We start from the raw sequence: 119,108 nt of genomic DNA, 5'->3' as shown, positions 1-119,108 counted from the left end.
AAAAGGTCCCTTTTTCATGTCTTCTGCAACATGTTATACAAAGTAAATGTAAAAGAGCTTAATTGAAAGGAGAAGTTCATAATTGAATTTATGAGGATGACGCTAGGATGGGTGCCATGAAACAAAATGAACTGCAAAATTCAAAATGTCCATAGCTGAGGAGATGTAATATGACAGTAACGCTCCCCTTGTGCATCGATCGACTTCTGCAGGTCATACTACAGGTGAAGGGCTGGAACAGCACAAACATATGAAGCATCTTTATTTAGGCTCTGCACCCTCTGGAAATGAGTGTTCAATGCATGAACAAGTGGATGCTGGTGTGCCAGGAGCCTGGTTTCCAAAATTAGATGAACATTTGATTGCTGAGAGTCCTTTTAATGGAGGGAACTGACAATTAAAGAGTGCTTATTGGAGATACACCTCTACTGGCTATGTTTAACTGCCTTAGAAGCCAGATAGTCCCCTGTATCAGAGAGTTTCAAGGTTGGCAGTGTTACCAGCAGGACTGAGATATTGGGTACTGAAAAGGTGGCAGGAGCTCCGGTGGTGAACCAAGCAGAAGCACAGTGCAGCGCAGGTGAGAGGAGAGGGGCATCATCACCCTCACAGCAGCAGCGCTGGAGAGGCAGGGAGAGAGCATGATCCATCCACAGCAAGTGACAGGTGTGCCACAAGGTCTGGACACTGGAGCTGTAATCTCTTTCTCAAGAGCCTCACAACTCTACATCCTTGGACAGGCAGAGAAATAATTATGGAACTCTGGTAGTGTGATCGCTCAGTATAATGGTATCTGGTTTGGTATCTGTACAGAGGATTGATTTTTTTTTTCCTGGAAAAAACTACACATCTTACTGTGGTAACTTTTTTCCACTAAATACTACAGATACATTCTGTAAATAAATCCTGTTGCCTTTTATTTAAATAATACAGTAGTTACTCTCACTTCCTCTTCTCAAGACAGGCACTGTGGCAACTCTTTCATGTCAGAACAGATATCTGATGACGTTCCTGCGCTGTGTGTTCATTTGTTCATTGCTTGCATCATCACTAGATCTTGTGACCTAAAAAATAACTGTCAATTTTCCACATGAAATGGCACTTAAATTGTATTTTACAATTGTACCATAATTATTTTATACATTTACTAAGTTGTATTCCTAACCTATTAATAGACAACTATCACAGAATCTGAGACTTTTGTAAGTATATACTGTGCATGAAACAAAAACTTACTGAGTTATCAGGAAATGCTTTTGCAGCAGGAGAACTGACAGTTTATTGAACACACATGACATGACATTTATCATCCTGCTTCTGAATACAGAAGATTTACTACTCATCAACAGTGATTTTACCGTGAAAGTGTTGGGATAGTGTGTGTGTCCACAATTGAAATCAATGCAGTCTGTTCATTTGCAATGTATGCGTTGCACTAGTTCGCAGGTCCCATTTCTCTCCTAGAGCCCAGACAAGCATGTGCCTGTTCACTGGTCTCTGAGCCCTAGATTCCATGTCATCCAAGTTTAAACCAACAAATGTCCAACAGAGCTCAACTCTTGTTTGTGGGGCATCCATGACATGTCTGTCGCATTCTCAGCTCTCAGGGAAGCTGTTATTACACAAGCAGCATAAGAACAAGTGCTGTGCCACTAATCACATCAAGATGAGTCTACAGGAAGGGCAGGAAGTGAGGTCAAGCCATGCTGTTCAACTGTCATCAGTCACTTGGCATGACCTGGTATTTCTGAAGGTGGTCATGATCAAGCACAATGCTGTGTCAATCAAAGGTTAAGTTTCATGATTCAGAATCTCCCCATTGGTGGACTGTGGTTGGCTGTAACATCTTCTAGATGTTAGAATATAAGAAAGGCTAATACAATGGAATCCTGAGACCAAGGATGTTTCGTGCTGCTTTTCCTTAAACTCTTAATGCTATAATCCCTTTTTGTTGTATGCTGGTCAAAACCAATCACAATATTCCAATTAAGCTCTTACTATCACATTAAAAAGATTTAACATAACGTTCCTTGATTTTAGTTCAAAATATTGTACTATAAACCCAGCATTCGATTTGCTTTTTATCACTTTCCCGTATAGCCTTGATGAGGACATAGAAAATCCAAACCCAGATTCCACCAGAGTGTGACGTCTTGTATCACAAAATCATCCATGCGAAAGAACTTGAGTTCGTACTTCCTGTGCGAAAGCATTGCACGCACGAATTTCATTTGCCAACTATCCGCCCAATCCATGATTTTGTCATCTTGGAATTCCCTTCCAGCTCTTTCTGGATTTGCCACTCCCCATACATTTTTATCACACGCAGACCTGATTACAGAACTTAACTGATTATACCAAAATCTAAATCTGGTAGATCAGATCTACCCAAATAATGGTTATGCCCTTTAACATAATGTACTTTCTACCTGTTCATTAGCAGGTTTTTGATCCATGTACTCCTATGGTTATTAATTTTCATGAGGGACCTTATCAAAGCTTTCTGGATATCTGCAATGTAGTCCATATTGCTTGTTCAAACAGTTCTAGTAAGTTATTTAAACACTACTTCCCATTTAAAAGTTGCTTATTTCTTAAAATTTTGTTTTGTAAGTATTCTTCTAATTTCACTGTACTGAACTTACTGCTAGTATCGGATTATTTCCTTCCCCTGTTTTACGAACTGATTATATTTGCAATCCTTCAGTCTGTGGGTACAGCTCCCATCATAAATGATAGTTGAAATATCGTAGCTAAGGGTCAATGAATAACATCCCTCATTTCCCCAACATGATCTCATTATGCAATAAGCTTGTATTCAAGTGTGCATCAGGGAGCCAATTGCATGCGCACACTCACACACACAACCACACTCGCACTCGCCCTCGCCCATGCCCACGCACACCCACCCAGGCCAGTTTTCCCAGAAGCCAATTGACCTTCCAGCTTCTTTGGACTGTGAGAGGAGGCCCATGCAAACATGGGGGGAACATACAAACTCCACACAGATAGCAGCCCAGGTCCAGAACTGAACTCAGGACTCCAGCGCAGTGAGTCAGCAATGCTAACCTCTGTGCCACTGTCCCATCCTTACAGTTATTCTAAATTCTAAATCTAAATCTAAATTCTATACCAAGGTATTTCTCTCCCACAACAGTTCTGACATTCCCTTTCTTGTCAAACCAATCATTCAGGTAGCAGGAAATGCAATCATGACTGTGCATGTTGTAACTTTTATCTGTGAAATCATGGCATGTGTTACTGGGAAAGAATCTGGTCAGCCATGAACATTTATACCCGTCACCCATGAAGTATATAAAAGCAGAGAACAGTCTCAAAGACAAATCATTCTGGTGTTCTGGTGTTAATGCCACATTCTTGAATGTGTTACATTTTTACAGGATTTCAGTATAAGAAATTCTATTAGTTTGAAAATATAGACTTCTGCTGCAAAACATTCAAGAGAAAGTCGGTATTCTCTGTTTATCTGTGTATCGAAAATTAAAGCCTCCAGACTCTATCCCAAGCATATCAATCTTTTTTTAAAAGATTGTATACAACAAAACTGGTGAAACTACATTATGTTCTTTAAGATGCTCTGGATCCGTTATGGCAGCTCTGAGCAGTCCAATGAAATCGAGCTGTTTAACAGATCTTGGTCATTGCTATAGTCATTGCTGTGCAGAAGTAAGGCCTTAGGTAATCATTATACCTAGCTCCTAAATCATTATATCAACTCTAAATTTAAAAAAGCACATGTTTAATTGATCACAAAGGAATTGTTCCATAACTTGGTGATCTAAACAAAGTACAGGACTGCGGCTCGCCAGGACCTTGAAATAGGGAGTTTACAAGGAGGATGGATTTTACATAACAGAGAAGGAAATCAAAGACCGTAAAAACACACTATTGGTACAACAGCCACTTAACGTAAGACGCAGGTACAGCTAGTGCACTCCAGTATTATAGTGTCTTACAGATGTATCTACATCTCCAACAAAATAGCAGAATGAGCATGATTTCATAGAACAGAATGCTATCTGTCATAATTAATTGGAATTCCACCTCCAAGGTTTCCTTTAAATCGATTAACAAAAACAGATCTACAAAAACATTCTGCTCACTGGAAGTGTAGTGGAAGCCTGTAGAACAATATACTAGATATACAAGTATTTATATACAATATACTTATATACAGGAAATATAAAGTTCCCTGTTTTAAAGGGGTTTAAAAGGAGGTAACATACAAAAAAACATTAAGGAATAGCAGGTGAAGGTCAGACAGGTCATTGAAGGCTTCAGACAGAAGGTCATTGACTTCCTCAAGTTGGGGGATGGCTATGAAAATAATTAAAACAGACAAATGTACTACAGTACCTCCTACTGTGGTGTCCATTATTAAGACAGAGGACACAAGTGTATGTTGGCACCACGGGCTGTGGAACAACTGGTTTGGAAGCAACTGTAAAGCCAAAGACAGCTGTTGGAGGTCTCTAGTACATACTGGAATCATCAGGATACAAAATGTTGAAAACTACCATTCAAACCTCATTGCAGGTGGGTTGTGTGGAAGAAGGCTCTCAATGAGGGCAAACTACAAAGAGTGAATGTCAGATGAACATACTAGAAAAAAAAGCCTCATGTCCACTGTGAAATATTACACAATCTATTATATTTTGTTTTTTCTTTTTCATGTTTTGGGATTATTGTGCATAAATGTCACTCATGTTTTTTTTGCATTTAATTATCCACAGCAAACATGACTTTGCTCTGTATAATGCTATTAAGATTTCCTGCATAACATTTTCGCAATTTTGTAATCAAGAAACATTATTGAAAATGTAAATCTTTAAGTAATTTGATGTTTATTCTCATTTCATCAAGGGTGTGAATAAACTTTGAGGGTGTTGAAGGCATGTTTTCAATATAATACTAATATGAAAAGCAATTTTTTGATTGATGTTTAACAAGGAATCAATAGGGTAGGTCCATCCATCCATTTTCTAACTGCTTCATCCACTTCAGGGTAGGGGGGAGCTGGAGCCTATTCAGGCAGGTTCAACAGGGCATATCCCCATAGTTATCAGTATGCAGCATTCAGGGACATACAGTAGGTGGAAGTGGGTTAAAAACTAATTTTACCCATTTTAGCAAATACCCAGTATTAGCAAATACTCTTTCACACAGATAACAATCTGGCATTAAGATTGCATTACCATGTCACACTGAAAACCTACAAGTCTCAGCTTGATAGGTGCTGTGAGACATTTACTTACTGTACAGAATAAAATGACTAAGAGGCTAAATGCCCTGTTCATATCTTATCTTTTCTTCTGAACAAAATCACTTTCCCATAGCCTGGGGTAGTTGTAGTAATAGCTTATCCCTGGAACCTCATGAAATAAAGTAAGAATTTGTCAATACGTTTCACTCAGGAATGACAACTGAAACTTGGATAAAGCCACATTTATAAAGGCGTTTTAAATACCCGCCTGGAATGAGAAATTAAAAAATAACTTAAAAGGTTATATTTATTCAGCTCAAGTAAAATGTTTAAGCCTTTAAGGCTCTTACAGCATAATGAACAGTTTCCTGGTCTAACAGCCTGCGCAACAGTTTAATTTTAATAAAAAATGGTCTGATAATCGAATTACAGTTAAAGGTTGGGCCATGGGTGGAGAATTGGAAGTGGCATATTTTGGCCATTGATGTGTGAAATTTCTAAGAACTCCTTAATTGATTTATAGTTTTCAGGTAAATCCAGGTATCTTCTTCCAGTACAGCTTGGTTCACACACTTTCATAGCGCTCCAAGCTCCTCATTCTTTAAGACAAATGAGAGTACACTGCTTAAATTAGAAATATACCTGCTGATACAATGAAAACTGTCAAATAAAACAAAAAAGTTTGCTGAAATAGCCAATCATGAATCAAGCAACTAAAACAAAATTAAAAAGCTGGTCTCTGACAGAGAATGTTATCTGAAAGAGAGAACCAATTTGGGTTGATTGCAATCCCATGAATTTGTTCGGCTATATCTTTCCAGAGGCTTAATTTATTTGTACAGCAGGATCAAGCAATGGGATGTTATTTTTTGTTTAAATATATATTTAACCTCACACCTGAAGAAGGTTCCATGACCGAAACATTGTGTTTTCTTTCTTCTCTTTTCAGCATGGAATAAACCTATTACATGTTCCTATTTAACCTTATGTTAAAAATAGTATTTAATAACCATCAGATTAAAACAACACACCCCATGTAGACTACATACTGTGTATTTGCCTGGCAGTAAAAGGGCTTCTGTTATCATACCTTGTTAAAGAACAAAGCCCTACTGTATAAACACTCCCTCAGCTTTCTCTATGAATAAACTAAAGATTTCTAAGGAAGATTGCTTATCACTAACAGCAAACATATTTGCCATAAGCCCTCAACAATTCCGATTGTTATTAATAAAAATAATATCCATGATTTTAAAAATCCTGTGGTTCTAAAAGAAGAGCAAAAGCTTACACCTTTATCTTTATTGGTTTACCAGCTACAAGTTGCAAGTTCTTTCATGAAAGATATTGCATTCTGAAGAACATTGGAAAGGTTTTGTATGAAAGTATGTGATTTGACCCATTTACCTCATTTGGTTGCTACTGTAAAAGCTAATACAGTACATACATGTACTGTACTCAACATCAAGCCCTTTCTTGAAAAAAGCCAGTTTCTACAAAAGTTTGTGGTGTTTGACCCCCAACAACACTTTATGTAAGGAAGTAATAATAATTTCTTATGCTTACATACTGTAGCTCTTTTCTGGATACTCATAGTGCTTTACAGGTAATGGGGATGCACCAATGTGCAGATTCCACCTGGATGATGCAACAGCAGCAATAGTGCTCCAGTAGGCTCACTACACATCAGCTATCAGTGAGGAGGAGAACACAGTGTTAAAGCCAATTCATTATTAGGAGGCCATGATTGGTGAAGGCCAGGGAGAGATTTGGGCAGGATGCCGGGGTAATACCCATACTCGATTTGATTTTTAATCACCACAAAGGGTAAGGACCTCACATTTATGTCTCATTCAAAAAACAGCATCTTTTTTACAGTATGGTGTCTCTGTCACTATACTGGGGCATTAGGACCCACACAGAACATAGGGTGAGCACCCCTACTAATACCTCTTCCAGTAGGAACCTTAGTTTTTCCCAGGAGGTCTCCCAACCAGGTACTGACCAGGCTCACACCTGGTGAGTTTCAGCAGGTTGCCAGTTGCAGGGTAATATGGCTGCTGGCTTTTCATTAAAGTATCTCATTCCCTCAGCTTTAATTTACTTCTCCTTGTGTAACCTCATTCATGTTTCACAGTTGATTCTGAAGTGGATTCTATTGACTTTCACCCACTTTGTGGATTTGAAATACCAGACCCAGCCTCATGTAGAGCTCAAGGTACTGTATGAGGTGATAGTACCAGAGTAGAATAAAATACTTCCTAAATACTTTTAGGAAGAATAAAACATTTTGGGTAATATTTATTTTTCATCATTCATTTAAAAGCATAGGATAATAACATTTTCCCAGACAACATATTTTGAGGGATTCAGCTATGACTAAAGAAAGCTGTCTGACTAAAAAAAATATTCCTTTTTCATGATGCTGTTAGCATATTGTTACACCAATGTTGACTTTGTTTACAGAATGTTGTTTTCTGTTTCAAAGACCTACTGTATACTTCTGCTACTGAAAACAAAGATCTCATTTGTTTGAATGTCAGGTTTCATCAAGTCTATTAAATTACAGCGCTTTAGCAGATATTTAAGATTTATGTAAAAATCTTTAAGAACATTTCAACACTTTAGGCAAAATACTTTACTTTCCATATGGTCTTGTGTCTATTTCAGGAAAGGGAAACAAAATAAAAACTGTACCAAGTTCTCTTTTCCCTTTCAAGTGGAAGTGAATTTAATCTCATTGCGAAACAATACTGGATGAAATGGAAAGTCAGAAAAGGGATGTTGAAAGTGTTTTCTAAAATTAAAAACTGGAGCATCTTGTCCAAAGTTATGGTCTGCCTGCAAATGTCAAAGCACATAAAGGATAAAAAAAAACAATTAGGATTGTTTAATTGTTAATACCATTTCTCAGTCCTATTTTAGCAGATAGGTCTCAGGCAGGTAATACTTAGGTTTTATTACCTAAAGAAACATCATGTGCCAGATATTTGCAGATGATGTCTTCAATTTGATCTAAATCTTTTTGAATTATATTTGCTACTTCTGCAGTGTTTATTAACCCCCCTGTCTGGTGTTGTGTGCAATTTACTTTTTATTCCAGAATCTAGATCTCTAATATACTGTACAGTAAATTAGAATGAGCAGTGGTGCTAGTACAGATCTATGTGGACTCCACTAATTACCACAAGCATTTATTCCCTCATCTGTACTTTCTATCACAATTCACAATTAATCAATTCACAATCCAGACTCTCACATTTCTCCAAAAGGCTAATCTTTTTCAGGAACTTCATCAAAAGCCTTCAGAATATCATTGTATGCTCTGTGTGTGGTTGTTTGTTTAAAGAACAGGTTCGTGTTATAGTACATACACAACACACTGTTTACTGGTTTCATTCCAACAGAGCCAATAATCACCAGTGCTAAATTATACCTTAAATAGACTTACTTGATGAGACTTTTGAGTACCTGTTTCTATACTCAGTGCTTGGATTAAAAAAATATTGAAGTATATCTTTCCAGCAACTTCAGCATTCAGGGTTCTCCTCAATGTGGTTATTGAGAGTTTGCTCTCTTGTTGCTTACTAAACATTTCTTACTAGGTGATCAATATTTGATGAAGAGTCACAGGTGGAATTGACAATATCTCAAACATTTTTTAGCATGACATTCTTAAGTGTAAAATGTGAAGACTGAGCTAAACAATTTTGATTTTGTTCCTTGTCTTAAAAAGCAATAAGAATAGACAAATGCAGATTCTGGCTTTCTTATTTCTCTCTAGAAAATATGTCATTATATGTAGTCATATTATTCAGTATGTGTCATCATAAAGTAATTCAATTCAATTCCATTGGCGAAGTTAAATCAGAATCTCACAGTAATCTTCAGAAATTCCTTTATAAGGAGGTATAGAACTTTACAGTGAGATTCTTAGAGGCTCCAGGGAATTTAAATTGTGGCCATAGACCAAAGCACTGGGTAGTGAGCAAGCACTATATACTTCTTACACGCTTCTAAATCAACATTTCAAAACTTCTAGCAGCTCCCCACCTCAACCATGTCACATGTGGACTGAGGACGATATGCCTAAACCTCATGTTCTTCTGGTACCACATAAAACATACTGTAGTGTCTCCTCTGCATCTGTGTGGGTATAAGGCAGGGTACACCCTGGACAGGACACCAGTCCACCACAGGGCACATACCAATGCCAACACAGACACAGCAATGGCCGATGTTTCCAGAAGCCAGTTAACCTTCCAGGATCTCATTGGACTGTGGGAGGAAACCAGAACACCCAGTAGAAACCCATGCTAACACAGGGAGAACATACACACTCCATACAGATAGCACCCCAGGTCAGGAATTGAACCCAGGGCCACAGTGCTGTGAGGCAGCAATGCTAACTGCTGTGTCACTGTGCTGCCACTCTTTCTCTTATATTCATCTTGTATTCTGCTCACCAGGTGTGTAGTCTCATCTGTGAGTGTAATCCTCAGATTTGATTGCTGCAGTGAATAAAGCAGAGTCTCTTTTCCTCCTGTGTCACGTTTGCTTCATTCTGAGCCTCTGAAACATCCTATTATTTACAGTACTTCAGGTGTTGTAATGCACCCTTTACAAACAGACTATAGCTAAGAGTCATCTCACTGGTTGAAACTGGCTTCAGACCACCCCCAAGGAAAATGATTCATTAAATCTTTTTTCTTTTTAAAAACAATTTTGGAGTGGGTTCAGAGAACGGCTCTTTTCTCTGTCGTGACATTTTAGAAATGTCACGACAGATGAGCTAACATGGAACTTCTACATCATCATAGGTGATAGTCAGGCAGTGTCTGTTGCGAGGGCCAGTGACCTCAGTCAAAGACATCCATTCCTCTAATGCGGAGCGTGGGTGTGTCACATTAGCGTCTCCGCTGCACAAGGTCAACACAAACTGATTGTCCCGGTTCCAATAGATTTACTGTTGTTCAATTACAGAACAGGAAGCAGACAGCCACGTTTAAAAATAACATCATATGCTGAAGTGCTCGTACTAGGCAAGTCTTGTTTTTCTAATTGCAATACCACACACACTGTTTTTACCTTAAATAATCTTCTTCGCATTTTCCCACTTATGTGGGGTCTGCTTGTTTGCACCAATTTTTCCACTCTGTATGGACTGCGGCGTCTCGGCAGGTGACTTTACGAGGCGCATGTCGTCTTTCAGCAGATCCAGCCAGCGCGTAAATGGTCGTCCAGGGGGCCGGCGGCCTTCCACATTCAATTCGAGGGCGGTCTTTGCCATCGATGTGTCATTGCTGCGGAGCACGTGTCCATACCATCGCAGGCGCGATGCCCTCATTTTCTCAGTGATTGGGGTGACTTTGAGTGTTTTTCGCACCTCTTCATTCATGACAGCATCTTCATTTCCATCGTATGGAGTGCCTGTTCATGTTTCTCTGTCGTTGGCCAGCATTCAGTTCCGTATAGGGCCACTGATCTGACCACTGAGCGGTAGACTTTGGATTTTAGGCGCAAAGGGATCTTCTTGTCGCATAGTACTCCAGTGACCTGCCGCCATTTCATCCAAGCGGCGCTGACTCGCGTCTTGGCATCTTGGAGGGTAGTGCAGTCGGAGTTGACACAAGAGCCTAGGTACTTGAACTGGGTCACTTTGTTTTTACCCTAAATAATATGTGCATAAAATGAGAAAAAAAATTCTCATTGATATTATTGTCAATCACAAAACATACAGTTATTAGATTTTCCATTTGTGATGCACTTACTGTATATACATTTTAGAAGACATAAAACAGTTATATATGTCACATTGCTTATTCTCAGATGATCATATATAAGATATTTTATTTTTATTTAAAAAAGGAAAAACATCTGTATTTATTAACACCAATTTCTGTGTGAAATGGGAAGAGCAGATTTGTTCATTATTCATGATAATTTTTTTTTATTTTTTTTTGCAATGAAAGGTGGGACCCTTTGACATGAAAGGAGTCCTCCTAGGCCTGAGGAATGCTGAACCTCTCCCTTCCCTTCCATTTCAAGTCCAAGACTGGAGAGCCTTTCTGAAAATTAAGATTTTACTGGAATAAATAAAAGTAAGTAAAAATAGCACCTGAGACTTACAATAGGACATATTACTAGAACGGGATGACCTCAAAGAAAGTGCAAAGGATACAAACCTTACCTTTGCCTTAGTCTTATGTAAACAGAAGGGCATTTTCCTGTCTGTTTTCAATTTCCAGTAATAGATGCTTAGTTCTCTGTTGTTTTCTTCTGCACTGATATTCTTATGAGTCAGCTAGAATTGTATTATAGCTGCCTTTTAAACTTCACACCCTATTTTCATTGTATTCATGCCATAATCTTCCAGAAATATCACTGTTGATCAAACATAATTTACAGTAGGTTCCTCAGCACCACTTTGTTTATATTACTTTTTTATATTAAGTTGTGACGGAGCTTAAAGTAACAAAGTCTTTGATCTTAAACAAATTAAAATTAACAAACTGAGATGTGACAAATGAATGTTTTATTTTGTATTCTGCATTCTAAGACATGCAGAAGATAATGTCTATAAGACACAAGAAATGCAGGAGGAAGGTGAACATAAAATAGTGGTCTCAAAACTCACATTCTGGAGGGTTGAGTGTCTTCTGGGTTTTCTTTCAACCATGTTATATAATTGGTCTAATTATCTAATTAGCTGCATAACTGTAACTGTAACATCTAACCAGGCTCTGCAGTCCTTTGTACCATTTAATGAAGTGAAACTCTACTGTAACAGAATAAAAAAGAAAATTCTAAATTTCCAGTTCAGAAAATAAAAACTGAGTTTTTTTTTTGTTAATTGACTACTCAAGTTGGAATAGAAACCAGAAGACATCAGGCCTGCCAGGACCTGAGTCTGAGAGCCCTGTTAATGAAGATCATGAGTTAAGCCGTTAACAAGCTCCTGATAGACTGAAGTGGTGATAATAAATACATATACTGTACCATTAAAATGTACCACCTTCATCCTTTTCTTCCATTTTATCATATGTAAAGTAAGCATTTGAAGAAAAATATGTTTATTTATTAGGTATACATCAATGCAAGTTTTATACAAATCTCGTTCAAAGGATAATGAATTAACTTTCAAACTACTTTTTTAAAAGCACAGATTTTATTCTGTACTTGTTTAAACTCTTGCTTAGACAAAGGAGAAATACGAATGTATTGGATCAGGGGTCCCCAGTCCTGATCCTGAAGGACTGGGATGTCTATGGGTTTTTTTTAACATCCTGAATCAACTCGGTATTGACTTAATTGGATCAGTTTAACAGCTGCTTCCTTCAGGTGCTGGAGACTAAGATAACTGAAGGCCCTCCAGGACCAGGATTGAAGACCCCTGAGCAGATAGCAAGCATCATGTACCTGTAGTTTATGAAAATAGTAAGGTGTCAAGGTGTCAGCAGAAGTATCAAGAATATATCTGAAGCAATACGTACATGTAGAGCTTTAAAACATGATATATGAAAGGCAATGCACAGTAAGTGGTGATTCTTCCATTTACAAATGACTGCTTGATCTTGAGATCTTAGCTTTCTCATCTTAGCTTTCAAAGCTTTTAAAACTTTCAATTACGTGCAAAAGCTAAAATAGTACCAGAGCAGATCACCCTGAAGACACAGTGTATAAATAACATCATGATTATATTTATCATATTATTTATTATATTTGATTATATTTAGTATATACTGTACTGTGTTTACCATCACCCCTTTTGTTAGCAGTCATATCACCCTGCAACTAACAGCTGACTACCCATAGAATCAAAGCAGGTGTGAGCCTGGTCACTACCTAGATGGGAGACCTCCTGGAAAAAAACTAAGGTTGCTTCTGGAAGAGGTGTTAGTGGGCCAGTATGGGGCGCTCACCCCACAGTCTGTGTGGGTCCTAATGCCCCAGTATAGTGACAGGGACACTTTACTGTAATAAGGTGCCATCCTTTGGATGAGATGTAAAACTGAGGTCCTGACTCCCTGTGTTCATAAACATAAAAGATCCCAGGGTGTTTCTCGAAAAGACTAGGGGTGTTACCGTGGCATCCTGGCCAAATTATATGGATAATTCTGAGTCAATTTCAGAAATTTGGAAAAAGGGCAACATGGATTACAAAAGTCTTGGCTCAAATTCTTCAAAATTATTTTGCGTGGCACAGACATTGGGCTCCTGTTATGTTCTTATTGACAGTTAGCTGAAGTTGGATTTAAAGAGAAAAAAGCATAGTATTCCTTTAAAAGAAGAGTACTTATCAAGGATCTGTTCTAGATTCATAATTTAGGTAGTGTTTGGCATTTAAATGAAAATTAAATTAAAGATAGCTTGCACTGTTGCAGCTAACTTCCTGTGAAATTATATTTTCGGGACAATATACAGTATTCACCATCCTCCATAAAGCAAATGTTGAAATAATGGACATACAGTAATTTGTGAATAAAATTTTGTTGTTTTGAATTCTATTTCCAGTTAATACTTTTCATACATTCATGCCAGATTACTGTGCGGTGAAGGGAATGATTAATCACATACTGAATCAGAGGTTCATATGTGAATCAGAGGCATTAAAAACACAATAGCTGAGTATTGAGAAAAAAAAAGCCTTTGTTGAGCTTTTAATGCATCTCGGGGTACGCTGACTGTGTAGCAAGGAAGTGCCATTACAAGACAATGAAATTAAGGAAGTCTGTGCAATGACCAAATGACCTAGGTTTTTCAAGCAGTGGTTGTAAGCAAGATTAGAGGCAGAAACCAATTTAAAAGAATGGGCTTGTTTTCTTGATTCAACTATTTTAAAATAATATTATTTAGCTTAGGTAGTTCTCCTGTTCCTTTTGGCCTATACTAAAGAATAGGTACTACTTAAATAATGTGTTTTCAATGTGCATTTTCAACGTGCTTAGAAAGTGCAGAGAATGCAGTTGAGAAAAGAATAGTCAATAACCAATATAGGGATTAATATGGTCATTTGCCAAAATCCATTGAGTGCTGAGTGAACATTTCCAGTGTCCAGTTTTGTCCTTATTCACATTCTGTTGAACATTGTATGACCCTAATTCAATAATGCTAATTTTACTCCAACGATGATTACTCTGGTTGATAGTACATAGTTTTCTTTATTGTTGAGCCATGCACTCATGTGTATTATAATTGTCGAGGATAATCATCTAGAGGAATTCTTTTAAAGACTGAATGGCAATTAATTAAAGTTCTTCTGTAATTTGTTGTTTTTTTTTGTCATTGTATTCTAAAATTTGTTTAACTAGCAGCATCTACTGTAGGCTTATTACAACAATGCAAATCACGTTGCTACGAGCGATGCATGCAAATGTCAAGAGGGTTTGGTGCTTAATGATATTTGCTAAGTTGCAAGTCGCCTATAGCTGTATCACAGCAATGTGTAGTTTGTTGCTTCAAGTGATGCATTCAAACTTCAAGAGGGTTTGGCTCTTGATGATATTTGCCAAGTTGCAAATTACCCGTTTCTAAGAAAAAGATTTGGATTTCTTCTTGTAAAGGTACAGTATGTTAAACCTTGACACATTTGCCTTGATGTGTCTTTAACTGACCCTGAGCAATACAGTTTGGAGGTGATCAATGTAAGGCAAAAGGACCACCATTAATCTATGGTATTTTCTAGCATATCAGTCTGTACTAAGCTGTAATACACCATACATGTAATACACATTATTATTATTATTATTATCTGTGTTCCCATTACTGTACTGTGGTATAAGGACCTACACAAACCCATTCAGCCTACCTTACCTGTACACGGGAAAGAGAGAAGAGTGCTGTTATTTTTTAATTATTTTGGCTGCACCCCTGAATTACAATGACCCCGCTTTCTCTTTACAAAACTTCACAGTTTCATCTGCATGAAAGTGATAGGTCTGCATATGGTTCTATCGTCCTGAATTCATAAACGTGAAAATGAGAGAGTGGATCAGAAATCCGGTTTGAGTAACCAGGGATGTGAGCTGTGCAATAATAAATCAGTTGTGTAATGTTATGGAGGTGAAGGGTCATGCTGTGTTCATTGTAAAGGGAATCTGTGAGCACCTTTTGTTTATAATGTAGACCACAGATATGTAGTCTGAATGAATGGATGTTTCTTAAGCTCCAAGTGCAACCTCAAAAAATAAATAGATAGGAGACAGCTCACAAAATGTGACACTTCCCTCATATTTCACCAAATTAAATGAAAGGAATGATTGATGGTGCCGTAGTGCAGGGAGAAATCAGAAGGGGGAATTAAACTGTTGATGTTAGGAGTAGGGGAATCATTCAGACCTGAGATATCAACGATGAGGCGCTTTTTCCAGATACATTTGGGTGACTACACCAAGAGGTCTAATTCGGTAGTGGTAAAGGTGGAACTCTGATTATCTTTAGATAAGATAGAGTCCAATGCGGTGAAGTCAAAGAAAACTGATTGCCAGTGTCAGAACAGCCTGGAGAATTTGGTCATGAAAGGACTGTACTCTCACAAAGGTTATCATACAGTAAATGGGATGAGGGGAGGGTAATGAGCCTCATAGAGAATCTGAAACAGAGGACTTCTAGAAGAACATGAACAAAGGAGAGGCTGAGAGTTTGAAAGCCAGGGTAGGTGGTAAACGGAGGGTGGTCGATTGGAGGACATGGAACAAGCCTGAGCTCCAGTGCAATGACTGCAGACAAGAAGAAAGTGACTTGGCAATTTCTGCTTTGGAAACATTGGAGAGAAGAGGTTATTCTAGAGCTCTGGGGTGGGGTGGGGTGGGCAACATCAGAAAGAGCAGATCCCCTGCGGGGGCCACAGGGAGCTCCCCTAAATGAAAACAACAAACATTCTTTCCAACAGTCTTTTAAAAACAGTCTTCTCATTTTTGGCATCAAAACTAAAAATCTGAAAAATGTTATCTCACATTTCATGATATGACATTTTAGTAAGAATTTTTCTAATGTGGAATAAACTAAATAGGTCAGTTTTACTGCTTTTCTATTTTAAATTGAGCAATAATAGAACCCATAAAAAAAGAAAGATTCACAAGAACAGTAATAACAGAAAAGTCTGCTTTTTTATTTCCTTTTTTGGAATAAAAACTTTCTGAATGAGTCTTCATGGAAGCCTTCTGAGGATTAAAAGAGACATGTCATGCCCCCACAGGTTGCTATATTCTGAGACAACAGAAAACAGTTGGTGGTAAGTCATACCATTACTTAACAGGTTAAGTTACAATTATTTGCATGAAGAAGGGGTTCTGTTTCTCAGGGATTCTTGTTCACCACACTCATCATGATTGTATTTTATTTTAATTGGCTAAAGATTGGGCAGTAAAATACTATCAAGATAATTGAACAAGTATGCTCTCAGATTTTGTTTGTGCCAAGCTAATACCTGTAAATGCTTCAGTTCTTTTAGTTTGTCTGTTTCATATTGTTACGCATAGGGGGTTATAAAAACCAAAATACTAAAATTTAAGTTACTCTATTAACAAACAAGGCCTCCCAGAGTTCTAAGTCCGGACCAACAAGAAAAACCCTAGACTGCTAGTAAGTTTTAAATTATAAATAGAATCCCTACACAGGCCAACCAGAGAGATGTACTGTATCTGCCTTCGAAACAAAACAGAATACAACCTACAGTTACATCTCACTCTATATAGATCTGGATGCTAACAGGGAGAGGACATTTTTAACCTAGAGATTCATAATACAGGGAGTTAGAGCTACTTAAAAGCAACAAAATGGCAAGGTCTGTTAACAAGGTTCAAATACGTAACTAGAATCTGGTCTTGGATGACCCGGACAAGTACCTCTCGCCTGGCACATGGTTTCTTCTCTCTCTGAGTCCTCTCTGTCTCCGTGTTCTACCCGCTTTAAAGAGCAAGTAATCAGGACTTTGGTTGTTCATCCACACACTGTTAGCACACTGTTCTTGCTGGGGTACTGGTTTGGGATTTCTGGGAAGAGTGACCCTTAGGGGTCCTCCACCCTCCACTTACTGTACTGTAGCCACCTCGATTTCCTTAGAGATCTCCTGTCCCTGTACTGATCAGGTTGAGCCTTGTTCAGCTTCTGAAAATCTAACTAGATCTGGTTATGAGATGTAAGCTAGTCTTTATAGCTTAATAGTCTTTATTGGTGTATAGTTACCACAATTATGTACAGTAGCTGTATGCTGTAAGAATGGTACAGTATATCAGAATACATATGATAAATATTAAAATAACCATTTTTAGCCTTTAATGTACTATTTTGTGCTTGTTGCACAGATCATAGGCAAGTTAGAACACAGTCTGAATGCAACTCAAGAGGAGAGCATTTTTTATGTCCAACAGGACGGTGAATCAATGTGTTGAAACAAGCTATTTCTGGAAAAAACAAAGAATTGATTTCAAGATAGCAGTTTTCTTATTGCGCCGTGATCATTTTGCATGGCAATTGAGACCTGACTAAATGCCTAATATACAGTATAGCATATTTTTCATGCTTACTATAAAACATTTTTAATGGGAAATTAAAATAATATAGACTATGCTGCCAATATAAATATGATCTGTGTTTTTCCATTCAAAGTAATGTAAATACAACAGTATAATTACAGTTAAAACTACTGTCAGACCTTTTAACTCTACCTGATTTTAGAGAAATTAATATCTTAATTGTGTGAAATAAACAATGAAGGGAGACTAAACACTTGTGCTACATTTCATATAATGATCTCTCTACACGGTCTAGGCAAATCTTCAAGGAATACATAGCCAAGATGTATGTGAACATCAAAGAGAAATACACCTATTTAAACTGTGTGTGTCGGTGAAGCAACATTGATAAAGAACAAAAAGTGCACACTATTCATGTTTTTAATGCTGCAAACCAACATTTTAATTTTCATCACACAACAATTAACATCTACCTATCTGAGTATAAGAAGACATTTAATTTTACTTGTCAACATAGGGTTTTTATTGTTATAAAATACAATTGTTTTATGGCTAAAACAATAACAATATACTTTCCTCCCCAGTACTTTTTGAAAAAGCTGAATTTCAAATACTACGCCTTTATTGCTGAAGTGAAAGCTGTTATTTTAATTATTTAGTTTTATCACCAACTTACAAATGTAGGCTTACTGGCATCATATCTAGAGTGTATACCAACTTGCCCATTGTTTGCTGGGATAGGCTCCGGTTCTAACGTGACACACATTGGATGAAGCAGTTAGAAAAAGGATTGAAGGATGGATGTAGGCCTATTTTTATTTTTATATATTTCTTACTACCAGCTAATTAAGGTCTACAGAAATTTTGTTTTCTAAATATAAATGCAATAATAAAAAAAACTGATTTGTAGGTGCCCCTTATTTTTGTTGCCTCCTATTACACTGGTACCTTGCATTTTTTGTGATAGGTTTGTGCAACTTATCAAAAAAGGAAGACACCCCTGCAAGGTTACCACACGGGACCTGAGAAATACTGTGTGTAATAAGACCCAGAGATAACAGACATTGCTTCTTTTTTGTTATATTTAAGTGGGGAAAATTTGATGAAAGCAGTTGGGGTAATGTTTTCATGGTAGGATACTCTGAACAGGATCATAATGTACCTCTTTTATACTAGTCTTTTACTGATGGGGTCACAGCCAATTTACAGTTGTGTTTGCTCACTGTCTTATTCCATTTGAATCTATAACGAAAATATACCTGAGATAAACTCACCTGTGATAACTTCAGGGAGTCACATAGGTTATAAGGTTTTGTAGTACTGAGATTTTTCATTTAAAAAAGTAAAAAGCTAAACTTTTCCTGTTTAACAAATAGCCACTACTTAGAGAACCATATGTTAGAGAAGATTTGGGTGTTAGGAAAAGATCAGACCCAAGTTAAAAAACAGACTGACTTCCTTGCTTGTTTTGTAATTTCCTGTTAATATTCAAAATGTTATGTAACATCTTTTTATAACCATGATTTGATCATGGTGGAAAGTGTGTTGGAATTTCCCATGCCATGGAAAACTAAAGGAAGGGAGAATATGATTTTCATGCTGCCTTCTTCTGTAACGAGGAAGGAACGAGGAAGGAAACAAAACTGAAAATATTTATTTTTGATGCACCCTCTGTCTGTGTTCCATATGTGGTGGATTTGTATTTTTTAGCATGCGATTATTTTTGTTTTACTTCAATCATATTCTTAAAGCATTGACATTTAGAGACATGGACAGAAGTATGCATTTTCTTTTAGTCATACAGAGTGGTGTTATGCAAAAATGAGGTTTACTATGTGGAAGATCTCCTTGCATTTACCTGACGTTCAACCACTCCAGTTTTCTTAATGTTATGGTAGAGGTCTATGTATTGACCTGAGCAGTATCATACTGAAAAAGCTGTAATCATTCAATTTATTCATTCCTGAGAACTGATGATGTAATGTCTTCAGGTCCTACTGTAGGTCATGATCAGAAATGATAATGGTTCAAATGGTTTCCTCTTAATGACAAATTGATCTTGTAATTACTTCAATGACTTCAACTTGATTTATTAATTGTTGGTTGGATTTAATGTTTTTAACAGAAATATATATTTTTTATTTTTTGCTCTTCTTAAATGCATTTTGAAGAGAAGAAAAGTGACTGTTAAGTTTAAAAAATAAGTGTAAAATGTGTTTTACAATTAAATAAACGAGAGAAGCCATTTTTGTTGTAAAGCTGATAAAATATTTGTTCTGGCACTATGAATGTTAACTCAGGTGTGTTACTTTTCCATCATTTACTTATTAGAGGAACAATCTTTTATCTGTTCCATAGTAAATGACAGTCCCTGACTGCAGTGAAAATGGGGATTCCCAGACAAGAGTCACCAATGTAGGTGGTTTCTCAAAACTGATAAAAAGATTTAGATTTGGTGTCAGTGAGAATTTTTCAGATGATATGAGAAATACTATGAATGAAGTCTCACCCACCTCTGGTGTGAGAGATTTTTACAGTGACGAAGGCTTTAAATATCTTAGGTTTAACACAACCGTTTTAGTGTGAATTCCCTTCGTGTTTTTCTTTTTCCATCGGAAACAGAAAGCTGTTTATGCAATTCTCTGTTACAATAGATGGAAGTTTGTTCTTGAAGAAAGCCTCTGTCAATGCTGTTGTGTAGACAGAGGGACTCTCACTTTGTCCATGGGTCCATATTAAGTCCTGGGGGCTAGACCCTAGTAAGCCCCTCTGAGTCTAAACAAATCAGTTTGACAATCTAAGCAGTAACTGAGGCAGGAACCTTTTTACAAGACATTGAACTTTCATTACATCAGCTGCAGAGCAGTTATGACTCATACATTAAATAACAAACAATGAATCAGAAACCTTTCCTGTGTGTTTGACCTCTTCCTCTTTAGCCCTTCCCTGCGTCCTGACTTGGCCTGCTGACCTCCTGCTTAACTTCTCTTTCTGGTCAGGAAAGTTTAGCACTGGTACAATGTACTGTTTTGTCAAACATCAATTGCAAGAGTCACCCTGACTGAAGTAAATAAAAAATATATTTTCAACCTGCCTTTTTTTAATCACAAGAGCCTTACAACAAATCACATCTTTCAACAGAAGGGAACCTCCATGTTGCTGGGATAGATTTAGAGAAGACATTTACTTTTTTTAGACGTTTCTCCATCAGGAACGAATGTGGTCATGGCAATGCCTAAACCATGGAACTGGAACGCAGCTCATGGACTGCGCATCACGTTAACATTTTTGCATTTTTAGTAACCATCACGCAGGCATGCAGACAGAATCCCTCCAGCCTTCAAGATGTCCTGCTGTTCCCCTTTCGGAAAGGCTTGCTAAGTCTGCATAGTCTTCTCATAGTTGTGGTAAGAAAATCATTAGAATTCCCAAGATTAACTGATGATGGAAGAGGAAATCTGGAATGGGGGAATGCCTCTCAATTACTCCATTCTTCTTGCATACAAGAATCACAAACTTGTCTCTTTTATAGGGTGACACCCTGCTGCTTTTAATTTGTCTTTCCCCTTTACACCCAGTTTTCCCAACTTCACTTTAATAGGTACTAATCACTTTCCCAAACTGGGGCCTTTTCCAACTAATAGCAGGATATTCTACTTGAGTGACTGAGCTTCCTTTCACATATTATCTTTTCCTAATCTTAATCCTTCTACCACATAGTCTGCACACCTGTCAGCCGATGTTAGACCCGAGTCTTACTTACTGTATCTGTGCTATCTGCATTCACTTCTGAGTGCTCATTCTCTACCTTTCCTGCCGGAGCTTAGACACAGACTTTTCCCTTTTCCTCCTGTCTGCCAAAATACTTCAGTTTACTAATCCAGGGCAGTGGTCTGTTATACACAGAGGCTATCCCTGTTCTCTTTCCCTCATGTGGAATCTAACTGCCACTGGATGTCATTTATCTAATTAGGCCAGATGTGTCTCATTTTCGCTCAGATGGGTAGTGTTCAAAGCACCACTTTTATCCTTACAATGATGCTCTCTAAATTCTTTCATTCTAGTTTAATTTCATGGCATTCTTACATGAGTGAGCATGAGTGAGCAGATCATTTACTGCTGTACTGTATACAGCAGGAAATTATTATGGGAACAAAAAAGGAAAAACAAATATAAAGCAATGTACACTCAAATTGATAGATTGTGAAAAAATGAAATGAATGCATTTATTTATGAATTCTTTGAACAGCTAACTTTGTTATTGGTTGTCATGCAGCTCATCAGAAAGTGTCATGTTTCCTCAAGCCCTATAAACAGTTTTAAACTTATAGTGAACACTGTAATTGCTTGTACAGTGTTCATTGTGAAAAGTTTGTTAGTGAAGCTGTTCTTGAGAGAAATCACTATCAGGCATGACAAACTTTATATTCAAATTTGTACAAGTGTGAAGGAAATTTCATACTACAAATGCCATGCTTGTACCCACTGGAGAGCTGTGGACTAAGCTAGGGTTATTGTAGCAGCAGATCACACCTTTGCTCTCCTGTGTGTCAGTGCTGGTTACAGTGGCTACACAATCAGACCTTTTCACATCAGGCCTGTTGCACCTGTGGTTAATTGTGACCTTCCCTGTCTCAGGTGGAGCAGGCTATTTAATGTCTGATCTGGCAGTGGTCTGTGCTCTTATAGAGTTTTCCATGGTTCCCCTATTTCCTACTTTGCGTTGGCTTTAGATTTCCAACCTCGACTTTCTTTCCCGATTGCCCCCTTGCTGGCTGTGTTCTTTGTGTACCTGGATGTGAACCCAGCTGTGTTCCCGGATTACTTTCCTGGAGTGCGTTTCCCTTGCTGGTCTGCTTCCATGTTTCCCGCTGCCTGCTCGTTTTGCCTTGCACTTGGGTTCTTCCCTCGAACCTCTGACCTCTGCATACTTCCACGAGCAGTGACTGTTACAACAAATCCACGGAAATCAAAGTTTTGGCCATAGATAGATTACAACCCAACGTGATGCTTTGCCCACTGCTGTCTGTACATCTCAGGGGTTTCGTGAAACCTGTCCTGCTAATAGTTGAAGTGATCAATAAACAAAACTGAAGTATAAAAAAAAGTGATGTAAATCTTAATCAGGTGTGGCACTTTCTAACAAACATTACATCATAAGTCAATCAAAATGGTTTATTAGTCAACACAGCATTTTAACCCAAAGATTTTAAACTATCGTGTATAATTTGACATTATTTCTCCTTTGTTAAGAAAAGAATTTTGAGTAATGGAATCCAATGAATAAAAACCTATATTTGTAAATTAATATCCAATAAAATATTAACCCAGCAAAATGTAACTACATTTCCCAGCCATTTGATTTTTTATCTGAAAGTGCAAGCTGAACTATAAGGTCAAAATATTGTCAGATATGACTGAAAAGATAACAGGGGGAATTCTATTCATTGTAATTGGACAGGATATTTTGAGAGCTACAGCACTTTCTGATGTTCAGAATTTTTCATCTTTTCCCCAAACGGACACATTGGACCACTGAAAAAAAAATCCTTGGCACTAAATAGAAACCCAGCACAGTATATTACATCCTGTCATTTTATTGTGGGATATTCAGATAAGGGTTTAATTATACTGTTGTTCATGGAATTTACACTCATTATCACTAGACATACAATGGAAGTTTGTCTTCATTCTGTCTAACTTATTGTCTACTCTGAGTGACTAATACACAACACATTTGTGTACTTCCCTTTCTTGTGACATTTACATGGTGAAAAATGACACGACCTTCAGAAGAAACCCAAAGAACTCCTCTTTCACACAACTATCAGATTAGATTGTGCCATGTCATTTCTGCTTCACAATTGGAACAGGGACTCTCCATCACCAGATACATCATTTTTCATTAAAACTCACATTCATTGTAAAAAAGGGGGATGAATGCATTTTTTCCCTACATTGTCACATACCCCTTAATGTGTTTGCTTTAGATATGTGATGAAAACAAGCACAGGCTACGGACAACCACCCTGTGTTCTTTGTACAGTACCTCTTTAAGCGCAATTACCCAGTTCTAATCATAAGTATCTAAGGGTTTGTTAATTTTAAATCAAACATAAAAGATGTGCTGACATTGCTCTCTGAACAGTCCATCTTCTTAACCTTTCACTAATTCAGTGTCATTTTCCTCTGATGTGGTGTCATCACTCAGTAGTAGCCTAGGAAGTCCTAACAAAAGGAGATAAATCAGCTGGCCTTAACCTCAAGGTATTTTATCAGCTTCATGCTGTATAAATATTCCTCAAGATTTTAAATTTTGAATAGAGAGCATTGACATTTTGCTAATAGACTGCTGTGTGTGTAGGTTATTGAAAGAAAAAAAAAACCTGTCAGGTTAATTGTACTCATCCTGTCAAGAAACCATCTGGTAGAATAGGAGGATCCTCATGTGTAACCGTGAATCCCACAGAATGCAGAGTGGCACAGGGACAATCCAAAAGACAAAATCCAGGGGCTAGGTCAGTTAGGGAGGCAATGAGTCCAGTAACAAGAGAAATCCAAAAGACTATCCAAACACAAAATCCAAAAGGTGTGGTCAAAAAGCAGGAGCAAAGATTTGGTACCAGGAGAGCAGTCAAAAGACTTAGAGAAACACACAAGAGAATACTACTGGAGGACTCTCAATAGCAAGCATGGGTCAGTGTGTGAGGGAACTTTAAATACTGAAAGGAAAGGGATGTGGTTGGATTATTGATACAGGAGTGAGAATGTGTGGAATCTAGTGCATGTGGGAATGTGATGGCTTCAATTAGGAATGAGATTGTGAAACAGTGGGTTTGGGAATGCAACACTGTTTGTGAGGGAGAGTGTGGGGCGTGACAGAAATGGAATGGTGTTTGTGAGGGAGAGTGTGGGGCGTGGGTTTATGAGAAGTTTGTCAAACTTACAAGATTTCTTTGAACAATTATCAGTGGTCATTCAGCAGATACCAGTACACAATAAAACTACTTCATGTTTTAAGCTTTGATAAGGTTCCTTATAAAAAGAAAGGCCGTAAACTCTGAGTGCTTCAAAGCTGACGTATTTACTTGGCATTTCTTTTTTTCACCATTTACGCTCAGAGCATGTGGGACGCACTGTTTGCACAGCGGTTAAGGAACAGAAAATACTTTTTTTATTTTCACTGGAATTGGAAGAGGACAAACCCCCTGAGCACAAGCAATACTACTTGAACATAGTGATCAACAAGGTGAAACTTTGAGCTCATTTAACAAAACGAGAAATGTGAGCTGAAAGGCCTCCTCTCATTTGTTTTTCCATTATTATTTTCCATTATTAGGGAAAACAAGTTCCAAGTTCATGTCAAAGTAAAATGTGTGCCACACAGAGCCCTGAGTGTACAGTAGGTCCTTTGGACTGGTTAGATAAAAAGACCAAGTTCAAAGGCTGGGACTGAGCTTTTTGTTCTGGTTTACCAGCGTATGTTTTGCTACAGCCCTGACAGGGTCACCCATGCAGTCTTCTCCTCCCTGTCGAACATGAAAATCAGCTATCATGCAGCTCTTCTCTGCAGGAACTCCATACAGCAAGGAATTCAACAATCCCAGAAGGCCAGGCCTCTCCTGTGTAGTGCTGAATTGTCCTCCTGCTGTGGGACAATTCAACACTATACAGGAACCAAGGGGGTGACATCACAACCTCAGCATCAAATGAGCTGTGTTAGACATGGGACCCTCACTGAAGATCCATACTGTACTTCTCTATTGGTCTTCTTCCTCTAGGCTCCAAGACTGATTTGGAGTAAAGGATGTGAGAGATTATTACTTCAGGCTATTCTGTCTATATCATGTTTCCACCTGTCACATCATTTCTTAAAATGAATGAGCTGCTCTATATTGCATAACTACCTTACATTTGATCTCTTTTGCTTTCTGCAACATACTGCTACTAGCGTGAATTCCAAACAATCCTGACCTGATATTAACTATTTGCTGTGGTGATGCTTGAATTTCTACTGAAATACACAGCTTTAATGAAACCCTTATAAATAGTGAAACATTATAAGACTGACACCACAGAATGCCTTAGAAGAACACTAAAAAAAATTGTGGGTGCTGTATATTACATTTGTGTGTCATATGTTTATGCTTACTCTTGTGGAGGGAGCTTATTTTTCTTGACGGGTATTAAACTCTGTCAAGTATCAGTGTTGCCAAAAGGCAAGTTCCTACTTGAAACAGGAAAATGCAGTTTGAGAATAAGAAAAACACCAAGTAGGAAAGATGAACTTGTTGTGAAGAGCAAGCAATGTTTTGTGGTTTTATTTTATTGGAATTTGTTTTTTCCTTGTTTGTATTATGTAATCTGCAAGCTACAACAACAAAAATCCTTTGACAGTTTTTTGTGAAGTTCATAAAGAGTGAAGCTTTTCCTCAGAAGGAAAGAAAGCTTTAAGAAGTGTTCCTTAACTAGTTTAATTAAATAATTTCTTATTTACTTATTCTACATTATATTATTGCTTATGACACTTAATACTAAGGATTCTAAAAAGGTAAGAAAGGTTATTTCTCTGATGAATATGTAGAAGAATAACCTACCTAATGTTAGTCATTTATTACTGCTTTTTAAGATTTTGTGTTTATTAATGTCTAGTAAGGAAAAGTCACATAATTCTTAGTACTTCAAGCCAAAACCTAATCTAATCCTAATGAAGCATTTATTAAATTATAAAAAATTAATTATCAAAAATTACGTTTCCTCTATTTTTATGTTTTATCTTAAAAAGTAAATAATCCCTTATTGTGTGGATTAACCAGGACAATTTATATTGCAATTTATACAGTATACATTATATATAATTGAACTTCTCTCAAAATTCAATATACTGTATTTTTAAAGTTCTGTATTTTCCTCAAAATAAAAACCTGCCTTCCAAGAGCATTTATCTTGTATATAAGCAGAACCATTCATGAATATGAACAAAAATATTAAGGTTCTATGGCTGGATACTTGTGCTCACTTGATAAATATACAGTGAGTGGATGTTTTTCCAAATGATTGTATAACCCATCTTAAAGAAAGTAAAAAGGAAAGTGCATCACTTTTTGTCATGGTTCATTTCCACTTGAGAATGTCTTTGATCAGTTGATAACATAGGTGTCTGTGACTTTGCCACACACTCTAAAGCTTTGTTTCTACCCTCATAATTTCCAAACTGCTTGTATCACATTCAGTGAAAACATGTCACTATGATAACAATTTAAATTAAACATAAATTTATATCGTTACTATACTTGTATTTTGTGCAAACTTTACCTTAGTTTTGGCTCAATTCAAGAACTTATAATGAATGAAATTTGTTCTTCATTTGATGACTTCATATTTTACACCAGATGCAAAGATCTTATCCAAGCTAAATATGCAGACAGACACCAAAAATGCAGTTCAATTTAAATTATTTTATTAATTTAAATATTAAAATAGATTATTTAACACATTAAGACAATTCACAGCGGAAACAATATAATTAGCTTATATGACAGATCAATATCCATAATATCCCTTTTAATATAAAAGAAGACAAACATGTTATTAATACAATTATAATGTATGTTTTTTACTGGCCAGCAGAAAAATGGCAGTGTTATTGTTAGTCCGTTGTGGTGTTCCACCTTAGACAAAATTAGTTATTTCTGACGTTGGCTTGAAGCAGGGTGCCAAATATCTTGTCCCAGTGTGTAAAATAAGGCGCGTAGTTGGATTTGAACTTCAAGTGATGGAGGTCGTGATGAGGTGCTCCACCAAACAGTCCAAATGGCACAAGTCTATGCGTAGCCCAAGGAAAGTCGTAGCCACAGTGGTCCTCCACAGACAGCCATATGTTCACAACAAAGAAGAGCATCTCAGTAAGAGGATGACAGTCCAGCATCATAGGACTGATAGCAGCAAAAAAACCCAAGGAAAGGGTCTCCCACGCTCCGGAGTGCTCAGCAGTCAGTGCAAAGGTGGAGGTATACTTGTGGTGCACCTTGTGGAAGGTTTTGTACAGCCATGGAACTTTGTGGTGAATTAAATGCCAGATAAAGTACTGGAAATCAAAGAGCAGCAGGCACGCAACAATGTCCAGGATCACTCTGATCAGCCCAGGAGCCTCCAGAGGGTAGAAGACTGGTTTCCAGTACCAGTGTAAGACAGTCAATGGGAAAATGAAGACAATGTGGTTGTACACAGTCTGCATGATGCAGGTCCCTGCCATTTCCCATGTAACCTGAGTATTTGGCTGAATCTTGTATTTTCTGATGAAAGCTGCCTTGGAAGAGAGGATATCCAGAATCACAAATGGCAGACAGAATCCCATGTAGACGATGAAGGAAAACAGGGCTGGAAAGAAAGGAGATTTAAGATAGGCATCCTGTGCCCGCACAAAGTCCCAGACGTTCTGCAAAATCAAAGTGTCCTGCATCTTTGCTGCAATCTGGCTCTGTTAGCACAGAGCACAGGATTCTTATTGTGAATGCAGTCGCCACGCCTCCTCCCTCCTATACGTCACAGAACATCATGAGAAACAGGGCATGTCTGGGGTTTTCCCTCGGATAAGGGAAACCAACAGAGGTAGTAAGATAAAGAACTTTTAACTGTTGGTAATGCCATATTCTATTTTAAGATGTTGAAAGTTCTGAAGTTGAAAGTTTGAAGATTACGGTCAAAGTTTCCTTAGTATTATGAAACAATTTATGACTGGTTTATTTTCTCTGCTTTAACCAATTACCTCACATTTAAGAGGATTTGAATATCTTGTAATTTTTTACAATACATTACAAGCTTTTATCCTCTTATTGTCAATATGCGTTTTGTATTAATGTCATCCTCAACCTACATATCAGTCAGGCGATTTATTTATATTTATTAGGATGACTTTGTATGGTGACCATCATTCCAAACAAAGTAGCGTTAAAACAGGAGAGTTAATCAATTCCAAAAAGAACACACAAAGTAAAACAAATCTCAAAATCATGTAATTAAAATCTTTCAAAATGGACTTACTTAAATAATGTCAAGAAGACAATGGCTATTTCTTTTTGTGTATCAGCGCTGAATGCTAATAATACACACGTAGTAGATTCACAGAAACAGTTACTCTGTTGAAAGCTTTTACACATGACTATAAAAAAAATGAAAAACAAAAATTGTGGAAAGTTTAGATTAATAAAAACAAATCTAGGCTAACAACATTTTCCATACTGTTTCACTTCAGACTTTTCTTCTCATATACTGTATTCCACAGATATTTATAAAAATGCAAATCACTAATTATAAATTGCTAAAAGGGACATATTCTACTTGTTACTCACTAAAATTACTTAAGAAAGGAAGATATTTTTATTAAGTCCACATCTTAATCTACATTAAATCTTTCATGTCCCATGAACACTAAAAGGATACCAAAATACCGGTCCTGTAGCTCCAAATATTAAAAATAGCTCCAAAAAATAAAGACTAAAATTAAGGAAAACAAGAATATAGTTAAAAAGGCCATCAAAATACAGTGTTTTCAGCTCGGTTAACCTAATGAATAAAGAAAACCCCAATCTTTAAGATTTTACAGAATATAAAACACAGACCTAAAGAACAATGCACACTCAACACTAAGGTGCATGATCTCCAGAAAGAAACTTACCATAAATATGTGCTCCAAGTGAGCAGATCATTCAAATATTCAGCTATAGTATATTTTAAAATATACCTTAATGTGTTGGTAAAGGTATACTAGTCTATAAAGATAAAATTAGTTGGTGTAAGTAGAAATGATAAACCTCTTCTACACCAAATACAAGTCAGAGACATTCCTTTTCGTTTATTATTTTGCATCTCTCAACTCTGAAGATTATTCCTCCTATTTGGGGGATTCTGATATCCTCCTCCTGATGCCCAGGCAACTATTCTGTGCCGAAAACACCATAATTACCACTCAAAGCTTTCTTTAAAAACCCTGCTTCTCAAGGAATCACAATACCTGGTGATGAAAAGGTTTTCGTTTAAAAAGACTTATATCTAGAGCGCCATCTAGAGGTCAAAGAATAACATTACGTTGATGTAAAGTTTAAAGCTACTGTAGATCCGTTTTTGTATCCAATTAACATTCCTTAATCAGAAAACTGGTCCGGTGAGAATCGGAGTTCCTGGTGAGAATCACGGTAATCTGAAGCCTATTTTAGCGAACATGGCACACACACAGGTACAATTTAGAGTTATCGATTAAGACTTTGGGAAGTGGAAAAAAATTGGAGTACCTGGAGCAAAAACATGCAAAGACGCGAACTCCATACACCCCGAAAAAATGTAAACACCACACTACCTTAAGAAAAAAAAATGAAAAATTCACACTACCTGGAGAACAACATGCAAACGTGCTAACTCCGGAATACCTGAAGAAAAAAAAAAATGAAAACTCTACACTACCTGGAGAAACAAACATGAAACATTCGCATTACCTGGAGAAAAACATGCAAACATGTAAACACACTACCTAGACAAAAATAATGCAAACGCGCAAACACCACACTAGCCGGAGAAATAAACATGCAAACTCCAAACTACCGTAAGCAAAAAATCATGCATACTCCAACCTACCTTAAGCAAAAAATCAAGCATACTCCAACCTACCTCAAGAAAAACGCGTAAACAGTGTTAAGGCACGACGGTGAAGAATGGATTGGATTCCAGGACACAAAAGCTGTAATGTGGCAGTCCTAACCACTATGTCAATGCTATTTAATTAGGCCCAAAATTGTATATTAAATATTTTTACATTTACTGTTATGTGCATCTCTATTTAAATGTCTTATGCAAAAAGAACAAGTAGACGATTAAATCGTTTTCTAAATTAAATCGAAAAGTAGTCTTGTCGCTTTCGCCATATCAGTGAGAGTTGTTCTGTGACTGTGGAAACGAATCAGGCCTCACTGACACCTAATGTATGTTCCATCCAGGTGGGTGCTGCACATTGGTGGTGGTGGTGGAGGGGAGTCCCCATTACCTGTAAAGCGCTTTGAGTGGGGTGTCCAGAAAAGCGCTATATAAGTGTAAGCAATTATTATTATTGTAACGCAACGGGGGCTCCGGCGGGCGCCCTTGCCGCATTAGGTCGGCCCCATCCCGACTCCCGCGTCTCTCTGCAGTGACCCAGCCCCGTGAGCTAAAGAGAGATCTCTCTACAGCCCAGTAACTGTAGTCCTGCTATCACAGGGAAGGGCGGTGACGTCACCTGCTCTGGTACGCCGGCTCTTACACAGTGCCTGTCGGCCGTAAGCGTTACATTATTATTATTATTATTATTATTATTATTATTATTATTATACAGTAGCTGTAGGAACCTTCGCCCTCCTGGAGAATTTCAGCTCCATTTCTCACGAGTAAAGGGGTGACGTGTGTTTCAATTAAAACTTGCACCGGGGCCGTCATTTCATTTCTTTATTCAGAACACTGTGCTTGGATGATCATCGCGCCAAAAAGACGAGAAACGAGCCAAAAAACTAATCATGTATGACAATGTATATCCCCCCCACAAAAAAAAATTAAATACCAACAGAATTCAATAGGAAGAACATTGGTAAAGTCTATAGCAATCGCATTTGTGAAATTAGTACACATTACGTACCCAGGAGATGCCAAAGGGAGATTCTGCACAGAGCTGATACATTTATTTCACAGGACTTAGATGGATGTCAGGTTTTCAACACGATCATTTCGCCAAGTATTCACTTATACAGTAGATCTGAATACTTCTTTAAAATTGTATTGCAATCCATCCGTTTCAGCCCATTAGAGAGAACTTTGCTCAACGTTATCACGCCTTTTTGTTACCTGTGGTTCCTGTGGTGTAACGCGTTTTTGTTCAAGATGTGTTGTGAATTAATTTATATCCATCTCTCAGATTGTTCCTCTTAACGAGTAGATATTGAAAGCAACGATTTATTGATCATTCGAAAATAAGAAATGGCTGGTTGATTTGGTTACACGGCATTACACTGTATTTACAAGGGACATTTAATAATTCAGCAAGCAAATTTTTATATCTGCTATATTAATAATGTCGACATTCTGTTTATACACTATGTAAATAATGAGCAACAGCGATTTACTGTACACGTACTGTATTTTTAAATGTTAGTGCAGACATGTCTACAGCGTATACTCATTCTTCCGGTGATAAAGCCCAGCTCAGATCAACGCACTTAGGGGCGCTACTATATGAGATTCCGTACCAGAGCACATTTTTCTTGAGCATGAATTTAGTTTAGAATATATACAGTACTCCGTCGATTTGAATAATTGTTTTATTTCAAGCATTGGACTTTAAAGCGGGTGCAGTACCTGCTAGAAAGCAAGAGATAGGGCGTGTTTTCAATTTCTTATGACGACGTCGAGCTTGGGAAACAGAAACAGTTTATTAACTTGAGAAATGGAAACTACTGGATGGAGTTTCTGTTTCGTTTCTCTGGGTGTAAGAAGCTGGAAATCAGCAATCGGTAACCGCTAGTTCACAAGCTGCACTTGTCGACACTATGAGGTAAATTAATTAATTTTGAAAATTTCTGTAAATAGAGGTATACAGTATATGCCATTCGTATGAATGACGCGAATACGAAGAATTGTTGGCGTTTTCCTGAATTCAATCAGAATATTCACATTTAATACTGCGCAGTCCCTATTCATTCGCAGTCGCGCTGATTTGAGATGGATTATAATATTCGTGTTGAGCGAATACTTGACTAAAACCTTTGTTACAAAGTTTATTTTGGGTTTTCTTTCAGCAGCATAACCGACAATGATACTTCATGCACACCACTATGCTAATTGTATATGACTATCCTGCTGTACTAATAACCAGATGTTTTAAGCTTTTTCCGAGTATTACCATTTTCAGTGTGCGTTATTGACTAACAAGAAATGAAGCGTGGAAAGTCATAAATTAGACACCGTAACATACAGTATATACTGTTTATATATATATCAGGTATGTATGTATGATCTTTTTTAGTAATACACTTGTAATATACACACTACATTTTCTTATCGCTAATAGCAGCATTTTATGTCTTTAAAAGCCAGGGCAGCGTTGATTGGTGAACCATTGCACTGAAGAAAAGCCATCCCTTAATGCCCGAAAGCATAAGCATTTTAACACTAGTTTGCAATAATCCAAGTAAAGATTATTTTAGTTAAAACAGGTTAAGAGACACTGTATTATCAGCATATAAATACACACATGTACTGTACTGTATATAAAATTGCAGTCATCAATTATTTCATACCTACTGTAGGTCAATACCAGTCTTTACAGACTACCTCAGGCAGATAGGTTAACATGCAAAAGAAACATGATTACCTAAATATGTGGTTTAATAAATTATTGAGTATATAACTATCTTGTTGCATTTAATATGTACAAAATAATATGTAAATTGAGCAAACCTTTTCATCAGCAAACGTTTTGTCCTGCAATCTGATATGGTGGTATTAAAGTTTCTTTTTCTCTTCCAGTGCCCCACAGAACCAAGAACTGGAAGTCACACTGAAGACACTTGAGTGCCACTTCACATGGGGAATAGAGAAAGGCGATGTGAAAGATCTGGATAACATCCCGGAAAAGCTCTTGGACAGAATAAAATTCTGTCACCGTCGGTATCATCCCACTTTCTTTAATGTGCTGGCATTCATTAGTCAGACAACAGGGAAGAGTGAAACTGGTCTTGAATTCCTTAACAAGGCTGAAAGAGTTTTAAGGGAGGAGAAGTCATTCTCAGAGGCTGACTTACTGGTTACTTATGCTAACTTTGCCTGGATATACTACCACATTGGCAAACTAACTGAAGTCAGCACTTATTTTGGCAAACTGGAAAACATATGCAAGGGTATCCCACAGTCATCAAAGTATTCAGCCAATGTGCCCAGAGTTTATGGAGAAAAGGGTTGGACATTTCTAAAACTTGGGTCCAGATTCTATCAAAGCTCTAAAGAAAGTTTCCAAAAAGCTCTGCATGGCGATCCAGAGAATGTGTCATTTAACATGGGGTATGCAGTCGTTCTCTATAGACTTGAGGGAATGATGGGGAAAAGAGTGAATCCAGAGACAAGTGATGCAGTGCGTCAGTTAAAAAAGGTCTTACAATTAGAGCCTTGTGATTCGGAGGCCATGGTGCTCTTGGCCCTTAAGCTTCAACACGTCAAGAAAGAAGATTCTTGGAAACTCATCAAACAAGCTCTCAGGCTGACTCCTGATGTGCCTCAGATTACAAGGTACGTGGCAAAGTATTTCAGAGCAGAAGGATGCATTGACCAGTCCCTAGCAATCCTTAAAAAGGCAATAGAGCTGGCCCCCCATTCATCCTTTCTGCATCACCAGATTGGCCTTTGTTACAAACAGCAGCTCGCTCTCATGTTTCAAGCCCAGAAAGGTGCAAAACGCATCCCTGTGACTGAAAAAAGAGCCAAGGCCGTGGAGTGCATCCAGTACTTCAAAAGAGCAGTAGAACTGAAGCCTTCCAATATACATGCTAATATTAACCTGGCAGAGGCCTATGGAGAGAACCGTCAAATAGAAGATGCAGAAAAAGTCTATGTTAGCTTGCTGGAAGACCAGAGTCTCTGCAACTCTGACAGGCAGCACTGTCACACCAGCTATGGGTTGTTTCTGATGTACAAGAAAAAATCAGAGCCTGGCGCAATAAACCAGTTCAAAGCCGCATATCAGTTCCGAATGCAGACATCAGACAGAAGGCAGGCTGGCAAAAAGCTGAAACAAATTGCAGAAAGGCAGCTCAAATGCAAGGAGAAGGTCAGTGAGGCCTTTGAAATTCTGGCGTTTTTGTGCACCGAGGATAAAGAGGAGAAGAAAGCTATGGAGTACACAGCAAGAGCAAGGCATTTTGCAGCAGGCAGTGCTGACCAGCTCAGTGCTGAATTCAGCGAAAGAATGAAACTGAAGTAGATTGAAGACAGCAACAAAATAAAGAATGCATTTCATTTTTTTTTCTTTACTGGTGTCAGATCTATGGTGGAAAGGAAACCAAGATGAAAAGCAGATGCCTTTTTAACAGATAAACGATTTGAAAATTGTTTGAAATCAAAAGCATTGAAAGTGTGTAATTAATCTCTTAAACATGTTTAGACTTTCAGATAAAATAAAATGTATACATTGATTCATTAGAGAAATACACTTTAAGTAACCATGAATGACCTTGTTTAATATAAAGATGCTGTTACATAAGGAAATGTACTATGTATACACAATGAGTTATGTGAAATATAGTGCACATTAAAATCTTATAAACACAATGTGCGCCTAAGTAAACCGCAAGCAATATTTTATACTATGCTGTCTTTTTTGTAGTTAAGCAAGAATTAACATCAAAAGTGCAACCTTAACAAATTATTGTATAACAAATCATGTATGGTTATAAATACACAGTTAAACCACTCTTTATATTTATGTAGTTAAAACTTTAAATCCCTTTGTTAAATCTTCTTGTATCTGCTGAAAAAGCTATGAACACCATCTTGCTGAAAACTTGCTTTTCTTCTCTTGGTCTGCAATGAGGAAGAAGACCAAGACACGGACGTGTCAGAGATCTAGTTAATTATATTGCCGTTTGCAAAATGTTGTTCTTTCTACCATTGAGGAATAGCAATATCAAGCATGTAATGCACTGTATGGTCTTGTGATTCTAAGAAGCAAAGCATTTGTTAAGGATGTAAATAAAGACTTCAACATAATTTGAATGGACTTTAGATATTTAAGAAATGTGTCTGCATGGGAGAGTACACTAATTACATTATTTCAGTATTTTAATAATACAATAATTACATTATTTTAATTACATGCATCAATGACGTTATTTTAGTAGTTTGGTCAAATCCTAATAAATGTAACGTAGAGGCAGACATATTGAAAGTTTATTTGCCATAACTCATGTGGCAGAGGCTAAAGATCCTCCATTTACTTTCATGAAGGATGAGCCAGGTGAACATGGAGTAGATATTTGGAATAAAATATTGTTCTGCGCACTGTCAATTTTTTCCATGGATGCAGTCTTATTGCCTTGCATTTTATTTTTGTTTCAATGCCCACTCCTTATTTTTGCTGTGGATCATACTGTATTTTGCACATGACACAAATCTAGAGACTTTATATAGCTACATGGAGGTAAGTTCAAACAAAACCATCAGATTGATATGACTATGAAGCCTGAGCTTGGTAGTACCAACCACGACATCAGGCACACTCAGCGGACAACTTACTTGCACATTGCAGTATTTCTCCAAGAGCATTTGCATGGAGCATTGGAGAATATCAGAAGATGGCACTAGATAACCTGAAATTAATTAGACATGTGACTAAAGGAGAAGGGCTATTTTGGGGAAAAAAAGACATCTGGTGAAAAAATAATATATTATATATATATAAACAATATTCAAACTAATAATAATAATAATAATAATAATAATTGCTCACACTTATATAGCGCTTTTCCGGACACTCCACTCAAAGCGCTTTACAGGTAATGGGGACTCTCCTCCACCACCACCAATGTGCAGCACCCACCTGGATGATGCGACAGCAGCCATAGTGCGCCAGAACGCTCACCACACATCAGCTATCAGGAGGAGAGCAGAGTAATGAAGCCAATTCATAGATGGGGATTATTAGGAGGCCATGATTGGTAAGGGCCAATGGGAAATTTGGACAGGAAGCCGGGGTTACACCCCTACTCTTTTCGAGAAACACCCCGGGATTTTTAATGACCACAGAGAGTCAGGACCTCAGTTTTACGTCTCATCCGAAGGACGACCCCTGTTGACGGTATAGTGTCCCCGTCACTATACTGGGGCATTAGGACCTGCATATACCGCAGGGTGAGCGCCCTCTGCTGGCCCCACTAACACCTCTTCCAGCAGCAACCTTAGATTTTCCCAGGCTTAGCTTCAGTGGGCTGCCAGTTATCAGTTGCAGGGTGATATGGCTGCTGGCTAGAACTAGAAGAATCCTCTCAGCAGCAGCACACATTTTAGCCTTTTAAGCTGTGCATTCAGCACTGAAATTCCTGGTGAAACAAAAAACACCAGAGTGCCAGAGAACAATTGTATAGAGAAAACGATAGCATCCAGAGGACCAACGAATAATTTAGTGTATTCTTTAAAATTTCTCATCTCAAAATAGACTTCTATACCAATCAACAAAGTGTGATGCAATTATAAGTAATCTATTGGGCTGTTGTTTTTATCCACAACTTACATGTGTATTCACCATCGTGACTCTGTAATGGATAAAGTTGTTAGAAAATGGATGGATGGGTATATAACTTTCGAGAAATGTTGATGTCAGGAATGTTTATAATTTGCTGGGACAAATTTACAACTAGCTTGACTGTCATCATCCCTTCCTAATATTAGTTGACAACTTCCATTTGGTGCAACATAAAATGTGAAGGAACTGATGAAAAGTATCTAAAACCAAATCCTCAAAAAGCTCATTCCTGATGACAAAGCTCTCTTGATCTAAGCGAGCACTTGCTCCTGCGTGTGTGTAGTATTCCACAAATATGTCACTTTGCTCACCATCTTCTTGTCTTTCGTTGGTTTGTCCAGAATTGATTTTTATTTTCAGATTCTGCACGTTAGGTAACATTCCTCTGTTTGTTGTATTTGTTTCATTTTAATTTAAGACCTAATATATTTCCTAATATATTTAATAAAAGCACATAGTGATTTGTACTTAAAATGTTAAAAATAAACACTGTCAATGTGAGAATTCATTCTTCTAGCAAAGAGTGGTCACCCCCTAGTGGTCAATGGTTGTTTTTTTATTTCCCGTCTAGATATGATTGTTGATCTTGCGTTTTTTTGTTTAACATCTGTATCGTGTAAATTTAAGTTTCGTTTTCATTGGGTAAGGGTTTGCCACAGACACACTTTCACTTTCTGCAACCGAAACTGTGTCAACCCAAGTCTTCATTATGGCGTAAGTATTATTAAATATTATATATACAATATATACACATATTCATTACACATATATTCTAATACACATTTTGTATATACCACAATTGTATTTTAAACCTAATTTACCTCATTGTGGTGTATGCTATCCCCTTCTGCAGAAATGCTTGTGCTAGAGATGCTCTTAACTTATCTGCTTCCTGTCAAAAGTCAGTATTTCATTTGTAGCCCTGAAAAAATATTTAAATATTAATGGAGGTAGATTGTATTCTACAGTATTTTTTAATACAAAAACCCATTGCCTAGCCTAGTATTTCACATCATACTGTATAAAGTGATTTACAGCCTACTTTTCTTTTTAGCTTAATCATTGCCATTTAAGATCTGTTGATATCCCGAAAGACACTGTACTTTCACTGGAGTGTCACTTTCCATGGGACCTCAGAAGGGAAGCCACTGACCTAGAAGATCTTGAAGATATGCTTCATGAAGTTGGTAGAGTGGTTTTCTCATACAGTGTACAAGAATAGATAAAGCTTCATCATTCAAGTTTTTTTTAATCTCTTAACTTTGAGCTCTGATGAAAATTATTTGCAAACCAAAGTCATTCTGTCAGAGTGTTGCTGCTCCTCATTGGCAATGGAGCTTGTGAGGGATGTGTGTGACTGGTTTCTTACCTGTCATGGACTCTCTCTAGTACTTTTCTTATTTTTTGGAAGTAAAGGTTTTCATTAAATAATTTCTTTCCAGAATGTGTGTGACATCGTGATTACAGATGGATGAACTGACTCTGCTGACTCTGCTACAGTATTATATCTATATGTCTAAGAGCTTGCTTGCAATTCTTAATAAAGTGCGAAATGGTGGTTAGTGACAGAAATACGTAAACAAACTAAGAAATAATTGCAAACAATAATGATGATGTATTCCAAGGCTGCTCCATATCCAGTCTTTATCATAATCTTTTCCCCTTGTAAAAATGTAAATTACCCACTGCAATCTGATAATCTGACAGTGCCTAAAGATCCATCTAAATGTATAAATAGCATTCAAGTGGAACTTTTACACTTATAACTATGCAGTTTGTAAATCAAAAAATATTAGAGCCAACCTCATGTCATAAAATATGAACTTTTCTATCCCAGCTGCCATGTGACTCACAACAGTGGTTACAATCAAATAAGTTTAATTAGTTTCAGGGTTTTACACCAGAAAGATTAGTCATGACTATGGCAGCCAGATTGTAACAGTACAGCTACCATTTGTGCCTAGTGTTATTTTTTTCGTTGCTTTATTGAGATTAACAAGACATTTCAGAACACTTGTTGTACTGGGATTTTTTATCCAATTGTACATTAACTGTGCATTTATTTTAGTGACATGTGTGTGCAGGCGTGTTCTTGCATGCTTCCTCTGGCTGGCTGTGCCTCAAAGACACTCACAGAGTCATGAACCAGAGGACACAGATGGAAAAGAAACAGAAGAGTATTTAAACCTCAGAAAAGTAAGCACATCTTTACCTAAAGGGTCAGTGAGAGTAAGAAACAAGCTGTGCAGCCATGTTGGTGAAGTCAGTACCTTGGTTAGTAGTTAGTTAACTGACACTTCTGCCTACCTCCCTCTCCAACAGGACCCTACCACTGACTACCAAAAGGAAGTATCCACCATCACCCTTCTTATCAGCAGAAAGGAGCTCCCCCAGGAGGCGAACCAGCTCATCATAGAGGTATCTCAATTTTACCTCCTCCCCAAAATCCACAAACCGGACACCCCTGGACACCCCATCGTATCAGCATGCAACTGTCTGACTACTTACATCTCGGCCTTTCTCGACAGCCTCATGAGACCGCTGGTTGAAGGTCTCCCCTCATACATCAAAGACACCAACCACGTGCTCCAACATTTTAATAATTTCCAATTTCAGGGCCCCGAATGCTACATTTTTACCATGGACATCACATCTCTTTACACCGCCATTCCCCATAATGATGGCCTTACAGCCCCCAAGCACACGCTGGACAAACGCATACTGCTTGATCCACCCACCCACACCCTTGTACGCCTTGCAGAACTGGTCCTCATACTGAATGCATTCTAATTTTTTTACCAACAGGTGAGTGGAGTTGCCATGGGCACCAGAATGGGACCCAGCTATGCCAATATTTTTGGCGGTTGGGTAGAAGAACACTTCTTTGCTTCCTACACTGGCTATGTTCCTGACCTCTACAAGTGATACATTGATGACTGCGTCGGTGCTGCCACATGCTCCAACGACCAGTTTGAATGCTTTCTGCATCATTTCACCAGCTTCCACTCGTCCCTCAAACACGGTTAACATATCTTCCACTACTCTTCTGTTTCTAGACATCAACTTCTCCATCAACTACCCCCAACTCTCCACTTCGGTTTATTACAAACCCACGGATTCACACAGCTGTCTCCTGTATAGATCATTTCACCCCAAACACACTAAAAACTCTCTTCCTTTTCCACAGTTCCTACGGCTACAACGATTATGCAGCAACATCAACTTCCAGAACCAACCCCTCAAAATGTACTCCTTTTTCATCAACAGGATACCCCAGCAGTGTTATTGACAGAGCCCTTGCCCGAGCCAAAAACACCCCTCGGAGCACCAACTCAATCAGGAACTCCCGCCGTAACAACCGCATTCCTTTGGTGCTTCCCTACCACCCCAACACACTTCCTATCCCCAGGACTACTAACGACAACTCTTCCATCCTACAGGATTATCCCTCCATTGGGGCCCTCTTTTCTGACCCCCCGATCATCTCATATTGCCGACCACCTAATCTGTGCAACCTTCTTGTTCACAGCTCCCTTGACCGCCCTCAGCAACCATCCACACCAGACACTTTCATTTACAACAGAGCTCGCTGTATCACCTGCAAGTACACATCTAACACCACACTCATTCAAGGCCCCTCAGGACAATTCCGGATCACCCAGATGGCTTCTTATACCTCCAGCAACCTTATTTACTGTACCTCTTGCAGTAAAGGCCCAGCCATCTACATTGGAGAAACAGGAAGGAGACTTGGAGACCACTTCAGAGAACATGTTAGGGCTGTGAAGATTAAAGATCTCTCCAAGCCCATTGTTTCTCATTTTACCTCTGATGACCATGACCCCTCTAATCTCTCCATCTGTGTTCTCAAAGACTGTTTTCCTAACTCAGACAACAGATAGACTACAGAAACCAAAATTTTCCTGCAGCTAGGATCACACCTTCCCCCTTCTCTTAATGACAGACTACAGATGCAGCCATTCAAAATGGGTGAGGTATTTCGTGGCAAACCCCGGTGGGCGTGTCGCGGTATCACGCGGTATCACGCGGTGTCACGTAACATTTGACGCTCTGCCGGAAACTATCCGGCGTCGCTTTGTAAAACCGCCAGGGGGAGCTTAACCTCTCATGTACAGCATTTGAGCCTTTAATTTTGAACTGTGTATTACAGCATGTTAATCACCAGTCATTAAAATGTTGGTATATTTTATGAAAGCAAGATTGCTCAGTTGGACAAAAGTACACAACCTACCTTTATCAGAAATATGTAATAATAATAATAATAATTGCTTACACTTATATAGCGCTTTTCTGGACACTCCACTCAAAGCGCTTTACAGGTAATGGGGACTCCCCTCCACCACCACCAATCTGTGCATCAAAGTGTGCATGATGTATGCATCAAAGCCTTTACTGAAGATATTACTAATAGTATTGATAATGGATGACTTTGGACAAGCTGTATACTCAAAGTATAATTTCTTTAGCACATTTGTACAAGCACTTGGAATCTGTCCAAGCCATACTTTGTGAGGCATTTTGTTTTACTTCAACGGGCATAAAAACTTCCTTGCTTTTAACAGGGCGTTTCATAATTTCTAACTACAAAAATGATTTAAAATGCGACACTTATCATTCAACTAGAGCTTTAAGTATCACAAGGATCCTCAAGAGCACAGCAAAGAGTGTATTAAAAGACAGTTGTATTTATCAACGCTTTCTTTTCCGTATACCAGATTTTATGGAACCACTTCAGAGGGGTGTCAGCCAGTCAGATTCCAGGAATCGGCACTTTAAAGGAAAAATACACACCGGTATTCCATTTCTCCCTAACGATTTTAAGCATCGAAGTATTTAACTAGCATGTGAAATAGCGTGTGAAAAAGTGGTAGTTTTAAGCTTTTCTGCTAATATAATATGGAATCGCGTATCTAAAGAATTGAATAACGGTATGATTATATTCGTGTGCTGCGACAGGGCTGTGTAGGGCTGTTTCGCCTGCCTGTTCATGCGAGCTGTCTTGTAGTCTACTGGTCTAGGTGCGTGACTAACAACTGGCAGGTTGTGTGTTCGAATCCAGCTGGTGCTGGATGGACTTTTCTTTTAACAAACATTTCTTCGAAAAAATAGAATAGCGATATTATGGACAATCAATTGACTTTTATATTTCAAAATATCGCAACATGATCGATTCTAAGTCATTTTTGATAACAATGAATAGTCACCTTCTTCCTTTTAAAAGCTAGCAAGACAGGTTTCGATTCACATTAGCTGGCGAGCCTTGTTAAAAAAACGAATGATAATGTAACATGCCACTGTTTGTTCATGAACAAAGTTATACTGAGATTTCCTTAGATACGCGATTAAAAAATAAATAAATAAAAATTTGAATCTCCTGCGGAACACATTCCATAAGAATCACCGGTTTTACAGTATATATCGCCTTTAAAGGTGGCCTCTCAAAATGCTTTACGGGATAAAAACAACCAGAACAGCAGCAACAACAATATTGTATTTCATTGCACTTTGAAAACCAAGTAATAACTTAACTTAGTACGTGCAAACGTTTCGTATGTTGCTGTCGTGAATGCCTGCGTACCCATAAGTATCTTATTTGCCTTGAGTCCTGTCTACAGTATATTTGTCCCCCTACCCCCCTCTCTCCCTCAATTCAATTCAAGGTGTTTTATTTGCATGACAGATGGGTACAAGCAGTGTTGGGAATGTATACTTTGATATTTACACCCGGCGCGGCACCGAGGGAGCGTCTGCATTTATAACTTAGTTTTTAAAATTAGTCAAGCAATATGAAGCATCTCCTTTTACTTTGAAGTCCCTTAAATACATTGAGCACAGCTTTCTCACCACTTAAGATTGCTTTTCGATACCATCCTTACACAAAGCAGAAACTTTCCGATGACTCACAGTACAAGTGGAAAGATTACAGATTTTAATCGTCTTTAATTTTATTACATTATACGTTTTAGGAACGTTTCATCTAAACAAACACCACAAAACTATTTTCGATTGTATTTCTGTTATGTTACACCTGCAGTAGTTCACTGTTTTAAATACATCGAATTAAGAAAGTTATGTGTAGCACTTTAGATCTTTTTTTCGGAATCAGGGAAAATCTGATCATGTTTCTCTATAACAATAATAAAAAACTTTATTTTACATTTCGCCTTTAAAAGTGTTCCGCCGGGGATTCAAAAAAAATATTTTAAATAGGCTGATAAAGCTTAGGCTACTGTAACTGTATTCTAGCCTGTATTACAACAGAACATTGGACAATGCAACGTAAATTGCAAAAATGCACTTGGAATCTGTCCAAGCCCTCCTACAAAAATTATTTAAACTGCGACACTGATCATTCATCTCTAAATAAACTTTATTTTATATAGCGTTTTAAGCGAATAGGTAATTAGATTGCTCATAAACCTAATCGCTTTTTCTACATAAACACAGCGTGATTGCTCTCTGAAAATGCTTTTCCTTTATATTTACAGTAGGTACTGTTAAACCAACAGCGTACTGTTAAACCAACGCATTAGCATGTTAAAGCGATTCTATTGAGGGAGTAGCCCAGCTACCACTTAACACTGTACTTCCTACTTTGAATACCTGTGAGACCGGTTTAATTCGTCACAGCCAGCACTCCAGGAGAGAGGGGTTGAGTAGGCGAGATTTCCAGCGAAAGACACCTCCCCCTCAAAAACCCAGTAAGCAGTAATGCTTTAAGTTGAAAATCGAGGTAGATTTTGAGGATGATAAAGAGGGTAAACTGGGATGGGAGGAGGGTTTGGTTTTGCATAAGGGGCAGAAGATTTCCCTTGTAAGGATGGTATCGAAAAGCAATCTTAAGTGGTGAGAAAGCTGTGCTCAATGTATTTAAGGGACTTCAAAGTAAAAGGAGATGCTTCATATTGCTTGACTAATTTTAAAAACTAAGTTATAAATGCAGACGCTCCCTCGGTGCGCTGCTCTGGTATGCCGGCTCTTACACAGTGCCTGTCGGCAGTAAGCGTTACAATATACATACCCAACACTGCTTGTACCCATCTGTCATGCAAATAAAACACCTTGAATTGAATTGAATTCACACACGTTGCAGTATGCTCCTATTCTTTTTATGCTCAGCTACTAAGATTTCCCTTCAGTGGTAAAATTAGATATGAATATTCAATACTTAAATGGGCACAGTTAAGACATTAAATATACATATACATACTGTATACAGTACAGTTTGCATACGGTAATATGTTTATGTTCCTAAATCAATCTCTTTTATGAGCATGTGAAAGGCATGGTGAATCACTGTACTTTGCATGATTGGAAACAAATGCGTGATTGCGAAATGCTCTGGTGTTACTTTTACAAAGACGGTCAATGAAAAAAAGAATGTTGACCAGGGCAATACTTTGAGTTTACACTTACAGTACAGCTTGTCCAAGGTCATTCATTATTAATACTATTAGTAATATGAAGACAGTACGTACAGTTATAATTCAAACGGAATTAAAAACTACACATCCCAGTTACCATGGTGGTGCTTGTGATCATTGCGTTTAACCAACGAAACAGGGCGAAAAATCAGTTACTTGACTTTGGGGCAGAGTTTCGAAAGCTTAACCTATCAGCAACAAAGCGAAATTTACACGATAGGCTACCTCAAACTGTCAGTTACACGACTTTTAAGTCCCTTAAATACATTGAGCACAGCTTTCTCACCACTTAAGATTGCTTTTGATACCATCCTTACAAGGGAAACACACTCCATAGGAATCAGCGCTTTTATACAGTATATCGCCTTTAAACACATATATTTAAACACGCGTTTACGATTTAAATCAAAACGCGATTCAAATCAATATAAATGTATATTTTGTAACGCATAGGTGACTATTCATTGTTATTAAAAAGACTTAAATTCGATCATTTCGTGATATTTAGAAATATAAATTTGTTTGGTGCGAGTGAGGTTTTATTTAATCTCTGATTTTCTGCATTCATTGGAGGTTTCATTTCACACCTCTCTACACCTACTGTATTCTGACTTCACACCTCTTGACTGGCCTCTCTTTCTGTCCCCTTCTCCCACCTCTCACTCCTCCTCTCTCCCAGCCTTTGTTCTCCCGCTACATTACCTTTGCTTACTGCCTTGTCTTTCTCACACCTGAAGAAGGCTCCACGGCCGAAACGTTGTGTTTTCTTTCTTCTTTTTTTCAGCATGGAATTAACCTATTATATGTATAATAATATGAGTATAGTATAGATCTGCGTGCATTTCCTGTGTCAAAGTTTCCTTGTTGCTAGGTTTGGGTGTGGTTTGAGTGCATCTTATTACCACTGTATAAATGGTAGCTTATCAGATAGCTGAACTGAGACAGCCTTTCAGTTGATCAGTTTTGTTTTCTTAACAATCTAAAACTGGCACAGGAAATAGAAAGTGAGCAGCACATTTGTTATTGCTTTCTATTTTACTCAATTTATTCTGGATGAAGTCATTTAAGATATCAAAATTGACATCTTGTTTTTTAAAAGTTTTAATGAAAATAGTTTTTAACTGGCCTTGATTTAATAATAGTCCACAGTATCTATTTGCAAATTGGGTATGCAGCAATGTTTTTCCAACTGTTAAATAAAGTCTTGCACGTATATTATTAGTAGTACTGTATATACTGTACTGTATAGCCCATCACAGGCAGGTACAAACAGACACAAAAACACATACGAGGGCCATTTTTTAAATGAATAAATCAGAAGCCAATTAACATAAGTGAGTGTCTATGGACTGTGGAACGAAACCCACATAACCGTGGAGAAGATAGTGTAACGCTTATGGCCGACAGGCACTGTGTAAGAGCCGGTGTACCAGAGCAGGTGACATCTGCCCTTCCCTGTGATAGTAGGACCACAGCTACTGGGCTGTAGAGAGACCTCTCTTTAGCTCACCGGGCTGGGTCCCTGCAGAGTGACGCGGGAGTCCCGGGTTCGAGCCCCCGACAGTGGGGGGCCGACCTAATGCGGCAAAGGTGCCTGCCTGAGCCCCCGTTGCGTTACAATAGAAACTCCATGCTGATAGTCCCCCAGGAATTGGTCCAAGGGTCCCAGCAATGCTAATGCTAATGCCATCTTGCTGTATTCTGTTGCATTATCTGCGCTCTTATTCTGAAGAAGGGATATGAAGTGCAAACAGTTAAATCCTTTATTATATAATAAATCTGTTATTTGTTTTCATTTTGTAGAATCATCCATGTCTGACGTGTCTTGCAAATTAGCAGATCAGCAGGAAACTAGAAAACATAAAATATTAGGAAGTAAAAAAAGATTAAAATATAGGGTTTCTGAAGATTGTTTATCTTTGAATGTTTTTCATTATGATGTTTCACATGGCTAGAAATAAATGCTAATCGTATTAAATAGTTATCTTTGTGACCATTTTTATCCTTGTCCAATTGTCTAATACATTATTGTAATTATAAGTACAATAATGAAAAAGGAAAAGTCCCCACCCCAGGAAGAAAAAGAAAGCCATCCTAGTTCAAACGTATTTTTGATGTACACATGACTCCCAAAGGAAGCAAAAAAAACCTTTAACTCTCCCCATAGACTGGTGTTATAAGGGTTACAATGTGCCCCTGCTTTTATGTGCTCCGAATGTAATAAAGTGGTAAAAGGCAGCTGCTTAGTTTCTTTTTCGTAGAAAGAGAAAATAGGCCACCTTCTCTGGCACTATAGACTTTCACAGTAACAGCACTATACTTAATATTACTCACAGATTGCAATAATTTGTACTTTGTACTTGTGGCTTTTGCATCGAACACATATTTAGTCTGGTTATGAAACCATATGAAACCCTCTAAGATAGCAATAAATTGGAACCGCTTTTCTGTTTTTAGCCAGAAACCTGAAGTCTGGATTGAATCCGAAATACAATTTATGTATTAATGAAAAGCAATGGAAGGTGATGACCTGTGGACCCCTGAGAGGATTAAGGTCAGCTTTTGAGGTTACCAGCTAGACAGTCCAGTCTGTCCTCACTGGTTCCATCAGAGACTTCAGTCTTGCGTTGCCTGTACCCACAGACACACAGCAAAGGACTGAATCATCACAGTATCAGATGCCTGCCCTGCACTAGAGTAGGGCTGTCATCTCCATTCCTCTAAAGTTACACTCGCCTCTGGTTTTCATTCTGTCTTAAGCCTTAATTATCAGGATCAGCTGGACCTCGGTAGATTGGGATCCTATGCGAGACACTTCTAATAGCGAAGGTTAGGAGTCGAGTCCGTAGGCAATGACGTGGTCGAGTACAAGAGCAGGGGTCCAAAATCCGGGAAGGCATCGGGAGTTCATAAGTACCAAATTGGGAGGCGAAGGCGTAGTCGAAGGAAGGCGTTGGGTCAGATTCCGGGGATCAAACAACAAGTAAAGCAGGGTAGGAAATGTACGAATATGCAGCTCAGGAAGGAGACCTCAATCGTGAGTGAGGAAGGGGAGACTAGTGAGGGCTTAAATAGTGCTGAGAAGATTGGTGCGTGGACGTTTAGGGAGAAGAGCTCGTAAGAATGTGGGACCGCTTATACGCCCGTGTGCAATTCGTGACATGAATAGCCTAATTTAACCAATTTAATGGGTAAAAAGTTAGACCAGTTGTGTTTTCCTTTTTTTCTTAATCAGGAGCTAACAATAAAGGTACCTCTAAACCTTAGAGGAACCTAAAACTTGAGGACTTTCAGAATTAATGGTGAAACACAATCTAGAGAGCACAAGAGGAAACTATGTTGAAGTTACCTAGCCATGCTGTTGGAAGCAATACCCCAGTTTCTTTCAAGAAGCAGCTTGGATGAGTTAATTAATAACTACCAATATTAACTAAAATACCAATAGATGGACTGAATGACTTCTTCTTATTTCTAACCTGTTTTATGATCTTAACTTTTCAGTTCTGTTGCCTACCCCTGCCCTGGAAAGAGAGTGAGAATCATATAAAAACTTTATAAGAAGCCTACCGAAGGCCTTCTTGAACAGGAAGATGCACTTCTAGTCATGAAAAAGGTTTACTACCAGCAGCGTGTCATTGTTTAATAAAAATGTAGAATTTTTGCTTGATTGATATGTACTACTGATGAACTATTGATTACATCAGCTCTCAGTCTTCCTCTTTCCTTTCAGTAGAATCCAGACATGTACAGTATCTGTTTCCTTTAATGGTGATCACACATCCTTGAGAAGAATCACTGGCCAAAGTTCAGTAATGTTGTAAGTCTTACCTGTAGAATGACGTCATTATCTAATCTCATTACTGGGTTTATAAGGAACACAGCCCTGGACACCGCTGCCATTTAGTGTGTTTCACATCACAATTACAAAGAAGGAATCGCAGATCTTCACTGGTCATCAGGATGGCGTAAGTTCATTATGTATTTCTGTAGTTAAATGAAATATTTTAGGTTGAATTTATAGTTCGATCACTGGTGAATTAGGTGCTTTTTTTCATAGATTTGGATTTTTTTTTGCAAATTATATTGGTTAATACTTTATATAGGATCACTTAAAATATTAATTAATTTAAGGACGGTTACCAGATACACACTGTTAAGTACTAAGGAAGTTGAGAAAAAGAGAAAAAAAATAAACAGGTAAACAATAATTGACTAAAGAGTAAAATATAAATGCCAACCTTTTGAAATATGTCTTTGCATGTCTTCACATATACTCTGCTTTCTTCCCACAGTCCACAGACATACTGGTAGATTAGTTGGCTTTGGGGTGTGAATGTGTTTGTGTCCATCTGCTCTGTGATGGTCGTCCAGAGCAGGGTGTACCCTGCATTGTGGCCTTTTCATGCCGGGATAGGCACCGGCTCCCATGCAACCCTGAATTGGAAGAAGTGGTTAGAAAAGGGGTGGATAGATAACTTCTTCACATACTGTATTACTACAGTACCTACATGTATAGAAGCAATAGAACATTACGGGAATATTAACAAAACTGAAGTAAATGCACATAATCTGTTTCTTTTTTATTCATAACAGTTTAAATCAAAGTGGTTTGAAAGCCAAACTGGAAAAGCTAGAATGTCACTTCACTTGGGATTTGAAGAAAGATTTACTTGACCTCAAAGATCTTGAAGACAGACTAGAAGAAGACATTCAGTTCTGCTCAGGCAAAGATAAATGGATCTCACGAGTGTACAGCCTCCTTGCCTATGTGAAATATTTGCTGGCTCAACATGACGAGGCATTGAGGTGTCTAGAGAAAGCTGAACATTTCACAACGAAGAACCAAGAAAACGCATATGAGAAAAAGCTCATTGTCACTTATGGAGACTTTGCCTGGTTGCACTATGAGCTGGGAGAGTATAGCACTGCTCAGGGCTACCTGGAAAAGCTGCAAGAGATGGAGAACAAGGTTTCCACTTCGACAACTTTGGTGCTGCACCCTGAGGTCTTTGGGGAAAAGGGTTGGTCTTTGTTGAAGTTCTCTAGGGAGCATTATGAGACAGCAAAAGAATGTTTTGAAATAGCACTGGAAGAAGAACCATTAGAGAACGAGTGGCATGCAGGGTATGCTATTGCACTTACCCGCATGGAAGGTCTCGGAAGAAGGGAGAGAAGAGAAGAAGATTCCAGGGCGTTAGTGCAGTTAAGGCATGCAAGACAACTCGACCAACAAAATGCATTTGTCGCCATACTGCTGGCCTTAAAACTTGCGGATTATGGCCATGTAGATGAAGCCAAAGAACTAACTGAACAAACTGCACTGACATCACAGGAGGACCCCCAGGTTATCCGATATGTGGTAAAATTTTTTAGAGAGCACGGGGAGTTGGATAGAGCCTTTGAAATACTGGAAAAGGCTTTGAAATTGTCTCCAAATTCTTGTTTTCTGAAGCAGCAGTTAGCACTCTGCTGTAAGTGGAAAGTGCACCTATTTGTGGCAGACAAAAAGCACAACAAGGAAGAAAAGAACAAGTTTGCAAGATGGGCCATTGAACTTTATGAAGAAATTATGATGCTGCAGTCAAAATACCTCCACCTTCATACAGACCTTGCCCAGATGTATGCAGAATTAGGAAACATTGAGAAAGCAGAAGAAATATTTCAGACTGCATTCAGGAGGATACATCAAATGAATCCTGTGGAAAAGCAAGCACTGTATCTTTGCTATGGCAATTTCCAAGTGTATTACAGGCAATCTGCTCTGGATGCAATTCCGTGGTACAAAGAAGCAGTAAAATTACCATGTACCTCAAGGGAACGAGAAAAGTGTATCAAAAAACTAAAACAAATTAGATACAAACTAATGAAAACAAATGTTGAAGAAGAACAGGATATTTTGAACTTTATTGATCAATTTGAGGGAAAAGATCTTGGACACAAAGAAATGTAGGAAAAAGTCTAAGCTAAGCTAAGGATGACATTGGCATCATTTTAACTAGGATTCTCTGACACCAAATATCTGTCTGATATATATCTGATCTTAAGTAGATTAATGACTGAATTAAATACATGATCTCTTGTATCACAGTGTTTCCCTGTCCTGTACCTGTGTCTTTGAGTTTTCTTTCCTTCCTTAGTTTGGATTGAACATTTTATTGAACATTTTGTTTTAAGTAACAGCTCTTTAAATAGTACACTATAGCTACAAATTACTAAGTAGAAATTCTGAATGTATATACAATGTTATTGATATAACGTTGTTACTGTTAGTATTGTTATTGTTCAAATTTATTTATATATATTGCTTTAAAATCCAGGTGAATTGTAAACGGAATACAAATTAATATTATGAATTAATATGATCAAAGATTGTTCTTTAAAGTTTGCAACCAACGTCAATAAAAAATATTTTTATCACTGAATGTCACTTGCATGGCTTATTTTTTAGCTTTATCTGTAAATTTCTATAATACAGAATGTTGAAATGAAAACACTATTTGAATTATCAAAAGGTAGTTACTGTATTATACTTATTATGAATGTGACTGTAGTTGTATTCGTTTACTTCTGACATAAAAACAATTGTGTTAGTATATTGCAATTGCTTTCAGGAATATTTAAACTCTTCATGGTGCACATTTTGGGTTTTTCGAGCTTCTTAAAGAAACAGGAAAGATTTGCGCTGAACTCAAAATGTCAAACGTAGTTTCGTTTCTTTTCGAAACGAAAGCTTGGTCTCAGGTCAAGAAACAGAATCGAAAACTCCAGACCATGGCGACACGAGTAATGTCAGCTGACTGGTGACAACAAACCAGTGAGTCTACACTTTCGCTTTCTGTTTCCTTTCCGAGTCCTGAGCTCATACTGCATACAGTATATATAAAGGATAAGGGGGCGGCTCACCATTTTATTTGCACCAGGCAAGAGACTTTCAACAGCTGAAGAGATCCGAGGCAAATTATTCATGGAGTAAGTATGGATCCGCATTATTCTTCACACATTCAGGAGTTTAGGATCTATTCTTATTATTTCACGACGTTGCACTGTTTAAAATATAAATGTTCTGCAATGTATTGCACGTGCATTTGAAATGACTACTTTCGTAAACTGAAATTACGGTATCAATAACTTAGTTTTAAGAATTTGGGCTGTATGAATTCATAAAGTAAACTTATGAGCTAAATGAATAATTTTTAAATTTGTAAAAGATTGGTCGCCAGAAAATTAAAAATAGCTTTTAATCACTTGGTCACCCGATTTGTCGTAGCTCTTAACTATGGTTGATGTGTATGGTTGATACCAATAAAACAAATCATTCTGCACAAAGAGAGAGTGAACAGATTAATTGACTCAGTTACACATATAAAATATACAGAAGCTCATTTTAACAAAATATCATATTTTGTTAAATAGAGATGAAAAGAAAATAAAACAGTAAATTAATTTTTAAAAACGTGATTTTCATGAAGAAACTGTCCATGATGACAGAAATTGCCTCAGTGTTTTTCAAGTTGAAAGTTGCAGTTACTGTATATCACACTATTCTGTAAATATTCATCTAACTTGATTTGTCACTCTTCTACAATTTGTAATCTGCATTTGTTCATTACTTTGGCTTCACCAGTACAACCTTCAAAGTAGCGCAGGAGGAATAAAGACCAGACATAATGTCAGGACAGCTGCCTCCTGGTCACACTCAGTGACACCTGCAATGGCCCAGGGTCCTGACAGTTGCTTACAACACAGTAGGCTTACATGTGCCGATGATAACCTGTCCGAAGCAGCACAACCTAATCCTGGGAGACTGAATTGATCTTGTGCCATCATTTGGGAAATTTCGGTCAGGGTCATACTTACTTTTTGATATTACTATACTGATGTTGCGGTGGCTAGCATTGCTGCCTTGCAGCGCTGGGGTCCTGGGTTCAAATCAATGGGGTGCTATCAGCGTGGAATGTTGTTTTTCCCTTTATAAGTGTGGGTTTCCTCCAGGTGCTCCAGTTTTCTCCCACAGTCCAAAGATATACTGGCAGGTTAATTGACATCTGGGAAAACTGGCCCTGGTTTTAAAGTGTGTGCTCGTTTGTGTCAGTGTGTGCCCTGCAATGGACTGACGGCCCATCCAGGGTCTATCCTGCCTTGTGCTGTTGGGATAGGCTCGGGCTCCTTCTCGCTCCTGTGTTGGAAGAAGCAGTTAGAAAACAGATAGATGCTATTATACAGACTGAGCTGTTGGTGGAGTAGAAAGGTTAGACAGTCTTTAGGAAAGGTTCTTTTGTCCTGAATAGCCTACCCCTAGCCTGTATTATTTCACGTTTTCTAAATTAGAATCATTTTCAGGGAAGCAATTCTTTTATTCCTCTCATTAGAAAGTGTCAATGTGACTATTAATGTAACATTAGATGTTGTTTTGCTTATTTAGCCTTATTTAACCATTTCTTTTTGGAACAGTTTGAATCAAGAAGCATCAATTAAAATAAAACTTCTCCAACTCGAGTGTCACTTCACTTGGGGTTTGAGAAAAGTTGATCCCGACCTGAAAGACCTGCAGGACAGACTTCAGGAACAAATTGGGCTTGGCCATGGCGGAGATACAGGGACCGTTTGCTCCTACAACCTTCTGGCTTATGTAAATCACCTGCAAGGTTTCAATGAAGAAGCATTAGAAAACCTAAGAAAGGCTGAAGAATTTATAAAGAAACAGCATGGAGATGAATATGGGAAGTTTCTCAGTATTACTTATGGAGATTTTGCCTGGGTGTACCATCACATGGGTGACCTCAGCAAAGTCCAGAGCTACCTGGACATGCTGGACAATATTAACAAGAGATTCCTGGCCACCTCTCCAGCTGACCTCCAGCCTGCTGTATATGGGGAGAAAGGCTGGAGCTGTTTGAAGTACAACCGGAAATACTACACAACAGCCAAAGAGTGTTTTGAAAAGGCTCTGATAGTGGAGCCAGATAATGCTGACTGGAATGCAGGGTATGCTATCGCACTTTATCGGCTTGAAGGGTTTGAATCAGAACTGATTAGTGCTAAGGACTCAGCTGCCCTGAAACAGCTAAGAAGAGCACTGGAGCTTAACCCAGAAGACTGTGTGATCATGGTCCTGCTGGGCCTGAAGCTTGCACATTTAAAAAAAAACAAGGAAGCTGAAGAGCTAGTGGAGAAAGCTCTGGAGATGTCACCAGACAACCCCTATGTTACACGGTACGTGGCCAAGTTTTTCAGACAGTTCGGGCTTTTAGAGAAATCCATTAAACTTTTGAAACGGGCACTGGAAAGGACACCAAATTCAAGGTTTATACACCATCAAATAGCACTCGGTTACAAAAAGAAAAAGATTGCACTGAGCAAAAATGGAAATTATGTCCAGAACAGCATGGAGATCGACCGACTTCGCAGACTGTGCATCTACCACTTGGAAAAAGCAACCACACAAAAGCCTTCATTTATTTATGCAGGGGTAGAATTAGCACTCTTATATGCTGAATGTAAAAACACTGAAAGAGCAGAGGAACTGTTTCAGAGAATGTTTTCTATTGCTAAAGAGAAGAATGAACATATTCAAATAGTACATTACTATTACGGAGATTTCCAACTTTACCACAAAAGATCAGAGCACCTTGCTATTAAGCACTATAAGGAAGCATGTGAAGGAAAAGACAAGAAGTGCCTTTACAAACTGAAAGCCATTGCAGAGAATCACATCTCCAAGAGCCCCCATGATGCAGAAGCCTATGGTATTCTGGGTTTTGTCCATCGAATGAAAGATGAGAGAATACAAGCCATTGAGTGTTATGAGAAGGCTTTGTTAGGTGACCTTGGCAATGGGGAATATCTAGCTGCTCTTTGTGATCTGCGGCTTTCGCTGAGCTGAACATCTTTGTGTAGCAAACGCAAACTACCATTTATAAGAATGTCGTGATTCATCCATGTAAAAAAGCTCCGTCTTTTTGGGGCTAAAGATGCATGCTACTTGGAAATAATGCATGTGCTCTTCATGCTGGTCCAGAGAAGCACTGACAAATTACATCAGTGTGGGTGATATTATTATATACCATATTATGTACTCCATTTTACTGAGAATGTTCTTTTAATATAGAAATTCTTTGTGAACTATTAAACACGTTAAGGATGATCACAATGTCTCTGAGACTTGGGTAGAATATGTGAACAGTTTAAAAAATATATTTTACAAAATGTTTAAAGATCTGATACATTTAACAGTGCAGTTCTCTATATTGTTGGTGCACATGCACATTTAATGATTTCTTAATTCACCTTCACTGGGCTTTTACTCAATTATGCATTGTACAGGTCTGGTTCTTACCTTTCCATCTAGACAGCATTTGTTTGAAATTTCTTCTGCATGTCCTAATGGTTTCAGTGTCTGTTATGAAATCTGTATTTAATTCTACTTAATTATATAGTAATTAATACAATTCAATCATTGATACAATTTTAAAAAATACAATTTCAATTTTTCTGACATTTATTGCACACACTCTTATGTGAATTTACGGTATATTTAGCTTTATGTTATATAATTAAGTAAATGTACTGTATATACAGGTTACAGGTATATTGATTGCATTACTCATTTGTTGTGTTTTTAATGCCTTTCACTGTATAACAAAATTATAACAAAAAATATATTGAGCAGGATTGTACTATATACTGTGTGAACAGCACAAGGCATTATATTTGTATTCTGTACAAAATAAAGGATGATATATAATAATATGGTATTGCATATTCCTATTTCATTAATGATAAATTAACCAGTAGACAGAAATTGAAAATAAGGGGAAGTGCATTTAAAATTGACCATCGCTGAAGAATCAACTGAACTAACTCCTTTTGTTCAATTAGCTATTAGCACCCAAATGAGCTAGATGGTCTGACTTTTCTGACTTTCAGTTATGTAAACATAATGAATTAAGCAATGCACTGTAACTTTCACGTATTATTAAAGTTATTAAAACATTTTTCACATGCTCATGATCAGATGTTTTTCGCCAATTGAAAACTAATTCATTACACGATACAGCCGGAAAACTGGTCCAGGCGAGGATAATTTGTTGTTTTTACATCAATGTGTATATCTGCAAAATTTATTTCATTAGGAAATTAGAATCGAGAGTCTAATCAATATATACAGTACCATGATTTGCCATGATAAACATTACAAATAACATCCTCCACAGACAAAATACCTAAAGTGAATGAACAGATATCTGAATACAGCAATTGCATATTAAAAAAAATCAGTTCTTTTATTTTTAAAAGTCAGTATCAACAAAAAATGTGCCTTCATAATTGACTGAGATCCCAGTGACAGAAAACCCCAAATACTTTGAATAATACTAAGTTAAATGGAAAAAAATACAATAAAATGGTACTGAAAATGAAAATATAAAGACGTGCCAAAAATCTAAGAATTTAAAAATATCAGTTTAATCAAGAAATACCCGTTCCCTTTTGAACAAAAATGTTTGTATGTATTGTTCAAATTATTCCACAAGATGGAGCCAGATGATGACAAAAGATTTTAACTTAAACTTTGACAGCCACATACAGTATATTTTAATATACAATATATTGTACCAAGACACTTCAGCACCATCTCACTTTATGGATTTCAGTTTTGTATTATTTTCTAGAGGCAAACATTTGCATATTTCTAAATCAAACAAGCATTAGATACAAAATAAATAAATAATTGATTTGTAAATTTACCAAACTCTGATAGAAGAAGGTTCTGAAGTTGCAGACATTAAAAATCTAACCAACTATCAGCATGCTTTGGTCATCTTTATATAAATAATAAGCCACTCAATTTTTTTTCCAGTTTTGACATAAGGCACTTTACTATATTAAGTAATATCTTTAGTATATTAAGTTTTATTCTTTTGAAATTTTAAAAACTAGAATTGCTGTGCTGTACAACCTCTATTCAGTTCTTCAAAATATTATTTTTATAACATTATAAATGCCAAAAAAGGGAAGCACGTGTTATAAAATGGAAATACACCCAAATGATATATAATCATACTGAAAGACATGGTTCGGATACTGGATTGAGAAAACAAAGCACTACAATTACAGAACCTGGTGACATTATATTTGTGTAAAAACAAATACAACTGCAAATTCAAACTGGACAAGAAAAGAGAACTGCAGTTGGTCTGGAAATAAATTTACAGAAAACTAAAGCAAACCTGAATATATTTTTCTCACAACACAAATGGAATACGTGGTGTGATCACAGAAGAAGCCAACAATTACATACACTGTTTTTGACACAATACTATCAGCTGGAAATTAGATGTCTGAAGTAAAGAGTCAATGGGCTGAAGTGCGTCTGTGGTATCAGGCACATTCTGAAGGAGCAACTGCCTCTGTGCCTGAAAAGAAATGTGCTTGACCCACCTGTGTTGGCAGTACTAACACACAGATGCACAAGGACACTGAATGCATCAATGGTCTAAGACTGCTTAACATTTCAAGTAAGTACAGCCTGATGTGTGCCCAGAATAATGACAGGATAAGGCAAGAGAAACAAGCAAATTCAAGCCTAAACAAAACCATGTGGCACCACTGTGGCATCAAAAGCGAGCAGGCTTGGCAACAGTCTGGAGACTGCCAGACCACGGAAATACTGAAGTGGATCCAGAGAGCCAGAGACGAAGATGGCTCAATACAATCCACAAAATCATCAGGGGTAATTGTACATGGGTAGCTGAATAAAGGGGCTTGAGGTGATGGCAATACATATATATAAATCATCATCGTAGTCATCACCCTTTTTCATTCCTACTACAAGAAGAAAGACATATACAATATATGCACACACATGCACTTCATATTTATATTCATATTCCTATCTTACCACACCAGTCCCTTCTAGGCAAAGTTTCAGCATGAAATTATTTATTTTACTGCCATGCTATGAGGGCTTTTAAGAATCTACACCCAACATTTTTATTGGTATTAACAATCTGCACACACAAAAATCAATAACTAACTTACAAAAACATGTTTTGGGAAAGTAACAAATTATTCATATACACACACAAAACCTCCCACAAAACTAAAGTATACAAAAAGTAAAATTCCATAATAAGTAATACAATTTTGTTTTTTTGTCATATACTTTAACAATATTGTACTTTGGTTTGGCAAAAACAGGCAATAATAATATTTACTGAGTGAAAAATAATCAGAATTCTTCATTCCTATCAAGGTAGCCTGCCAAATGTCTCTCATTCACAGAAGTTTTGGTTCCTGATCTGAAGCACTATAGTAGTTGGTCTGCTTGTTCTTCCAGTCTTGCAGTTTGGGCTCAGCGGAAGTGGTGTAAGTGCCTGACTGTCTTCTTCTGCACCTCTTGATCCCAGCTACGGTACTCAGCAACAGTGAACTGGAGATGAGGGAGAGCCCACTGAGGAGGAAAGCTGCAGTGTAGGTGCCAGTTCTGTCTACCCGCCAGCCTGCAGGAGGAAAGCACAGGTACATGAAAGACAGCACTGCTGGCAGAGCAGCCAGGGGCTTTAGACTTGTAAGTGGAAGGTTGTGGGTTCAAATCCCAGGTGAAACTCTGCTGTTCTAATCTTGAACAAACTACTTTACCCAAATTGTTCCAGCAAATCACCAAGCTGTACAGTAAATAATTGCAAAAGCAAAAAAGGAGTAAAAGTGTCCCACAAATAAATATATACAAATGTACATTCATCTTCACTGAGAGAACCAGGCTTACCTAATATTCTCCTGCTTCTGAAATATGAATACTTAACTCTCAAAACATATAATAAATTACTTTCAGTACCCTCTGTTCTCTAGCCACATACAGAACACAAGCAAATATATACTCTTTTTGTAGTTCCAATCTATGGATTGGGATCATGTAACGTATTGCTTCTGTGTTTTTTTTTAAACCCAAACATCCTGGAAAGGGCTTTTCAGAGCTGGAATATAGCACGTGTGTGCCTTTTGAGAGGCCTCCTGGATTAGGCAGGAACCAGCTGAAACTGATTAAACATCATGAATCAGCAAAAATGTGTTTATAGATTTCTGTAACTGCAATACATTAGAAATCTGTCTTGTCAGCCACATACTGTCTGTTAAACATTCTGCCAAGGGCCTAATAATTGGCAGCACTGACCTGCAATAGGTGGGCTCACAAGGTAAGGAATTGCATGAAGAAAATACACAACTCCCAGAGCTGAAGAGAGGTATGTTGTTCCAACGACGTCTGATGTTACAACAGGTATTAAGGCCATATAAGCGCCGTCAAAATACCCATAGAGCACAGCAAATGGAACAAGCAGTGGGAAGCTTTTCAGAATAGACCCACTGCTAACAGGTAACAAATGTTGCGATACTTTTTTAAACACCTGTGAGACAAACAAACAAAAAAAAAATTAATTAAACTGAAGTCCAATTTTTATTATTTTTCCACAGCATTTGCTGGTCACAAGTAAGCAACGATAAACAGTGGATAGAAAATCAGATCAATCAGTGTGGAAAGCAAAACTAACTATATATGTGAATAATCTTTTCCCATCTGTAATTTCTTCAGATGTGTTTAGCAAAAAATAGTGCTTTGTCACTGTATAAACAGACCTGTACAAATGGCACAAACACTGTGAAATATATTACGTTTCATGGATATGCCTACTGTAGGTACTGAAATAAATAGCTAGATGGATTTTCTCAAAAGTGTGCTGCATTAGGAAAATGTCTAACTCAGTCAGAAACAGGGTTTGTAATGTATTGATTTTCACTCAAATATTTTCTTCATACACACACCTACAGTGTATTTACTCAAAACCAGTTTCCTATTGTTACACCCACAGGAGAGCATTTTGAAACACCAGTAAATCTCACGGCAAAATATCAAAATTCCTAGTTATGAGACACATCAACCAGATTATTAATACCAAGAGAAATCAGATGCAAAACAAAAATGAAACAAACTACACCAAACTAAAGGTCAGAGCTTATGCTGTTATATTGTTTGTTGTATTTATACACTTCAAAAGATCTCTCTATTGCCACAGTTCCATTCTCAAAAATCAGACCACTCAGAGCAACCACATGAATCAAAAAAGAGCCTTCCTCTAGTACATGAAGAAAAGCCAATTGTACTGACGTGCTCCGAGATCTTTCTCACTGCCACACCTGTGGACACACTAACACATCTAAAAAGACATGCTAGCATTGGGCTGGAAACAACACAGGGCAAAAGTAGGCTCATATACCAAGAGGTACAATATTCTGCTTTAACTCTCCAGTCCCTACATCCTTGATATTACATGCTCTATCACTACACTTACTAATACTACCTGCTAAAACTAATAAAACTAATGTTGCTAACATGCAGAATAAGTACTGGAACAACAGAGACCTGACATGGTTCTGTTCACCCTGTTTCTTGACGTAAATGAAATGAGGTTGTGATTTCTTAACAATCTGAGCTGCAGCTTGACTAAAAAAAACTGTTTGGTCTTTCCCTTTCCAGCACCTACCTTCTGTCTGTGAGCCAGCCGAATGTGATGTTCCCCACAATCTCAATCACCCCCAGGATGGACATGAGGAAGGCCGCCTGCTGGTGGCTCACCCCCACGTTCAGAGCTTAAGGCACGAGATAAACAAAGGGCACACTGCAGCCATATGCCAGGAAGAGGAAGGACACCGCCAGGACCATGAAGTCAGGCATCAGGAGGAAGTGGTACTCCTGCACTGACTGGAAGCAGAAGCACCTGTGCCCATGGTCCTTGCTCAGGAACTGTGCCGGGGTCGAGCTCAAGTCCTTTTGCTTCGTTTTGTAAGAATGCTCGGCGTCGACGGACAAGGCGCTGCTCAGCTGCTCTTCCTTCAGAGTGATGGGCCTCATCAGGGCTCCGCAGACGCACAGGTTCGACACAAACCCCCCCAGGACGAGGAGCGCCCCACGCCAGGAGTAATGCTCGATCAGGAGCTGGACCGCCGGCGCTTGAACGAAAGTGCCGATCCCGCTGCCAGACATAGCAATCCCATAAGCCAGCGCCTTCCTTTCACAGAAGTACTTGCCTACCATGGCAATGGCTGGGGTGTAGCAGAGCGCAAACCCGATACCTGGAGAAGAGAAAGACAGACCAAGTGCTTATCCAGACTGCAAATACACACAGACGTCACTACTTGTACAGCTGTAAAGAGACAGTTAAATAAGAAGACTTATGTGATTCTATGGTTTTACAACCATATATACTTAGTATAAAAAGGTATAAGAAGTATACTCACACTTACTTTTTATTATTATACTATGTAAAAGAAGTCTGGATTGAATCCGAAACACAATTTATGTATTTAAGGGGAGACTAGTGAGGGCTTAAATAGTGCTGAGAAGATTGGTGAGTGGACGTTTATTCATTATGGCGTAAGTATTATTAAATATTATATATACAATATATACACATATTCATTACACATATATTCTAATACACATTTTGTATATACAACAATTGTATTTTAAACCTAATTTACCTCATTGTGGTGTATGCTATCCCCTTCTGCAGAAATGCTTGTGCTAGAGATGCTCTTAACTTATCTGCTTCCTGTCAAAAGTCAGTATTTCATTTGTAGCCCTGAAAAAAATATTTAAATATTAATGGAGGTAGATTGTATTCTACAGTATTTTTTAATACAAAAACCCATTGCCTAGCCTAGTATTTCACATCATACTGTATAAAGTGATTTACAGCCTACTTTTCTTTTAGCTTAATCATTGCCATTTAAGATCTGTTGATATCCCGGAAGACACTGTACTTTCACTGGAGTGTCACTTTCTATGGGACCTCAGAAGGGAAGCCACTGACCTAGAAGATCTTGAAGATATGCTTCATGAAGTTGGTAGAGTGGTTTTCTCATACAGTGTACAAGAATAGATAAAGCTTCATCATTCAAGTTTTTTTTAATCTCTTAACTTTGAGCTCTGATGAAAATTATTTGCAAACCAAAGTCATTCTGTCAGAGTGTTGCTGCTCCTCATTGGCAATGGAGCTTGTGAGGGATGTGTGTGACTGGTTTCTTACCTGTCATGGACTCTCTCTAGTACTTTTCTTATTTTTTGGAAGTAAAGGTTTTCATTAAATAATTTCTTTCCAGAATGTGTGTGACATCGTGATTACAGATGGATGAACTGACTCTGCTGACTCTGCTACAGTATTATATCTATATGTCTAAGAGCTTGCTTGCAATTCTTAATAAAGTGCGAAATGGTGGTTAGTGACAGAAATACGTCAACAAACTAAGAAATAATTGCAAACAATAATGATGATGTATTCCAAGGCTGCTCCATATCCAGTCTTTATCATAATCTTTTCCCCTTGTAAAAATGTAAATTACCCACTGCAATCTGATAATCTGACAGTGCCTAAAGATCCAACTAAATGTATAAATAGCATTCAAGTGGAGCTTTTACACTTATTACTACGTAGTTTGTAAATAAAAAATTATTAGAGCCAACCTCATGTCATAAAATATGAACTTTTCTATCCCAGCTGCCATGTGACTCACAACAGTGGTTACAATCAAATAAATTTAATTAGCTTCAGGGTTTTACACCAGAAAGATTAGTCATGACTATGGCAGCCAGATTGTAACAGTACAGCTACCATTTGTGCCTAGTGTTATTTTTTTCGTTGCTTTATTGAGATTAACAAGACATTTCAGAACACTTGTTGTACTGGGATTTTTTATTCAATTGTACATTAACTGTGCATTTATTTTAGTGACATGTGTGTGCAGGCCTGTTCTTGCATGCTTCCTCTGGCTGGCTGTGCCTGAAAGACACTCACAGAGTCATGAACCAGAGGACACAGATGGAAAAGAAACAGAAGAGTATTTAAACCTCAGAAAAGTAAGCACATCTTTACCTAAAGGGTCAGTGAGAGTAAGAAACAAGCTGTGAAGCCATGTTGGTGAAGTCAGTACCTTGGTTAGTAGCTAGTTAACTGACACTTCTGCCTACCTCCCTCTCCAACAGGACCCTACCACTGACTACCAAAAGGAAGTGGTATCCACCATCACCCTTCTTATCAGCAGAAAGGAGCTCCCCCAGGAGGCGAACCAGCTCATCATAGAGGTATCTCAATTTTACCTCCTCCCCAAAATCCACAAACCGGACACCCCTGGACACCCCATCGTATCAGCATGCAACTGTCTGACTACTTACATCTCGGCCTTTCTCGACAGCCTCATGAGACCGCTGGTTGAAGGTCTCCCCTCATACATCAAAGACACCAACCACGTGCTCCAACATTTTAATAATTTCCAATTTCAGGGCCCCGAATGCTACATTTTTACCATGGACATCACATCTCTTTACACCGCCATTCCCCATAATGATGGCCTTACAGCCCCCAAGCACACGCTGGACAAACGCACTACACTTGCAGAACTGGTCCTCATACTGAATGCATTCTAATTTTTTTACCAACAGGTGAGTGGAGTTGCCATGGGCACCAGAATGGGACCCAGCTATGCCAATATTTTTGGCGGTTGGGTAGAAGAACACTTCTTTGCTTCCTACACTGGCTATGTTCCTGACCTCTACAAGTGATACATTGATGACTGCGTCGGTGCTGCCACATGCTCCAACGACCAGTTTGAGTGCTTTCTGCATCATTTCACCAGCTTCCACTCGTCCCTCAAACACGGTTAACATATCTTCCACTACTCTTCTGTTTCTAGACATCAACTTCTCCATCAACTACCCCCAACTCTCCACTTCGGTTTATTACAAACCCACGGATTCACACAGCTGTCTCCTGTATAGATCATTTCACCCCAAACACACTAAAAACTCTCTTCCTTTTCCACAGTTCCTACGGCTACAACGATTATGCAGCAACATCAACTTCCAGAACCAACCCCTCAAAATGTACTCCTTTTTCATCAACAGGATACCCCAGCAGTGTTATTGACAGAGCCCTTGCCCGAGCCAAAAACACCCCTCGGAGCACCAACTCAATCAGGAACTCCCGCCGTAACAACCGCATTCCTTTGGTGCTTCCCTACCACCCCAACACACTTCCTATCCCCAGGACTACTAACGACAACTCTTCCATCCTACAGGATTATCCCTCCATTGGGGCCCTCTTTTCTGACCCCCCGATCATCTCATATTGCCGACCACCTAATCTGTGCAACCTTCTTGTTCACAGCTCCCTTGACCGCCCTCAGCAACCATCCACACCAGACACTTTCATTTACAACAGAGCTCGCTGTATCACCTGCAAGTACACATCTAACACCACACTCATTCAAGGCCCCTCAGGACAATTCCGGATCACCCAGATGGCTTCTTATACCTCCAGCAACCTTATTTACTGTACCTCTTGCAGTAAAGGCCCAGCCATCTACATTGGAGAAACAGGAAGGAGACTTGGAGACCACTTCAGAGAACATGTTAGGGCTGTGAAGATTAAAGATCTCTCCAAGCCCATTGTTTCTCATTTTACCTCTGATGACCATGACCCCTCTAATCTCTCCATCTGTGTTCTCAAAGACTGTTTTCCTAACTCAGACAACAGATAGACTACAGAAACCAAAATTTTCCTGCAGCTAGGATCACACCTTCCCCCTTCTCTTAATGACAGACTACAGATGCAGCCATTCAAAATGGGTGAGGTATTTCGTGGCAAACCCCGGTGGGCGTGTCGCGGTATCACGCGGTATCACGCGGTGTCACGTAACATTTGACGCTCTGCCGGAAACTATCCGGCGTCGCTTTGTAAAACCGCCAGGGGGAGCTTAACCTCTCATGTACAGCATTTGAGCCTTTAATTTTGAACTGTGTATTACAGCATGTTAATCACCAGTCATTAAAATGTTGGTATATTTTATGAAAGCAAGATTGCTCAGTTGGACAAAAGTACACAACCTACCTTTATCAGAAATATGTATGCATCAAAGCCTTTACTGAAGATATTACTAATAGTATTGATAATGGATGACTTTGGACAAGCTGTGTACTCAAAGTATAATTTCTTTAGCACATTTGTACAAGCACTTGGAATCTGTCCAAGCCATACTTTGTGAGGCATTTTGTTTTACTTCAACGGGCATAAAAACTTCCTTGCTTTAACAGGGCGTTTCATAATTTCTAACTACAAAAATGATTTAAAATGCGACACTTATCATTCAACTAGAGCTTTAAGTATCACAAGGATCCTCAAGAGCACAGCAAAGAGTGTATTAAAAGACACTTGTATTTATCAACGCTTTCTTTTCCGTATACTAGATTTTATGGAACCACTTCAGAGGGGTGTCAGCCAGTCAGATTCCAGGAATCGGCACTTTAAAGGAAAAATACACACCGGTATTCCATTTCTCCCTAACGATTTTAAGCATCGAAGTATTTAACTAGCATGGGAAATAGCGTCTAGGTGCATGACTAATAACTAGCAGGATGTGTGTTCGAATCCAGCTGCTGCTGGATGGACTTTTCTTTTAACAAACATTTCTTCGAAAAAATAGAATAGCGATATTATGGACAATCAATTGACTTTTATATTTCAAAATATCGCAACATGATCGATTCTAAGTCATTTTTGATAACAATGAATAGTCACCTTCTTCCTTTTAAAAGCTAGCAAGACAGGTTTCGATTCACATTAGCTGGCGAGCCTTGTTAAAAAAACGAATGATAATGTAACATGCCACTGTTTGTTCATGAACAAAGTTATACTGAGATTTCCTTAGATACGCGATTAAAAAATAAATAAATAAAAATTTGAATCTCCTGCGGAACACATTCCATAAGAATCACCGGTTTTACAGTATATATCGCCTTTAAAGGTGGCCTCTCAAAATGCTTTACGGGATAAAAACAACCAGAACAGCAGCAACAACAATATTGTATTTCATTGCACTTTGAAAACCAAGTAATAACTTAACTTAGTACGTGCAAACGTTTCGTATGTTGCTGTCGTGAATGCCTGCGTACCCATAAGTATCTTATTTGCCTTGAGTCCTGTCTACAGTATATTTGTCCCCCTACCCCCCTCTCTCCCTCAATTCAATTCAATGTGTTTTATTTGCATGACAGATGGGTACAAGCAGTGTTGGGAATGTATACTTTGATATTTACACCCGGCGCGGCACCGAGGGAGCGTCTGCATTTATAACTTAGTTTTTAAAATTAGTCAAGCAATATGAAGCATCTCCTTTTACTTTGAAGTCCCTTAAATACATTGAGCACAGCTTTCTCACCACTTAAGATTGCTTTTCGATACCATCCTTACACAAAGCAGAAACTTTCCGATGACTCACAGTACAAGTGGAAAGATTACAGATTTTAATCGTCTTTAATTTTATTACATTATACGTTTTAGGAACGTTTCATCTAAACAAACACCACAAAACTATTTTCGATTGTATTTCTGTTATGTTACACCTGCAGTAGTTCACTGTTTTAAATACATCGAATTAAGAAAGTTATGTGTAGCACTTTAGATCTTTTTTTCGGAATCAGGGAAAATCTGATCATGTTTCTCTATAACAATAATAAAAAACTTTATTTTACATATCGCCTTTAAAAGTGTTCCGCCGGGGATTCAAAAAAAATATTTTAAATAGGCTGATAAAGCGTAGGCTACTGTAACTGTATTCTAGCCTGTATTACAACAGAACATTGGACAATGCAACGTAAATTGCAAAAATGCACTTGGAAGCCCTCCTACAAAAATTATTTAAACTGCGACACTGATCATTCATCTCTAAATAAACTTTATTTTATATAGCGTTTTAAGCGAATAGGTAATTAGATTGCTCATAAACCTAATCGCTTTTTCTACATAAACACAGCGTGATTGCTCTCTGAAAATGCTTTTCCTTTATATTTACAGTAGGTACTGTTAAACCAACAGCGTACTGTTAAACCAACGCATTAGCATGTTAAAGCGATTCTATTGAGGGAGTAGCCCAGCTACCACTTAACACTGTACTTCCTACTTTGAATACCTGTGAGACCGGTTTAATTCGTCACAGCCAGCACTCCAGGAGAGAGGGGTTGAGTAGGCGAGATTTCCAGCGAAAGACACCTCCCCCTCAAAAACCCAGTAAGCAGTAATGCTTTAAGTTGAAAATCGAGGTAGATTTTGAGGATGATAAAGAGGGTAAACTGGGATGGGAGGAGGGTTTGGTTTTGCATAAGGGGCAGAAGATTTCCCTTGTAAGGATGGTATCAAAAGCAATCTTAAGTGGTGAGAAAGCTGTGCTCAATGTATTTAAGGGACTTCAAAGTAAAAGGAGATGCTTCATATTGCTTGACTAATTTTAAAAACTAAGTTATAAATGCAGACGCTCCCTCGGTGCGCTGCTCTGGTATGCCGGCTCTTACACAGTGCCTGTCGGCAGTAAGCGTTACAATATACATACCCAACACTGCTTGTACCCATCTGTCATGCAAATAAAACACCTTGAATTGAATTGAATTCACACGCGTTGCAGTATGCTCCTATTCTTTTTATGCTCAGCTACTAAGATTTCCCTTCAGTGGTAAAATTAGATATGAATATTCAATACTTAAATGGGCACAGTTAAGACATTAAATATACTGTAACGCTTACGGCCGACAAGCACTGTGTGTAAGAGCCGGCGTACCAGAGCGGGTGACGTCACCGCCCTTCCCTGTGATAGCAGGACCACAGCTACTGGGCTGTAGAGAGATCTCTCTTTGGCTCACCGGGCTGGGTCCCTGCAGAGAGATGCGGAAGTCCCGGGTTTGAGCCCCGGACGGTGCAGGGGCCGACCTAATGTGGCAAGGGCGCCCACCTGAGCCCCCGTTGCGTTACATTGGTGTCAGAAGTGGGATGGGATAGCCCTTCGCCGGGGACGGCGATTTAAGCGGGGGAGAGTGTAACGCTTACGACCGACAGGCACTGTGTGGAAGAGCCGGCGTACCAGAGCGGGTGACGTCACCGCCCTTCCCTGTGATAGCAGGACCACAGCTACTGGGCTGTGGAGAGATCTCTCTTTAGCTCACGGGGCTGGGTCACTGCAGAGAGACGCGGGAGTACCAGGTTCGAGCCCTGGACGGTGGAGGGGCCGACCAGATGCGGCAAAGGCGCCCGCCTGAGCCCCCGTTGCGTTACAATACATATACATACTGTATACAGTACAGTTTGCATACGGTAATATGTTTATGTTCCTAAATCAATCTCTTTTATGAGCATGTGAAAGGCATGGTGAATCACTGTACTTTGCATGATTGGAAACAAATGCGTGATTGCGAAATGCTCTGGTGTTACTTTTACAAAGACGGTCAATGAAAAAAAGAATGTTGACCAGGGCAATACTTTGAGTTTACACTTACAGTACAGCTTGTCCAAGGTCATTCATTATTAATACTATTAGTAATATGAAGACAGTACGTACAGTTATAATTCAAACAGAATTAAAAACTACACATCCCAGTTACCATGGTGGTGCTTGTGATCATTGCGTCACTTGACTTTGGGGCAGAGTTTCGAAAGCTTAACCTATCAGCAACAAAGCGAAATTTACACGATAGGCTACCTCAAACTGTCAGTTACACGACTTTTAAGTCCCTTAAATACATTGAGCACAGCTTTCTCACCACTTAAGATTGCTTTTGATACCATCCTTACAAGGGAAACACACTCCATAGGAATCAGCGCTTTTATACAGTATATCGCCTTTAAACACATATATTTAAACACGCGTTTACGATTTAAATCAAAACGCGATTCAAATCAATATAAATGTATATTTTGTAACGCATAGGTGACTATTCATTGTTATTAAAAAGACTTAAATTCGATCATGTCGTGATATTTAGAAATATAAATTTGTTTGGTGCGAGTGAGGTTTTATTTAATCTCTGATTTTCTGCATTCATTGGAGGTTTCATTTCACACCTCTCTACACCTACTGTATTCTGACTTCACACCTCTTGACTGGCCTCTCTTCTGTCCCCTTCTCCCACCTCTCACTCCTCCTCTCCCGCTTTGTTCTCCCGCTACATTACCTTTACCTACTGCCTTGTCTTTCTCACACCTGAAGAAGGCTCCACGGCCGAAACGTTGTGTTTTCTTTCTTCTTTTTTTCGGCATGGAATTAACCTATTATATGTATAATAATATGAGTATAGTATAGATCTGCGTGCATTTCCTGTGTCAAAGTTTCCTTGTTGCTAGGTTTGGGTGTGGTTTGAGTGCATCTTATTACCACTGTATAAATGGTAGCTTATCAGATAGCTGAACTGAGACAGCCTTTCAGTTGATCAGTTTTGTTTTCTTAACAATCTAAAACTGGCACAGGAAATAGAAAGTGAGCAGCACATTTGTTATTGCTTTCTATTTTACTCAATTTATTCTGGATGAAGTCATTTAAGATATCAAAATTGACATCTTGTTTTTTAAAAGTTTTAATGAAAATAGTTTTTAACTGGCCTTGATTTAATAATAATCCACAGTATCTATTTGCAAATTGGGTATGCAGCAATGTTTTTCCAAATGTTAAATAAAGTCTTGCACGTATATTATTAGTAGTACTGTATATACTGTACTGTATAGCCCATCACAGGCAGGTACAAACAGACACAAAAACACATACGAGAGCCATTTTTTAAATGAATAAATCAGAAGCCAATTAACATAAGTGAGTGTCTATGGACTGTGGAACGAAACCCACATAACCGTGGAGAAGATAGTGTAACGCTTACGGCCGACAGGCACTGTGTAAGAGCCGGCGTACCAGAGCAGGTGACGTCACTGCCCTTCCCTGTGATAGCACAGCTATCCACAGCTACTGGGCTGTAGAGAGACCTCTCTTTGGCTCACTGGGCTGGGTCCCTGCAGAGTGACGTGGGAGTCCCGAGTTTGAGCCCCCGACAGTGGGGGGCCAACCTAATGTGGCAAGGGCGCCTGCCTGAGCCCCCGTTGCGTTACAATAGAAACTCCACGCTGATAGTCACCCAGGAATTGGTCCAAGGGTCCCAGCAAAGCTAATGCTAATGCCATCTTGCTGTATTCTGTTGCATTATCTGTGCTCTTATTCTGAAGAAGGGATATGAAGTGCAAACAGTTAAATCCTTTATTATATAATAAATCTGTCATTTGTTTTCATTTTGTAGAATCATCCATGTCCGACATGTCTTGCAAATTAGCAGATCAGAAAGAAACTAGAAAACATAAAATATTAGGAAGTAAAAAAGATTAAAATATAGGTTTTCTGAAGATTGTTTATCTTTGAATGTTTTTCATTATGATGTTTCACATGGCTAGAAATAAATGCTAATCGTATTAAATAGTTATCTTTGTGACCATTTTTATCCTTGTCCAATTGTCTAATACATTATTGTAATTATAAGTACAATAATGAAAAAGGAAAAGTCCCCACCCCAGGAAGAAAAAGAAAGCCACCCCAGTTCAAACGTATTTTTGATGTACACATGACTCCCAAAGGAAGCAAAAAAAACCTTTAACTCTCCCCATAGACTGGTGTTATAAGGGTTACAATGTGCCCCTGCTTTTATGTACTCCAAATGTAATAAAGTGGTAAAAGGCAGCTGCTTAGTTTCTTTTTCGTAGAAAGAGAAAACAGGCCACCTTCTCTGGCACTATAGACTTTCACAGTAACAGCACTATACTTAATATTACTCACAGATTGCAATAATTTGTACTTTGTACTTGTGGCTTTTGCATCGAACACATATTTAGTCTGGTTATGAAACCATATGAAACCCTCTAAGATAGCAATAAATTGGAACCGCTTTTCTGTTTTTAGCCAGAAACCTGAAGTCTGGATTGAATCCGAAACACAATTTATGTATTAATAAAAAGCAATGGAAGGTGATGACCTGTGGACCCCTGAGAGGATTAAGGTCAGCTTTTGAGGTTACCAGCTAGACAGTCCAGTCTGTCCTCACTGGTTCCATCAGAGACTTCAGTCTTGTGTTGCCTGTACCCACAGACACACAGCAAAGGACTGAATCATCACAGTATCACATGCCTGCCCTGCACTAGAGTAGGGCGGTCAACTCCATTCCTCTAAAGTTACACTCGCCTCTGGTTTTCATTCTGTCTTAAGCCTTAATTATCAGGATCAGCTGGACCTCGGTAGATTGGGATCCTATGCGAGACACTTCTAATAGCGAAGGTTAGGAGTCGAGTCCGTAGGCAATGACGTGGTCGAGTACAAGAGCAGGGGTCCAAAATCCGGGAAGGCATCGGGAGTTCATAAGTACCAAATTGGGAGGCGAAGGCGTAGTCGAAGGAAGGCGTTGGGTCAGATTCCGGGGATCAAACAACAAGTAAAGCAGGGTAGGAAATGTACGAATATGCAGCTCAGGAAGGAGACCTCAATCGTGAGTGAGGAAGGGGAGACTAGTGAGGGCTTAAATAGTGCTGAGAAGATTGGTGCATGGATGTTTATTCATTATGGCGTAAGTATTATTAAATATTATATATACAATATATACACATATTCATTACACATATATTCTAATACACATTTTGTATATACAACAATTGTATTTTAAACCTAATTTACCTCATTGTGGTGTATGCTATCCCCTTCTGCAGAAATGCTTGTGCTAGAGATGCTCTTAACTTATCTGCTTCCTGTCAAAAGTCAGTATTTCATTTGTAGCCCTGAAAAAAATATTTAAATATTAATGGAGGTAGATTGTATTCTACAGTATTTTTTAATACAAAAACCCATTGCCTAGCCTAGTATTTCACATCATACTGTATAAAGTGATTTACAGCCTACTTTTCTTTTTAGTTTAATCATTGCCATTTAAGATTTGTTGATATCCTGGAAGACACTGTACTTTCACTGGAGTGTCACTTCCCATGGGACCTCAGAAGGGAAGCCACTGACCTAGAAGATCTTGAAGATATGCTTCATGAAGTTGGTAGAGTGGTTTTCTCATACAGTGTACAAGAATAGATAAAGCTTCATCATTCAAGTTTTTTTTAATCTCTTAACTTTGAGCTCTGATGAAAATTATTTGCAAACCAAAGTCATTCTGTCAGAGTGTTGCTGCTCCTCATTGGCAATGGAGCTTGTGAGGGATGTGTGTGACTGGTTTCTTACCTGTCATGGACTCTCTCTAGTACTTTTCTTATTTTTTGGAAGTAAAGGTTTTCATTAAATAATTTCTTTCCAGAATGTGTGTGACATCATGATTACAGATGGATGAACTGACTCTGCTGACTCTGCTACAGTATTATATCTATATGTCTAAGAGCTTGCTTGCAATTCTTAATAAAGTGCGAAATGGTGGTTAGTGACAGAAATATGTCAACAAACTAACAAATAATTGCAAACAATAATGATGATGTATTCCAAGGCTGCTCCATATCCAGTCTTTATCATAATCTTTTCCCCTTGTAAAAATGTAAATTACCCACTGAAATCTGATAATCTGACGGTGCCTAAAGATCCATCTAAATGTATAAATAGCATTCAAGTGGAACTTTTACACTTATAACTATGCAGTTTGTAAATAAAAAAATATTAGAGCCAACCTCATGTCATAAAATATGAACTTTTCTATCCCAGCTGCCATGTGACTCACAACAGTGGTTACAATCAAATAAGTTTAATTAGTTTCAGGGTTTTACACGAGAAAGATTAGTCATGACTATGGCAGCCAGATTGTAACAGTACAGCTACCATTTGTGCCTAGTGTTATTTTTTTCGTTGCTTTATTGAGATTAACAAGACATTTCAGAACACTTGTTGTACTGGGATTTTTTATTCAATTGTACATTAACTGTGCATTTATTTTAGTGACATGTGTGTGCAGGCCTGTTCTTGCATGCTTCCTCTGGCTGGCTGTGCCTCAAAGACACTCACAGAGTCATGAACCAGAGGACACAGATGGAAAAGAAACAGAAGAGTATTTAAACCTCAGAAAAGTAAGCACATCTTTACCTAAAGGGTCAGTGAGAGTAAGAAACAAGCTGTGCAGCCATGTTGGTGAAGTCAGTACCTTGGTTAGTAGTTAGTTAACTGACACTTCTGCCTACCTCCCTCTCCAACAGGACCCTACCACTGACTACCAAAAGGAAGTATCCACCATCACCCTTCTTATCAGCAGAAAGGAGCTCCCCCAGGAGGCGAACCAGCTCATCATAGAGGTATCTCAATTTTACCTCCTCCCCAAAATCCACAAACCGGACACCCCTGGACACCCCATCGTATCAGCATGCAACTGTCTGACTACTTACAGTGCCTTGCGAAAGTATTCGGCCCCCTTGAACTTTTCAACCTTTTGCCACATTTCAGGCTTCAAACATAAAGATATAAATTTTTTATTTTATGTGAAGAATCACCAACAAGTGGGACACAATTGTGAAGTGGAACAAAATCTATTGGATTTTTGAAACTTTTTTAACTAATAAAAAAATGAAAAGTGGGGCGTGCAAAATTATTCGGCCCCTTTACTTTCAGTGCAGCAAACTCACTCCAGAAGTTCAGCGAGGATCTCTGAATGATCCAATGTTGTCCTAAATGACTGATGGTGATAAATAGAATCCACCTGTGTGTAATCAAGTCTCTGTATAAATGCACCTGCTCTGTGATAGTCTCAAGGTTCTGTTGAAAGCGCAGAGAGCATCATGAAGACCAAGGAACACACCAGGCAGGTCCGTAATACTGTTGTGGAGAAGTTTAAAGCCGGATTTGGATACAAAAAGATTTCCCAAGCTTCAAACATCCCAAGGAGCACTGTGCAAGCGATCATCTTGAAATGGAAGGAGTATCAGACCACTGCAAATCTACCAAGACCTGGCCGTCCCTCTAAACTTTCAGCTCAGACAAGGAGAAGACTGATCAGAGATGCAGCCAAGAGGCCCATGATCACTCTGGATGAACTGCAGAGAACTACAGCTGAGGTGGGAGAGTCTGTCCATAGGACAACAATCAGTCTTACACTGCACAAATCTGGCCTTTATGGAAGAGTGGCAAGAAGAAAGCCATTTCTCAAAGATATCCATAAAAAGTCTCGTCTAAAGTTTGCCACAAGCCACCTGGGAGACACCCCAAACATGTGGAAGAAGGTGCTCTGGTCAGATGAAACCAAAATCGAACTTTTTGGCCACAATGCAAAACGATATGTTTGGCGTAAAAGCAACACAGCTCATCACCCTCAACACACCATCCCCACTGTCAAACATGGTGGTGGCAGCATCATGGTTTGGGCCTGCTTTTCTTCAGCAGGGACAGGGAAGATGGTTAAAATTAAGGGGAAGATGGATGCAGCCAAATACAGGACCATTCTTGATGAAAACCTGTTGGAGTCTGCAAAAGACCTGAAACTGGGACAGAGATTTATCTTCCAACAAGACAATGATCCCAAACATACAGCAAAATCTACAAAGGAATGGTTCACAAATAAACATATCCAGGTGTTTGAATGGCCAAGTCAAAGTCCAGACCTGAATCCAATCGAGAATCTGTGGAAAGAGCTGAAAACTGCTGTTCACAAACGCTCTCCATCCAACCTCACTGAGCTCGAGCTGTTTTGCAAGGAAGAATGGGCAAGAATTTCAATCTCTCGATGTGCAAAACTGATAGAGACATACCCCAAGCGACTTGCAGCTGTAATCGCAGCAAAAGGTGGCTCTACAAAGTATTAACGCAAGGGGGCCGAATAATTTTGCACGCCCCACTTTTCATTTTTTTATTAGTTAAAAAAGTTTCAAAAATCCAATAGATTTCGTTCCACTTCACAATTGTGTCCCACTTGTTGGTGATTCTTCACATAAAATAAAAAAATTATATCTTTATGTTTGAAGCCTGAAATGTGGCAAAAGGTTGAAAAGTTCAAGGGGGCCGAATACTTTCGCAAGGCACTGTACATCTCGGCCTTTCTCGACAGTCTCATGAGACCGCTGGTTGAAGGTCTCCCCTCATACATCAAAGACACCAACCACGTGCTCCAACATTTTAATAATTTCCAATTTCAGGGCCCCGAATGCTACATTTTTACCATGGACATCACATCTCTTTACACCGCCATTCCCCATAATGATGGCCTTACAGCCCCCAAGCACACGCTGGACAAACGCACACTGCTTGATCCACCCACCCACACCCTTGTACGCCTTGCAGAACTGGTCCTCATACTGAATGCATTCTAATTTTTTTACCAACAGGTGAGTGGAGTTGCCATGGGCACCAGAATGGGACCCAGCTATGCCAATATTTTTGGCGGTTGGGTAGAAGAACACTTCTTTGCTTCCTACACTGGCTATGTTCCTGACCTCTACAAGTGATACATTGATGACTGCGTCGGTGCTGCCACATGCTCTAACGACCAGTTTGAGTGCTTTCTGCATCATTTCACCAACTTCCACTCATCCCTCAAACACGGTTAACATATCTTCCACTACTCTTCTGTTTCTAGACATCAACTTCTCCATCAACTACCCCCAACTCTCCACTTCGGTTTATTACAAACCCACGGATTCACACAGCTGTTTCCTGTATAGCTCATTTCACCCCAAACACACTAAAAACTCTCTTCCTTTTCCACAGTTCCTACGGCTACAACGATTATGCAGCAACATCAACTTCCAGAACCAAGCCCTCAAAATGTACTCCTTTTTCATCAACAGGATACCCCAGCAGTGTTATTGACAGAGCCCTTGCCCGAGCCAAAAACACCCCTCGGAGCACCAACTCAATCAGGAACTCCCGCCGTAACAACCGCATTCCTTTGGTGCTTCCCTACCACCCCAACACACTTCCTGTCCCCAGGACTACTAACGACATCTTTTCCATCCTACAGGATTATCCCTCCATTGGGGCCCTCTTTTCTGACCGCCCCATCATCTCATATTGCCGACCACCTAATCTGTGCAACCTTCTTGTTCACAGCTCCCTTGACCGCCCTCAGCAACCATCCACACCAGACACTTTCATTTACAACAGAGCTCGCTGTATCACCTGCAAGTACACATCTAACACCACACTCATTCAAGGCCCCTCAGGGCAATTCAGAATCACCCAGATGGCATCTTGTACCTCCAGCAACTTGCAGTAAAGGCCCAGCCATCTACATTGGAGAAACAGGAAGGAGACTTGGAGACCACTTCAGAGAACATGTTAGGGCTGTGAAGATTAAAGATCTTTCCAAGCCCATTGTTTCTCATTTTACCTCTGATGAGCATGACCCCTCTAATCTCTCCATCTGTGTTCTCAAAAACTGTTTTCCTAACTCAGACATCAGATAGACTACAGAAACCAAAATTTTCCTGCAGCTAGGATCACACCTTCCCCCTTCTCTTAATGACAGACTACTTTTCTTCTAAATTTTCTCCATTCATTGGAGGTTTCATTTCACACCTCTCTACACCTACTGTATTCTGACTTCATACCTCTTGACTGGCCTCTCTTTCTGTCCCCTTCTCCCACCTCTCACTCCTCCTCCCTCTCAGCCTTTGTTCTCCCGCTACATTACCTTTGCTTACTGCCTTGTCTTTCTCACACCTGAAGAAGGCTCCACGGCCGAAAAGTTGTGTTTTCTTTCTTCTTTTTTTCAGCATGGAATTAACCTATTATATGTATAATAATATGAGTATAGTATAGATCTGCGTGCATTTCCTGTGTCAAAGTTTCCTTGTTGCTAGGTTTGGGTGTGGTTTGAGTGCATCTAATTACCACTGTATAAATAGTAGCTTATCAGATAGCTGAACTGAGACAGCCTTTCAGTTGATCAGTTTTGTTTTCTTAACAATCTAAAACTGGCACAGGAAATAGAAAGTGAGCAGCACATTTGTTATTGCTTTCTATTTTACTCAATTTATTCTGGATGAAGTCATTTAAGATATCAAAATTGACATCTTGTTTTTTAAAAGTTTTAATGAAAATAGTTTTTAACTGGCCTTGATTTAATAATAATCCACAGTATCTATTTGCAAATTGGGTATGCAGCAATGTTTTTCCAAATGTTAAATAAAGTCTTGCACGTATATTATTAGTAGTACTGTATATACTGTACTGTATAGCCCATCACAGGCAGGTACAAACAGACACAAAAACACGTACGAGAGCCATTTTTTAAATGAATAAATCAGAAGCCAATTAACATAAGTGAGTGTCTATGGACTGTGGAACAAAACCCACATAACCGTGGAGAAGATAGTGTAACGCTTATGGCCGACAGGCACTGTGTAAGAGCCGGTGTACCAGAGCAGGTGACATCTGCCCTTTCCTGTGATAGTAGGACCACAGCTACTGGGCTGTAGAGAGACCTCTCTTTAGCTCACCGGGCTGGGTCCCTGCAGAGTGACGTGGGAGTCCCGGGTTCGAGCCCCCGACAGTGGGGGGCCGACCTAATGCGGCAAAGGTGCCTGCCTGAGCCCCCGTTGCGTTACAATAGAAACTCCATGCTGATAGTCCCCCAGGAATTGGTCCAAGGGTCCCAGCAATGCTAATGCTAATACCATCTTGCTGTATTCTGTTGCATTATCTGCGCTCTTATTCTGAAAAAGGGATATGAAGTGCAAACAGTTAAATCCTTTATTATATAATAAATCTGTCATTTGTTTTCATTTTGTAGAATCATCCATGTCCGACGTGTCTTGCAAATTAGCAGATCAGCAGGAAACTAGAAAACATAAAATATTAGGAAGTAAAAAAAGATTAAAATATAGGGTTTCTGAAGATTGTTTATCTTTGAATGTTTTTCATTATGATGTTTCACATGGCTAGAAATAAATGCTAATCGTATTAAATAGTTATCTTTGTGACCATTTTTATCCTTGTCCAATTGTCTAATACATTATTGTAATTATAAGTACAATAATGAAAAAGGAAAAGTCCCCACCCCAGGAAGAAAAAGAAAGCCATCCCAGTTCAAACGTATTTTTGATGTACACATGACTCCCAAAGGAAGCAAAAAAAACCTTTAACTCTCCCCATAGACTGGTGTTATAAGGGTTACAATGTGCCCCTGCTTTTATGTGCTCCGAATGTAATAAAGTGGTAAAAGGCAGCTGCTTAATTTCTTTTTCGTAGAAAGAGAAAATAGGCCACCTTCTCTGGCACTATAGACTTTCACAGTAACAGCACTATACTTAATATTACTCACAGATTGCAATAATTTGTACTTTGTACTTGTGGCTTTTGCATCGAACACATATTTAGTCTGGTTATGAAACCATATGAAACCCTCTAAGATAGCAATAAATTGGAACCGCTTTTCTGTTTTTAGCCAGAAACCTGAAGTCTGGATTGAATCCGAAATACAATTTATGTATTAATGAAAAGCAATGGAAGGTGATGACCTGTGGACCCCTGAGAGGATTAAGGTCAGCTTTTGAGGTTACCAGCTAGACAGTCCAGTCTGTCCTCACTGGTTCCATCAGGGACTTCAGTCTTGCGTTGCCTGTACCCACAGACACACAGCAAAGGACTGAATCATCACAGTATCAGATGCCTGCCCTGCACTAGAGTAGGGCTGTCAACTCCATTCCTCTAAAGTTACACTCGCCTCTGGTTTTCATTCTGTCTTAAGCCTTAATTATCAGGATCAGCTGGACCTCGGTAGATTGGGATCCTATTCGAGACACTTCTAATAGCGAAGGTTAGGAATCGAGTCCGTAGGCAATGACGTGGTCGAGTACAAGAGCAGGGGTCCAAAATCCGGGAAGGCATCGGGAGTTCATAAGTACCAAATTGGGAGGCGAAGGTGTAGTCGAAGGAAGGCGTTGGGTCAGATTCCGGGGATCAAACAACAAGTAAAGCAGGGTAGGAAATGTACGAATATGCAGCTCAGGAAGGAGACCTCAATCGTGAGTGAGGAAGGGGAGACTAGTGAGGGCTTAAATAGTGCTGAGAAGATTGGTGCGTGGACGTTTAGGGAGAAGAGCTCGTAAGAATGTGGGACCGCTTATACGCCCGTGTGCAATTCGTGACATGAATAGCCTAATTTAACCAATTTAATGGGTAAAAAGTTAGACCAGTTGTGTTTTCCTTTTTTTCTTAATCAGGAGCTAACAATAAAGGTACCTCTAAACCTTAGAGGAACCTAAAACTTGAGGACTTTCAGAATTAATGGTGAAACACAATCTAGAGAGCACAAGAGGAAACTATGTTGAAGTTACCTAGCTATGCTGTTGGAAGCAATACCCCAGTTTCTTTCAAGAAGCAGCTTGGATGAGTTAATTAATAACTACCAATATTAACTAAAATACCAATAGATGGACTGAATGACTTCTTCTTATTTCTAACCTGTTTTATGATCTTAACTTTTCAGTTCTGTTGCCTACCCCTGCCCTGGAAAGAGAGTGAGAATCATATAAAAACTTTATAAGAAGCCTACCGAAGGCCTTGTTGAACAGGAAGATGCACTTCTAGTCATGAAAAAGGTTTACTACCAGCAGCGTGTCATTGTTTAATAAAAATGTAGAATTTTTGCTTGATTGATATGTACTACTGATGAACTATTGATTACATCAGCTCTCAGTCTTCCTCTTTCCTTTCAGTAGAATCCAGACATGTACAGTATCTGTTTCCTTTAATTGTGATCACACATCCTTGAGAAGAATCACTGGCCAAAGTTCAGTAATGTTGTAAGTCTTACCTGTAGAATGACGTCATTATCTAATCTCATTACTGGGTTTATAAGGAACACAGCCCTGGACACCGCTGCCATTTAGTGTGTTTCACATCACAATTACAAAGAAGGAATCGCAGATCTTCACTGGTCATCAGGATGGCGTAAGTTCATTATGTATTTCTGTAGTTAAATGAAATATTTTAGGTTGAATTTATAGTTCGATCACTGGTGAATTAGGTGCTTTTTTTCATAGATTTGGATTTTTTTTTGCAAATTATATTGGTTAATACTTTATGTAGGATCACTTAAAATATTAATTAATTTAAGGACGGTTACCAGATACACACTGTTAAGTACTAAGGAAGTTGAGAAAAAGAGAAAAAAAATAAACAGGTAAACAATAATTGACTAAAGAGTAAAATATAAATGCCAACCTTTTGAAATATGTCTTTGCATGTCTTCACATATACTCTGCTTTCTTCCCACAGTCCACAGACATACTGGTAGATTAGTTGGCTTTGGGGTGTGAATGTGTTTGTGTCCATCTGCTCTGTGATGGTCGTCCCGAGCAGGGTGTACCCTGCATTGTGGCCTTTTCATGCCGGGATAGGCACCGGCTCCCATGCAACCCTGAATTGGAAGAAGTGGTTAGAAAAGGGGTGGATAGATAACTTCTTCACATACTGTATTACTACAGTACCTACATGTATAGAAGCAATAGAACATTACGGGAATATTAACAAAACTGAAGTAAATGCACATAATCTGTTTCTTTTTTATTCATAACAGTTTAAATCAAAGTGGTTTGAAAGCCAAACTGGAAAAGCTAGAATGTCACTTCACTTGGGATTTGAAGAAAGATTTACTTGACCTCAAAGATCTTGAAGACAGACTAGAAGAAGACATTCAGTTCTGCTCAGGCAAAGATAAATGGATCTCACGAGTGTACAGCCTCCTTGCCTATGTGAAATATTTGCTGGCTCAACATGACGAGGCATTGAGGTGTCTAGAGAAAGCTGAACATTTCACAAGGAAGAACCAAGAAAACGCATATGAGAAAAAGCTCATTGTCACTTATGGAGACTTTGCCTGGTTGCACTATGAGCTGGGAGAGTATAGCACTGCTCAGGGCTACCTGGAAAAGCTGCAAGAGATGGAGAACAAGGTTTCCACTTCGACAACTTTGGTGCTGCACCCTGAGGTCTTTGGGGAAAAGGGTTGGTCTTTGTTGAAGTTCTCTAGGGAGCATTATGAGACAGCAAAAGAATGTTTTGAAATAGCACTGAAAGAAGAACCATTAGAGAACGAGTGGCATGCAGGGTATGCTATTGCACTTACCCGCATGGAAGGTCTCGGAAGAAGGGAGAGAAGAGAAGAAGATTCCAGGGCGTTAGTGCAGTTAAGGCATGCAAGACAACTCGACCAACAAAATGCATTTGTCGCCATACTGCTGGCCTTAAAACTTGCGGATTATGGCCATGTAGATGAAGCCAAAAAACTAACTGAACAAACTGCACTGACATCACAGGAGGACCCCCAGGTTATCCGATATGTGGTAAAATTTTTTAGAGAGCACGGGGAGTTGGATAGAGCCTTTGAAATACTGGAAAAGGCTTTGAAATTGTCTCCAAATTCTTGTTTTCTGAAGCAGCAGTTAGCACTCTGCTGTAAGTGGAAAGTGCACCTATTTGTAGCAGACAAAAAGCACAACAAGGAAGAAAAGAACAAGTTTGCAAGATGGGCCATTGAACTTTATGAAGAAATTATGATGCTGCAGTCAAAATACCTCCACCTTCATACAGACCTTGCCCAGATGTATGCAGAATTAGGAAACATTGAGAAAGCAGAAGAAATATTTCAGACTGCATTCAGGAGGATACATCAAATGAATCCTGTGGAAAAGCAAGCACTGTATCTTTGCTATGGCAATTTCCAAGTGTATTACAGGCAATCTGCTCTGGATGCAATTCCGTGGTACAAAGAAGCAGTAAAATTACCATGTACCTCAAGGGAACGAGAAAAGTGTATCAAAAAACTAAAACAAATTAGATACAAACTAATGAAAACAAATGTTGAAGAAGCACAGGATATTTTGAACTTCATTGATCAATTTGAGGGAAAAGATCTTGGACACAAAGAAATGTAGGAAAAAGTCTAAGCTAAGCTAAGGCTGACATTAGGATTCTCTGACACCAAATATCTGTCTGATATATATCTGATCTTAAGTAGATTAATGACTGAATTAAATACATGATCTCTTGTATCACAGTGTTTCCCTGTCCTGTACCTGTGTCTTTGAGTTTTCTTTCCTTCCTTAGTTTGGATTGAACATTTTATTGAACATTTTGTTTTAAGTAACAGCTCTTTAAATAGTACACTATAGCTACAAATTACTAAGTAGAAATTCTGAATGTATATACAATGTTATTGATATAACCTTGTTACTGTTAGTATTGTTATTGTTCAAATTTATTTATATATATTGCTTTAAAATCCAGGTGAATTGTAAACGGAATACAAATTAATATTATGAATTAATATGATCAAAGATTGTTCTTTAAAGTTTGCAACCAACGTCAATAAAAAATATTTTTATCACTGAATGTCACTTGCATTGCTTATTTTTTAGCTTTATCTGTAAATTTCTATAATACAGAATGTTGAAATGAAAACACTATTTGAATTATCAAAAGGTAGTTACTGTATTATACTTATTATGAATGTGACTGTAGTTGTATTCGTTTACTTCTGACATAAAAACAATTGTGTTAGTATATTGCAATTGCTTTCAGGAATATTTAAACTCTTCATGGTGCACATTTTGGGTTTTTCGAGCTTCTTAAAGAAACAGGAAAGATTTGCGCTGAACTCAAAATGTCAAACGTAGTTTCGTTTCTTTTCGAAACGAAAGCTTGGTCTCAGGTCAAGAAACAGAATCGAAAACTCCAGACCATGGCGACACGAGTAATGTCAGCTGACTGGTGACAACAAACCAGTGAGTCTACACTTTCGCTTTCTGTTTCCTTTCCGAGTCCTGAGCTCATACTGTATACAGTATATATAAAGGATAAGGGGGCGGCTCACCAGTTTATTTGCACCAGGCAAGAGACTTTCAACAGCTGAAGAGATCCGAGGCAAATTATTCATGGAGTAAGTATGGATCCGCATTATTCTTCACACATTCAGGAGTTTAGGATCTATTCTTATTATTTCACGACGTTGCACTGTTTAAAATATAAATGTTCTGCAATGTATTGCACGTGCATTTGAAATGACTACTTTCGTAAACTGAAATTACGGTATCAATAACTTAGTTTTAAGAATTTGGGCTGTATGAATTCATAAAGTAAACTTATGAGCTAAATGAATAATTTTTAAATTTGTAAAAGATTGGTCGCCAGAAAATTAAAAATAGCTTTTAATCACTTGGTCACCCGATTTGTCGTAGCTCTTAACTATGGTTGATGTGTATGGTTGATACCAATAAAACAAATCATTCTGCACAAAGAGAGAGTGAACAGATTAATTGACTCATTTACACATATAAAATATACAGAAGCTCATTTTAACAAAATATCATATTTTGTTAAATAGAGATGAAAAGAAAATAAAACAGTAAATTAATTTTTAAAAACGTGATTTTCATGAAGAAACTGTCCATGATGACAGAAATTGCCTCAGTGTTTTTCAAGTTGAAAGTTGCAGTTACTGTATATCACACTATTCTGTACATATTCATCTAACTTGATTTGTCACTCTTCTACAATTTGTAATCTGCATTTGTTCATTACTTTGGCTTCACCAGTACAACCTTCAAAGTAGCGCAGGAGGAATAAAGACCAGACATAATGTCAGGACAGCTGCCTCCTGGTCACACTCAGTGACACCTGCAATGGCCCAGGGTCCTGACAGTTGCTTACAACACAGTAGGCTTACATGTGCCGATGATAACCTGTCCGAAGCAGCACAACCTAATCCTGGGAGACTGAATTGATCTTGTGCCATCATTTGGGAAATTTCGGTCAGGGTCATACTTACTTTTTGATATTACTATACTGATGTTGCGGTGGCTAGCATTGCTGCCTTGCAGCGCTGGGGTCCTGGGTTCAAATCAATGGGGTGCTATCAGCGTGGAATGTTGTTTTTCCCTTTATAAGTGTGGGTTTCCTCCAGGTGCTCCAGTTTTCTCCCACAGTCCAAAGATATACTGGCAGGTTAATTGACTTCTGGGAAAACTGGCCCTGGTTTTAAGGTGTGTGCTCGTTTGTGTCAGTGTGTGCCCTGCAATGGACTGACGGCCCATCCAGGGTCTATCCTGCCTTGTGCTGTTGGGATAGGCTCGGGCTCCTTCTCGCTCCTGTGTTGGAAGAAGCAGTTAGAAAACAGATGGATGCTATTATACAGACTGAGCTGTTGGTGGAGTAGAAAGGTTAGACAGTCTTTAGGAAAGGTTCTTTTGTCCTGAATAGCCTACCCCTAGCCTGTATTATTTCACGTTTTCTAAATTAGAATCATTTTCAGGGAAGCAATTCTTTTATTCCTCTCATTAGAAAGTGTCAATGTGACTATTAATGTAACATTAGATGTTGTTTTGCTTATTTAGCCTTATTTAACCATTTCTTTTTGGAACAGTTTGAATCAAGAAGCATCAATTAAAATAAAACTTCTCCAACTCGAGTGTCACTTCACTTGGGGTTTGAGAAAAGTTGATCCCGACCTGAAAGACCTGCAGGACAGACTTCAGGAACAAATTGGGCTTGGCCATGGCGGAGATACAGGGACCATTTGCTCCTACAACCTTCTGGCTTATGTAAATCACCTGCAAGGTTTCAATGAAGAAGCATTAGAAAACCTAAGAAAGGCTGAAGAATTTATAAAGAAACAGCATGGAGATGAATATGGGAAGTTTCTCAGTATTACTTATGGAGATTTTGCCTGGGTGTACCATCACATGGGTGACCTCAGCAAAGTCCAGAGCTACCTGGACATGCTGGACAATATTAACAAGAGATTCCTGGCCACCTCTCCAGCTGACCTCCAGCCTGCTGTATATGGGGAGAAAGGCTGGAGCTGTTTGAAGTACAACCGGAAATACTACACAACAGCCAAAGAGTGTTTTGAAAAGGCTCTGATAGTGGAGCCAGAAAATGCTGACTGGAATGCAGGGTATGCTATCGCACTTTATCGGCTTGAAGGGTTTGAATCAGAACGGATTAGTGCTAAGGACTCAGCTGCCCTGAAACAGCTAAGAAGAGCACTGGAGCTTAACCCAGAAGACTGTGTGATCATGGTCCTGCTGGGCCTGAAGCTTGCACATTTTAAAAAAAACAAGGAAGCTGAAGAGCTAGTGGAGAAAGCTCTGGAGATGTCACCAGACAACCCCTATGTTACACGGTACGTGGCCAAGTTTTTCAGACAGAACGGGCTTTTAGAGAAATCCATTAAACTTTTGAATCGGGCACTGGAAAGGACACCAAATTCAGGGTTTATACACCATCAAATAGCACTCGGTTACAAAAAGAAAAAGATTGCACTGAGCAAAAATGGAAATTATGTCCAGAAGAGCATGGAGATCGACCGACTTCGCAGACTGTGCATCTACCACTTGGAAAAAGCAACCACACAAAAGCCTTCATTTATTTATGCAGGGGTAGAATTAGCACTCTTATATGCTGAATGTAAAAACACTGAAAGAGCAGAGGAACTGTTTCAGAGAATGTTTTCTATTGCTAAAGAGAAGAATGAAGATATTCAAATAGTACATTACTATTACGGAGATTTCCAACTTTACCACAAAAGATCAGAGCACCTTGCTATTAAGCATTATAAGGAAGCATGTGAAGGAAAAGACAAGAAGTGCCTTTACAAACTGAAATCCATTGCAGAGAATCACATCTCCAAGAGCCCCCATGATGCAGAAGCCTATGGTATTCTGGGTTTTGTCCATCGAATGAAAGATGAGAAAATACAAGCCATTGAGTGTTATGAGAAGGCTTTGTTAGGTGACCTTGGCAATGGGGAATATCTAGCTGCTCTTTGTGATCTGCGGCTTTCGCTGATCTGAACATCTTTGTGTAGCAAACGCAAACTACCATTTATAAGAATGTCGTGATTCATCCATGTAAAAAAGCTCTGTCTTTTTGGGGCTAAAGATGCATGCTACATGGAAATAATGCATGTGCTCTTCATGCTGGTCCAGAGAAGCACTGACAAATTACATCAGTGTGGGTGATATTATTATATACCATATTATGTACTCCATATTACTGAGAATGTTCTTTTAATATAGAAATTCTTTGTGAACTATTAAACACGTTAAGGATGATCACAGTCTCTGAGACTTGGTTAGAATATGTGAACAGTTTAAAAAATATATTTTACAAAATGTTTAAAGATCTGATACATTTAACAGTGCAGTTCTCTTTATTGTTGGTGCACAAGCACATTTAATGATTTCTTAATTCACCTTCACTGGGCTTTTACTCAGTTATGCTTTGTACAGGTCTGGGTTCTTACCTTTCCATCTAGACAGCATTTGTTTGAAATTTCTTCTGCATGTCCTAATGGTTTCAGTGTCTGTTATTAAATCTGTATTTAATTCTACTTAATTATATAGTAATTAATACAATTCAATCATTGATACAATTTTAAAAAATACAATTTCAATTTTTCTGACATTTATTGCACACACTCTTATGTGAATTTACGGTATATTTAGCTTTATGTTATATAATTAAGTAAATGTATATACAGGTTTCAGGTATTTTGATTGCATTACTCATTTGTTGTGTTTTTAATGTCTTTCACTGTATAACAAAATTATAACAAAAAATATATTGAGCAGGATTGTACTATATACTGTGTGAACAGCACAAGGCATTATATTTGTATTCTGTACAAAATAAAGGATGATATATAATAATATGGTATTGCATATTCCTATTTCATTAATGATAAATTAACCAGTAGACAGAAATTGAAAATAAGGGGAAGTGCATTTAAAATTGACCATCGCAGAAGAATCAACTGGACTAACTCCTTTTGTTCAATTAGCTATTAGCACCCAAATGAGCTAGATGGTCTGACTTTTCTGACTTTCACTTATGTAAACATAATGAATTAAGCAATGCACTGTAACTTTCACGTATTATTAAAGTTATTAAAACATTTTTCACATGCTCATGATCAGATGTTTTTCGCCAATTGAAAACTAATTCATTACACGATACAGCCGGAAAACTGGTCCAGGCGAGGATAATTTGTTGTTTTTATATCAATGTGTATATCTTCAAAATTTATTTCATTAGGAAATTTGAATCGAGAGTCTAATCAATATATACAGTACCATGATTTGCCATGATAAACATTACAAATAACATCAAACAAATCTTATTTCCTCCACAGACAAAATACCTACAGTGAATGAACAGATATCTGAATACAGCAATTGCATATTAAAAAATTTCAGTTCTTTTATTTTTAAAAGTCAGTATCAACAAAAAATGTGCCTTCATAATTGACTGAGATCCCAGTGACAGAAAACCCAAAATACTTTGAATAATACTAAGTTAAATGGAAAAAAATACAATAAAATGGTACTGAAAATGAAAATATAAAGACGTGCCAAAAATCTAAGAATTTAAAAATATCAGTTTAATCAAGAAATACCCGTTCCCTTTTGAACAAAAATGTTTGTATGTATTGTTCAAATTATTCCACAAGATGGAGCCAGATGATGACAAAAGATTTTAACTTAAACTTTGACAGCCACATACAGTATATTTTAATATACAATATATTGTACCAAGACACTTCAGCACCATCTCACTTTATGGATTTCAGTTTTGTATTATTTTCTAGAGGCAAACATTTGCATATTTCTAAATCAAACAAGCATTAGATACAAAATAAGGAAAATGACACAAGACATGCAAACAGACAAGGAAAACGGATAAGAAGAGGTTTTTTTAGGTAACTGTCACCTCAAAGGTCAATCCTATAGCAGACTTCATGGAGCTTTCAGTAACACTGTTATAAAGCTGGAAAACAAACATTTTCTGACTAGTCATGAACTCCAAAGAAATGTAACTTCGACACCATGAATAGAAATTGATTTGTAAATTTACCAAACTCTGATAGAAGGTTCTGAAGTTGCAGACATTAAAAATCTAACCAACTATCAGCATGCTTTGGTCATCTTTATATAAATAATAAGCCACTCAATTTTTTTTCCAGTTTTGACATAAGGCACTTTACTATATTAAGTAATATCTTTAGTATATTAAGTTTTATTCTTTTGAAATTTTAAAACAACTAGAATTGCTGTGCTGTACAACCTCTATTCAGTTCTTCAAAATATTATTTTTATAACATTATAAATGCCAAAAAAGGGAAGCACGTGTTATAAAATGGCAATACACCCAAATGATTTATAATCATACTGAAAGACATGGTTCGGATACTGGATTGAGAAAACAAAGCACTACAATTACAGAACCTGGTGACATTATATTTGTGTAAAAACAAATACAACTGCAAATTCAAACTGGACAAGAAAAGAGAACTGCAGTTGGTCTGGAAATAAATTTACAGAAAACTAAAGCAAACCTGAATATATTTTTCTCACAAGACAAATGGAATACATGGTGTGATCACAGAAGAAGCCAACAATTACATATACTGTTTTTGACACAATACTATCAGCTGGAAATTAGATGTCTGAAGTAAAGAGTCAATGGGCTGAAGTGCGTCTGTGGTATCAGGCACATTCTGAAGGAGCAACTGCCTCTGTGCCTGAAAAGAAATGTGTTTGACCCACCTGTGTTGGCAGTACTAACACACAGATGCACAAGGACACTGAATGCATCAATGGTCTAAGACTGCTTAACATCTCAAGTAAGTACAGCCTGATGTGTGCCCAGAATAATGACAGGATAAGGCAAGAGAAACAAGCAAATTCAAGCCTAAACAAAACCATGTGGCACCATTGTGGCATCAAAAGCGAGCAGGCTTGGCAACAGTCTGGAGACTGCCAGACCACGGAAATACTGAAGTGGATCCAGAGAGCCAGAGACGAAGATGGCACAATACAATCCACAAAATCATCAGGGGTAATTGTACAAGGGTAGCTGAATAAAGGGGCTTGAGGTGATGGCAATACATATATATAAATCATCATCGTAGTCATCACCCTTTTTCATTTCTACTACAAGAAGAAAGACATATACAATATATGCACACACATGCACTTCATATTTATATTCATATTCCTATCTTACCACACCAGTCCCTTCTAGGCAAAGTTTCAGCATGAAATTATTTATTTTACTGCCATGCTATGAGGGCTTTTAAGAATCTACACCCAACATTTTTATTGGTATTAACAATCTGCACACACAAAAATCAATAACTAACTTACAAAAACGTGTTTTGGGAAAGTAACAAATTATTCATATACAAATACAAAACCCCCCACATAACTAAAGTATACAAAAAGTAAAATTCCATAATAAGTAATACAATTTTGTTTTTTTGTCATATACTTTAACAATATTGTACTTTGGTTTGGCAAAAACAGGCAATAATAATATTTATTGAGTGAAAAATAATCAGAATTCTTCATTCCTATCAAGGTAGCCTGCCAAATGTCTCTCATTCACAGAAGTTTTGGTTCCTGATCTGAAGCACTATAGTAGTTGGTCTGCTTGTTCTTCCAGTCTTGCAGTTTGGGCTCAGCGGAAGTGGTGTAAGTGCCTGACTGTCTTCTTCTGCACCTCTTGATCCCAGCTACGGCACTCAGCAACAGTGAACTGGAGATGAGGGAGAGCCCACTGAGGAGGAAAGCTGCAGTGTAGGTGCCAGTTCTGTCTACCAGCCAGCCTGCAGAAGGAAAGCACAGGTTCATGAAAGAAAGCACTGCTGGCACAGCAGCCAGGGGCTTTAGACTTGTAACTGGAAGGTTGTGGGTTCAAATCCCAGGTGAAACTCTGCTGTTCTAATCTTGAACAAACTACTTTACCCAAATTGTTCCAGCAAATCACCAAGCTATGTACAGTAAATAATTGCAAAAGCAAAAAAGGAGTAAAAGTGTCCCACAAATAAATATATACAAATGTACATTCATCTTCACTGAGAGAACCAGGCTTACCTAATATTCTCCTGCTTCTGAAATATGAATACTTAACTCTCAAAACATATAATAAATTACTTTCAGTACCCTCTGTTCTCTAGCCACATACAGAACACAAGCAAAAATATACTTTTTGTAGTTCCTTTTATCTATGGATTGGGATCATGTAACGTATTGCTTCTGTGTTTTTTTTTAAACCCAAACATCCTGAAAAGGGCTTTTCAGAGCTGGAATATAGCACGTGTGTGCCTTTTGAGAGGCCTCCATTTCATTCATCATTCAAATCATAAAAGGCTCTCGAGCATGTTAAAATGATTTCAAGGCCTTTGTCTACCTGAAGGACGCCATGCTTTCAGCTGACATACTCAAGAATGCATACACACTATCTAAGAAACAGAAAACCTATAAGCTCTTCTATACAGAAAAGTACTGTGCAGCTATGGAACAAGCTAGTTAAGCCATGTTGTTGAAGCTGATACTCTGCTTCTTTCAAGAAACGTGTGGATAAGATCCTCAAATACATTAGCTGCTATCTACCAAACAGCCTAGATGGGGCTAATGGCCCCCTCTTGTTTGTTACCCTTTTTATGTACACTAAATGCATTCTTAGGAACAAAATGAGTTACACATTAGGCAGGAACCAGCTGAAACTGATTAAACATCATGAATCAGCAAAAATGTGTTAATAGATTTCTGTAACTGCAATACATTAGAAATCTGTCTTGTCAGCCACATACTGTCTGTTAAACATTCTGCCAAGGGCCTAATAATTGGCAGCACTGACCTGCAATAGGTGGGCTCACAAGGTAAGGAATTGCATGAAGAAAATACACAACTCCCAGAGCTGAAGAGAGGTATGTTGTTCCAACGACGTCTGATGTTACAACAGGTATTAAGGCCACATAAGCGCCGTCAAAATACCCATAGAGCACAGCAAATGGAACAAGCAGTGGGAAGCTTTTCAGAATAGGGATGAAGAGACAGCACAGGCCCTCCAGACCCACTGCTAACAGGTAACAAATGTTGCGATACTTTTTTAAACACCTGTGAGACAAACAAACAAAAAAAACATTAATTAAACTGAAGTCCAATTTTTATTATTTTTCCACAGCATTTGCTGGTCACAAGTAAGCAACGATAAACAGTGGATAGAAAATCAGATCAATCAGTGTGGAAAGCAAAACTAACTATATATGTGAATAATCTTTTCCCATCTGTAATTTCTTCAGATGTGTTTAGCAAAAAATAGTGCTTTGTCACTGTATAAACAGACCTGTACAAATGGCACAAACACTGTGAAATATATTACGTTTCATGGATATGCCTACTGTAGGTACTGAAATAAATAGCTAGATGGATTTTCTCAAAAGTGTGCTGCATTAGGAAAACGTCTAACTCAGTCAGAAACAGGGTTTGTAATGTATTGATTTTCACTCAAATATTTTCTTCATACACACACCTACAGTGTATTTACTCAAAACCAGTTTCCTATTGTTACACCCACAGGAGAGCATTTTGAAACACCAGTAAATCTCACGGCAAAATATCAAAATTCCTAGTTATGAGACACATCAACCAGATAATTAATACCAAGAGAAATCAGATGCAAAACAAAAATGAAACAAACTACACCAAACTAAAGGTCAGAGCTTATGCTGTTATATTGTTTGTTGTATTTATACACTTCAAAAGATCTCTCTATTGCCACAGTTCCATTCTCAAAAATCAGTCCACTCAGAGCAACCACATGAATCAAAAAAGTGCCTTCCTCTAGTACATGAAGAAAAGGCAATTGTACTAACGCGCTCCGAGATCATTCTCACTGCCACACCTGTGGACACACTAACACATCTAAAAAGACATGCTAGCATTGGGCTGGAAACAACACAGGGCAAAAGTAGGCTCATATACCAAGAGGTACAATATTCTGCTTTAACTCTCCAGTCCCTACATCCTTGATATTACATGCTCTATCACTACACTTACTAATACTACCTGCTAAAACTAATAAAACTAATGTTGCTAACATGCAGAATAAGTACTGGAACAACAGAGACCTGACATGGTTCTGTTCACCCTGTTTCTTGACGTAAATGAAATGAGGTTGTGATTTCTTAACAATCTGAGCTGCAGCTTGACTAAAAAAAACTGTTTGGTCTTTCCCTTTCCAGCACCTACCTTCTGTCTGTGAGCCAGCCGAATGTGATGTTCCCCACAATGTCAATCACCCCCAGGATGGACATGAGGAAGGCCGCCTGCTGGTGGCTCACCCCCACGTTCAGAGCATAAGGCACGAGATAAACAAAGGGCACACTGCAGCCATATGCCAGGAAGAGGAAGGACACCGCCAGGACCATGAAGTCAGGCATCAGGAGGAAGTGGTACTCCTGCACTGACTGGAAGCAGAAGCACCTGTGCCCATGGTCCTTGCTCAGGAACTGTGCCGGGGTCGAGCTCAAGTCCTTTTGCTTCGTTTTGTAAGCATGCTCGGCGTCGACGGACAAGGCGCTGCTCAGCTGCTCTTCCTTCAGAGTGATGGGCCTCATCAGGGCTCCGCAGACGCACAGGTTCGACACAAACCCCCCCAGGATGAGGAGCGCCCCACGCCAGGAGTAATGCTCGATCAGGAGCTGGACCGCCGGCGCTAGAACGAAAGTGCCGATCCCGCTGCCGGACATAGCAATCCCATAAGCCAGCGCCTTCCTTTCACAGAAGTACTTGCCTACCATGGCAATGGCTGGGGTGTAGCAGAGCGCAAACCCGATACCTGGAGAAGAGAAAGACAGACCAAGTGCTTATCTAGACTGCAAATACACACAGACGTCACTACTTGTACAGCTGTAAAGAGACAGTTAAATAAGAAGACTTATGTGATTCTATGGTTTTACAACCATATATACTTAGTATAAAAAGGTATAAGAAGTATACTCACACTTACTTTTTATTATAATACTATGTAAGAGAAGATAGTGGCAACTGACAAAATACTGCAAAACTGGATATGTTATTTTTGTTTTCACAATGTGGTACAGCGTATAACAACAAGAATAACACTTTAACCCACAAAACTGATATGATTATCTTTAGAAAGTGCTGTAAGAGTCATTCATTCTCTCCAAGCTGTGAAATGTTTAACATTTGTCTGTTTACATGGCCTGTTCATCCTTTTCATATAAGTGCTCCAAAATCGTTGATATTTCTTCCCTCTCAATCTGAACAGGGCCCCCAGGTACACTAGTGAGAGGCAGGCACAAATGTACAATATTTACCTTCATTTTCAATTATGGCTTTATTACTCTGTGAAGTTGAGAACAATAGAACAAATCTAACACAGTTAAAAGAATGCTATACATTTTTTTCACTGATTTGTAAATGGGGTTTTAATCTTATTATTGTGAATGATGAATAAATCAAAGCATAAGCACTCCCAAACCAAGCTTGTGGTCAGTTCTCAGCCATGGATTATTTAGTCAAGTTCTAAAAAAGAGCTCTGAAAGACACTGACAGGCCTTCCTTATGATAAAGTCGTTCCAAAACTCACCACAACATAAATTCCATAACAGAATCCGAAGGAAGTTTGTTTCAGAGCTTTAACAGTAGTCTCTAGAAAAGCCTCCTATTCTACTACAAAAACCACTAGCTATTTTTTACCCCAAACACCATATGTTCCATTAAAATTTGTTATGCATTAACACATGACTAATTATTTACATGTAAAAATGTGCATTCTAACCACTTAACAAATAATTCAATAATTTACAGTATATATAGTATACTGTATTGCTTTGGTGCCCTCTAGAGGCAGATTTTCAGTCATTACAATCTCTCTGGATACCACAAGATCAAGGTCTTTTTTATTGTATGGTTTTGGCTTTACATACCGACTATATTTTATTCCAGGTCTAAAGCCAGTTGGAGGAACAACGTCCTAAGCCTGAGTAATGACCTCTAAGAGCTTGATCTTGGGAGATCAGGTCACACATATCCCCCCCACCTGTGAGGACTCCCAGTGTCAGATACAGGTATTCCAGACTTGTGGCGAAAGAGCTCAGGACAAGGCCCGTCGAAGCCAGAAACCCTCCCAGAATAATAGCAATGCGGCAGGATAGGCGATTCCCAATTAAGCTGCCAAGAGGTGCTGTAGAGAAACGAGAAGATAAAGAATGTTGGGTTGCAAATGCATTAGGGGATATTTCTGCAAATAAACTATGGGTTACTCTCACAGCTGTAGATGTGTGGAACTTAAAGCACCATGTTTCTCAACTGCTGGCGCCAGTCCCTGGAGTAGTGTTGACCAGTACCTGATGTGAACTCGCAGGCAGAGCCAGAGAGGCAGACACAGTGGAAGAATCTTTCATCGTTCAATTTCGATTGAGCTCTCGAAGAACAAGGATCTTAGGGAGCTGGTCCGTGGTACAGAACAGGTTGAGAGACACTGCTACAGTACTGTTAACTTTGACAGACACAAAACCCATACTTAAATCACTTTGTTTGCAAAAGTTGTCAATAAGGACTCAACACAATAAACTCTAAAGAAATACTTCTAGAATGTATCAGCACTTCCTGAGGAAGGCAATCGCTTCTGTTCTTTTCAAAAATGTTCTTTTTAGAAACCTGATCTACTATGGCGATGATTTCTACAAATTGTCAGTATCTTTGCAGTATTGGACACACAGAAATGATAAAAATATCAACACTGTAATTCCTAGCTCATTTTACATGTTTTCCAAGCACTGCAAATAATTTTGCATAATCTATACAATCAAAAAATGTTTTTCCCAAGAATTGTTTTTGAATTACGTAATGGATCAGTCCTGTTTTTTGCATTGTTTAAGATAACAAATTTCCTTGAACTTCTGCAGTTGGATGGCACAGCAGAACAGTCTTGTAACACAGAACTGACTGTAACAACTGAAGTACAACATCTTGAATCAGAACATTGAGAACTTGCAAAAATACACTGAGCTGTTGTAGCTTTATGAATGATTAATTGTGAATATTGTCCTCCTTTAAATAGCAATGCCTTCATATTACAGTAAACCCTCAGTTTAACGTACTTCGCTTTAACGGACTTCGGACTTAAAATCTGCTAAAGGGGAATTTTGTCTGTAAAATGAGAAATAGGGGAAATAGTATAGGTGTAGGCAAATTGTTTACAATGGATGTTGTTTGTGATTTGTTTGCTTTAGAACATTTTAGACAATAATTTAATGCTCTGTACAAATGTACAAATAATAAAACAAGGTGAAAATTAATACTGTAACACAATGGGGGGCTCAGGCAGGCACCCTTGCCGCATTAGGTCGGCCCCCCACCGTCGGGGGCTCAAACCCGGGACTCCCGCATCACTCAAGAGGGACCCAGCCCAGTGAGCCAAAGAGAGATCTCTCTACAGCCCAGTAGCTGTAGTCCTGCTATCACAGGGAAGGGCGGCGACGTCACCGCTCTGGTAAGCCGGCTCTTACACAGTGCCTGTCGGCCGTAAGCGTAACAATACTATATAGAATTCAGGAATATGAATGTACTGTACAGTATAGGGATAGAATATGACGTTGCACATAACTGGAAATTTTACCAAGGGGTTACTGTACCAATCGCACATACAGATGCAGCCATTCAAAGTTCGCGGTACAAACAAGGACCGCACACAACTACACACGAGCCACCGCGCCCTACCACGGTACGTGATTGGCTGGCCAAAATGACTGACAGGGGCACTCGTGGTGCATTGGTCAGTAGTGAAAAGATTTAATCATTTAATCTCTTTACTTTTTAATCCGCTCAGTATTGAATATTTATATGGAATTTTACAACTAAAGGGAAATTTTAGTAGCATAAAAAGAATAGGAGCATAACGCATCTGAAGGTCATAAACGATATTAATTTAGGAACATAAACATATTATGTAAACTGTATATTGCTGGTATTGGTAGTTTAAAGAAAAAATACACACCAGCATTCCATTTCTTCCTTAACATTTTAAGCATCAAAGTCTTACATGTGGTTATTTCGGAAACGTTTTTGCGTGCTCCTTCTGACCATATTACTGTACTATATACTTTGTGAAAATTGATCGTTTTAACCTTTTCTGTGAATACGCTTGTTATTGGAGTAAACAAAAGCATACTTTCAGAATTGGATTAACAGGGATTATAATATGGAATCGCGTATCTAAATAAATTAATAACGATATAATTATATTAATGTACTGTTGCACAAGCAGTAGTATAAGACTTTCCATTGATATGTGAATTGCTGGCTATGCCGAATTTCACTCCACAAAGCGGTATGACGCGAAATGATGCGTTTTGACAAGTTTTGTTGCGACACACCCACCGCGTTGTATCGCAGAGTACCCCACTTGTTTTGAATGGCTGTATCTGTACAACATTTTATATATCAATGTTTTTTTCTGAATTCATACTCTCTAGAATCTATTTTGAATGTATAAAAAACTGTTTCAACACATTTTCTTTGGGTTCAAAACTTGATCTCTGCTCTAATCTTTATGAGTAAAAAAGACAATTGTACTGTCATAAAATAAAACACTACATATATTAAGTGCTTTATTTCTGGGCCAGGATTGTACTATTTGCTAAGTAATGGTAACTGGGCATACACTATTATTAGTGCTATACAGTAGGTCGAAGAAAAACTGCCTTCTGAATTTCTGAAATGGGTCAACACCATTCCTCCCCTGAGAGAGCCTTTCAACCTCATGGTAACCTTGGCTGCCAGCTCAATGGTACCACATGCCATTCTGTCAGCTGGTTGCATCATACATGATGTGCATCATCTGAGTTCAGCTGGCACTGCTCTGGTTCCAGCATGAAGCTGCAAAGTCTCTGGAAGGATCTGCCCCAAAACAATATTACTGAATTTGTCTGCAGGTTTATAACTTGTAACTGAGCCCCACAACAGGGAAGAGCATTCACTCAGTTTGTCATTTCAGCTGAGGTCACCTGAGTTAATATGTAATCCAGAGTTGCAAAGGGACCTCAGATGCAGGGATTGAAGTAAAGTTCACTGTGTTCACTTGGCCGACCTAAATTTCTGAATGAATTAACAACTAAGAGCAAGCACAGCAAAAACCAGCTGGGCTGGTTTGCTGAAAGTGCTGCTTACTTTTAGCAGAGGTTTGAAACAAGGTAACCAAATTCAGTCTGAATACCAGTCCTATATTTTACACATTTTAAAAAACATTTTCCTTACCACACAGCATTGTGGTACAGTCCACTAAAGAGTGGATCCACGCTGTTCCTGAGTAATCCCGTGCAAAGTGCAATTGAAATTCCACAAAAAATATGGAGATACATCTGAAAGACAAAAGGAATAAGGTAGGAGTTTGAAATGCATTTTTTGAAACATGACTGTCTGTCAGCACAATATACATGTGATCTTTAAAAACTAGCAAACAAAGTACAGAAACCTGAAAAGGAACCAAAATACCATCATCGTCTGTATATCAAGCAGAACATGAGCATTTTTATCATTTTAAAAAGCTTCTTTATTACATTTCCATTAGTGGCACATTGTGTAAATCCTTAACACCCTCAAGTAAGTAATAATAAAAAAGTACTATGAGGTAAAATAATTTTCAAACCACTATTGGTAAAGTAAGGTGACAGAAGGAAGTTTAACCGAATTTACTGAACTATTTAAGTGTGTTCTGTTGCATTAAGACAGACATTCAATCCAAATACTGATACAGTGTCATCATCTCAAAATGATATTATAGACCACGCTGGAAGCACTCTACCACTCATACTACACGAACGCCATTAGTAAACAGCTGTTAGTTTCCAGATCATATGTCTTTTCTGAGTAGAGTGTAATCAGAGCCTTTGTCAAACAAGTAGTCCTGTTTTTCAGCTCTTAAACTATAACTAGTTGTGCCTGAATAACAGGTACATATACTAACAAAAACAGGAAGGGAAGTGTATAAAAATAAAGTTTTAAGAAAATATTTTTTGTAAAAATTAGACTGTTTTGCTTTGCTGTGTGTTTCATTGCAATAAAAACACGAGTGACCTTCCTTGTAACCTTTGAACTCTCAGGGCTGGCACTGCATTGTTGCCTGGGGTCACCTAACAAATTCACAACACAAAACAAACTTTCCCCTACAATGTTTTTCCTCCCCTGTGTGGTTGGAGATCTCCAGAGGGAGATCTGGATAAATCAAGCTTCATAAATTAAAAAGTCTTTATTCTTTTTTGAGTGGTACTGTCACACTCGTAAACCCCTCCTCATAAGGACGCTCCAGCCCTTCCTTGTTTTGTACTCATCTCCGGCATCTTCCTCCGGTTCCAGCCCCCCGTGCTATAAATGATGTTCCTGCCAATCTGGGCTCAGCTTTGGAAGATGGATGCCTGGATGCCCGCCTATCCACGAGTCCAGGAGCGACTTGACAGCACAGGCTTCATCACGGCGTCCTGACTTTCTGAGTCCGGGATTAGGGAGTGCCTGGTCCTGTTAATCCCCTTTTATTCCCCTTACCCTCCGCCGGATCCCGCTCCGGCTTTTAACTCTGTTTGTCTGTCAGGAAGGATTACCCGGTCTTGGACTTTTGCTACACTCATGGATTTGCCTCGGACTCCCTTGGACTGTTTCCCTCGGCCACACCTCCCCCGAACACCAGCGCACCCTGGACACGCCCCCTGTTTTCCTTCCAGCCCCTTGCATGCCTTTTACCCCGTGTTTCCCTCACTCCTCCCCTGACTGTGCTGTCTGCGTAGGGTCCTGAAAGAACGCTTCATTACAGGTACCTTCCCTGTGTCCAACAAGTGGAATAGAACTACTGAAGTCAAGCATATCGTTATATCTGCTGTTGCACATACTGTGATAGCTTTGTAACATGTTGTGTAAAACTGCCAATAATTTGTGTATTTCAAAATGTTTACATGCAACTGAAACAAAAACTAAATAAAACTAAAAAATAAAAAATAATAAAACTAAACCAGGGGACACAAGTGGAAACTATGAGTATATGTATGTAAGAATAATTATTAAGAATAGTAATTATCTAAGAGGCACTTATTTACAAAAAAAACTACAGTTAATGAAACTTCTTTCTTCTTCTTCTTCTTTCAAAAGCAGATACAGTAGATGAAATTCTAGTGTTAATTAGCAACTGAAAAATTAATTATTTTGTTTGTAAACATTCCTGTGTACCCATATTTCGATGTCTATGGGAATTCAAGAGTGTCCACTTTCATATCTGTTGTTTGCCATATTTTGGAAACATCCAATTCAGGCTCATCAATCTAGCCCTTCTAACCTACACCTTTACACTACCTTTATAATCCAACCTCTTCTACCCCTATGCCCTACCCCTTCAACCCCATACCTCTGCCCCTTTTACCCCAGTATCTGTTAATACTAATGAAAATGGACAGTATATTGTATGGACATGATATATTGTAAACACAACAATGTCTTAAATGCCCCCTGTCCCGATACTTGTTTTTGAGGAGTGCAGTGCTCTATTAGGACTTTAGAATAATTGGTCCAAGTCTATGACTCTGGGGTGGAGGACATAATGTTGCCTTTTACTTTAATTCTGATTGTATCTGAGAAGTTAAAATTAATAAAATCTTGGTCACAAAAATAAATAATTGAATGAACTTTTTGATTCACTGCAAAACAACCTACAGTTAATGGCCAAACAAGCAAAACTGCCTGAAAAGCCCCCCTCAAGTCCTTTTGTTTGCAACCTTCCCTTGAAATGTAAAATTAAAAAAAAGAAAGCAGCCAAAATGACAACGCTGGCATGTCTCATTTTAAATCAATCATCTTGCTTTTAGCATTTCTATTCCCATAACTTGGTTTCCCTCCTTTTCAGGCTACAGCGGAGAATATGTTTCTGGTCTATGGGAGGGCTGAGGGCTGAAGGGAGGTTCGTCAAAGGAAGACTGAGAATGGACTTGCCAGTAAGAAGAGGAAGCAGTTAATGTGGTCAGTATGTTGGCTGCTCAGAGCAGTGAAAACAAGCCCAGAGAGAGACAAACCGGCAGCTGCACAAACAGTGTGCTGCACACAGCAGATAACTGCTGCAGTTCTCTCAGCGCGAAGAGGACTGCGCAGTGATGACCCTTCTGCTTCTCCTGGCACAGCAACAAACAGAGGAGTTCACTCCCACCAGATCAAATGGCTTAAATCACTGTCGCGCTCACTTTGAAGAGAGCTCAGACCACCAAAACATACAAATAAATCTGTGCAGACTTCCAGTGAGGCTGACACAAATTACACACTTCTTCCCCAAAGTATTTACCTCCTTCCAATGAAGTTCCATTTTGCTGAATTACCACTGATGCATACACATTATTTTAATCAAAACTTCAGTACTCAAACTGAACATTTCGAAGGGTGATAGAAGTTAAGTGTCATCAGAAACTGCCAAGAAACTAAAAGACGTTGATTGCAAGCAATTGCATTGCAATGACTCACTTTCCTTAGTTAACACTTGGTGGATTCAGATTTAGCCACAATTACAGCTGCGAGTCAAATGTTTCTGAACAGACACAAGTAGAAAATCAAGTCAAGGTGCTCCATCGAGATTAGATTTGGGTTAAAAGAATCCAGTTGACATGCCTTCCATTTATACGGTATTTGAAATTCAACACATGGCAAAATGTACTGGTCTTTTTGCGTTGAACTGCTAAAAGTTGGGGAAAGCAATTTTTGACGTGTTGGAAAATTATATTTGATAAATCAACTGAGCAGAACAAGAGAAAATACAACTAAAAATAAAATGTGATTAACAAAGCCAATTTTCCTTTATTGTTCACTAAGCAAGGGGGAAGGGATGTTTGGAGTAGCCAATTCCAAAAGCTGGAGCCAGGACGAGGTCTGGCAAAGAAGGTGATTGTCAAGAAACTCCCTGGTATACTAAACTGAAGGAAAGTGTAGGCCAAAGCTGCTTAATCGCTCTGACCCAGATTGGTGTGGAAGCTCTCCAACAACAGAGCTCGGATCAGCAGATCTTCACGTGCTGCTCAGACAGAAAACCTGATCCCTTTCCAGCTGCAATTAGCTGCTATGGTTTATTTTGACATGCTGTGTTAGTAGCTAACTTTAATTACATCAGCCTGCTGATACTTCCTTCTTAAATATAGACGACATTCATGATCTACACCTTTTAAATCAAACAGCTTAGGAATTCAAATCAATCTTATAGAGCAGCTAAATGAAGATTCTGGGACTTTTTTATCATCTGCTAACCTTAAGATTTAAATAAAATAAATTCAGTATAGGTGTTGAAAACATACGTTATAAAATATTGCAAAAGAAAAGGTAAATGTTTATTGCAATCAGCTCCACAGCCAAAACATTGTGTTTCCTTTCTTCTCTTTTCAGCATGGAATTAACCTTTGACTTGTTCCTTTGCAGCCTACACAGGCTGATGCAGCTACCTACTTGAAAGTTTATTTATTCCATGGTGAAATGAGAAGAGAAGAGGCATAAGGTTTCAGCTATGAAGCCTACTTCATGGAATAAACCTTTACCTGTTCCTTTGTAGCCTATACATGCTGACACAGCTTCCTACTCAAACTTTTTTATAGAGTATTGGTCACACTTATTCAACTGGATACCACCCTATAATTAACAACGAGCTCTCTGCTACTTCAGTTTCACGACTTCCATTGAGCAGATGGACACAAATAATTATCTGGTGACTTTCAAGAACACAGGTAATTGCTTGTAAGAACCCTTTCTTCCAGCTATTCATGTTTTGACTTGTTAAGAAAGCATGATTGTGCAAAAGCAGCCCTAATTTGGAGAAGTAAAAAAGAGGGTTAAGAGACCCAAGACCACCCCATCTATAGAGATTTTGCTGTTATTGAGCTTTATTCCACAGCTGTTTCATGTAATCTGGAAGAAGAAAAGACCATTGTTGTACAGAGAACAGACATCTAGTTGTGTGAATACTGCAGTGAGGAAGAGCATCACATGAAACCCCTCCGACTTTCTTCAAGCTTTAATGCCTTCAGTGCAGAAGACAACGTGACACCAATTCTACTGTACATGGAATTGAAATATTTATGGCAGAGTGATATCACGCACTACAGATCACTTAATATGAACAGTCCTAGCCCTAAACACTGCAAACAAAAATCACGTCACACCAGATCTTGCTCCTTAGTGTGATTTATTTATACTGTGTATGTGTGTCTATACTTAAATATATCTATTTTTATTTCAGCTAGGTTTATTTCACTGATTTTACACAGCCAGTCATATATATATAAGGTATTGATTTTAGGCATCCAAGAATGTCTTCCAACAACAAATAATGGTTGCAGACTGCTTTTTATAATGGAAAGGGCAAAACTGCGTACCATCTCCAGAGGGGTTACAATTGTAATGCTGAAATCATTTAAGATTGTTTCACAAAAATGAAAAGAGATCCTTCAGTCAATTAGCTACCACCAACAGGGCTAAAAGAGCTGAATTGCCACCTTGACTGTAAACATTCTTATGTGCCTAATATTTACCAAAATAAATTGCTTCTAATCCTTTAAAACTGTAAATTCACTCCATTTCCAAATATGGTCAACAAATATGTTTATGTCTGCATTTAGCCAAATTCCAAACGTGAAGAAATTCTGCACTACAACCTGTACCATGTCAGGTGACATTTTATAAACTTTATAAGCTACCTTCAAGTCATTATTGGAAAGCATGGCAGCCCAGAGTTTTCAACAGTGAGATGTAGCCCCACAGGTAATAATAACATGGACTGAGATGGACAACAGAAGTGTCTGCAGCAGGGACTAACCAGATAGTCAGTCACCACACTACACTGCACCTTATACCTTACTTACTATGTAAAAAACTTAAATCAGTAAAAATTACTATTAATATGGACATATATAATATGCTGAGAAATCCATGATCATGACATCATGATTGGAGTTGAGAAGCTAAAGTAAAAGCTACTGTATGTGAAAGTGTTTCTCATGTGTGGGTGTGCTTTAATTCACTGCCTGCTCTCTTAAAAACCAACAACGTTGAGTGACTTAAGCTTATTGTGCTTCCAGACTTCTTTTATTGACCAATAAGGAACATAAAATAACTCTACCGCAAGATAAATATTTAATGCTAAAAGGATATGAAAATATAACACTATTAACATCTGAAATGTTGAATGTCAGCTTAGATCCAAAACTAATTAAATGTATTGATTTTGACTCAGTTCCTTGAAAAACTTTGTTTATGTATCTTGGAGGTACTGACATTGTTGTAACTCCCCTTCTTCAAAGTTTACACAACACAGTTTGTATATTCACACTGATCGAACAAGTAATATATATATAGGTACAGTATATCTATCACACATAGCTAGGCAGGCAGAGCTGTGTAAAGAGGAAGCCTAATGTCTTCCAGTTTACAACAAGTCTACTTTGAATATGCCTGTATTAAACTGGAAATTGGAAAAAAACTTTTTATTCCTTTCCTACCCTAGCAGGAATTTATAACTTGTAAAATACCACTTGAAAAAAAATGTTTATTTTCATGCATCCTAAAGAATGAAAAAAATAATGCATGCACTTGCATTTACGTGGATATTAAACCTATGAGAGACATGAAAAATGATTAATCTTCATCCATTTTACAGTAGTTTAGCATGAGCATTTAATTAAATAGATTATTTTGTACTTCTTAAAGAATAAGGGAGCAACAAAATGTTTTATTTGAGAGAAAGAAAGATTTCTAACAACACAATTGGGCAAAAATGCCATGTAAATTAAATCTTGTGTGATGGTCTTTCAACATTTCTCTTAATTTGTGAGTGCAGTTAAAATTACCCTTCATATTTTCACAGACATGAAGGCCTGACATTTGTCATGCTCTGAAAGATCATGGCACGTGACCAAAGAACTTGTGGACCGAGAAATGTTAACTCTTCTCAAGCAACCCAAGAAAACACATTCAGGAACAAATCAATTTCTGTACCTTAATATGATTTCAACAGGAAAATGCTAATGGCCCATGCGCAATATTAATGGTACTATCTAGTAGTTCTGCAGAAGGAATCAATGACAGATTTATTCTGACAAACATAAAGCAGCCAGACTGTACACTGATGTACAAAATGCAGCACCTTCCGAACATTGTATATCTAAAAATCCCTTTGCTCTCTGCAAACGGCAAAACCTGATGCTTCAGAGCCCAAAGAGACCGACACTCAATCCATACTCATTACATGTTCACACGAAGCTCCATGTTTACAAGACATCCCAGTGTAACACGAACTGGAACAGAATCTGAGGGAAACACAAGCTACCTCCTGCAAATTCAGTGAAGGGGAGCCTTGTTCCCACTAGAAAATGGGTCAGTGGTAAAACAAATATAGAATCTGCTCATCGCAGCTTTCAGTGCTGTCTTTCCCTGAACACACTGTATTCGATTTTTTTTATAAATAGTGAACACCCATTTAAGGAGAGGGAAATTACCTAGAGATCTCTAACAGCGTTACAGGTTTTGCACAGACAACACATTAATAATAAGCACAATCAGCAATCGTCATGCCCCCAAGTGAAACAGCAAATCCTTTACAAACAAACTATTCACAAAACAAGTCAAAGTAGCCCTCCACAGTTTGCAGGAAAAAATACACTGCAGGTCACAGTATAAAAGCTCAGCAACTTAATTTGTAGCTGTAAAGCAAAAATTAGCCAGAAATATGTCTCTTATTACTTATTTAGACATGGCACATGGAACCCTGTTACATATAGAACAGTATTATTTGGGTCACAGATTTTTATAGCACTCCTTGAAGTAAACTAAAAGGCTACAGCATTACACACTTGACGTAGTTTTACAAGAAATGCAGTCTTTCGCTCTTACTGTTCTAGTACGAGACAAGCCTGTGCTGTAGCGTGCCTCAGCATGCGCTTCCCAGCTCACCTGGTGACCGCGCGGGTGCAAACAGTGACAAGGAAGCAGCCGGCGACAATCATCCATCCCCAGCCTCCATCAGGAGGGGCGACTCCCAGCTCCTTTTTACTTTGGGCCATGGCTGAAACGCAGCTTGCACTCCTAATCCCTTTTTTCCAGCTCGAGTTCCCAGCGCTGAGCCCCAGCTCGCGGTTCGCTCAGTGCCACAGCGCTCAGTGTTGCACAGAATGTATGGAATGTTATCCGAAGAGGGATTTGTCAGTTCCTCTAGAAAACAACACAAACATTAAAAAAATGCATGAAACATAGAGGTAGGAAAAGTGACTAAAAGGCATAATTTGCTTTTTTTTTAAGTAGCTTTCCTCTGATGTATAGCTCACCTTTTGCTTTTCTTCAACGGTACAGAATTTGATACTTACAGAAGTAAACTCATATGCTTCTCAGTCCTGGTCTGCACTGTTTTCCCTTTGTCTTGACAGAATACCTTCAAGGTTACTGTCCTGGCTGTTATGTTTTAACTTTACAAGTTACAGTTCTGACATCTCATGCTTTCTCAGAAAGCAGTGAGGCTTGTGTGAGATTGTCTGTGAACACTTTTAATGGACAACTATCTGATTGCTGCAATTTTGTAAACCTAATGTTTCAAATTTCCCTTTTGTAGGTGCTCTTCCAGAATATCTATTGGCTTTGATTTCAAAATATGGTTCTCTTTTATGCCCATTAAAAAGGAAAATTAAACAGAAATTTAAAAATTCAGAATATTATTGCTTACGTGTTAAAAATAGTCCAGATCAATATGTGTGTAGTGTATTTCTGCTTATTCTGCACTTTTTAATTTACTGATTTGAAAAGTTAGTTTATGCTAAATCAGGTGAAGTAAAAAGAAAATGATTTTGCATTTTCAAATGGAAAACCAGAAAAGATACCAAACTATGTAGTGCGATTTGTGTCTTTTAAAACTGACATCTCAACTACTCTGTGTCAGTGGATCATTTTGGAGGGTGCTGAGTGAATTTTCTGCTTCTGATTGATGTCTGAGATTGTATCTCCTAACCTAAGGGATAGTGCTTTTATCAGATGTTTCCCAGGGACCCGGGGAAGCAGTGTGTGTTGCTAGGGCACAGCCACCATCCTGAAGGGAATCCAAGCTTGATTTCATTTGTTTCAATCCAGTCAGGAAAGACTCCTCCCTTACAGTTTTCTGCTGAGTCACCCAACAGACTGAAAGACCTCATGCGGTGAACAAACACCCCACTGCATCCAAACCCAACAGCTATCTCCTGCAACATCATAGTATAGCTTTGGACTATTAGAACATCATCCATTTGCATGGGCCTTTTCTGTGCTGCTCCATGCTGAATTCTGATTGAACAACACTGACTTATTTACCAGGAGGGGCTTGCTGCCTTGTGAAAGGCTTTAATGTAAAATTAGAAAAACAACAGCATGCTTAACATGTTACACTGTAAACATCCCTGATCCCTGAGGGGTTAGTCATGAATACAGTACTCTGGCTTCAAACATGAAGGTTTAAATGGAAGAACAATGTATTTTTCAGAGGAGTCACTACATATTTCAAACCTTCCACCTCTTTCTGATGTGATGCCAAAGAATTTCCTCTAGTTTAATTTGCACAGGAAATACAAGAGAAAACAATTACAACAAAAAGTCACGCCATGCCAACAGCACCCCTAGCAACAGGATTCACACTGCAGGTGTGCTACAGATTCACATTTTTTTTCCTGAGAGGTTTTATAAAGCAGGACTGCAGGTCAAAGCAAAAACACACTTCCTGAATATGGTGTGCTCCATTTACATAAACTGTGCCCAGTGCTTATTTGAATTTAAAGAAATAGCTGTATCTGTTAACTAAAAATTATTACATTTATTTATCCATTTCCTTTGGATGTATGCATTTGGTTTTCTGTGCTTTATAAAATGAAAATATACAAAATGCAAAAACATTATTCAGTGCACTACACCACTAACATGAGTTTATGTGAGTTCCTCACAGCACTTATTAAATACAAAAATAGATATTTTAAGTATAACAAGTGAGACCTTCTTACGCCATGTAGTGTTGTAAACAAAGCACCACGTTTTGAAAATAACTTCACCCACAACTTTATTTCTGATATAACAAACATTAATGGATGGAGAAAGAAGACATGACTCACTGAACAATTAGAGATTTAAGTTTGGAGAAGAAAAGACTCGTTGTTAAACCAGAAGCTTGTACACACTCACAATGAGTAGCTGAACAAAGGCTGGGATTCACGTGACATCTGAGTTCTGGTGTGGGTCAAAACAGACCTCTCACGAATCATACTAAATACTTTGCAATTTATAGAAGATTCCACCTTGCTTAAAAATTATCCAGCAATTTAACAGTAAAATGAAAGATTAAACATGCGCAGGCGATTACTTTGTCACGTATACAGCATAATAAGTAATCTACAACTTATACAGTAAAGCATTTTATTGTCACTTCTAAAAATCCAAATATGTATGCATAACTTAGGCTTCTATTTTAGGCAAGACATTTAATATAATCCTTATAGTTCACTGTAAATTTCCAGAAACACAGTATGAGTGTTTCATGTTATTCCGAACACTTTCTATCCTTTACACTGGCAGAAGGGATAACGTTTTTAAAAAAAAAAGACTCACCTGGAAACAGACAATGACCAACATGGCAGTTGATATTGGCTTCATACTAGCCAGAGCTTTCATAGTTCTGCTCAATGGAAACCTACTACTAAACACAAGAAAGTTTGATTTAGTTAAGTGATGCGACTGTCTGTATACTGCAAACCAATGGATCACCTCAGTGAAATACTACATACCTAGCCATGCTGAGTGCTAATTCGTTCCACATTCTATGAAGCACTCATTAGTCTGTGAAAACAAAAACCAAGAGAACAGTTGTGTAACTTTTAAATCATGCTCTAGGAGGGATGCATTAGGTGGGAGGAGAATTCAACTTCAAAAAAGTTTTTGTTTTTTTTACAGAAACCACAAATGTTCTTTATCAACTTCCCATAGAGATTATCTTGTCTGGCCTGCGAATAAATATTATGGTTGTGGGAGTATGTAACAGGCTACCCAGCTACGCTATTGAAGTTAACACCTTGGTTTCTTTCAAGACATGGCTGGCTGAGAACCTCAGACCAATTAGCTACCAACTACCAAATGAGCTAAATGGGCCAAATGGTCTTGTTTTGTAAGCTTTTCTTGTGTTCTTATCACAGTGCTCAATTATAGACTGTTTAAGGTCTCAGAATTTGTTTAATAGCATTTTATCTTGACCTCAATCGACATCAAACAAATGTATTGGTCAATCATTTGCCTTGGTTTTTGTCCTGGCACACTGCTCACACAGATGAGCGGAATATTTAAGGGTTACCCATCAACCGAAATGGGTTACCCATCAACTCAAATTAATAGATTTCAAGAGGCATTTTTCATCTAAAAGTGCTTTGCATAAAGACAGATAAGACCTTATTGATGAGGTAAAAAGAAGACCCACTTCATGGAATGCTGCATCCACCCGGGTAACATGTGGACACATTTCTGCACCAGCAGCCCCACAGCAGATTAGGTGGAAAAGTGAGAAACTGCTTCACCAACTGTAAGGGGTGACTTTATATAGGCTATTGGTCAAGACCATAGTGGAAATTATCCAGCACACCAGGGTTATTGACCTTGCTCTCATGAACAATACTACTGGATTTTTACAGACCAGGTGTTACCTTGCAGCTCTTGGTCTCCATGTCAACAGGCTACATTAGTACGTGGAGTCAAACACCTCCCAGTGCCATGAGGACATGATCAGGTGGGCTATCTATACCACATTCCATCACTTAAAGGATATTTACCTCATCCGTGCCGGTCACTTAAGCCCTGCCCTGTCCTTAGTGAGACGCCCTGTCATTCAGCTTCCTAACAGTGTATGGAATTGCTCCTCGCACAGTTATAAGTTCTGTATTCCACCTCAATCTGTGTGGTTCCTTGATCCTGATTCTGAGACTTTCTGAGATTCTGGCAGCCAGCTGTCTCTCTGTCTGCCTCCTTGCTGCTACGCATCCTTAGCAACAAACCTGACCTGCTTGGCTGCGCATCTCCCTTGTTCTCTCTGCCTCCTGTCTGCCTGCCCAGTTCTTCCCCTGTTCTGCCAGTCAGCCCAGCGCATCCCCAGCTCTCGCCTGTCAGCCTGCCTTCACCGGGACCTAGCGAGTATTTTCCTCCGCCCTGTTATACAGACAGACACTCTCCAGGTCTGCACTGCGTCGTAATACCATGTACTCAGGACCATGGATTAACGTCTCATGTAAAGGAATCACTCCTCTGACAGCACTATGTCCCTGGTTAACATAGTAGGGCACTGGTTTGGAAATTCTGGTCCAGGAAGAGTACCACCTACTCTTCCATCTACAGTTGCAACCTGGTTTCCCATCTGTTCCATCTCAATACTCGCCTCACGTCTAGCCTTTCTTAGCTTTCAAACTGACCAAGAGTGCTGAGTGAGGTACAGAAGTGACGTCACGCCCCTGTGAAATCTAGACAGTGGAGAACTCAGCTGTGGCAGAGGGCCAGGTCTTTGGGCATGGCAGAGGTCTCACTACACGCTGCCAGCAGGGGCAGGAAGAGCTGTTCTCATCACACTCACACTTGAAGATGGGGCCTCAGTTGTGTCAGTCATTTCAATATAATGACATCTGTGAAACAGTAAACCTCCACCACTGCTTGACTGTGCTAAAAGACATGCAACTGCTATAAACTGTGACTTTTAATAAGCATTTCCATCAGTACCCTTTATTATGTGTGTCCTGTGTTTGCAGAGTAAGGATTAAACCAAGGGGTGACAGCAAAGGTGGAGATGCAAGGTGGAGTGGTACGTCATACAAAATGAAAAAGAAAATAGATTTGCATATTAACTGTTTAGTTCGCAAAAAAAAAGAGAAAATTGTCATGTTGTGGAAGTTTGTGTGTTTTCTTTTATTTGTATGAGAGAGAGGTTAAAGAGAAAAAAGTTTTGGTTTACCAAAACAGCATCAGGAATTACTGCGATTTAAAACAGCTAAGGCAAAAGATGTGGTTGGCATTGTGTCTCCTGAACTTCAGTTAAAAACTTCTGTTTCCTATTCAAAACATGACAACTACATCAAATGGATAGCCTTACCATTAATTTCCTAAAGTTTTGCCTAGAAAAATTAACACATTTTCATAGAAAGGCTCAATAAGTGTCAAGCCAACACCTGTGGGGCCTCCTGCACAGGACTGCAGTATTTCTACAGTATACAAGGCACTTTGTAGGCTCCTGAAAAATGTAATGATTTTCAGCACAATCAAAATTATTTAAAACTGCATTCACTTGCACCTTCAGTATTTACAAAAATATTTTAAAACCCTTGTCCATACAGTAGAGGTTACAAGATATTCGATAAGATGTTATATAACGAATTGACTTACATTTAAACAGGGTCACGCTGTCAGATAAATTATTTCCAGTGTTCATACTGGTCTCCGTCTGCTATATCGCAGTTCACCCACTCTTTCAGCACATTTCTCAATACCATTGATTTCAATGTTTCAATTGTCAATGTTTCTGCACAAAGCTCCTGCTGTACATATGCAATTTACTAAATACATCATTAACAATAGAGATCCATTTTTACATACAGAATAAATCATTTAAAAAAACTAAAAACAGCATTAAAACCTGTAAGGAACAAAAATGAAAACATGTTGCACCATGCTGCAGCTACTTCATTCATTTCTGCTGCTGCAGAGCTCCATATTTTGAGAGCAAAACAGGCAAACTAGTATTAGAAATAACCTTTCTATGCAAATAATCAGACTCTTCAGAAAAGTCTGAGGCACTGTGGACCTACACACCATAAACAATCCTTAAACAGCCTTGAAAAACAAGTGTTTATTTTTCTTTCTACAGGTAAATAGTATTAATCACAGCCCAGATACCTGTCTAAACATATGTAACACTTAAGGTCAGGGTCTCTAACTCTGCTTCCAGACAGCATTAGTCCAATTTGTCTTATAGGTCATCCCAAATCAATACTTTGTTAATTAAGAACATTTATAAGTTGATCAACTAAACAAGTAATGTGTTTAGTTGAGGGAACTTAGGTCCTTGAGGGTTTAAGAGCTTTCTGGTATTTGTTACCCGGTGATCACTAAATAACGTGTATAATATTTTAGAATAAGAAAATATTGTTCCAGTCCTTTAGAATCTGATTATTTAATCGTTACATCAAGAATATGTTCTCTTAGTCCTGAGCTGGAGATCTTTAAAGATTTTAGAATCTGCGCTTTCTTAGCATTTTTTGAATACCAAGAAATCTTTGAAATCGATTAGCAAATTGATCGGTCTAGCTCAATTGAAGATTGATGTGAAGTACAGCAGCTTTATTTTATTTTTATTTTTTTGGGTGGGGGGGTATTGTGTTAGTCTTAATTCCATTAATATTATTTATTGTGCATCTTTACTTTTTTATTTATTTCATTTGTGGCTTCTTTAAAATACATCATCAAACTTATTTTCTTGAAATCCTTCCTCACGTGAGCTGGGTAGCTCGAGTTACTGCAGACGGTGTTCTTAATTTACCACGCTTAAAAAAAACAGAAGCAGGTCACGTACGACCTGTTTGATGTTTTTTAAAGTATATTGCATATTTAAGTACTTCACGTAATACGATATTTATATACTTATGCTATTTACACAAGACATGTTGTATTTACAATTTTCAAAAACCTACCAAAACTTACCCCTTTCTGAGCAACTTCGACATCCAATTATCCGTTTGTATCTGGAGTTAGCATGCCTTAAGACATGAAACTTTTCTTCTAAAAATGAGAAAAAACGATACAATGAAAAACAAAACGCCCCCAAAAACTTTTACCAGGTTTATGGTAAATAAAAAAAAATGCCTTATCCTGCTCGGACTACCCCTTCTCTTTCTGTGTCCTCTCGCATTGCTCCAAATTAAATGTAAAAATCCTTGCTTAGAAGTGCTTACTCGCCTAGCTTAAGAAGTAGCTTTTCCAGTTCTCTTCTGCGGCTGCGGTGATGTAATTGCTCATCTTCTCTATAGCGCCCAGGGCGAGGGCAGGAGAACCGCAGGCGTGCACGTGCCGACCACGCAGCGGACTAGCACCAGGGCAGCGCTCCCAGGCGTCAGACTGAAAACCGACTCATGCGAGTTCGCGTGTAAATCGCTTTGCCTTGGCGATAACGATCTTATTATTAATCTCTGCTGATGAGGAAGCTGAAGTCGCAAGAAAAACAAATTATTTCGGTGAAATATGTCATATAAACTCCGATCCCTTCTCCTCAACTGAGGACGAAATGCATCGCTTCATTTTATGGTAACTTAATGCACGATGTGATGTAACTTTGGCACGGGAAGGGCTGTACTTCGGTGACGTGCTGTAGAAATAATGTTTCTCTAAGCAAATTAATTAGTGAACTTAATTTAATGTAGAATCTAATATATGCATGCAATAAATGCTTTGTAGCTTGGCTGTATGGCATTCTGCACTATGTATTATTTTTATTTTTGCACATACATTATCATTGTTGTTAATGCAGTGCTGTGTTTCAAGTACGAGATTTTACGGAACACAGAAGATGTTAATTGTTTTCAATAGTGTGCAGGAGCTTTTAATATCGTGTCATTTTTAAAAAAAGCAAAATACATATAATGCACTATATTTAAACTGTCTAGCACAGTGGTTTACAACCTGTGGACCGCGTCCCCCAGTGGGCCGCGGTGGTACTGCAGGGGGGCCGTCAAATGATGGCTGTAATCGGGGCAGGCGCTACAGGGGGTGCAACTGGCCCCGGGCCCAGATCTAAGGGGGCCCGTTGCTAAAGTCATTAATATTACAGCTTTTTTTTTTTTAAAGAAAAGACCATCCATAAAATAAGCGAACGAGAGTTGGTATGTCTAGGCGGGGAACGCGGTGTATTATCCAATAGCGATATTAGTGTGGCATATTTTAAAATAAAACAATGATCTATTGGAAAACACGGCTGAGCGGATTATTTGCAATTGGTCAATGGCGCGTTCATTCCAAAATATGTAGAATTGGAAACCTGTTCCCCTGCAAGACTGGGCAACAGACAAGTTTACCTTTAGCTAAGCTATGTTAGTGTGCAACATGAAAGCGATCCAGAAATGTAACTCGGGTAGCAAGAAACGAAAAGAACAGAAAAGACAATGAGAGAGGAAAAGTTTAAATTTAACTTTATCAATTGCTTACTAGACTGTCATCAGTGAGAAAGAAGAACGTTTTTCTTTCTTGACCGAATTCAGTCGTCTTTTTGGCATTTTGTTTGACATTACAAATGCTGGAGATAATTCAACTGAAGCCTGCAACGAGCTTGCCTTATTTTTAGGAGACATGGCGGAGATTTGGCAACTGAATTAAAGTTTCTCTCATCTGCTCCCCAATGAAGTCAACACTCCATCTGGGGTACTGCAGTATTTGGTCAAAAAATATATGAAATTTGCGTTTCCAAACACTGCGATAGCATGTGTTTCTAACAATTCCAGTTGCTGTCGCCAGTGCTGAACGCTCGTTTATCAAACTGAAATTGATCAAAACTTAGATCATGTGACCATGTCACAGGAAAGACTGTCAGCTCTGTCTTTGCTGTCTATAAAGAACAGAATCGCAAGGCAGGTGGGCTTTAGTGATATCATCGCTAAGTTTGTTGCGACGAGTTAAGTTGTAAACTTTAAAATAACTAGTTACTCAGTATCGAGTACAATAAGTTAACCCGTTTTAGTTCTGCTCTCTTGCTCTGTGTGCATTGGCGGAGGGAGAAGGAAGTCGGGGGGGGGGGGGGCTTTTATATTTACTTGCAACCGGGCCGAAGTATGGGTTCGGTCGGCCCTGGTTGTAATTGTAAAATAGTCGTAAATATATAACATTCTATATTCTATAAATAAAATAATATCAACATTTTATAGATAGTATGGCTTAGCATGCTGCGTGACCGCCATTTAGCGCCATTATACTGTATGTGACACGACAAGAAAGCTAATGCAGAATGTAGTATAACTGCTTCATTACCCTTCACATCATGGATAAGGGCTCTGGGCTTTACGTGCGTGGGAACTGAGAACGAGTCGCTGCCGCAGTGTGTTGTGTGTTCCGAAGTGTTATCAAACGCGGCTTTAAAGCCAAACAAAATATGTCCCTGCAGCCCGATATCCAGCATTTGGTATCTGTCGAACAGCACAAGCCCTCTCACTAAGTGAGCCAGAAAGAAGGTGTGTGTGTTAACTGCCAGGCTTGGTGCAGGCTTTTGGGTGTGCGTTCATGCGTCAGTTTGTTTTGATTCCGCCTGTTGAGTTTTGTTTTTGACCAGGCTAACGTTAAGTTCGTGAGATATCATAATAAAGAGCCGTACTGGTGCCTTAGCTTTTACAATATTTTTCTTATTTTTTAATTTTTTTTGTAAGGTGCTGACTGGACTCCTTCTGTAATCAATAAAAAGTATTTGTAAAGCCATGTTTGTACAGTAGCTTGTATGTTCGGATTTTCTCTGATAACCGGTGCCGATTAGACTACTACTGAGGTATAGCGCAGGCCCGTTTCAAACGGCCTTGTCCTTCTATGTCTTTGTATCCGCTACTCCTGTCAGTGATTAAAGTCGTGCGCTGAGTCAGTAAGAGAAATAAATGAGGCTAAAACAGTTTTAATTATTTTTTAAAGTCTTTTAAGAACAGTTCCCTAATCATAATATGTGATAGCCGAATCCGTACTTTACAGTACTTAACACATTACTAAGGTAGTTGCTGTTTTTTTATCTTTACTGCTAAGCATACAGCTCGGGCACAACCTGCGCAATAGATAGAAAAGTTGGAAAATCGTTTGAGGAAGCAGATTCTGCAACGTTACAGTAATCAATATTTGTTGGTTTTAAAACCAACAACCAATAAGAAATGGAGTTTTCAAGGTTCAGGTAAGAATTCAGTGATACCGGATACCGTGTCAGACAATTTGAACTGTCCACAAAACTACGTACGTGCATCACCTGAAAAGCGGTTATCCAAAGCACCTTATTCATACACTGTTATTTTTGCTGGTGTGTTCATGAACGTTAGATGTGTATGACTGTAAACACAGCGGTGACCAGGCAACATAAAATCACCTGCACATGGAAAAAAAAAGAGAAAATTAAAAGATAAAGAATCAGACCTCAGTGCAGAACATGTGGATATACTTTAGATGTTAAAAATATCTTTTTAAAACTTCCAAGCGCTGTAAAGGTTTTTACCTAACTGTTTTCACTTGAAATTTCTACAAAACTGCTGACAAACTTAAAACAATCAACAGCACTGTTTTTTGTATGCAATGGATTTTTTACATATTAAAATATTTTTTCAGCATTTGTGCAGCCTATTTTATCTATAACTGCTTTTCCTACATGTGTCATGATGTCCCATGGCCATGCCCTCTCAACTGCTGTCAGGTTTGTGTTCTCAGGACTCATTAGGTAGTTAACTTCCAGGAGAGAAATGTATGCAGTTTTGGAAGTTACCAAAGCAATAGGCAAACAGCTTTTGAAAAATCTATTTTTTTTTATTTTTGTAATGCTAACGTGTGACTAGCTGATGAAGAAACAGCAAATGTTTTTATGTCCGTCAGATGATGTTAAATAGCCAACAGTTTACTGCAATGGGAAATTAATTCAATTTTGAGACAATCCATTATAGAAGCAATTTCCCTAACTTAAATTTAATAACAACAGCATGATTCACAATGCTATTAATTACGTTACAGATGTGCTATTCTTCATTTTAATTGAAAGACATTGTTTATGTAGTGATTAAGATGTAACACTAACACTAACAATATATTTGAACAAAGATATCCTTATTATGCAGAAGTCAAAAAGAATAAAAGATAAAAGTACAAACTTACTTATCTTTACTTAGGATCAAACATTAGGTCCAATAAAATATATTTCATTATCTTCATTATAGTAAATTCTTGACAAACGAATATCAATGCTTATTCATAATAATAAGATACATTTTCCCGTTTATCAATCTTTCACAGACTCAGAAGCATAATGGCTTTAGTTCAAGTACTTAAAGATGCTATGTGGGAACAGAATTCCTTGCACACAAAGTTTAGTGATTTTTAAAAATATTTCCGTGTCAGAATTAAAAAAAATACTTTGCAGGACTATGCACACCAAGCTTTTAAACTACTTATTAGATCATAATTAGTCCCTCTATGAATTCAAATACTCTCGTTTTGCATAGCATAAATTTACACAGGTTGAACTCAACACTAACCTAACAAATGGAACACTGTGTAATAATAATAATTGCTTACACTTATATAGCACTTTTTCTGGAATTCCACTGAAAGCAATTTACAGGTAATGGGGACTCCCCTCCACCACCACCTGGATGATGTGACGGCAGCCATGGTGAGCCAGATCACTCACCACACATCAGCTACCAGTGGGGCGGAGAGCAGAGTAATGAAGCCAATTCAAAGATGGGGATTATTAGGAGGCCATGATTGGTAAGTGCCAATGGGAAATTTGGCCAGGACGCTGGAGTTACACAACTACTCTTTTCGAGAAACACCCTGGGAGTTTTAATGACCACAGAGAGTCAGGACCTCCATTTTACGTCTCATCCGAAGGAAGGCGCCTGTTTACAGTATAGTGTCCCCGTCACTATACTGGGGCATTAAGACCCACATGGACCACAGAGTGAGCGCCCCGTGCTGGCCCCACTAACACCTCTTCCAGCAGCAACCTTAGTTTTTCCCAGGAGGTCTCTTATCCAGGTACTGACCAGGCTCACATCTGCTGAGCTTCAGTGAGTTGCCAGTTGTGAGTTGCAGAGTGATATGGCTGCTGAAAAAAAGATGTTTGAAAGGGGCACAGGAATCACTGCATTTGTAAAAAATGAAGATTCTGCAAGGTTTCTCACAGCTGCAAACGCATTACCTATGATCTGTTCAAAATGAGGAAAAAAACACAATTTCATCAAAGATGTTTCACTTGCTTTAGTCTGTTTACAGAAAACCAGACCAATGTGCCATGTCACCCCCATATATCAATGCAAACCCCATGTACAGTATCTTCTTTTATATTTAAGCATAGTCATTCATATTTAATACTTTTGAAAGCTTTGTACAACGATGCCCTTCATTCACATTTATATAGCATATATAGAATGAAAGGCATTTCTTATTTTAAGACCATTTTGCAGTGTCAGTTGCTATTTCGTCAGTTGTCTCTTGTTTTTTTCCAGGTGTGAAGATATAATCAAGGTACAGGAAGAAAAAATTGCATGGATCAGTATGCAGTATCTGGATAGTATTTTCCCCCTGCAAATCCAGTGCATATTGTATCATCATCAGAAGAAAATAAACTAATAATAATTTGTAGACTGTTCAATGAAGACTTTAGAGAAAATGCTAAATGGAAGACAATGCAAATTTCAAAGACACATAACTTACACATGAAATTGGGTGAAACAGGATTGTTGAAATTTGGAAACTGAGGCAGCCCAGGTTTTATAAAGCACTTAACATGATAATGAGCTTATTGTTGAGGTAAATACATGTCTTTTAAGGAGTATTAAACATAGCTTTATTATGATGCTATTACTTTTAGATGAGATGTTACATTTTCACACATCTTCTTTGACTCTCTAGAATATATAGGACCGTCAATAGGAATAGGATCAAGACAGAAGTGTGAAGCAGCTGTTAGAACTCTGTTGTAATTGTAACTGGGCAGTTATGAGTTCAAATGCTGGGCTGTGTACTGCTCTTTGTACCCTTGAGATGCTTCACTCATATTGATCCCATAAAGAGTATGTACATTGATAATCTCCAGGTCATCAATGTAATTGACAATTTGTTCTCAACTGACTTATCTGAATAAATAAAAAGTTAATTTAATACCTATACTGTGTTCTGTAATTTCATCTTGAATTATTAATATCTTTATAATCAGAATGAATAATGTACACTGAGGAGTATCGTACATTATTAGATTATGTTACATATCTTACATTATCAACAAGTAGAAATCATAAATGAAAAGCACAAGATGTTTTGCTTTTCCTCACCGACAACTATTTAAAATGTAATTCTTATCCTGCCAAGTTGTTATCCAGTTGTCTTTGAACGTGATACATTGTCTACAGCAAAAATGTTGCTTGCAAGTCTGGGAATGTCCAGGCTAGAAATGAAGTTGAAAACATTACCACATCAGCAAAGATCCAGAAGGCAGACAGGACTCAACAGGCAGACAGGATTCAGCACTCTTAAGTATGCAGGCTATTGTGAAAGAAAAGCATTCAAGTAGAAAACAAGTTATTTCATTTGGATGTGATTTTAAGCATGAAAGAAACCTTTTATAGGATCCCTGTTCATGTAGCACTTGGGTCTGGCCAGTATAAGTTTCAGTGAAGCTAGGATGTTGGCTCACCACTGTCTTTAACACTTTCCTTGTGTCACAATCCATCATCCGGCCTGGTATTTTTATGTTAGTGTAATGCTGGCTCTAAAGATAAATCTACTGTAGGTATAAGAACATAAGAATGGTTACAAATGAGATGAGGCCATTTGACCCATCTAGTCCATTTGGTTGGTAGTAACTTCATCCAAGGATCTCATCTGGCTGTTTCTTGGAGGAAGCCAGGGTACCATGGCTGGGTATCTTGTTCCACACTTCCACAACATATAGAATATATGCATATGGAAGTGCCTCCTGTTTTCATTTTTAAATGTACATCCATGTAGTTTCCACTTCTCGTTTGTGTTTCATTCTGAAGAGGTACACGGCTTTGAATTTGTCAGTCCTTTTGAGGATCTTGAGTATTTGTATCATGTCCCTTTATAAGTCTTCTCAAAGTCTAAAAATGTTTAGTTCTTTTAGCCTGTCAGAGTAGACATCCTTTTAAGCCGAGGAATGTTTCAGGTTGCTCTCTTCTGAACTAATTACAGGACAGTAACACAATGGGATGACCACTAAATGAAGAATGAGAAAGGAAGAAAAATAAGAACTGCTTAAAGAGAAAGGACACTTTTTTCCTGTTAACATTATTGCTGAAGAGCGGTCGTATAACATTTCAATCATATTACTGAAATAGAATAAAAAACCCATAGTTAGAAACCATTCACAGATATTCCCATTTAAACATATCAAAAGCAGCCTATAATGGTGTGTATACTGTAGGTATAGGGCAATGATCATTATAAGACTTAAGGCAATATTTAATAAAGAAAGCTTGATTATAGTGAACTCATTTGGTCATACAGACCTACATCTACCAGTGTGATAGCACCTTAGCATATAGCTTGGTGTATGTGGTGACCAAAACTGAACACAATATTCTAAATGATAATGCATTATACAATTTCGGAGGAACATGCCTTGTTTCAAATTATATGCTTCTAAGATTTTGTCTTTTGGAAAAAAAATAAACTATCTCAGAGGATTAAGCAGTTGGAAAGGACCAGGTGATCTCAAGAGGATGACAGCAGTTGGTGACAAAAAATATTAGAGTTGTGAAGAAAAGCTCTTAAATAACAGCCAAAGAGATCAATCGTCAGAGTACAGGTACATGGTTAGAGTATGTCAATTCACTATGTGCAGAATACTTTGAAAGGAGACTTATAAGGGCTACAATGCAAGATGCAAACCTCTCAACAGCACTTACAACAGAAAGGCCAGATTATAATTTGCAAAGAAGCACAAAGATGAGCCACAACAGTTCTGGAACAATTTTTTTATAGACAGATGAGATGAAGATAAACCTTTATCGAAGTGATGGAAAGGTAAAAGTGTGGAGAAAGAGAGGAACTACAAATGATCCTAAGTACACCGTATCACCTGTGAACATGGTGGAGGCATTGTCATGGCTTGGGCATGCATGGCTGCCTCTGGAACTGGCTCACTGGTTGTTATTGACATAACTGACAATGGCTGCAGCTCCAGTTGAAACTGTCAGCTCCTTCAGG

At 38.4% G+C, this 119,108-nt stretch overlaps 7 protein-coding genes, 3 long non-coding RNA genes and 1 pseudogene across 16 annotated transcripts; 7 read left to right on the top strand and 4 right to left on the bottom strand.

The window, feature by feature from the left end:
- Positions 1 to 27,247: 27,247 nt before the first annotated feature.
- Positions 27,248 to 28,763, bottom strand: ch25h (cholesterol 25-hydroxylase). Its single transcript, XM_015346553.2, has one exon. The coding sequence runs from the start codon at positions 28,160 to 28,162 to the stop codon at positions 27,383 to 27,385; it is 780 nt and encodes a 259-aa protein (XP_015202039.1). The 5' UTR covers positions 28,163 to 28,763; the 3' UTR covers positions 27,248 to 27,382.
- A 2,963-nt stretch (positions 28,764 to 31,726) lies between these two features.
- On the top strand, positions 31,727 to 35,475 carry ifit9 (interferon-induced protein with tetratricopeptide repeats 9). The gene is made up of 2 exons (XM_006630469.3): positions 31,727 to 32,269; positions 33,244 to 35,475. Exons 1-2 carry the CDS (start codon positions 32,265 to 32,267, stop codon positions 34,688 to 34,690), a joined length of 1,452 nt encoding a protein of 483 aa, XP_006630532.1. The 5' UTR covers positions 31,727 to 32,264; the 3' UTR covers positions 34,691 to 35,475.
- Positions 35,476 to 35,517: 42 nt separating this feature from the next.
- On the bottom strand, positions 35,518 to 45,305 carry LOC138238405 (uncharacterized). Of its 2 annotated transcripts, none has more exons than XR_011189416.1 (3): positions 45,154 to 45,305; positions 37,828 to 37,928; positions 35,518 to 36,074 (listed from the first exon to the last, which is right to left on the bottom strand). It is a non-coding gene; the product is annotated as an uncharacterized lncRNA (long non-coding RNA). The 2 variants fall into 2 exon arrangements; XR_011189417.1 differs by lacking the exon at positions 35,518 to 36,074 and adding an exon at positions 36,215 to 36,356.
- LOC138238171 (uncharacterized) lies at positions 39,050 to 41,115 on the top strand. The gene is made up of 3 exons (XR_011189312.1): positions 39,050 to 39,202; positions 39,329 to 39,424; positions 39,812 to 41,115. It is a non-coding gene; the product is annotated as an uncharacterized lncRNA (long non-coding RNA).
- A 2,780-nt stretch (positions 45,306 to 48,085) lies between the features above and the next one.
- LOC138238170 (interferon-induced protein with tetratricopeptide repeats 1-like) lies at positions 48,086 to 50,762 on the top strand. The gene is made up of 2 exons (XM_069188213.1): positions 48,086 to 48,416; positions 49,045 to 50,762. Exons 1-2 carry the CDS (start codon positions 48,412 to 48,414, stop codon positions 50,399 to 50,401), a joined length of 1,362 nt encoding a protein of 453 aa, XP_069044314.1. The 5' UTR covers positions 48,086 to 48,411; the 3' UTR covers positions 50,402 to 50,762.
- A 585-nt stretch (positions 50,763 to 51,347) lies between these two features.
- LOC102696888 (interferon-induced protein with tetratricopeptide repeats 5-like) lies at positions 51,348 to 55,404 on the top strand. The gene is made up of 2 exons (XM_069188930.1): positions 51,348 to 51,420; positions 52,903 to 55,404. The coding sequence occupies exons 1-2, from the start codon at positions 51,416 to 51,418 to the stop codon at positions 54,332 to 54,334; spliced, it is 1,437 nt and encodes a 478-aa protein (XP_069045031.1). The 5' UTR covers positions 51,348 to 51,415; the 3' UTR covers positions 54,335 to 55,404.
- A 342-nt stretch (positions 55,405 to 55,746) lies between these two features.
- LOC138238036 (monocarboxylate transporter 12-B-like) lies at positions 55,747 to 63,166 on the bottom strand (annotated as a pseudogene).
- Positions 63,167 to 79,036: 15,870 nt separating this feature from the next.
- Positions 79,037 to 81,548, top strand: LOC138238169 (interferon-induced protein with tetratricopeptide repeats 1-like). Its single transcript, XM_069188212.1, has 2 exons — positions 79,037 to 79,206; positions 79,835 to 81,548. Exons 1-2 carry the CDS (start codon positions 79,202 to 79,204, stop codon positions 81,189 to 81,191), a joined length of 1,362 nt encoding a protein of 453 aa, XP_069044313.1. The 5' UTR covers positions 79,037 to 79,201; the 3' UTR covers positions 81,192 to 81,548.
- Positions 81,549 to 82,086: 538 nt separating this feature from the next.
- LOC138238404 (interferon-induced protein with tetratricopeptide repeats 5-like) lies at positions 82,087 to 85,967 on the top strand. Its single transcript, XM_069188929.1, has 2 exons — positions 82,087 to 82,195; positions 83,678 to 85,967. The coding sequence occupies exons 1-2, from the start codon at positions 82,191 to 82,193 to the stop codon at positions 85,107 to 85,109; spliced, it is 1,437 nt and encodes a 478-aa protein (XP_069045030.1). The 5' UTR covers positions 82,087 to 82,190; the 3' UTR covers positions 85,110 to 85,967.
- A 525-nt stretch (positions 85,968 to 86,492) lies between these two features.
- Positions 86,493 to 111,455, bottom strand: LOC102688889 (monocarboxylate transporter 12-B). Of its 6 annotated transcripts, none has more exons than XM_015339494.2 (9): positions 110,852 to 111,455; positions 106,922 to 106,973; positions 106,746 to 106,833; positions 104,085 to 104,342; positions 96,387 to 96,490; positions 93,169 to 93,312; positions 91,353 to 91,941; positions 89,959 to 90,218; positions 86,493 to 88,924 (listed from the first exon to the last, which is right to left on the bottom strand). In XM_015339494.2, exons 4-9 carry the CDS (start codon positions 104,192 to 104,194, stop codon positions 88,701 to 88,703), a joined length of 1,431 nt encoding a protein of 476 aa, XP_015194980.2. In that variant the 5' UTR covers positions 104,195 to 104,342; positions 106,746 to 106,833; positions 106,922 to 106,973; positions 110,852 to 111,455; the 3' UTR covers positions 86,493 to 88,700. The 6 variants fall into 6 exon arrangements, with proteins under 6 accessions (XP_015194980.2, XP_015194981.2, XP_015194977.2 ...); XM_015339495.2 differs by having other exon boundaries at positions 106,746 to 106,830; XM_015339491.2 differs by having other exon boundaries at positions 110,862 to 111,455.
- Positions 111,456 to 112,727: 1,272 nt separating this feature from the next.
- On the top strand, positions 112,728 to 117,002 carry LOC138238168 (uncharacterized). The gene is made up of 3 exons (XR_011189311.1): positions 112,728 to 112,781; positions 115,488 to 115,646; positions 116,387 to 117,002. It is a non-coding gene; the product is annotated as an uncharacterized lncRNA (long non-coding RNA).
- Positions 117,003 to 119,108: the final 2,106 nt, after the last annotated feature.

Source organism: Lepisosteus oculatus, chromosome 4 (assembly GCF_040954835.1).
Source record: "Lepisosteus oculatus isolate fLepOcu1 chromosome 4, fLepOcu1.hap2, whole genome shotgun sequence".
NCBI lineage: Eukaryota > Metazoa > Chordata > Actinopteri > Semionotiformes > Lepisosteidae > Lepisosteus > Lepisosteus oculatus.
This window is presented reverse-complemented; position numbering and strand designations above follow the sequence as displayed.

Coding starts and splice junctions, on each gene's coding strand:
- LOC102688889 (XM_015339494.2), bottom strand. CDS start 104,194: ATGGCCCAAAGTAAAAAGGAGCTGGGAGTCGCCCCTCCTGATGGAGGC. Junction 96,491..104,084: donor TGCACCCGCGCGGTCACCAG/GTGAGCTGGGAA, acceptor TTTGTCTTTCAG/ATGTATCTCCATATTTTTTG. Junction 90,219..91,352: donor GGCTGGCTCACAGACAGAAG/GTAGGTGCTGGA, acceptor TTTGTCTCACAG/GTGTTTAAAAAAGTATCGCA.
- ch25h (XM_015346553.2), bottom strand. CDS start 28,162: ATGCAGGACACTTTGATTTTGCAGAACGTCTGGGACTTTGTGCGGGCA.